This window comes from Sebastes umbrosus, chromosome 14 (genome assembly GCF_015220745.1).
Source record: "Sebastes umbrosus isolate fSebUmb1 chromosome 14, fSebUmb1.pri, whole genome shotgun sequence".
NCBI lineage: Eukaryota > Metazoa > Chordata > Actinopteri > Perciformes > Sebastidae > Sebastes > Sebastes umbrosus.
Genome location: NC_051282.1, coordinates 22,074,699 through 22,197,131, shown reverse-complemented (window position 1 = coordinate 22,197,131; position 122,433 = coordinate 22,074,699). Strand labels below are relative to the sequence as shown.

At 40.3% G+C, this 122,433-nt stretch overlaps 2 protein-coding genes across 4 annotated transcripts; one reads left to right on the top strand and one right to left on the bottom strand.

The window, feature by feature from the left end:
* Positions 1-1,579: 1,579 nt before the first annotated feature.
* znf281a (zinc finger protein 281a) lies at positions 1,580-86,087 on the bottom strand. Of its 2 annotated transcripts, XM_037791970.1 has the most exons (10): positions 86,044-86,087; positions 26,707-26,860; positions 22,282-22,434; positions 16,524-16,688; positions 12,818-13,271; positions 9,594-9,695; positions 8,523-8,649; positions 7,274-7,357; positions 7,062-7,180; positions 1,580-6,885 (listed from the first exon to the last, which is right to left on the bottom strand). In XM_037791970.1, the coding sequence occupies exons 5-10, from the start codon at positions 13,220-13,222 to the stop codon at positions 5,311-5,313; spliced, it is 2,412 nt and encodes an 803-aa protein (XP_037647898.1). In that variant the 5' UTR covers positions 13,223-13,271; positions 16,524-16,688; positions 22,282-22,434; positions 26,707-26,860; positions 86,044-86,087; the 3' UTR covers positions 1,580-5,310. The 2 variants fall into 2 exon arrangements, with proteins under 2 accessions (XP_037647898.1, XP_037647899.1); XM_037791971.1 differs by lacking the exon at positions 86,044-86,087 and having other exon boundaries at positions 26,707-26,914.
* Positions 24,492-43,911, top strand: kcnj19a (potassium inwardly rectifying channel subfamily J member 19a). Of its 2 annotated transcripts, XM_037791972.1 has the most exons (3): positions 24,492-25,520; positions 38,499-38,715; positions 42,897-43,911. In XM_037791972.1, exons 1-3 carry the CDS (start codon positions 24,849-24,851, stop codon positions 43,541-43,543), a joined length of 1,536 nt encoding a protein of 511 aa, XP_037647900.1. In that variant the 5' UTR covers positions 24,492-24,848; the 3' UTR covers positions 43,544-43,911. The 2 variants fall into 2 exon arrangements, with proteins under 2 accessions (XP_037647900.1, XP_037647901.1); XM_037791973.1 differs by lacking the exon at positions 38,499-38,715 and having other exon boundaries at positions 42,897-42,984.
* Positions 86,088-122,433: the final 36,346 nt, after the last annotated feature.

Genomic DNA, 122,433 nt, shown 5'->3' with positions numbered 1-122,433 from the left:
CTTAATGGTTACACACTGTTCCTTTAAATAAAGTCCAACTGTGTGCAATCTTAGTATATATATATACCTGTTCTGAAAGGCCCCAGAGTCTGCAACACCTCTAAACAAGACCATGAAGACCAAGGAGCTCTCCACACAGATCAGGGATAAAGTTCTGGACCACAGTTGGGTTATAAAAATATATCCAAAACTTTTGCAAGGTACTGTATCTGTAAATCAGGCCTGCACTAGAAACTTATGAATTCAAGCCGACATGAAGTTAAAGCCCACGTTCTCCTGATCAATAAAATGTAGAGACGAAGCCAAACAACCAGTAAAAGGGAGTCATACTTATAGATAAGCACAAAAGCATATTTGAACTGCATTAGGTGTTAGAAGCAAACTTTTAGAAGAACACCATCGCCACCCAGTGGTGGAAATATATACAGCTACATTAAGCTTCAGTAAGCCCCCTGTGTGCTACCAAACACTAATATGCAGAGTAAATGAGCATAGACTGCCCACTATGGCGATGAATGGAAATCACATGCAGTCAACAGAAAGTGACGCATTTAAATTCAGTGTAAACCAGGGCCATTACAGTAAACTAAAACTGAAACTAAAATGAAAATAAGCAGTGAAAAATATTATTAGTAAACTGAAACTTAACTTAAAACTACATCCTTTGAGAAAAACTAAACTGAAATACTATTGCCTGGTTAAAAAAAAACTGGGAAAAAAATAAAATAAAAATAAATAAAAACGTAAATTAATTTCATATATATTTTTTTTATATATCACAACCAAAAAAAAAGACAGCATGAATTTCTGTCAACTCTCATGACACTGAACCACAGAAATTGAACAGACTTGACTTTCCAGGAGATGACGCTATGAGGTATTTGCTTCAGAGCGGACACAATTTTCGTCCCAGGAACAATTAGGACCTCAGACTCAATGTTTTCAAATCTAATCTAATCCTTTTAGCTTTCCCTTAGGGTTTTTATAATTACTATAATTTTACAAGATAAGATATTCCTTTATTAGGTATAGTAATTTTAGTTACTTTTAACTTGTGTCAGGAAATATTTTTTATATAATTTATTCATCGTATTTTGATGCTTTTATTTGCATGTTTCCTGTGTAAATGGTCTTAACATTGTACTGTGATTCTTTCACCCTTTGTGTGAAGAACCTTGAGATTTCACTGTGTTTTAAAGTGTGCTGTATAAATTAAATTCATCATCATCACTAAAGTAGCGCGAAGATTAAACTTAAACATTACAGCGATTCTTATACAGTTCTCCAACCATGTATTTTGTACATGGAGTTACATACTTCTAAGACATTATAGCTGGCGTTAACAAAAACAAACTGAAACTACTGTAAAACTAAATATATAAAAAACAAAACCTTTCTGAAAAACTAAACTAAAACTAGCAAACACACTCTGAAAACAAACTAAAATCAAAAAATCAAACTAAAATAAAATAAACTAATTGAAAATTCCACACTAACCTTGGTGTAAACATCCTGCATTTGACTAATGCATCAACATGTTTAACGCCTCCTCCCTCATAAAGGAAGACAGTAACAGCTCTTGATAACAGTATTTTTTTTTATTGTTTTCTCCCTAATCAGTTTTAAATTCATTGGACAAGTACAGTCTTGTGAAACACGTCACAAGAAGCTGGAAGAACATAAAAATGGAAGATATCATCAGCTACAAAAATTTGGCGGTGATAAAAAAAGGGAAAGAAATATAGTAAAATAAAATTTATACAGGGGTCAGAATTCAGTAAGTTATGTAGTGTTTTGTACATTTTTTTTGTAAACAACAAGCATATTGAAACAATATGGCAAATCAGACGTGGAGGAGGTCGAACTGAAGAGACTGAACACTGGTTGGCTTGAGACATTTACAGAAACCCTGAAGCAACGACGTCTTAGTGGGTCACGTAAATGTCATGTACACAAAACTAGTCACACAGAAACATGACATCTTTTTTTATACATACAACAGCATCTCTGCTACATACATCAATCCTTCACTCCGTTGTCCCTGGTTTACTGTGATATGAGGTATATGCGAGGCAGATTCTTGTCACCGCCTCAACCGTTCAGCATGGCAACGTATTATTTAAGATATTACAGCATTGCATTCACTCTGCCATGATTAATGATTGCTTAAAACAACAGGCCATTGGGGCGTAAAGGGGTTCATTCAGCAGAGTGATATCATCTCCAGCACACAAGGCCAGTTGGAGCTAATGGAAGACAGCGTAACTTATTGTTGTCTTTACAAAAAAATCGTACAGCATAAATACATTTAAAAAATCAGCAAGAAATTACATTTAACATTTACTAGACAATATCTTGCACCTGCACGTCTCAGGAATAGGCACCCAATTACTAAGGGGACGAATATGCTTGGTACTGCCAGCACACGTGAAATATCTAAATGCATACAAATTTTTTGGTCAGCCACTTTTTTTTGCTCATAATGCATATGGCTGCCTCTCAGTAATGCTGTGTTCAGACCAAGAGCGAAGACAATTTTCACCTCGCTTTACTTGTGTGAGTTGGACCATTTGTGTTCATTGCCGTTACTCGCTCTAGACGCACCGGAGAGGACAAGGGGGCTTGTCTTCATAGATTACAAAAACACTTTTCTTTCCACCATCAACCATGGAAGAAATAACCACTGTTGCTGCTTTGTTCATGTTGTGAAAGTCCCAGATATGTCAGAAAACCAAACGCTGTTGTGTGTGGGTTCAAAACATCAAGCTATATTTACATACAGTGTCATAGCACTGACTGTATCTAACACGTCGCTACTGTGGTATGAAACCCAAAATAAACACAAGTTATGCTGAAATAACTGCCAAATGCGAATTTGTAAAAAGTCTGAAATCATGCTTTGTCACGTCAGTCCGCAAGACGACAAGCAAATAACTTTTAAATTGCTTCTTTTCTGAGTGGAGTTTGGATCGATCAGTGCCAGGCTATGCGAACATTGTAGATGCTCAATCAACACTGAACATAATGCCATCTAGGCATAAATACGGTCGCAACGTTGTTATAAACGGATCAAAAGGATGCCGAAATAACTACATCATGATGCCGATTTGTAAAAAAGTCTGAATTCATGCTTTGTCAAGTCAGTTCGCAATACGACAATCAAACAACTTTTATAATGCTTGTTTTCTGAATGGAGTTTAGATCGATCAGCGCCAGGCCATGCAGCTGTTCCATCAACACTCAACATAATGTCACCCAGCCACATTGTTGTTTCTACCATAGACAGCCTGTGGTTTATACACATACATTTATAGACAGTTTCGTCTAGTCTCTGAACAGATATGATGTACTATCGTAGCTCCGGGTGCCCACAGACAGCTACAATATTTTTTCCCTCCATTTCTGATTCAACAATGTCAGGACGTCAGTGACGACAGCAGGAGAATCTCAATGCTGATAGGCTTTCGCGACACAATTCTGCGCGTTCGTGTCGCGACATTCGTGTCGCCCGGCACGAATTTGCATCTTTTCGCCCCTTTGCATTGACTTTGTATGTTATTGCGCCGCGCGAAACGTTTGCTTCGCTCTTGGTGGGAACACACCAAAACAGCTGAAGAAATACTTGATCACTAACACATTTGTCATCAAATTCAATAAGAAAGCAAAGCTTCTACGTTGGGTAACAAGTCAAAACTAAAACTAGAGGTTTGAATTACATTTACATTATCCCGATTAAATGTTACTGTATTTTAAAAGCCCCTCCCTCCCTCCCTCCCAATCTAAGCCCTCCCTAAAAGTATGGAGAAAGAGAAAATGTTAATGAAAAATCCCACTTTCACATATCAACCCTCCCTCCCGACGCCGCCCACCATCCCCATAGAAACCATGCTACCCTAACAAAGGGTATCCACATCATACACCCAGAATATGTTCAACCCAGAAACCCCGTCAGCATACGCCCAAAACAACGACACGTCTCTGTCAAAAAGCCAGTCCATTCCTGATGTTTGAGCTTCCTTGATCCGACGGGGTACAATGTAAGAAAAACGGCTCAAAGTGCTAATTGGATTCTTTTAAAGAAATAAGAGAACTGAGGAAGAAGAGGAGGGCAGGGAAAGGGGAAGGCCATTCTATCGCTGCCCAACAGCAACCTCTATCGGCCAAAGAAAAGCCCTAACGTCACTTTTGTTCTCCAAAAATATACCAAGGACAACATTTACCCCCCGAACCAGCCCTCATTCTTCCTCTACTTCAACTGGCAGTTCCCCAGAATGATTAAATCTGTTATTTTACATTAATATATATATTCTTATAAATATATATAGATATATATATATGGCCCTTATTGAAGAAAACATGAGTTTCACATTGACACGAAAGTACCATAATCTCTATATAGCCAAGTAGAAAGTGTTTTCAGTGCTCAAGTGAGCTGGCAGCAGTCTGTTTATGTCACACTCATTCAACAAGTAATAAAACATAAGAAAAATCCTCTTTGAAGTCACAAATTCACACCAGGCAACAGCGAAGTGTGGCTCGCCGCAATAATTACAGTTTTTTGCGGCCCCGGAAGCATATTAATGTTTTTCAAACGGAAAGAAATTCTTTGTAACGAAGGTCCTGTTCAGACCTTTTATTAACATGCGTACTGAGGGATCGGATCACGAGTGGACAGCTCTACGTACAGGTGTGAACGCACTCAAGACATTTCATAGACATTGCATGAAATTGCGACTTCGCTGCTGCTCTGGTGTGAATTCGGCGTAAAACTTCTGAAAAGAGCGCTCACCGCACCTCGTAGGCTTCTCCTTTTCCACTTTTTCCTGAGTAATACTTTAAACCTTGTAACAGACAATAACTTTTTTTTTTTTTTTTGCTATTTCACCTCTGGGCTATTCCCTGCCATCATGGTTATTTTCATTATTATTTTTTTTACAATTGTAAAGTTGATTGCTCAAACACCTCAGCTCATTGTAAAAAGAAATACGTCCGGTGCTACTCTACGCTTATTTAAAAAGTACTTTCAGTTCATGATTATTAAATGACCTGACCCTAATGCCACTATTATGACAAGAATAAACAGTAAATACATATTTAACTTAAAAATAACAGATACTTTAAAAAAATTGCATTTGCAGGAAGCCTTGCGGGGCTTATTGTGGGGAGAGGAGTGGGCACAAAAACGGAGCATAATTAAAAGAAAGATAAAAAAAATAATAATAATAATAACAATAACAATAATAATAATAAAATAGGAGCACTAAAAAATTAAACATGAACTTTAACGAGTGTTCTCTCCCTCTCAGGCTCTCATCTGTAGCTTTGGCTTGTTGTAGTTTTGGAACCTGTACTTACTGGCTCATTGACATCAGATAACAAACTACTATACCCTGAGAATTCAGACACAGAAGTCCGTATCCTGTGATCCACCTCCCCGCCGGAGTCAGTGCCATAAGACATGCCACGGCCGTGGGAGCCAAAGGCCTGGGCAAAGTTTTCTATCTGGTAGGAAGGCTTGGTGGAGTCCAGAGAGGACAGATCCTGCGAGGGGGCCAGAGGGTAGACCACTGTGCCGTTTTTCACCGGCGGATGGTCCTTCTGGCTACTCAGGTCAGACGGGCTGATCTGGTAGGAGGAAGGAGGGGTGGAGGAGTGCTGCTTCTCCATCTGGTCGGTGAGCTCCTGAGAAGGGGTGAGCTGCTGGTGTGTGGAGGCCTCCAGGCCGCTCAGGTGGAAGCTGTGCTGCGGCGAGGATCCCGTCAGCATCGCAAAGTGAGACTTTGGCACAGAGGAGGGCAACGAAGGCGAGGCCACCGACTGGCCAAACCCACACTCCAGTGGGGACGTAGTGTAGATGTTCTTGTCGGCGTAGAGGGGATTCCCCGGGTGGGAAGTGGTGAATGGTCCTGAGGCGGGAGGCCCGGGGCCCAGAGGGAAGCTGGCACTGTGGCTGGTGCGCTCCAAAGCCTGCAGCAGGAAGCGAGAGTACTCGTGCATCATGACGGTCTTGTCTCCACATGGGCTGGGGGTGTCGTTGTTGTGGCCGATGTCGGAGCCGGGGTGCAGCTCCACGTGATGGTCGCTGATGTCAAAATGAATGTCGTGGTGCGAGCCGTCGGGCTTCTGGGTGTAGTGGTCGAGGAGGCTCTGCAGCACCTCATCTGGGATCCCTGACTTATCGAGACTCAGAGGCGAGTCGCTGTCCATCACACTGGAAACGACACCCTGGATGACAGACTGCTGGGAAGACAAGTGACCAACGCCGACATCGTACTCACTGCTGGTTCCTCCAGCCACCACCGGCCCTGATGAGTTTGCATTGTTAGCTGCGTTAAGGTAGCGTCTTTTCTTGATGAACTGCATGGCGTCGTCGTAGTTGCTGCTGGTGGCCCCGACTTTAGCCCCGTTACCGTGCATGAGGCCAAGACCGTCCATGCCCGCACTCTGCTCCAACGAGCCTACTTTGGGCGGTCCCAGATCCGTTTTATCCAGGCTCTTACGGTTGGCCTTTTTAAATGCCATCTTTGGAGCTCGGCCGTGGTGGCCCTGCTGCATGCTGGGTCCTGGCTCAGTAGAGGAAGATACCGTTTGATTCTCCAGAGAGTAATCATGGATGCCGTACCCTCCAGGTACAGCCCCGTGAATATGCTGTACCCTCACCCCTCCTCCGTCCCCCTTCTTCTTCTTGCGCTCCCCTCCTTCTCCAGGATTTTTGGACCTTCCCCTCTTTCTCCCAGTGTTCCCAACATTTCCCTGAGTGATTCCATAGCTGCCATGTCCCAGGTCTACACAACCCAGGCCCATCATCCCGGGATCCAGCCCCTTCTTTATGGCTTCTCCACATGTACGCTTGTGCTTAAGCAATCGGTCTGTCCTAGAAAAATACTGAAGGGAATAACACAAAATGTTGTTTATTAAAGGAACTGTATGTAACTTTTTACGCGTTTAAATTGTTTTTTATTACCAATGTGTGAGCAGGTTGTATCCTAACCTAAAAAATTTGACTTTCTGGGTTTCCTCTATCAGCCTGTAGACTGCTTTTAATGTGAAGAACCACTGACCTGTTGGCATGTCTCACATCTGTACGGCTTTTCTCCGCTGTGAGTCCTCTTGTGCCTCTCCATGTGGTACTTCTGAATGAAACGCATGTTACACTGGTCACAGCTGAATGGCTTCTCTCCTGCATTACAGAAACAGCAAAGCTCAAGGTTAGTTGTCATTACAAGCACACAATGACTCGCAGGTTAAATCCGATACAATACGGATCACTCACCACTGTGGATTTTCTCGTGTCGCTGGAGAAGGTATTTCTGAATGAAACTCATGTTGCACTGATTGCATCTGAAGGGTCTTTCACCTGAAACGAAACCACAGAGATTTATACGCTTACAATGTTGCATACCGCAAATGGTCATTACCCTTCTTCTGTGATGTGGTTCACTTGTTCGGAAAATAACACAAGCACCTGTACAACGTAATGCGATCCAGTCACTTGGCCCACTCTTCACCAAAAGTAGTTGTTGTGTGGATATTGCAATGGATTGCATTCAGTGTTGTAAATTAGCACCAAAAATATGCAAGTGGCTGCTAGATTTGCTTCACTCACCAGCCTAAAAAACAATGGTAATCTATTGAGTGCCAGCAACAGTGGCAGGTAGACAAAAACAGTTAATTTCCAACCCTGATTGCATTGAATTTCACAGGCATTCAAGTGATTGTTTTCATCCCTTTAACTACATCAACACTGACTATACGGATACAGCTCATTATTTTGTCGAATGAAAAACTTTGAATGATTAAATCTATTCTAATCCAACATAGAAGTGTGAATTTAGAAAACCTTTTTCTCACAACATCACTGGCTGTAAAAGTGTTCTCATACAGTATTTAATACATTAACATTTGTCAAGAAGTTGTGAAAAGAGCACAAATTAAAATGGACCATACAGCAGATGCTTCATCATTCTGGAAGCCAAAAAATCTAAATAAATAAAGTGATCAATCACGCATGACCTCTAGCTGATATTCAACTTTTTAAATCGATTTTCTAAAATCACTGAACTGTGTACTCAAGCAGTTATCATGTAACAGCTAATCATTCTGAGACATTACACAAATGGGAAAGGCAAGACTTGCTTTGTAAAAGTTTACAGCTTGCTACGCTATTATCCTGAGATGCTCTGTGTACAACGACGCAGCAAAAAAAGTCTTCTCAAATGATGATCTGAATCAATGTTCAGGGGGCAGCCCTACTTCTGTGATGCTCAAGGCCAGGGATAATTTCAAGCAACCTAAATATTATGCACAAAACTGTGTTTACCTCAGAGCTCAGAAGTACCTGAAGATAATGTTGGATAAACTGTACAAGCAGTAATGATAATATTGGTTCGTCAGCTGGCATAATAAAGACAATGTTTTCTTTTTGTACCATTATCAAAAAAAAAGGTGATAAAACACGACATCAAGAAGCACATGAAGGAGAAAATATCAGCATCATGTTGGAAATTTGCACGCTACGATACCTGTGTGGATGAGGACGTGTCTGCGTAGGTGATAGGAGCTTCTGAAGGATGCAGCGCAGTGCTCACAGATGTGAGGCTTGTTTCCCGGCGACAGGCTGCTTCCATCTCCATCCAGCATCATTGATTGCTGTGGAACAATAACAGAGAAACACAGAGGTCAAATTCAGTCAGCTGCCTTCTGTAGGATTAGTTAATATTATTATTGATATGTATGATTAGCACTATTCAAGTTTTTAAAAATCATGCTAACATTTACAACAGAGTTAAGTAGACAAAATTACACATCAAGTATTTTTAGTGATTTTAGTGAAATTTGTATCATAAGAAACTAGAAAACCTGAAGAACCCGTTGGTACCAGCCATGTCATACTAGCTTGTCGCAAAGGAGGTTAAATAACACTTATTTTACGCTAAATTTTGGCCAGGAAAGACTGTCATGGCCCTTTTCAAAAGGGGTCCCTTGATCTCTGACTTCCAGATATGTGAATGAAAATGGGTTCTATGGGTACCCACGAGTCTCCCCTTTACAGACATGCCCACTTTATGATAATCACATGCAGTTTGGGGCAAGTCATAGTCAAGTCAGCACACTGACAGCTGTTGTTGTTTGTCGGGCTTGAGTTTGCCATGTTATGATTTGAGCATATTTTTTCTATGCTAAATGCAGTACCTGTGAGGGTTTCTGGACAATATTTGTAATTGTTTTGTGTTGTTAATTGATGTCCAATAATAAAAATAAACACACATTTGTAAAGCAAGCATATTATTCCACCCCCATGTCGATAAGAGTATTAAATATTTGACAAATCTCCCCTTAAAAGGTACATTTTGAACAGATAAAACGTGCAATTAATCACAATCAACTATGGACAACATTGCGATTAATTGCAATTAAATATTTTAAATCGCTGACAGCCCTGACTTATTTTGAATATTTAAAAAATACATTAACATACTTTTCTTTGTCTTCATAAGTAATTGCTTATTATGTGCAATAATGAATGCTTCTTTGTTAAGGACATAAAATGGAAAAACATGACTACACTCATATATATAAAATATATGACAAACCTTTGCCTCGCTTCTCTTCTTTCTTGGTTTACCCTCCTGTCCATCACCATTTGACCTTCGACCTTTTCTCCCAGTGGGCTCTTTTCCTAACTGACTCGGCAGCTGTGAGGATGACAAAGGGAGAGGGAGCGGGCCGTGAGAGTGGGACCACGAACGGGGAAATTACTTGATTGAAGGTTAAGGACCTTCAGTCTAAAAACTATCATGCAAATAAGTCCTACGTTTGTTGCTCATGCAAACAAACAAAACACTTGGAAAATGTCTGGTGATTGTCTGTTGGAAACTCACTGTGCAAGATGCGGTTCTAGTGGGCGAAATAACAATGCCTTAAATTTATTGCCTCTCTTTGCAAACGCAGCCTGTAATTTAATGTGAGCGTCTTTCAGCCTCTATTCTAACCAAAGAAATAGACAAACCGCTGACCTCACATACTATTCAGAAGTAAAGCTCTTCACTAAACTTTATCACAAACAATCTGTGTGGTGTTTTTATTCAAGAAGGAAGAAAATAGGTCCCCCGATTCCCCCCTTTTCATCTTTCTGTTTACTTTCCCTCTCTTTCCCAGTGAACATACTGCACTTCAGTGCCATATGGAGGCTGACAGGGTAAATGTGGGGTGCACCTGCTGTTCTCAAAATCAGCACAATGTTTGGGGTAAAAACAGGAGGAAGTCAGCCAAAATTAAATAACCAGTCCAACTTTGATTTTAGCGGTTTGGCTTTGCGTGTGAAAAACTGCCACTTTATCACAAAAAGTGGCATCAGCGTGAGAATAAGTGCAACAATTTGGGAGCACGACAAAAAAATACAGATTGTAGGGCTCATTTCAGCAACAATACTCTCCTAAGCATAAAATAAATAATCATGAGAATGTGTGGGCACCATATTGTGCGTAAAATAATATCCCATAGAGCTGCAACGATTAATCGATTAGTTAATTAATCGCCTACTATTTTGATAATTGATAAGAAAAAACAGTCTAAATTCTCTGATTCAAGCTTCTTAAATGTGAATATTTTGTGGTTTCTTTTTCCTCTATGACAGTAAACTGAATATCTTTGACTTGTGGATAAAACAAATCAGTTAAGGACGTCATCTTGTGCTTTGGGAAACACTGATCTACATTTTCTGACATTTTATTGACCAAGCAACTAATCTATTAATTGAGAAATTAATCAACAGATTAATTGACAATGAAAATAATCCCTAGTTGTAGCCTAGTTTTCGATGACTGGAAAACTGGTCAACTGTTTTCCAGGATGTGTGAGACCCCTGAAGAATGAGTTAATGATTAATGTTAGGTTACTGTTGAAAATTACCATCATTTTCACAATTAATTAATTTGTCGATTATTTTCTGGATGTTCAATTAGTCATTTGGTCAAAACAATGTTAGAAAATAGTAAAAATAAAATAAAAAAATAAAAATTGTTTTGTTTTTGTTCATTTTTCACCATTTTCTGACATGTTATAAACCAAACAACTAATCAATTAATCCAGAAAATAATCAACAGATTAATCAACAATGAAAATAATTGTTAGTTGCAGGCTTAATCCTAAACATAAATTGTCCTTGAGTAGACGATTTAAAATAAAATCTGGCCCAGTGAAGACAATAATTCATTGTTTTTCAACAAACTTGCATCTAGAGGCCTTGATGACCTCTGATGCCTGGCTATTGTTAGACGTGTGTGGTTGTGTGTATTTCTATTTGAATGAGCACAAAAGACGTCTGAAATGAAGTGCAAGCTCAAACAAGACAGCTGTGTCCTTGCCAGGACGTTTTCATTCATGCTGAGGCTGGATGACATCATCCTTCTACCCAGAAAGAGAAATAGAGGGAGGGGTGAGACGGGGGGCTCATTTATATTTTGCATCTGAAGCTGTCGGTAGATTTATGTCACCATAAACAGTTTCACACAAGCTCCTCCCCTGCAGCCGTCCTCTCTCAGGCTCCTCCCTCTCAGGCTTTTAAAATATCAGCTGCTTCACAACACAGCTCGGACAAACGTAGCGTAAAACCATTCAGAATTAAGTTGTTTTTTTTACTAATCTGGATGTATATTGCTCATATCTGACTCTATATTGGTCATGTTAACACATAACAAGTGCAGCTAATCAGACAATGCACAAAAGTAAAAGCCTATAACAGGGTTCATACAAATTCAAACACTTGATGAGCACATCTCTGGTAAACACAAGATTTAAAGTGGTGCTTTTGTGTGATTCTTTGTGGAGAAACTCGATTTTGCAGATCTGTCGATTAAATCAACTGTGAGTGTTAGTCAACTAAGAATTTCTTCAGTCGAGGACAACCCTAGTATGCTTTCACTTTGTTTATTTTACCAGCTGTTCATATTAGGTTTGCTTGTATGTTTGGATCACAATATGATATAGGACGACGGATCGTTTCATTTCAAATATTAAAACTAGACTTTTGGGTTTACATGAGTGATTGTGTAGATGAAACACAAGGTTATGTTGAAAATCAAGCATTTTTCAAGGAGTATATTCAAATCCATGCATATTCCTAATTGGACGAATATATCGGCTATCAGCGATATGTTTGTCATTTTATTTTGCGAAATCAATGGCCTGCCTACAAAGAACAAGAGCTGCTCAGTGGCTGCTCAGCAGGCAGAGAGAGAGACAGTGGGAGAAATCAACGTGCAGAGACGGCACATTTTCACACCTAACTCGGCGAAATAACGGTTTATTTCGACCAAACCAGAGTTGGTGATTGTTGGAAAGAATATATCGGTAATCGCTGATGTTGGGCTGACGATGATGGCTGGTTGAAAATGTTTTAACATATCACCCATCCCATAACTTAACATAACAACTTTCAAGACTCTGTATGAACATTTTCCAGGACTTTTCCAGGACTTTTTCAGTGATGATCTAGCTGGTATGACAGACACTAATCTGTCATCACAGTGTTTCCGAAACATAATCGAGAGCAGCCTATTGAAAATACTCTTGTCCATAAACCATTTGAACGTTAATATGATCCTGAATATAACTTAACTCAAAAATAGCTATAGAAATCTTGTTTTCTGCAACCAACAGCCAAAACCCAAAGATACTAATCAGATAGTTTTTGAGTGAAAATTAAATTTAACGATTAATGAATTATAAAGATATTTGGCGATTCATTTTCTGTCAATCGACTCATTGTTTTAGCTCTATATTCGAGCACAGACGTTTTTTTATCAGTTGTACTTACGTTGCCCATGTTGAGGTCATGCACCAGCAGGCTCTGGTTGTTACTGACTGTCACCTCCAGCAGCTCCGTGCTCTTCCCCAGCCCTCCAGGATAAACCGGCAGGCGATAATCGTGCTCTGACATCTTCTCCTGCTTGATGCCCATGGCGTGAACATAGTCTCCAACCCCGACACACCCCATGCGGCCACCCTGGGTGCCCATGCTGCAGTCAGGCGAGTCACGCTCCTTCTTCAAGATCATTTCTTGTGGTGGAAGGTCCTGCATGACGGAGTGGGCGGCCAGCCGGGTGAAGCTGGTCACCGGGGGGAGGTGGCTGAACATTATCATGCCAGGGCCGAAATTGGAGTCCATGCTCCCGTTGGAGCGCAGGTATTCATTGCCTAGTTTGTCTTGAATGATGTTCATGGTGGATGCCGGTGGGCAGGAAAACTATGGGGTGTCAATCAGTGTCATCCTGTGAGGAAAATACAGCAGTTAAAACAGTAATAGGTCACTTTTAGGGAGGCACTATCAATCTGTGACGATACACACAAATAATAGACAACAATTACGGAGCCAGTTAAGCTCAGTCTTCGGGAATCAGTGTCATGGCCTGTGATCTCACAACTGGGCGCTTAGTCGGATTAAAACTGCCGGTTTTGTGGGTCAAGAAAAGGGCTGCAGTCTGGCACAAACACAAGTGGAAACAAGCAAAACTGGAGCTACAGTGTACAAAAATTATCTCTGGTTGATTACAGTGTGTTTGTACACTATTTTTGTTTACAGGGCAAAAAGGTCACTGCGGCTGCAACGCTAGACACAACATGAGATGAGGAATGAGCGGATTGAAGTTGTGTGTTAATCTGTTTGATGGGCCTGTCTGACCCAGTCATCCTATTTGCATGAGCTTATCTGCCAATGAGAGTGCACACAGACAGACACGCATTAGAAAAAGACTGTGTAATTACGTGGCTGTTGCATAAACAAATGCATGTTTTGTAATGGCTCTCTGAGCCTGATGTTTAATGCAGATGCTATTAGCTATGATGAAGGTAGCCAAATGTTGAGATGGTGTCTCTTTAAAGCATAATTTCACATTTTCCTGCATTTTTCACTGTATCCTCCTGGGAACCGAGTAAAAACAGAGTCTTCTAATTACTTTTTTGTGTGATTTCCTTCCTATTTAGGGTTAAAAGAAAATCTTAAAATTTAGGCTTTTTAAACTTTATTTTTTATTTTACAGCATGTCCACTGTAGTGGACCACAGGACCATTTCAGTGTGAAAAGACAAAAAAAATGAACAGATTATGGCCGTAGAGTGATATTAAACGAAGAATACATTCAACTTGATTAAAAAAAAAACACATGTAATATCACTGGAAAGCCCATAATGTCCTTTTTAACAATACACCAGGGGGTTGATAGAGTGAGTCAAAAGAGTAAAAGGATATGCATGTGGACAAAATGTCCACTACAGAGGACACATGTCAATGGGCTGGGGTCTCAGGAGGTTAAGTTACATTAAAATGTATATTAAATAGTTACATGGGTTAACACGCATACACATATACATATGCTTGGAGGTGACCTGACGTTAAGGAGGATGCATGTGTGCCCATGTAAATTATATTTTTATTTATTTTTATTTTCTATTAACTTATTTGATTTAATTTATTATTACTCTCGTATTTTTGTATTATTATTGTTTTTTTTTGTTTGCTTTGTTGTTGTTGTTTTTTTAACTCTACTCTTTCTTTTTGTCATTATTATTATTGTTATTTCTTTTCTTGGTTTGGTTTCGGTTTTGAATGTTGAGGTTGTTTTTCTTTAGTGTACTTGATGGGTTTGTCTGTAAGCTTATCTACTTAATAGTTGGTTTATAGACTGTTGTAATTACAAACAGTGGATTGCATATATTATTGTTGTTGTTTTTTTGCTTTGTTGTTGTTGTTTTTTAACTCTACTCTTTCTTTTTGTCATTATTATTATTGTTATTTCTTTTCTTGGTTTGGTTTCGGTTTTGAATGTTGAGGTTGTTTTCTCTAGTGTACTTGATGGGTTTGTCTGTAAGCTTATCTACTTAATAGTTGGTTTATAGACTGTTGTAATTACAAACAGTGGATTGCATATATTATTGTTGTTTTTTTGCTTTGTTGTTTTGTTTTTTATACTCTACTCTTTCTTTTTGTCATTATTATTTTTTTTTCTTCTTGGTTTTGAATGTTGAGGTTGTTTTCTCTAGTGTATTTGATGGGTTTGTCTGTAAGCTTATCTACTTAATAGTTGGTTTATAGACTGTTGTAATTACAAACAGTGGATTGCATATATTATTGTTGTTGTTTTTTTGCTTTGTTGTTTTGTTTTTTTTACTCTACTCTTTCTTTTTGTCATTATTGTTATTTCTTTTCTTGGTTTTGAATGTTGAGGTTGTTTTCTCTAGTGTACTTGATGGGTTTGTCTGTAAGCTCATCTACTTAAAAGTTGGTTTATAGACTGTTGTAATTACTTAAAACAGTGGATTGCATATATTATTGTTGTTGTTTTTTTGTTTTTTATACTCTACTCTTTCTTTTTGTCATTATTATTATTTCTTTTCTTGGTTTTGTTTTGGTTTTGAATGTTGAGGTTGTTTTCTCTAGTGTACTTGATGGGTTTGTCTGTAAGCTCATCTACTTAAAAGTTGGTTTATAGACTGTTGTAATTACTTAAAACAGTGGTTTGCATATATGAAAACAATGAAAAAAGGTAAAAAATAAAGTATAAAAATAAAAAAAAATGAAATGTATATTAAATAATAACTACATGCTCTTACAGTCATCTTCAGCTACCGCATGAGAAACACATCTAAGCTAATGAGTGAGCTATGTGACTCTGATGCAGAGCTAGCACCAATAACCTCCTCAGCTAACACAAAGCCATCTTTATAATAAATTAAACAACACTTGAACCACTCAGACTGACTTCAGCCTTCTCAAACGTGTTTAAATAAACAAACACGTGTATTGAGAGGATGATTTAGGTGGTATTTGTGGGAAAAACTACCAAGCTATGCAATTAGCTCATAGCTAACCATGTTGGCTCAGCACTCACTCTTTGCAGGGCCCTTCTGCTTCTTCTTCTTTGTGATGCAGGATCAGCCAATAATTAATATGGCCATGCAATAACAGCAGCAGACGTGACGCTTGATTAACAACAATAAAGGAGCAAATATGTATAGAAAAAAACACCTAAATGATAAAAGGAAGTCTGTGCCTTTTTTAAGACATGTAAACAAAGTTAATTTTGTACTTTTTTAATGCTTAAATTAAAGAATAAGTGGAAAGATATCAGTCGCGTTACACAAGACTGGAGCTGATCATCAAGGACGAATGCTGCTGCTGGTTAGCGACTAAACAATACAACTAATTACTTATTCTTTGGCTTGTTTTCTGCTCTCGAGTTGTTCTGCTTTCGTTTGCTGGACTGGCTGTGAAGTGATGGAGCGACACAACACCGAGCATGACCCATAACAGACGGCCCATACACAACTCCTCCAGCGGAACAATGATGCTCGCTGCTAGCCGAGGCGGCTAACCTAGCAGCTAACCTAGCAGCTAACCTAGCAGCTAACGTTAGTACCCGCCGCGCTTTGTTGTCTGTGTGAGTCCGGGACGAGGTGGTTCAACCGCGACGGAGACCGCCGGGTCTGGACCGCCGGGGTTGGGTTTAGTGAATGGGTTTGTCTTACCGGTGCTGGACCATGACCTGCTGGTTCTGGCTCGCGTGGTTCGCCTCAGCGGTCCGTGTTTAATATCTAACGCTAGAGCCACAACATTGTTCTCCCGCAGCTGCTGGCTTCTTCCATCTTGCCTCGGCCGCAGAGCATTCTGGGTGCTGCAGGCAGGAGAGCGTCCTGAAGAGAGACACCAAGAAATAATAATAATAAAATTAATTAATTAATTAAATAAATAAGAAAATCTCATTATATATATATATATATATATTTCAGCAATCCTTAAAACATATATTGATTTATTTATAAAAATAAACTACATGTGTATAAACTCCGATATATATATACATATATATATATATATATGTATACATATATATATATATATATATATACATATATATATATAAAATATGTATATATATATATATAAATATGTATATGTATATATCAATTTATATATATACATAATATATATATTTTATATATATATTATGTATATATATATATATACATGTATATATATACATGTATATATATGTGCATATATGTATATATATATAAATATATATATGTGTATATTTATATGTATATATATAAAAATATATATGTGTATATATATATGATATATATATACATGTATATATGTATATATGTATAAATATATATATATTATATATATATATTTATAAATATATGTATACATATACATATATCAGAGTTTATTTATATACATGTAGTTTATTTTTATAAATAAATCAATATGTTTTAAGGATTGCTGAAATATATATATATATACATGTATATGTATATATATATACATATACATATATATATATATACATATTTCAGCAATCCTTAAAACATATTGATTTATTTATAAAAATGTGAATTTTTATTACACTATTTCATAGTTATTCAATGTGCTGTAATCCCTGCATTTATTGTAAGTCTTGCATTTTATCTGCTAAGTTTGGCATGTGAAGTGTGCAGTAGGGAGACAGAAAGCAACTTTACTTTCTTCAGATTCTAATATTTAATAGTATACAAAATAATTAAACAGGTCCTACAAATGTATTATTATTATTCATGCATTAACATGTAAGCAGTATTTTAATGTTGTAGCTGAATGAGACAAAGATAATTTTACACTTTACAGTGTCTTTAGAGTGTGGTCTAAAGACAGGGGGTGTCATATGCAGATTGACATAATATATGTGATAATATATTATAAAAAAACAACAACATTTAAATCTTAACATAGGTGTTAAAACTGTAGAGGAGTAAAAAGTAAAATACTTACATACTCTGAAATGTAGGGAAGTAGAAGTATAAAATAACAGAAAAGTACAAAATTATCAGTACGTTTTCAATTAAAGTAAAGTACTTCAGTAAATATACTTAATTACACCAGCAAGCACAAGTTACAGCAGATCAAATCCAGTCTAATGTATTTTGGCATATCTTTAGTGTTTAGTTTAGTCATGTTTATGTGGGAAAAATAACTTCTATCTTTTTGTTGTTTGTTCACTTTCAGCGAGTAACGTAGTGTAATTTCACTCATTAATGAAAGGAAGAAAAACCCACCTTGAATGGCCGTAGTGAATAAAGATCCATGAAATTCAAATGGCTGAAATGTTCATTCAGATCATCTTGACAGATGTATTCAGAAGTGAAGCTCTTAGATCTGCCGGATGAATGACTGTGTATACATCTAACAGCACATCAGAGTCAGGCCTCACGCCCTCACTCCTAATTGCCTTTGCTAATGAACCAATTAATTCAAAAAGCAGAGCATAATTGAAATGCAGACAGTAGAGTAATGCACAAAAAAGGGCAGCGAGTGCATTTTTGATGTCCCTGCTCCTTTCATATCCTCCGTGATGACAACCCACAAAGCAGCTGACAAGTAATATCTTTGAAATCACTCTCATCTTGGAGTGTTTAAATATGTATGACGGCTGCCTGATGAACTGGGTCGAGATGAAAATCAGTGATTAAAATTTGAGAATATGAATGTAGTTCGAGGTTAATCATGTTCTCTTTGAACGCAAACCAAGAACAGATTTTTTGTCAAATAATCATTATGGAGGGTTTGGGAATTTAGAGACTTTAGCATCATGGGAGATTTATATTCTACAATTAAAAAACTTGAATGGGATATGAAAGTTTGACCACCCGCTGGTGGTCATTTTGATGGATGTGAGTTTGTAATGGCTAAATATCCATACATCTATCACCACATCTGCCAAATTGGGTGCTTTTATCACCAAATGAGGAACTGTTATGATATGTTGAGCTACGCTGCCCCACTGTTGCCTATTTACTAGGGCTGTCAGAGATAACGCGATAACAACGCCACTAATTTCTTTATCGCATTAACGCAATTGATATTTCGGAGGTTGTAGCTGGCTCAGTTTGAAAGCTAGAGTGAAGATACTGGCATCATATGAAACTAGAAAACCTAAGGAATCTATTGGTATGTCCATATGTACCATATACCATACTGTATGTCATACTAGCTTGTCGCAAAGGAGGTTAAATAACGCTCCAAATGTGCGCTAAATTTTGGCGAGGAAAAACTGTCATGGCCATTTTTAAAGGGTCCCTTGACCTCTGACCTCAAGATATGTGAATTAAAATGGGTTCTATGGGTACCCACGAGTCTCCCCTTTACAGACATGCCCATTTTATGATAATCACATGCAGTTAGTTAGTTATTAGTCAGTTCAGACTTGAAGTAAAATTCTGTCAAGATTGAGCACAAACACACAAAAGCACATAAACTAACAGACACAAAGACGGGACATCCTGTAAGTGTTATTTCAGCGTCCTGTTCTGAGTCTATATGTCAATCTAAGGTTAGGAAATGTCACCGTGTGGCTCAACTTTCCATCAGTCCCTACTATCAGCTAAGCGTTTGGGACATTAAGGTCAGAGACATTACGACTCCTGCTCTTTGAGTCACGTCATACAATACCACTGACTCCACTTTGCATAAAGTAATCTGCCTTCATAGCGAAGGGGACAGAGGAGCGAGCATGTCTGCACCTGCACACAGACCACAGCTATGAAGGATGACGAGCATGAAAAACAGTCTGATATTTTCACGTCTGGAATCTTTGGTAATGTGTGTATCATATAACACAGATGGTTATCAATTCTAACTCCTCATTAATAATTCAGCCTGTGCAGCATGTCTTTGTTCACACTCCATCCTCCCCTGAATCCATCCAAGCCTCACACAACACAAATAATTTGGATGTGAACGCTGAATTTCCTTCCTCATCTAATGTTGGAGGCCAAGAAAACTGTGAACAGTTGAGAGCCAAGCTTCACTGGTTGCCTGTGTGTGTGTGTGTGTGTGCTGATTTGGATTCCTCTCACTGGGAAAGCCTGATGCCTACACATAACAGATGGCGACCCTGGCCGTCTACGCTCTAATCCTCAATTGTCAGGAGGATCACAGCCGTGTATGAGTTCCCTCTGCTGAGATAGAAGTCCCTTGTCATTTATTAGAAACCTGTGCGATGGTGAGATGTGTGCTGTGGGGATAAAATAACATTTGGATGATTCTATTTTGTTCACCGATATCTGATGTTTGGTGGCACATGCTTCGAATCAGACACTCGGTCAATACTACTCCCATTTATTAGGCGCTATAGAGACTGGTAAACTTATTTTGTGGTCACGGTTCTACCTCAACAGATCGAACAGCCTGCTCATTCATCTTCTAGCTCATTATGTCTGACTGGGCTTACAACTTTTGTAACCAAATTCAAAGTTTTGGTTCCACTTTTCTGTTACAAGACATTTAATTGACGCAGAAAAGAGATTAAACAAGACTCGGTCAAAACCGAGTATATGGCTGGACCGTGTATGGTCAGTCTGTGGTCAGGTCTATAATGTTAAATGCAGCAGTACATGTCCACCAGGTCCGGTGAGCACACACGGGCAAAAAAGATGTATATTGCCAAGAAGTGAAGGTCAATTGTTCGTCCACCAGAGGACAGCGTGTCAGTGTCACATTTTGCCACGCAGAGACTTGAATAGTACACACCTGTATTAACCTGCAGTACCAGCATGGGGTAACAAAACCTCTGACTTAGGTTCAGCCAAGAAAACCACTTAGTTCGGTTAAGCAAAAATGTCATAGTTGGCCTTAAAATAAGTAGACTAAGTCAAACATGTATGGAAACAACGTAGCGCCATTGCGTTAAACACGTGACAAATGTCATTAACATAACTTAATATTAGTCTTGAACACCGATCTCCCGGTTGAAAGTCCGGTGTTTGTTGGACCCATCCACCTCACCCACCGCACACCATAAGTGGTCCTTCTCACTTTGTATACTATGTCACTACCTCGGAGCTTACAGAGTATGGAAAACACGTTACAAACGTTACATGACAACCGTCATTTTTAAACTTGTAGTCTTCAGCTCCAACTGACGCTGACTCAAGTGACATCACTTGAGGCAATTTATCAGATTTTCTTCAGCTTTATCTGGAGCCACAAAATACTTTATGAAACTTTTTTCACATATGCAGTAGTACTTCCTAACACCATTTCACCAGTTCATAGCGAAAAATCCTAAGAAAAGCATCCAAGAAAAGTTTCTGGAGTGGATGCTCCAGATAAAAAAGAAACTCAGCATTCAGAGGAAGGATTAAACAGAAAAAAATTGCACAGGAAGACTTAAAGAAAGCGTCCCTGGGGGAGAGCTCACTTGCAGCCATAAGTCATAAGCACGTGTGGACAGTGTTTGTGTAATTACTCTCATTGCCAAAGGAGGGAGACAAAAGTTCCACACTGCTGGTTTATCACGGAAAAAGTATTAAATCTACAGGCAGGTGATATAAGAAAAATATTGCAGACTAATCACGTTAACATTCTGGAAAAATGTACTTATATGAGAAGAGTACTCTGTCAAATTAATTATGTGGTAGTATGAAGCCTGACTGTACAACCTGTATCTTTTCTTACTTTAAATAATCAAAGCTCAAATAAACAAGGTAGGCCTTAAAGCCGCTATACACCAAGGTACACCTACAACACAGGTATTACTTCCTCTCTATATGAAGTTTAGTTTATTTTAAATTGCAAATAATAGAGGAAAATACACTTTAAAGCCAGGCATGCACTCTAGTAAATCATTGCTTTATACTGACAGGTGTTTTTATTATTTTGTCCACCCCATTTATATTAGGGACAGTAGGCTAATTAACGGAGTTATTTAAGTTTAATCAACACCTCTCTAAAACAATTTAAACACAAACTTAACATTATAACCATCATGAAGGCAGGGTTTACTGCAGGGCTGTTGGATTAGACTGCATTAGTTTTGGCTTTTGTTTTTTTATTTGTTAGTTTTCAAATTGTGTACAAACTTACACTTTATACCTGTTGCTTTACTAAACTTTTGCTGGCATGTTGCCTCCCCAAAACAGCAACTAAAAACGGTACACAGCTGACACTCTTGATCCAAATCAGTTCAGCACATCATTTATTGATTAAGTGCTCGAAATATCTTGAAAGATATTAAAAGCACTTCATCAATAAATGACGTAACTTGTAAAGATTTTGGATCGTGTTTTTTTCTGAGAGCGCAGGCGTCTTTCATGACAGAAACACTCCTGCAGGGTCTCAACAAATTAAGGGTCTGAGGCAAAAGCACTTGAGAAAAGGGTCACCTGATTAGATCAGTAGAGGGCTTCTTCATCCCACCTGTGTGATTGAACCTTTAATTATGCATTAGTTAATAATACTTACATGAGATGCAGACGTTTTGTGTTCTGCCTGATTGAAACGAGGCCAAGGAGAACCAAGGACGTAGCATCCTTTTTAGGACTGTCCTTTGGGAGAATCCTTGTCCAGGAAATCCTCCCCTCTAGTAGCCATCCAGTGTCTAAATCAATAAGAAGGCTGCACAGGGAAGAGGAGAAGCACAGATTAAATGTCAGACTTAAAATGAGCAAAGCTTTTAGACAGATTTTGGAAAAATACTGTTTACTTTATGCTATTACTTCAATTTAATAAGCTTTAGTAATATATCACAGGTTAACAGAAGCACAAAGAATTACTGTATCTGCAATTCAATTAGTCAATATCTCTGATATAGCTCATGTGCCTGTATATTAGATCAAATATGCACATAGATCATCCTTCCAGTAGATGGCACAGTTTAACTTGAAAGCACAAAGATCCTCCAATTTCATCACTCAGGATTTGTGTGACCCCTCCATGCTGTTAATCACACAGAGGATCAGCTACAGCATAAAGACAATGTATGAGGAATGAATGAATAAATTAATCAGCTAATGAATTAATATATAAATTAAGTCCTACACTGATTTAATTGACCAAATGAACCACACAGAAGAGTCAAATTGTCCACACTGTAAACAATTGCTGTTAATTAACAGCAGGATTTCAACAGTATTAACGTGTTATTGTTAAAAACAGTGCTTTACTGTTAATACAAAAGAAAACCTGTTAAATTAGGCTCATAGGCCGTTTTTTAACTGAACTATAATGCATTCTTAAAAAACATCACTTTACTGCTGATCAACTGTCTAAAGTATCATCAGTAACAGTTTCATGCAGTATTTCTTTAATTCTGGGACCTGATCTGCACATGTGAGGCTTGTACATTGTACATGATTGTAAAATCAGTGAATTAGCTTTATTGTTCTTCTCTCACATGTTGTTCTGGTTTGCATTCTGTGCTTGTAGCCAGCTATAGACAGACATTTTGGGAAAAGTGTCAACAAGTCTATTATATCCTTTTTCCTAACAAGTGCCTTTAATTGTATTTAGTGTGACTATTCCTATGTCTGTAACCTGCTAAGTCTATTCATCTAGGCAAAAAATAATGTTTATTAAAATGTATATACAACCTAAATAGTGCATTAAAACAAATCAGTAAGATAATGTAAAAGAAAGGTGAAAAACAGCTATATAATGTATCTTTAAACAGTAAATTAACTGTAAAATACTATGAAATTAATAAAAAACAACCAGTTCAAACTGTATTTTTCATTAACAATACAAAGCTGTAAATTTCAGCGACAGTATAATAATGTTAATTTTACAGTAACATAAAGGCAACCCTGCTGCCAGTTCTTTACTGTTATTTTACTGGGAGATTCTTAACAGTGCACCTCTCTCTCTCTCTCTTTACACACAAATGCAGTCTTGTGTAACTCCCCCCTCATCTTCCCTCCCTCTCCTTGCATCTCTTCCTCACTCACACTCCCCTCTTCATCCTCCACAGCCCACCAGAAGCTGTGAATGGTAGACAGCTCCTCGTATCTGATGAGCGCCACGCCAGTCAGAGTGAGTGGAGACTGAGCAGAGCGCACATCAGCTACAGTCAGCCATCCTCTGATGTCATGTGAAATAAGCGACATAGTAATTGTGACAGAGCAGAAGTGGAATCTTTTCCCTTAAACTTAACGAAGTGGTTTTGTTGCGTAAACCTAAAAAAAAGCCTTTTTGTTTGTGTTCAAATATAACGTTACATTCAGTTATACAACATGTTAGAACGTGTTGCTTTTAAGTTTCACTTTTACAACCTAGTAGGCCTAGTAGGCCTTTATTGACCCACATCTATGAGGCTTATAGCGACCGATAACGCACATTTAATGGCCTGATAACAGAAATAGAAATCCCATCATTCAGACAGCGCCTAGCCTTAGACACAGCCTGCTGTGTCCTGGAGTATCAGCATAAAGACAATGTATGAGGAATGAATGAATAAATTAATCAGCTAATGAATTAATATATAAATTAAGTCCTACATTGATTTAATTGACTAAATGAACCACACAGAAGAGTCAAACTGCCCACCTCTCCATCCCTCTCTCTCTTTCTCTCTCTCTCTTTACACACAAATGCAGTCTTGTGTAACTCCCCCCTCATCTCTTCCCTCCCTCTCCTCGCATCTCTTCCTCACTCACACTCCCCTCTTCATCCTCCACAGCCCACCAGAAGCTGTGAATGGTAGACAGCTCCTAGGATCTGTGTGGTGAGACAGTGAGTGGAGACTGGAGCAGAGCGCACAGCTACAGACACAGATCCTCTGATGTCAAATGATGTAAAATAACTGGAAGAGAATTGAGGATATTTTTTTTTTTTTTGAAATAACAAACGGATAACACCAGTGCTTAATAAGCGCACTCACATACGCGTGATATATTTTTTTATTCTAAGGAATTTACGCGCGCTAAAGAAGTGGCCATGGCGCATTTTACGCACTGCAGAAACAGACTTTCGGAGACTTTTTTGGATTAAACAGAAAGTAATTTTGCTTTTTTTACATCAGAAGAAGAGCTCAAATGGCGGCACTTCGTAGGAAATTTGGCGAAGACTACCAGGTGGTTAACACCAATAGGGCTACTGCTTTTACTGCTGCTCCGGTGAAGAAGAAACGCCAGCGCTTCGTGGATAAGAACGGTCGCTGCAACGTGCAGCACGGAAACCTCGGAGGAGAAACCAGCAGGTATCTCTCTGACCTCTTCACCACTTTGGTTGACCTCAAGTGGAGATGGAACATGCTCATCTTCATCCTCACGTACACGATCGCTTGGCTGGTCATGGCATCGATGTGGTGGATCATCGCGTATATCCGAGGAGACCTGACTCACGGTGGACACGACGCGTCCTACACTCCCTGCGTGGCCAATGTTTACAACTTCCCCTCGGCTTTTCTGTTCTTCATCGAGACCGAAGCCACGATCGGTTACGGTTATCGGTACATTACGGAGAAGTGTCCCGAGGGCATCATCCTCTTCTTGTTCCAGTCGCTGATGGGCTCCATAGTGGACGCTTTTCTCATCGGCTGCATGTTCATTAAGATGTCCCAGCCTAAGAAACGCGCAGAGACGCTCATGTTCAGTCAGGACGCGGTGATCTCTCAGAGAGACGGGAAACTGTGCCTCATGTTCCGGGTGGGAAACCTGAGGAACAGCCACATGGTGTCCGCTCAGATCAGGTGCAAACTCATAAAGGTAAGAAAAACAACACCACAAACTCTCTGATGATAACAACTAAGTGAAAACTAACTGAGGCGTTGGAGCTGAGTTGGAGTTAAGATGCACATGCTGTGCATAGATCACACCTTCTTTAAGCAATAAAACAACAAGATAAAGGAATTTTATCAGGTAACATGTAGTAAATAAACATGGAGTATATTTTTTAATTTTATTTTTATTTTAAAAAAAAAATAATAATTTTAAAGGGACTATTTGTAACTTTCAGAAATGCTTGTTAACAGTGACACATCAGGCTGTTAAGTCAACGAAAGTCAGTGCTTGCTCGCTCTACATAGACATGAACAAGCATCGCTCAAAACAGTGAGGCGACACACGTCAGCTAAAACCACAATATCACTCTATATTTCACCTGCTTGGCAGTAATGTTAGCTGACCAGACGAAGGTCTCTCCATGAATCAATGCTGATCCTAGTGTTGGCACCGCGCTTTTCCTGCTTCAGCCCTGGAGGCTGAAGCAGGAAAAGCGGGTCGGTGCCGGCGCTGAAGCAGGAAGAGAAACGTTATTGCCTCCCGACTGCGCCTGGTCGGAGACGATAACATTACTCGCTGCGGAGCCCCGTCACTTCACAAGACACAGGAAACCTCTGTTGGTCTGGAGGAGCTGCAGCATTTATTTCTGCACAAACGTCACTAGATATTGTCAGAGCTAAACTAACTCTCCTGCAGTGTCTAGTGAGCGCACATGCACGTCTAGAGGTGGAGCGAGACAGCGAGAATGCGCACGGTGTGTTAGTGAAGGTAGGCAAGCAGCCGACCCAGTAGATTTATACGCTTAAAAAGTTACAAACAGTCCCTTTAAGGTTAAAGGAATACATACGCATACTTGTAAATGAACATACAGACAGCAACAACAACATATATAAAACAAACAAAAAAGAAACATAAGAAAAAAAAGAAAAGTACTACCTGTTGTAATAGTGCATTGTCAAGAGATAACATGGAGTATATTAACTTATCATAACTTGTAAAACTCCCTGCTGTTGCATTGGATGACTGACAGCTGGTGTCTCTGAAGAATCTTTATTCCCTTTCCTCTCATCTGAGCCCATATGGAAAAGAAATAGTTGCATATTCAATGGTGAGCAGCAGGTCCCGCACAATATACACCTTGTTAAACAAAACAGGCTTAAGGTAGTATTACCATAATCCTGTAGGATGGTGAGGCTGAGTGGTGCTGAGATGAGACAGTAAAGGCTGTTGGTCTTTGTGGAAGGCGCCGCTGCGGTGTAGATGGTCGACATGGCGTCCAGCATCAGTGGTGCCACCTGGACAGATCAGTAAGCGGATGTGGCCCCCTGAGGAAGGAAGTTATGCTCAGTGAATCAGCAGTGAGAGGGAGCTTCACACACTACCACAGATCAGTGGAGTCAGTAAAACAGCACTCCTGGGAGAGAGCATGCAGACATAAAGAGAATTTATGGCAGACATAAAGAAATGCATTACCGCCTTTCTTTTCTTTAGGGTTTTTTTATTTTATTTCTCCTCCCTGGGATGTAAAGTGATCAAAAATCACCAAAAAGGTCAATAAACTCTGTTTTTTGTCACAATGTTGGTTATCCACTAATGAAGAGTTAAGCAGATTTTAGGGGAATAATAAACCTCACACTCTGAAAAACAAGCAACAACGCAGAAAATGACCACGAATGGAAGCAACTGGTCGCCTGGCTCCTCTTTTAATTATCGTAATAGTGATCCTTTCAGCCACATCCATGTTCAATGTGCAAAATGGGCCATAAAGAAGACAAACAGCATTAGTGAGGTGCTTGGAGCTTGTTTATGTCTGCGTTCTCCGCTGCACAGCCACATCGAGCACAGCGTCGGTCAGCTTAATGATGCATGCAGGCAGGCAGGCAGGCAGGCAGGCAGGCAGGCAGGGAGGACCGAGCTACTCCACAGTTACAAGCACGGAGGAAGTGAACAGCCCCATAGGCACAGAGTACAATCACACATGTCTGCGTCGACTTCCCTCGTCTCTCCTGTGAGACTTAAGCTCTCAGCATATCAATCACACTGTCTCCATCTGTGCAACACACCTATGAGATTGTGAATTGGAGTTTATCAGCACACAGGAGCTTATAGTTATAGGATCGTGCAGGATTTTTTTTAAGCAATGGCACCCAGAAGTAGAAGAAAAATAAAAAAGGCTTGCATCGCATCCAAATAGTAACTGAGGCTCAGGTTTTTTATACTGTAGAGCTACTCTCCTTTTACCTTTCCTTCTGGACTGCAAGGAATACTATCAGTATAAATTCTACGACCTCTCAGCCAACCTCACGTCTTTTTTACACTCCCTCTCTGTGAAATACAATAAATACAGCATCCACTGTGTGCTGCTTAGTGTTTTTTTTTTCAGTTTTGCTCCAGGGCATTAACCTTATTCTTTCGCTTCAAAGACTCTCCTACCGAGACAGTATTTTTTCAGCAGCTCTGCCAGAGCACATAACACGAAAACCTAAATGAGTCATTGTGCGTGAACAAAGGCGTTGTTTAGATATTCCACATCTCATGCAATGTTTAAAAACCCACAAATAAAAAACGTAAGTATTTTAGACTGAATGCTTTCAGTGCAGTCCCCGTATAGAGATGTTGGTGGTGCTGTTGAACTGCAACCTGCTTTGAGAAGTCATACCTCATCAAATACTCAGGCATTACTGGGAGAGGATGCTTCTTTAACTTGTATATTAACTCTGTGTTTGTGAGAGTTTATGAAAAGGTTTTTATGATGACCTGTACATCAAGCTGCATCAAAAACAGAGTGAATGAACAGCTCTCTGACATCAAATCTAACCAGATGCACCCAAACTCTTCTACAATCAGACTTATTTCTTTGCCACCACCTCATGATATGAAAGCTCAAATGAATCGCAGTACCCGAGCATACGCACCAGCGTTCGTTTTAACCAAACCAACATGTTAGGTGTGAAAGCACCGTTACTCTCGACCCCATCCGTGTAGTTGGGGGATGTTGACACAAAATGGTTTTCAGTGCAGTGCAGCGTAAGATAAAGGTACCAATCTTTCACTCCCCAAGTGCTCCTCCTGGTGCAATGCATAGACCTACTGACCTCTGGTTAGAAGTGAGCCACAACTCAACCCTGTCTCCTACAAAATTACGTTCCCATACAACTAAACTGCATTCTCAATTACGTTTTGAGGGAAACTTATTTTCTCCTGGTCACGGTCTCAGTTTTAAACAGTTTTAAACATGTTTGGCTTAAAATGACTACGTTTGTTACATTATTAAGCTACAGACATTTTTTTTTTTAATTAAAATAAATTAACTTTGGCTTTGAGTTTCACACGGGACACTAACAGCGGTCTCCTGGGTGAAAGTCCTGTGTTTGTGTTTGTTTGACCCATCCACCACCCTGACCTCCTCCCTATGTGGGCCATCCTTACAAACGTATTTGAGATACGTCAAAAATGTACGTAATCCGCAACAAATTAAGTTTCCCTCGAGACGTAATACACATTGCAGTTTTGTTGTATGGGAACGTAACAACCAGGTACAGAGTTTGGATCTTTCCTTTCTCTCTGGTTTTTGCTAGCTAGGGCCTCACTGGTCACTAAGCTCTGTTCTGGGGTCAGCCAAAGCTGTTCTGAGGTCAGTCGAAGCTCTGTTCTGGGGTCAGTTGGCCTGCAATGGAGGGACAGGAGACTGCTTCTAGTTGTCCAAGTCAGTAGTGACAGAAATAAAAGACAAGTCCTTCATATCTGCACCAAGAAGAATGTCATCAATATCAACCAATTAGACTGTTCTCAGGTCATTAAATGTGGTTATCAGTGGTTATAAGCCCCATAGATGTGGGTCAACAGAGGCCTACTACACCCAATAGTAGGTTTTATCATCTATTCACATGGTCGATCACTGAAAGAAGAGGACAGAGACCTCTAGCGACCGTAGTAATTGTGACAGGAGCAGAAGTGGAATCTTTTCCCCTAAACTTAACGAAGTGGTTTTGTTGCATAAACCTAAAAAAAGGCTTTTTGTTTGTGTTCAAATGTAACGTTACATACAGTTTTACAACATGTTAGAACGTGTTGCTTTTAAGTTTCACTTTCACTTTTACAACGTAGTAGGCCCAGTAGGCCTCTATTGACCCACATCTATGAGGCTTATAGCTACCGATAACGCACATTTAATGGCCTGATAACAGAAATAGAAATCCCATCATTCAGACAGTGCCTTGCAGTACACCCAGCCTGTTGTGTCCTGGATACATGTGTGAATAGGCACACATGGCCGCCGTCAATCAGACAAGGTGACAAAGTAACAGCTGTAGATATAGAATTGAGTGCTGAGATGAAGCTCTCATTTTGTCCAGTCTGAGTTGCAACATACCATAAACTGAAATCTCCAGAGCCCTGTCAGATGACAAAGCCTGTTGAAATTGGAGCCACTTGTTGGCGCTGCATGTGTTTGGACACCAGAGCTCCGCCGAACTGTCGTGGGTGATTACTGGGTGACAGCAGACAGCACAGAGCAGAGAGAAGGGAGAGACAGACCAATGGAAGCTGTCATACAGACTCCCACCATAAGCAGTTGAAATGCAGCTTTGCAGCGCGTCCACGACAGCCTCAGAGGGCATCCTGGTGGAACATCCTTGCTGAAAATATGACTCTGGTATTACCGGGAGGGAGGAGAGAGCGAAGGAATTGATTGAAAGTGATGGAAAGTGGTGAAAGAGCTGGAGAGAGGCTCGCAATAAGAAAAGGGAGGCATAAAAAGAATTGCCACAGATTTTTCTCTTAATATTTTCATTGCGTGAATCTATTTCAGAGACATACGAGGGAGAGAAATCCTCTCGGCTGTATATTCTCCTCAGAGGATTGCAGGATGGGCTATATACACTAGTCACTAGAACTGGAATTGATTTCCATTTCTTATCTAATAAGAATGGAGATGCAATTATACTATCAGGTTGTGGAGGGCTGGAGAAAGAAGGGGCCTTGCAGTCATTGATTAGTGAGCCTCAGAGCCAGAACACCTTAAGACTCTGGACTGCTCCTGCTCTGCTCTCCTTTTTATGCTCTACTTGAATAATTCAGAGTCACACAGTTGTAGAGGATGTTTTTCTGTGCAGAAATCATAGATTGTATATAAGAAGTGGACGTTGTCACCGTGACGTCACCCATTGGTTTGTGGACTGCCGTTTTGAAGCCTTGAGTTTTTGGCCGTCACCATCTTGTTTTTTTGCAACCAGAAGTGACACGAGAGGGTGGAGCTAAGTACAACCGAACACTGAATAAGACATTTTTAGGCAACCAAAATGGTTATAATTAACTTTCATGAATTGAAAACACAATGTGAAAGGGTTAAAGTTAAAGTTGTCAATCACAAGGTAGACACGTCCTATAGCATACCCTGCTTTATGGTCTATTTGACTCTAAATGGGATCATAATTGACTAAATGAACATCATGCTGTATTGAAGAAGACTTGAAACTAGAGATTGAGACCATAAACTCATGTTTACAATGTTTACTGAGGTAATGAATCAAGACAGAAGTAGGGTCATTTTCTCATAGACTTCTATACAATCAGACTTCTTTTTGCAACCAGAGGAGTCGCCCCCTGCTGGCTATGAGAAAGTCTGCAAGTTTAAGGCACTTCTGCATTGGCTTCACTTTTTAGACTGGGAGATTGTCAACTGGCAAAAAATCACGCACACATATAGAGACAAAATCTTCTCAAAAGAAGGCATGTGGGCGGTGGAGTGTGTATAATTTGTAATGTCTGAGCCAGTAGACTGAAGTCAGAAATAATGCATTATTATTTTTGAATAAACATCTTCAGGCTCCTGACTATAATAATGTATGAGCCTTGTTACAGTATTTTCTGCACCCAAGTAGAAATCAGAGGCAGCACAGTCACAACAAAACACATTTTGGAACAAGAACATTGTGACACCGTCTCTGCCACAACAACCGCTAAAGTCACGAAGTGTCACATTGAGGGTTAACACTTTCCAAGGAAGGAAACGAAACCAGAGTATGAGACATAAAGAGTACATTTCAGGCATAGTATCTCCATACAACATCTAATACCAGTTTTGTCTTGGTTTGACTGGCCTGATAAGCAGCCAGTAAGTCTCTACAGCCATAAAAATCAGTATGACTTTACATGCATCCTCAACACATTCACAATCAAATCTAGCAGCTTTTCACCATCCTGCGAATCAGTATTTTCAGAGCAGCCCAGTACCCATAAAAAGACCTTCATATTACAATTCTGCTGCAGACAATTTATGTAATATCTCGCCCTTGATATAAAGCAAGGTGGGAAGTTAGAGTGTGGAGGTTGAAGAGGTGGATGGGCTTGAAGTTTGCATCTAATTACTGACAACAATTAGTGTTGCACAGTGTACCCTTCAGTTGACAAACCTTAACCTTAAAATAATTTCCATGTGCACATATTGCAGGAATAAATAAGTGAAATAATATTAGTACTAAAAATGTTGTTATCCAAAATCAATGTGAATTTGGGCGAAAAGGTGTTTTTTCCTAAACTTTAGATGGACCATCTTTGTCAGCTTAGTGAGTTCTGTTTTTAGTGAATTGGAAATGTGAACAGTAATTGGTCATTCAAAATTTGGAAGGTCCATGATGCAGACGTTTGCCCAGCAGCAGAGAAGAAGAGATGCAGCAGAAGACTCAATAATGTGTGTGAACAGCTCATTATTACACACATAAACCTGAGAAAAACAGCTAGCAGACATTTTTTCATGGGTTTGCCCTCAGCTTTCTGTCTGTGTTATTGTGTGAAAGGATAATGAACAACAGAAATATCCAGTTCTAAGTAAAAGTAACTTAAACCACGTCCACATTGACTCGGTGAAATCTTTTATTTTCATTTCGGCCCTCTAAGCTGACGTTTTCATCCCACTTTACACCCTTGGTCCAATTTGGCGTCGCGGTTGGTGTGATCCCATCGCAAGATGGTCTCTAGTTAGGCTGTAGTTTGGTTTATTACGTCAAATAATAGTGAATTGTAGCAGCAGAGGAATTGTTGTTCACCTGGTTAACAGGTGGCTTTTATGTGCTGCAATCAAATCTTTACCTTATGGCTGTTCAGTTGTCTGACAATAGAAACGGAAAAATGTAAAATTATAACTAATATGTGAGATTGTTTGTATTAAAATACAGTGTGTAAGTGACCGTGGATCAAAAGAGAGGACACAGTAGAGGTTTAACCAGCTGTGACAGAGCAGGCTGTCTTTGATGTTGACTGTGATGCACAATGTTGTTTTGTTTTTAACCAAAAGAAGCAGGAAGAAGAGATTTAAATCATTTCCGATGTGGACACATAATTTTCCAGTTTCCAGATTTAACCAATTTAGTGTGAAAATACACTCTGTTTTCCATTACTTTTTCCAAACTACTTTTAAGCTAACTGAACCTCTCTGCTCGCTTGCTAATTAGTTTTTATGCACTCTCAACACGAGGTGTTACAGCTGACTCAACATGTGGATATACTGTACAGATGTGTACCTCATAAACTGGCAGTTTAATACAACAGTCCTGCAACAACATCCTACCTTCATGAAAGTTATAATGTTTTTTGTTGAAACTGTTTTAGAGACCCTTTATGATCATGTAGCACTCTATAGCACTGGGAATTAACGGCCTGTTTTTAGATGGAACTGAACAGGGTGAAATAAAAACATATGATTGGTTGACGCTTCACCGCGTCATTGGAGCGCTGAAAAAAAGTTGAGACCAGCTCAACTTTATTTGTAGCATGTCACGCAGCGACAAGTCAGTTTGTGGCTTCATGTCATCGGCTTCCATTGAAAATGACTTGTAGCCTGTTGCTGTGTCGCTCGTAGCTTTAGTGTCTTTGACACATGTACATGTTTACATATTCCCAGTTTATGAGGCCAGATGAATACTGAGCAGTCCGTCCCACGTTGGACTGTCCAATTCATTTGAGTCTTGATTTGATTTGAACAATTCATCCCAATCAGTCTTGACTGAATTGGGTGAAATGTTAGATGGCCCAACCTTTCTAAACATATCGAGTAGGCAGACGGTATCTGGCAGAGGAGAAGCCTGTGTGATTCGGCTGGCTTGTCAGTCGACCTGATTGCCTACAAGTTCCCCCAACCCCCTCTCAGGCTGCTGATTGATGAGGGCCCGGCAGAGCATGGAGTGGAGTTGGGTAGGAAGGAAGATCAGGCCACTTTAGGTCTAATCAATTTCATTTATCACCTGTCTTCATCCATGAGCATCATTCACGCCACTGACACCTCCTTTTGTGAGCATAAAACAAAACCACACTGCCTTTCTAATGATAATGAGCAGCTGAGAGGTTGACAGGGTAGATGTGTTTGTGTGCACGTCTAGTGTTTTTTTGCAGCACAATTTCCCCAAAAGCATCGTTGAAAATGAATTTAAAGAAGTCCCTGTTGTGATACGTCAGACCTCGGGGAGAGAGATGTGTTCATTTGTAGGAGTGTGGGATTTACATGAAGAAAAAAACGGTAGACAAGCTCAGCTATCTCAGGATCTTTGTGCAGGGAGAAGCGTAAGAGAGTGCCAACGGGGTCTGTGTAAGGAGCTTTGCCTGTTTGCGTACAGTCGTCCATCATTTTAATCTTCAGTGGCAATGACAGAAAGTGAAATTTCCCTTAGCCAGCATGGGATAACCCACATCCACCCAAACAGTATTCAGTGGCCCGTAAGCACCTGAACAATGCCCCCCCCTGACATCAAAGTGGTTCTCCAACATAAATCCAGAAGAGCAGCTCATTGATATTCAGAGCAGATAGAAACAGAGAGCAATGTTTTCTGGCAATGCAAAGTGTGTTTACTCACACTTCATTCACAGTTAGCTTCTCGGAGGGATAAACTATAAGGCAATGTCAACGCGAGGTCAGGATGAAGTTGGGCTCTGACTGGTGGCTGCTATAGTGCAGGAGTAGTTTGAAGAGATGTAGTAAAACCCAATTTATTTATGAATGGAAATGCCCATACTTTTAAAAACTGTTAACTCTGTAAATATGATGCCATGAAGCACATTTTATGAAATTGGAGCATATATATTCTGATATTAGTTTACAACAGTTGTTTTAATGTTATTATAGTCAACTTCTGCTCATGTATGTGTTTTTTCTTCAACTTTCTGTACGTTGCCATCCATTGTCCAAAAACCACCAAGAGCAAAGTATAAGTAATGGATTAAACAGTGTGTCTACTCTAACATACAGTAGGCTATACTGCATTTGTTAGCATGTCTGGCTAACTAGCTTTCCACCTACAGAAATAACATAATCCAAGGCCAATGAGCACATAATTAACTATAGTTTATAGGTTACGATTTTAAAAAAAAAGTCTTGTTCACAACTAGCTCATACACTGTGAAGTAACGTTATCTCTCCTCTGTGTATAAGCCCGTCCTGTTTGCTATCAGAGTTTAGAATAAAGTTATGGCATGGTAGTCATGTCCTAAAACATACCCTGCTTTTTTGACTCTAAATGGGACCATTATTTACTAAATGAACATCATGCTGTATTGAAGAAGACTTGGAACTAGCGATTGAGACCATAAACTCATGTTTACAATGTTTACTGAGGTAATAAATCAAGAGAGAAGTAGGCTCATTTTCTCATAGACTTCTATACAATCTGACTTCTCTTTGCAACCAGAGGAGTCGCCCCCTGCTGGCTATTAGAGAGAATGCAAGTTTAAGGCACTTCTGCATTGGCTTCACTTTTCAGACCGGACGTTGCCCACTGGTTTTCAACCATCTCATTGAGCTAGTGTTAACTTAATTAACTAGCTAACTACATCTGATAAAATGTGGCGTGCCAACTTTAACTATGGGGAGCTTGGATAGGTACAGTAATACCAATCTGATGTAACTAATGTAAGTAACAGTGTGCTGAAGTCAAAGATTTTTCACTTTTCTATTTTATTATCATCACATTTTGGAATAACAGATCTAGATGACACTGACTCAGTGATAAAGGCTGAAAGAGGAAACTGCCTTTGTGGAAATAATGTGTCGATTATTGTAGGATTAACATGAACAAAAGATCCAGAAATGGCAGAAATAGTTGTAGAGAAGGGGGTGGGACTGTGTGTAACTGTGTGGGAGATCACTATGAAGCTGTGTGTGGTGGAGGAATAGTGTGTGTGTGTGTGTGTATGTGTGTGTGTGTGTGTGTGTATGTGTGGGTGGGTGATGGGGAGCTGGTGCCAAATTATTGGTTGGAGGTGAAACAATGTAGAAAAAGAGAAAAGAGTATGAAAATGGCTTTTGTTATGAAATTCTTTATGAGAAAATCTACTTGACACTGATTTTTTTGTTGTTGTTATTTTAATGTTAACTTTAATAGAACGTTTCCCAAGCATGCAGAACTGTTGTGATACTATTTTAACCCTCTGAGACCCACAATAGACCAGTTTTTGTCTTTTTTAGGAGGGTACAGGGGGTCTTTAGGGGGAGATAGCAGGTCAACAGTAGATGTCACATAGAAGTGGTGTACATCATCTGAAAGCTGGGAACCTGAAGATTAATTTGAGATGCAGCTCAGCACTGTGTGTCAAGTTGATCTAGTCATAAATCAGAAATAAACATGAATGAATGAATTATTCAAAATAAATTGTAAAAGTGTATAAGGTTTTAGCAGCCCTTTGTAGCAATTTTTGGGTTGATACCATTTGTTACACCGATTTTCTGCTAAATTTAACTATTTTTACAACTAGAGAATTGATAAAAAATTATCACTAATCTCCAAAATACAACATTAAGACATCAAGACCTTGAGAAACACCTTAGAAAAAGTCATGCTGTGATTGAGTATCAAGAACTTTTGATATTTGGAGATTTCTGCAAGAATTTCATTTTTCGGGGATTGGATGGCGAACACTTCTGTTATGGAAACTGCTCAGAAACCACCTTATGTCAATCTAGCTAGGAAAGCCATCCATCCTCTGAATGGTCTAGGTCTCTAGTTTGTGGCTGTAAAGTTTCATGAGGCTGTGATTATCCTAGAGGTCACCACAGGTCAGTTTATACAGTGAAGTCAAATTTAAAAACAAATGGTCTCACTACAGTGAAATGGCTCCTATGGGGACTAACATCATCACACATGAATACAACTGGGCTCATTGGATCCACAAGAGTCTCAGCTTTACAGTGATACCCAATTTATGTAATTCCAAGACTGTTTAGGGACCCCAGTATGCAGAAATATTCAAATACATCATTTTATAATAGGCGAAAATAACATATTTATACTGCATGCAAAAAAAAAACCTGCATGGTTTTTGCCCAAAAGTGCATGTGATTATCATAAAGTGGGCATGTCTGTAAAGGGGAGACTCAAGGGTATCCATAGAAACCCCATTAAACTGAACCGGCTACAGCCTCTGAAAGACAGTAAAGTCGGTCGGGATCGCCCGCGGGTTAAGTAGAAAAGAAAGAATGAAGCGTCTTATCTCACCACAATGGAAATCTACCCTACTCCTCATTATCTCATATGTGGTGATTTGCAAAGATAATGTTAACCTTTGAAGGTCAGATGTTTTCTCTTAAATGACATGGAAATACTTTTTCAGCCGGGTTGGCTTCAAGTTTTTATATTGAAATATAGCTGCTTTTGAGTTGCAAGCCTCTTTTCTGACAGCAGGATGTAAGAAAATGGACAAAAAGGTAACACAGACAGATGCTAAGTGAGGGAAGCAAATGAGAAGAGAAAAGGTGAACAGATTGATTAGACAGATTAAGACAGGAAAGGAGAAAATACATCCAGGAACTTGGTGCTGAGCTCGTCATCTGGGCAATTAAATGCTTCCGCACCAGTTAACACTCTGTGGGCAAGTCCTGTCCAAACACGGCTGTCTCATACGTCCGCCTGCAACTTCTTCTAGAAATCAATGTGGAGCGCCAAGTCTGTGGCCACTGCAAGCAGGGCACCGATGGAGATAGACGGGGAGAGAAAACATCTTACATCACCTTTCCAGGAGCGTGATATATACAGTATGTCTAATTTTAGAGAATCACCGCATCACCTTTAGACTGAATGTTGAGGTACTACTTGTACTACTGTAGTCCTATCTTCTGCTTCCTTATACTTTAAAAAAACATTGCATAAAAAATCCAATGCACTGTTACAGTATATCCAGTGGCTTACAAAGAAAGCATGTGTCTAGTTGGGGATCCTTGTCACCTTTCAGATGTCTATGAGTTGCACTACCACCGAGATGCACTACAGAGCGCCACAGGAAGTCATTCCTGCCTCTGGCCATCAAACTTCACAACTCCTCCCTCTGAGTGTCACACACTCTGAGTCAATAGACTGGACCTGGACTTATTTCACCCATCAGCTGCTTTATACAATACTGACTTAACGGTACAATAATTTATGCAATAATTCAACTGTGCAATACTGTCATTAATATTGCATTTATACCGTACATTCAAGAAATATTATTATTCAGTTCTTATTTATACCATTTTGGCATTTATATATTTAACTCAATTAATAGATCCCACTTCTCAGCATTGTATTGTATTTGTATTGTACTTGTATATACTTTTTTGCACTGTGGTTATATTCTATATATTGCACGCCTTAATGCAAGTATTTGTACATATTTCATATTTTCTCATTCTAAGGTAACGATTCTAAGTTTCAGGTGATTATACACTAATGAAAACATATTTCTAAGTATTATATTCCATTTCTGCTAATAGATCCCCTGAAATGCTACACACTGTTCCTTTAAATAAAAGATCTTGTTACTAAACTGGATTTGTGTCCTCTTTCGTTAAATAAAAGGAAGACAAACAGCGCCAGAACAAGAATCGTCTAATTTGCAACAACATGCATCTAATCTTCTCTTTCCTGTCTCTTTTCTATCTTTCTTGGCTTTCCCTTCTGTGTTTGTCCACTTGTGTCTCTCTATCTCTTGACCGTCTTTCAGTCTCGTCAGACACCCGAGGGCGAGTTCCTGCCTCTGGACCAGTGTGAGCTGGATGTTGGTTTTGGGACGGGTGCAGACCAGCTCTTCTTGGTGTCCCCTCTCACCATTTGCCACGAAATCAATCCCAAGAGCCCCTTTTTCGACTTATCTCAGCGCTCTCTCTCGAACGAACAGTTTGAGATTGTCGTCATCCTCGAGGGCATCGTGGAGACCACTGGTGAGGGATTCCTCCTGAATTAAACTCCTTTTCCCATCACTTCTTTCGTTTTTGTATCCACTTCCATCCCAATCTCATCTCTTCCTTTCTTCACTCTTCTCACTCTCAATCTAAATGTAAATTCCTGTATTAATATGAACCCACATAACATTCCTGTCTAATAGATACTCGTAATCTAAACTCTGTGAAATCTCATTTCGGCGCCTTTACAGTTTTGCATATGAAGAAAGCATGAGAATGAGAACAACACATGAGACTGACACCCTGATTGAATTATGAGGGATATTTTCTTTCTGCAGAATCGGTTTATGCCCAACCTTTGCATAATAAAAGCCTGTGGTCATAGATGCGTGCGTCTCTTTGATGAATGACCCGGGCTTTAGTCGAAGTTCCACTCCATTTTTCAGATGACAGCTGAGAGCAGAGGTAATTCAGAGCCTGTGAGACGTTGTTCTAGAGCCACCGCTGTAAACTAAAGGCAGCCATGCTGGAGTACTCTCCAGTCACAACACTGCTCTCTCTTTTGCATATGCAACAGAACGATTCTTCCCTCAAGTCCAACACAAATAAATCCATCTCCCTCTTTTCTTTTTAGCTCTGCTTCTAACCATCCCCCATAACCCTCACTTTGCCGCCGCTGTAGAAGAGAGCTGAATAGGCTTAGAGCAGGAGGGACGGATCAGCAGGGAAGCGTAGAGGCATCCAGGCAACATGGTCTGTGCTCCGCTGATAATACCATTAAATCAGGTTGCAGCCACAAGTTTAGCGTCGCAGTGCTGTGGCACTCAGAGCTGAGAAGTCAAAAGAGGGAAGCCCCGGCAGTGTCACCTTCAATGGCCACGATATCTCGTCATCATCACACTGACAGGCATCCCATTAACCCGAACACATTAAGAGGTATCCCCCTCACATGCAGTCGCTGCTGACACAGCTGTTCAGCTGGTTGATTGTCTCCCTAACTCATTCCTATTATGTTTCAACCACACAGATTATAATGCAGTCTTAGAGGCAGCATTGATTCTGTTTTTAAATGTCAGAAAATGAATGTGAATGAATGAATGAGAATGTGTTCTCCTCAAAACTGAAGGATTTTCTGTCAGGTGTGAAACAGTGTGTGACCCTGAACCGGTGTAAGCAGCTAAAGAGAATGAAATGAACAATTTTCTAAAGGCCAAGGTGATGTCTTTAAATGTCCTGTTTTGTCCAAATCCCAAAGATATTCATTTTAATATGATGAAGACAGAGAGAAGCAGGAAATCTCAATTTTTGAGAGGCTGAAAACAAATGTTTTCTGCCATTTTTGCATGAAAAATTAATCGAATTAACGATTATCAAAATATTGGGCAATAATTTTTCTGTCGATTCGTCGACTAATCATCGCCGCTCTAGTACCATGGTACAAACCTATGCAAACCTTTAAGTATTGGGTAGTCAACATGTTTGATGTAAGTCCCTTCACTCTTTTTTGCTCTGGCATTTCAACTCCATCTGTAGGTTTCACTAATATGCAGATGACACACACCTCTCTGCAAGAGGTGTTCATTTAAATTCTTGCAGTGGCCAGGTTCAAATAGAGTCTCACAAAAAAGGCAGAGCATCACAATGAGCTCTGTAAACAGTCCCAGTGAAGGCTACTGCCAGGAATTTTACATAAAATGTTCTTCAGGGACGCCCTTCTCGCTGTCTGCCAAGTGTTTGCATAGTTGTGCTGAGGGCTTTTATCTTTATGCAAGATGCAGTACACATTAACCAGCTGGTTGAATACCCATATGACGCCTGGATGATGAAACAAAACTGGCATGCCCGTCAGGCTCTAAACCCACAAGCTTCCACTGCACCGGTATTACTGCTGTCTTATGTATCTACCGTCAGTATTAATACAGTCATTCTCCTGGTGAGAGAGGAGAATACAGCTGGTAAATTATCCTGGACTCACCCTTGTGATTAAAGCCAAGCCCCTGGGCTAATTAAGAATAAAAATGACCTTTGTGTAAATGTAGAACTGACTTCTCTGTGGATAAAGATGAGTAGTGAGCCTGGAATAGCATCATCGGGCTATGACATAACACTGCACATATCATCCCTCAGGTCGGGCTCAGACTCCTACTCTACTGCTAACTGTAGTGTTTAACAGAGAAGCTCAGGTGGAAGCAGAGCCACTGGATCAGAAAGAATATGGACCTAGTGCTTATTGATCAAGAACAACCTCCAACAAGCATCCAAATGTCAAGAAAATTATTTTTACAAGAGGTCAAAATGGAATAAATGTGTTTAAGATGTTTGCAAGCTGTTATAATCCTGTACACCAGTGATTCTCAAAGTGGGGTCCAGGGACCTGCAGGGGTCCGTGGCACTCTGTCAGGAGGTCCATGAAATAACTTGCTATAAATTATAAAATTGTGCTGTATCATTAAAAAGTACATATCTACAGACGGGAACTATTTGTGCCAATATAACAAGCATATTGTGTCCGTTACTAACACCAACGTTAGCTTTGGGCCGATAGAAACTATGACTGTGACACATCAATCTGCCATGAATCAGTCACTTCACTCAAGGCGCAACGAACCGTTCCTGCTGCTGCTTAGCTGGCTTCTTACACGGCTTTGTTGAATGCTCAATTCTGATTGGTCTATCACGGCGTTCTCAGGTCTGTTATTTCTTTATAGCAGACCGTTTCTATGTATAACAGACCGTTAGTATGGACGCAGTTCTGATGTCGGACTCTGGCAGACCATTTTTGTGTCAAATTATTGATTTCTTAGTAAGTAGCCGTGTGATAAGCAGGATAATGTACAGCTACCGGGTCATTGTTGTGAAATAAACCCCTTCAGGGCGATGCAAGATGGGGTTTATTTCACAATAATGACCGGCTCGCTGTACATTATCCCTTAGTTATTAGCCAGCTAACTAGCTGGTGAGCATGGAGAAATATTTGAGTCAGTCCACATCGTCAAGTGACGCTAAGAAAATATGACGACAGTTATATCAGGCAACAGCGACAGGAGACCAAAATAAGTCATGTGTCTTCAGGTGCTCGCGAATGAAGCCATGAAGCCGGCCAAGCTAAAGCGACATCTGATTACAAAGCACGATCAGGTCAAAATAAAGTGGTGATAACATGATTCAAATTGAAATGTGTTTCTGTTTATCATTATCAATCAGGTCTGAAGTATTTAGGTTGAAAAGTTTAAGAATACAAATAGTCCCAATGACATCCAAGAGTATAAATGGTAGTAAGCATTATGCTTAATCTGTGTTACGATTATGAGGGGGTCCTTGGAAACCCCTTTAAGGGGTCCCTGAGCCCAAAACGTTTGAGAACCCCTGCTGTATACAGCAGACACACAGGCACTAACATTGCTATAAAAACCTTGAATTATGGACAAATAATTAACAACTGCCAAAAGAGCGTGACTTCAGTTTGTCAATAGATGATTGTCTTTGAGATAAACAGAGATTCAGGCCAGCACAATCCACAATCAGCACCACAGGTTACAATAAATGCATGTTCAGACAGGACCCATGGCTCTTGACATTGATGTATTGATGTGCGAATTGCGTTGGGGGACTGCTTATTATGTTGACCGGATTTAAACTGGCAATTATCACGACCAACACAAGCCACACTAATAACAGGCATCTCTCACATCTCTCCCATATTACCAGCACACAACAACGGGAATCGCTCAGCATTGCATGGAGACAAACAAGTACTGCTTTGACCTCCACAAAGGAATATTTAAAGACAGATAAATGCCACTTTCTAAAATGGTACATAAAGATGTCCTTTATCTCATATCATAGTTATTCATATATTTCAGTACATTATAGAGGACATGCTTAGAATATGAAAAGACGTGAAAAGTAGTGATAATAGTCAATAGTAATAACTGTTTAGCAGCTTTTTATGAACCATTTAGGAAATGGCAAGAATCCTTACTGTACCACGCAGTAAATTACTGTATTCAATCTCCAGTATGTGACTAAATTGGACTATAGATCGTATAGGAAGAAGCATGAAGCGGTGATTCCATAAGCAATAAAGAAGAGCAGAGCGGAAAAAGAGATAATGGGAGGGAACGGTGCCCTTTCACGTTCCTCCTTATCAGCCATAATTGTTTTGCTGGAACTGAACTCCATGTATTATCTAATATTACTGCCCTGTCACTCTCTTATAGGTATGACATGCCAGGCACGGACGTCATATACCGAGGATGAGGTTTTATGGGGTCATCGCTTCCTGCCGGTGATGTCCCTGGAGGAGGGCTTTTTCAGGGTAGACTACTCTCAGTTTCACAGCACGTTCGAGGTGCCGACACCACCGCACAGCGTCAAGGAGCATGAAGAGAAGAATTCGCTGCCCTCGCCTCTATCCACTCCCACCCCCGCACTGACTGAGAGCTTCGGCGCCCGGCGTGCCCGGGTGTTTTCCGTGGATTGCATCAACGCATCAGACGATAGGAGGGGTCGACTGCCGAGCAAGCTGCAGAGGATGAGTTCATCCGGGAAGGAAGACCTGCAGAGGAAGGTGCTTTTGCTCAGCTCCCAGCATTCGGAGAAGGCCTGCAGCACAGGAGACCTGCCCCTAAAGCTGCAGCGCCTCGGCTCCTCGCAAGGGCCCGAAGCGGAGAATCGACTGCAACTCAAGTCCCTCAAGGTGGGCTTTGAACCCATGACCCAGTCTACTGGAGACCTGTACCAGCACAGCCTAACGCCCACACTGTCCCCTGCTCCGGTCCCCATGCATAGCCCCCTGCTCTCAGCTGGAGGGAGGCCGGAGGACAACCTGCCAGCGAAGCTACGGAGAATGAACGCCGACCGCTGAAACCCGGACAGACCGGAGGACACACGCATGGAAACAGACTCAGACTTTACCTTACCTTTGGAGGCTGTGATAGCAAAAAAAAACAGTTTACTGTCAGTTTAATGATTTGTTATTGTTTTTTTTCTTGAGACACAACCTTTACTGGAATTACTGTGATTTTTTGTGTTTCATAGCGCAGGCATTCATGCAGGCTTTGTTACACACAAGACAAGAAGAAAACACAAACTTCATGCTTAATGCGAACTTGATCATTCTGCAAGAGTTGTGCATGTATACACTAAATCCATGTATGCACCACTTAATAGTCAATCTTAGTTTTATCTATATATAAATTATATAAAGATGATAATAAATGCTGTTTGATCTTTCTCTTCCTTGTGTTTTCATTGTTGTCACACCCAAAAAAAAAGTTAGTGCAACAGTTTTGCTAGATGTCAATAAGTAATCCAGCAGTGCCATGCAATGCAGTTTTAATAGGCTGTTGTTAATGCTCTAATTTTGTCCCCTTGGCAAGCGACACTTTTCTCAGTAGATTAAGTGCATATGAGAGAGAGAGGATAATGAGCTACGCTACTGCTGAGAGAGAAATATGAAGTGTGTTTATGGGAGAATGGAGGCTGATTATAGTCAACCCATCGGTCCAGAGAGGGAGGTAATGTGGCGTCATGTCTGACAAACAATGGATTATGTGGTCTTATCTCCAATGTATTTCCGAGCACACAACCACAATCTTTGCTTAATATCCATTTATCCAGGTATGTACATAGAAATTTTATTTTAAGTCATATTTGTTCAGCTCTTGTATTAACAGCCAGTGTCCCATGTCCCCTGACCAGTATGGAGGACAGAACCTGACAAAATAAAAAATAAATGAATAAATAAATAATTAAATGACTTGATAAATAAATATGTCATTAGATGTAGCTAAAGTAATATTAAAAATAAATGTAGCCATAATTAATTGATAAAATGTGACATAAATGGATGTTTCTGTTTTAATTTGCTTCTTCATTTATTTATCTTTGTATTAATTTCCTTATTTATTTACTCTTCTGTTTAATTTCCCCTTTATGTATTTGTGTATTTATTTTTATTAATTTATAAATGTATTTATTTGTTTTTGCATTTTTATTTATTCATTTTATTTTTGAATTTATTTTTTATTTAAATGTATGTATTTATTTATATATTTATGCATTTATTTATTTATGCACGATTTTACCTTTGCATTTCACCCCTTATTTATTTCCCCAAACCTATTTGTTATATTACAATATTTTTTTCATTACACATTTTTTTATGCATGTCTACCTCATTAAGCAAATGAGGGGGTTGTCACTCAACACGTGTATTTATTCATTTATTTTGTCAGGTTTCGTCCTCCATACACCAGAACCGTAATGTCTTCTAACTGTTTAAAAGAACAAACCGAGCTTAGAGCAACAGACACAGGTCTAAACTAAATCCAGGTATAAACACACCACGCTGTACAAATGTAACCCCAACAAAAAGCTTATTCAGCACCACGGGGTCAGCGGATCTGGTGCACTTAAAACATCTAAGCCTTAATTTCACCACTACGGCAGCACAAAGACGGAAAATCAATGCTTCAACTGCACACTGGCAGAGACCCTCCCCCTCTCATTATGCACCTGCAGCGTCGACCACCCTCTCAGCTTACACAGAACTGCTCCGTGCACTCGATTCCTCTAATTTAACCTCCTGCGTGTGTTTGCACACAACACACGTGGGTTGTCTCTGTTCTCATGCTGCGTATGATTGGCCAAATTACACAACGCTGAATAGAAATAGGCTCATTACAAGACATGGAACACAGTTAATAATGAAACTGAGTATGATGATGAGACTGACCGACGCATCTACCGAAAGTTAATTATTGCTTTCATTACGTGACCTACAGATTCAATTAATCAATAAAGGTGAAGCAGCAAAGTCTTACTCTATTCATATACTTATTTTTTAACTGTCACACATTGTGCCGTTATTATTAAAGGGATAGTTCAGGTGTTTTGAAGTGAGGTTGTATGAGGTACTTATGCGTAGTAGGTGTATTACTTACAGTAGATGATGGTACGCCCCTAGTTTGGAGAAGCAGACAGGACACCGGAGCAAAGCAATACAGTGGACGAGGCCGGCAGAAAAACTTGTTTTAACCACCTAAAAGAAAGACCCACCTAAAAATATCAATATCTGTTTAAGTGTACGCTATGTTTAGAATATTTTCACAACTTTATCTTGCCGTCAGACAGCCTTTTCCTTCTCCTTTCTGACAGGTAACTGAACTGAAAGTGGAACTTATCTATGCTTTCTCCAAAGCCAGCAGGTTCAGCTGAAAAAAACAGTATGGAAATATTTCACTTTCAGTTCAGTTCGCCATCGGAAAATATTCTAAATACAGCGTACACTTAAACGGATATACGTTTTTGTATGTGAGCCTTTCTTTTAGGTGGTTAAAATACGTTTTTCTACTGGCCCCGTCCACAGCACTGTATTGCTTTGCTCCTGTCTGTTTCTCCAAGCTGGGCATGCCGACCGTCATCTGAGCTACCCCTTTAAAATCAGGAGGTAGCAGTTCAAAACACTTTTATATCTGTCACATTTAATGTAAAATAATCGAAAACATGCCAATCCAGTGTACCTCAATTCCACCACACATTCACATAGAGCCGTAAAAGTCATCATGCTTAAGAAAAGCTGATGTATAGACAAACAGATAAACAGCACTTACCAGTAATGACACTCTGACACATAGCTTTTCATGTGATTGATGTATGTTCACTTACTAACTACTTCACAATGATCATGCTGATCATTCTGACGAGGGGTCGGTGGGGGTATTTTGTTTTGCCCCAACCAGACAAAAGGAGGGAAATATCTCTCCCACAGACGTCACTTTCAGTTGAGATGGAAGCTGCGTTAGCGGTTGCTTAGAGCAGATAATGTACATTTATTTAAGATGTATTTTGATTTAAGGGTACTTCAATATGTGGGCTTACAACAGCCTGTAAAACTGTGTCGATCTCACACGCTTGTTGCCATTTTAGGCAATTATTTGCTCCGGCACACACTCTCTGATCGGCCCAGTTGTTTTTAAGCAGGTCAAACAACCATGAAACCAGATCTATTTTATAATAGCTGAAAATACACATAGATGTGGGCAGCAAACTGGCCAGAACAGCTCACGTTTTTCTCGCGCGACTTGGCAGAGATTGAAAGCAGTGACTGTGTCTTAAGTCCCCCATCCCCCAAAACCCCACCCGAGTCTCCACCTTCACTGGCCAAAACAGGAGCTCAGAGCCATTTGAACTGCTATCTCAATGTTAACTTAAGCTTGGGACAAACCTGAGGACAAGATGAAACCTAAAAAGAAGATTGTTTCCACCAATTTGCACAGATTATTTAGTCTTTGACAGTCATTGATTGCTGTATTTTGTGGTGTGGGGGGTGGAGATGTTGAAGCCCCAGGCGCCAACACATTCTCATCCCAACTCATCACATCGTCACTATTCGCTCGCAGTAAACACATGCTTTATGTGAATTAAACAAAACCACTTGCTTAGGTTTAGGGGAAAAAAAACATGGTTTAAAATGACTCTGTTTGTACAGTGGAAATGTGACTTGCATGTGAACACGGGACACGGATGAACAGCTGATTGTAAAGTGAAAGTGAAACGTAACGCACAGGACACGAGCAGCGGTCTCCTGGATGAAAGTATTGTGTTTGATGGACCCAACCACCACCCCTCCTGCCCGCCCTGTGTGTCTTTCGCTCTATAAACTACGTCACCACAGCACTTTCCCTGAGCATTTACTGTTGCCACGGATGGGTTTACATTGTAGTTAATGGAAAGCCCGGTGCATCTCCTATTGCCGCGAAAGGCTGCCTTGTGCGGTGGTAACGGGCTGGAGGTGACTTTGCTTCGTAGCGGACAGAGCGACTGGATTTTCTCTGGAAAAAGGAAAATAAAGTCTGTCGCCACAAACACTATCAAATTGGGACTAGGATCAACAGATGGTGTAATAAGGTGACTGTACAAGTAATGTTAAGTTACTCTTTAAACATGACATCACCTTTCTCTAACTGTAACCAAGTCATTTTGTGAAGACACTAATAAATGGTGTTATCCTGCAGATAGACTCATCAACTCAGCTCATGCTCATATCAGTGTTTGTAGTGAGGTAGCTATCCCTTTAATATCTGATTGTATTAGATATTGATAGCAAAGTTACACATCTATAATCAGGACTGCATTACATTATCGGATTTAGAGGATTCTACAGCGATGTGATGACACAGCTTGATTTATCAGGCATTTAATTTGCTTGATTTGCTCAAAACAGCATTACTTGGTCATATATACAGTATATATTTATATATTTATATATATATATAAACATTAGGGCTGTCAATAAATTGCATGATTATCCATAGTTAATCTTGATTAATCGCAAATTAATCTGACCTTTTTTATCTGTTAGTATTACTCTTATCAACATGGGAGTGGGAAAAATGCTTTCTTTATGCAAATGTATGTATATATTTAATATTGGAAACTGCATGTGATTATTATAAAGTGGGCATGTCTGTAAAGGGGAGACTCTTGGGTACCCGCAGGATCCATCTTCATTCACATATCTTGAGGTCAGAGGTTAAGGGACCCCTTTGAAATGGCCATGCCAGTTTTTCTTTGCCAAAATTTAGTGTAAGTTTGGAGCGTTATTTAGCCTCCTTCAAGACAAGCTAGTATGACATGTTTGGTACCAATGGATTCTTTAGGTTTTGTAGTTTCATATGATGCCATATCTTCACTGTAGCTTTAAATCTGAGCCTTAAAAACTTTAAAATGTACTATATCACAGTATATGTCAATATCCCTACATAAAATGAAATAGTGTAATCAATAGTGGCCCATAACTCATTTCTGCCCAGGGCCCTTAAGCACTTTAATCCAGCCATGCTCACAATTACCTTCCTGCTCGTGTGAATAAATCCTTCTATTATTTTAATTGAAGTGATTAACCACACCTATGTGTCAAGTCTTACCAGAGGACAAAAAGCAATCAGACGATCCACATGACCGATGTACTTTCTTAATAATTTCACGACCTCATCCTACTTACATCCCAAGAAATTGGCCTCATATATACGCTGACGACACCCATCACCACAGAATTAATGTCATTACTCTCCACGCGGCGATGCAGTTATGCAGCAATGACCATTAGTGTGTGACAACAGGAATTATCATTTCCAGCAATGGAGCCGACACGGACGTGTTCGCTGCAGGGGAGGGCTGAGCCGGGCAGCGCTGGGAGGAGACCGAACAAATGCAATTTAGGTCCTAAGAAATTCTCCCCTGAAAAGCCAATCATGTCTCTGTAGGGAAGACAGGGTGATAAGGGTCATTTTGTTCTTTCTAATGGAACGGCAGAACGACTGCGTGTAATGACGGGGTCTCTTCTTATTCTCCTGGCCTTCACTCACTGCCCACATCGCTGTCACACTTCTCTCCTCATCCCTTCAGTGCAATACAGTACACTGCTGGAAGAGAGCTTGATTAAAAAGTGAAATACTTTTCAGTGTCTAAAGATGGATTTCAAATAAAGTCTCAGAAAAAGTTGCATTTGCTGAGGGCCGTGAAGTGAGGAATTGGAAAGTTGGAAACACGAGGAGTGGGGGGGTGGGGGAGGGGTGGGATCGCTCTCTTTTGCAGTTGAGCCTCTGATGTCGAAATGTGTGTGCGTTTGAATTTGTGCGATCATATTTCGCCAAAATGCACGCCGGCGTGTGACAAGTACAATTTCACAGAAGAGGTAGCGTCAGACAAACGATATGTCCGGGGAGGAAAAGTGCTTATCGGGCACAATGTAGCCAGGAGAACGCAGCCGTGAAACAGCAGTAAAAGAACCAGAAAGAAATGAATGGAAAAGGAGGAGAAAATAGATAAATGGAGCACAGAGGAAAGCCATTATTCATGTTTACAGGTTTGAGACTCCAGGTTTTCATTTAGAGAAGAGGAAACGCTCGGTGTAATGTAATGATGGTGGAGCAGTGAATGGATTTACTCCTGACAGGAAGTGTGTGTGTCCATTTGATGCTTTGACACACACACACACACAGTTTGTTGTCAAGCATCTCATTATTACTCATTTAGTCCCGTGGGATTGTGTCCTAAAAACACTGCAAAGATCTGTGATTGTGTGTGTGTATGTGTGTGTGTGTTTGTGAGAGAGGTTAACGGTGCCATTTATTGCGTGCTTCCTAATTGTGCTTTAATGATGCTGTTGGTTTGAACTTTTATTAGTAAACACACCTCCAACAGTTGCTTTAGAATCTCATACACGCTGAAGACTCAGACTCAGGATATTCATTATACAGAAATACAGTATAAGCCTTCAATTCAATTTTCACGCTGTATCCAGTTCTCTTAATTCATCGATGGTCAGAACGTTTAGCCTCGACGAGGCGCGCATATTACACGCGTGTGTGAAGGTGCAGTACCAGTAGGGGGCAACAAAACCCCTTAGTTAGGTTTAGGAAAAACATCATGGTTGGGCTAAAAATAAGTATGTAAACTAAGTAAAATACATAGGGAAGCGTCACTACAACATACATGATAAACATCACTAACATAACTTAAAACAAAACACCGGTCTCCTGGTTAAAAGTCCTGTGTTTGTTGGACCCAACCACTTCACCTCCTGCCCACAATAAGTGGTCTTTCTCACCTTTCATTTTATGTCATGACATTACTGTCAATACAGACTACATGGCATGAAAATGACACGCCTAAAGCAAGAACGGTGTTCTTATTGCACGCTTTTGCCACGCGCATTGCGTATCATTCACACGCCTTCTCCTGTGACTGGGCTGTTTTTTGTAATGGATGCACTGGATTGGTCTTTCCCATGCAAAATGATTAAGAGATGTGTTTAACATTTTCAGTTTGTGTGGAGTAAATGAAAGATGCGTAGATAGTGCAGTGATGAGCGGTGAGATATGAGAAGAGTGCAACCTGTGATGATTGCATAAATTGCTATATCTCTACATGAATATTGGAAAAAATATTCTTATTGATAGCATGACATTGATTTCAGCTCTGTGTGCACAGTCCTTCGGCCCATTATGATTACATGCACAGCCTCTGAATCTGACAGGTGTATAACTGGAAACAAAGCAGACTGAATATTATACTTTGCAGCCATTAGACCTTGCTGCTAGCTGAGCAGAGAGATGTTGAATTCCTTCTCTTTGATAACCACACACAGGAGGAGCAAATCAGATCACAGCTACAAGCCAATCTGTGATGACATAACCGACAACAGAGCACAATTTTATTTATTCAAATAAAATGCACATCCCCGCTGTTTGTCTGAGAATGAATGTCTACGAGGCAAATAGTACATTTGTGTGTGTCTGTGTGATGAATAGAGCTCACAGCTATTGATTTCTCATGAGGGGACATCAGGTCATTGTGCTAGGCTTTGCACCAAACCTATAGATGGACCTCCATCTTCCAATCCCTCCTGACACCAGCTGTCCCCACAGAGACGAGTGATTATCTCAGCCTCTAGGCATCGCGTTGCGTCGCAGGTCACGGGTAGGTTTGCAGCAGCGAGAGAGGTAATGATCGGTCCTTCGATCTTTAGCCTGGTTACGTTATGGCGGAGCAATGACAGCGACGTCCCCAGAGGATGCTCGGACTGCGCTTCATTCCAGCACTTCAGTCCAGTTACAGATGCTAGCTTTAAAGAACCAATATTTACGTACTCCCCACACACGGCCCACGGGCGAGTATTATGGTAATATATGCATGGAAAAATCAATGCAGTCTGCCATTCGTTATTTTCAAAGCGTGTAAAGAGTGGTTGTCTCCGCTGTAAAGCAGAAACACGTGGAAATTAAAAGGCTTCACAGAAAGATGAGTGCTGATGTTATTTTATATCTTTCTTTTCCCCCCTGCTTCCCACAGGCTTGCTCTGCATGGATAAGAAGGAATAAATCATCGATGACACGCTTGATATCTGCAGTTTAGATCAGCGGTCCAACTCGTCTGCACACAGCTCTACCGAGACACAAACACACACACACTTATATTTCAAATTTGAATTGGCTAAATGAGATTGGGCAAAAGAGAGAGCACATATTCACCTAAGCTGTATGCTTAGACCCGACTGCAAAGAGACTCGCATGTTGCCGTGGTGACAGTGGTGCGGAGAAGTGGCTTACGCTTGATTGACGGCTGCTGCCTGTTTGTTATGTGTGTGTGTGTGTGTGTCGGTAAGGTGGTTCAGTCAGGCACAGTTCCCTTTTAGACACCACAAGTGGCCTAATTAGCCATTCATTCACAGTTGGTGCAACACACAGAAATGTCTCACTGTGGCTTATAAATGAATCAGCTATACATCAAACATCCCCAAATCTTTCTATCAGATGGGAGAGAATGGGAAACTAATGCTTTTTCTCTCTTTTTTGTAGACAGAGATCTTTGTCATTTAGAACTTTTTAAACTCCCTCATTTTGGAGCTGATATTAACATGTCAAAGGCGGATGTGAGTTGGAGGACAGCGAGGGGAAGTCAGCGAGACGGGCTCCTAATGAGCCTCTCCGAGCCTTGTCTTGTTATTAAGTATTCATGTTCCAGGTATTTTTAACCTGCGGAGACATCAGTGCCAGGGTCTCATAGCGGAGGCTGAAACCCTCCGAAAACACCTCAGACAGGAGCTGACTCCCTCTAAAACTGAGGAAAGTGGTGTCACGAAGGTCCGCATGGTCGTTAGTTTAAGTAAGCAGAGGAAGCGACAGCGTTGTCACCGTGGGAGTGTTTCTAGCATTGGTCGCAAATATAAAGGTATTGAGTGGCGTCAGGTAAACAACATTCTCTCAGTGAGTAATCATTATCTGGTCTGCAGAAGTTTGGTGGTTAAAACTCCCTCAATGTTTGCCAAACTTGGTAGAGTAAGAGTAAAAAATGTGCACACATATGTATTTTTTTCACAAATAAATAGCGATATAGTTCCCATTTACCAGAGAACCTCACTAACATTCAATCCCATTTGGTTGTTAGGAGATTTTCCAACTTAAAATGAAACTGGGTCATTTTGTTGACACCCAGATGTGAAAGGATTTTGAAATCAATTTGTATTTTTTGCAATTTTTTTTTTAGAAGATTTAATTGGAAATGACTGTCATTCTCATAATAACATGTATAAAACAATTTTTTTGATGTATTTGAATTCATGGCTTTATTCCTTGATATATATTTCAATGTATTTGTTGCTGATTTTACCTCTGATTTTGTTTACAATGTTTACAGGTTTAAGTTTAAACCATGCTTCTCTTGAATTTTACTCACCTAACTTACTTTAATCTAATCATGTCTGAAGGAAGGGTTCATATACTGACTTTAATTACTGTATGTCGGCTGAACACATTTTCTTTGTTTTTTCCTGTAGACTCTACTTAAAGGCAGGGTCGCAAGAGCACACTTGATTTTTAAAAGTGATCAAACCAAAAAATCCATCCCAGTTTTTCCAACTCTTTTCATATGAAAGCAGCACTAGCTCCAAAAGTCTCTAAATCTAGAGAGAAGGTCGCCAAGTTGGCAACAATGTCAGTCCATCCGACAAACATGGCTATTGTTAGTACTGACAGCTGTCAAGCTAGCAGCTTGTGGAAGACTCCAGTGATGCGAAATGAGTGCACGGACAGAGTGCACGCAGGTAAGTACAGGCAGGTAGGCATCCAATCATTACATTTGGGGCAAATAAAATAATTGGACGGGTTTATTATAGTCCTGCGACAGCCACAGATTTTTTTTTTTTTTTGTCAGAGCATTTGATTTATTGATTGTTGTCGGGATATAATGACAACTTCATTAAATATAACAAAAAAAAATTCTAAAATCTTTACCAACCCTACCTTTAATATACAGTAATGTCTTAAAATATATTTTAGAGTTTTCCTCAAAATACCAAGAGGTGCAATAAACTTATAAAAACAAGCTTGGGAAATGTTGCCTCAATGTTTTTGAGTTTGATCTAAGTCACAGTTTAATGTCTAATTTGAGTCACCGCTCATGCAAAGATCATCTCTATTCATTAGTAATGAGGACGTGTGGTTCCACCAAAATAACAACCTAATCTAAATAAGTCAACCGGTGATAAAGAGGCTGACTTATTCACAGCTCTCCTCACACTCTCTCTTGAATATTGAATCATTATTTTCACGAAGCCTCTCTTCTCTGGCCTTTTATGTCACGACTTAATTACTTTAAACTTTATTGGAAAATTGTCTTTGCCTTCATTACCGACCCTAACTTAAATCCTAACCTTAACCCTTACGGGGGACTGTGCAAATCGAGGTTGAATACAAACTAGTCATACAACTTTCCACATTGTGGAAAATAAAGTTTAAAGTAAGTAAGTCATTAGATATGAGTCTAGATGGCCACACCTGATGTTCACTCTCTTCCCTCTGTCTCCCAGGCTTTGATATGTAAAATCTGTCCCCTGTCTGCCCGCCTGACCGAGACACTACACACCGGTTGCACAGCTTGCGTTGCTCCTAATCTCCATCACATCGTGTCTGCTTAAAAAGCAGCCAAACACAGCAGCCTCCTCTTCACAAAAGAAGAATGCACTCTCTGTTTGAACATCTGCCCGTCTGTCAGCGTGCCAACTCGTCTGTTAAAGGAGCCACGGACATTTTCAGGCATTTCACACCGACAGAGTGATTAAATCTCACCGGCCTTTTCATAGTGGGCTCTGCAGCATCAGGACCACAGGCTCCCCACTTAATGCTTTGGTAAACATGCACAGATTCAGCGGGATGTAACTGCAGAGAGTAAAGTGTAGTGAAATGGTGTGCCTGTTATTGTCTGGTAGCCCCTCTCTGAAGGTGTGAACCATTATCCCCATTTGTACAATTCTTTGCGTCGAGATTACAAAGACAAAACCAGGGCTGCAGCTGGAACAGGATCTGGGACCTTCATAGTACTGAAACAGAGCAGAGATGGATAGACAGACAGAAAACAGCAGCTCCTGGGGAGCTGAGTGGACAGCGGCTGGCTAACCTGCCTTCACCAAACTGACTGACTGACAGCAGAAATTTACAGAACCAAAATAGATTTCATGTCGGCTCCTTGGGAAGAAATCCACAGTGTTTATGTGTATTGATTCACTGATTTTATTTTCCCGCCCACCGTAGCGATCTGCCTGTCAATGAGGGCCTACTACACCCATTAGTTGGTTTGACATTATAGCCGTACTCCTGAAAATATACTCACACAGGTCAATGTTTTTAGCTATTGCAACTCATGCTCTTCTTTGATTTTATTCTCTCAAATCAAATGGTATTTTGAGCATGCTCTAGATTTGTTAAAATCATAGTTAACTCAGCATGCCCTCATTTCGACTGCTAGTACTATGATAAGTTACATACGGTACATATGAACATAATTTATGAATGTATAGTCTAGACTGTAGTTGTTTCAGTCACTGCAGTCAGATCACTGAGGCATAAATGCATGGCAGATATACAACTTGATATTTAATATGGTGTCTAAAGGCGGTTGGGTGTTCATCACTGAATAGGATATAATTTATTGATAGTAAAATGTCCAGAAATACCCTCAAGTCCCCGTAGAGAAGTCCAGAGTTAGACTTCCATTTTGAGATTTTTAGGAACATCTCTGTGCAGCTCTGGCTTCTCCTAAAACCTGCGACATCATGACTCAGCCTTCAGTCCAGTCCAGTGATCTGTCAACCATTTAGATCAGAGCCGCAGGGCTTTAAACCACAGACATGACACACAAGACAGAAAACAGAAAGGGGACCATTGACAGGAGAGTAGAACCTTTCTGTCTCTCTATATCAGTCTGTGTTGTAATCTCTCCTCTCATTGACACATTACTACACAGCAAACATACTGTGTTGACACCACTGATAAAATATGTCAGCAGCATGTCAGTAAAACATGTCAGCCTGGTTGGTGACACACTGCGTGATGTCTGATACTCTCTAATTATCCTCCTCTCATACCTTGTGACTTCCTGTCACCAGCACCGATAAGTAAAATGTTTACAAAGGAAATACAGCGTATCATTCTTTGTATTGTTCTCTCTACATGTGCACCTTTTATATCTTTGCCTCTGCTGTCATCTCAGCAGCATGTTTGACACAGGTTTGGGGGAGGGAAACAATATTCTGTGGAAGCACAGTACAGATCCCTGCAGGGGGATTCGCCTGCTTACACTTTCTTATTATTATGTATGAGATATGATTATATAAAATGAAACAGTACAAAAAGTGGCCTGATGGCAATTAGATTTCACTTTAGATGCTTTATCAGATATCACAGGCCAACCGGTGTTTATATCATACTCATTTCACAGGATTTAAGCATTTCATTTTCTCCAAAAATCTTTCTATTTTCTCTTGGCAGTCATTTTTAGCATAAAACCGTTAAAGAGATAGTTTTTAGGAAACAACATTATTCACTTTGTTGCCAAGAGTTAGATGAGAACATTAATATCATTCACATATTTTTGCGGTAAATATAAAGTAGCCGGTTATCTTAGCTTAGCACAAAGACTGGAAACAGAGGGCAATGGCCTACTTTCACCACTGTGACATCATCCCCTGCTTTATGGTCTATTTGACTCTAAATGGGACCATAATTTACTAAATGAACATCATGCTGTAGTGAAGAAGACTTGAAACTAGCGATTGAGACCATAAACTCATGTTTACAATGTTTACTGAGGTAATAAATCAAGTGAGAAGTAGGCTCATTTTCTTATAGACTTCCATACAATCAGACTTCTTTTTTGCAACCAGAGGAGTCGCCCCCTGCTGGCTGTTAGAAAGAATGCAAGTTTAAGGCGCTCCAGCATTGGTTTCACTGCTCAGACCCGGAGGTGGGCCACTGCTTAGGACGGAATCAGGCTAGCAGTTTCTCACTGTTTCCAGTCTTTGTGCTGAGCTAAACTAACCGGCTGCTGGCTGCAGCTTTCTATTAGCCATACAGATGTGAGAGTGGCATCGATCTTCTCACATATTAATCAGAGTAGACTTTAAGTATCTGATAGTTTTTAAAAGATGCTGCAGGACAAACCAGGTTTAAAGACAAAGATGCAAAGTTTCACTTTGACATTCAGGGTTTATAAAGTCTCTGAGCTGAATGAGAAATAAATGCCGTTAGTGGACAAAACACCTCCTGATTAAATCCTCATGCTACCCGAAGCAAAACAAGCAGAGGCAGAAAGGGTGAGAGTGAATGTCGAGTCACAACTTTAATCTTTCTAGAGCTATTTTCCTTCCGGTTAGTTCCACATCTACAAAAGAAGAAATGCTTTTCTTCCTGTTTGAAGGGAAAATAAAGTAAAAACCGTGGAATGTGATGATGGGGTTCGACCTCGCTCAGCCCGGAAACATAGTCTTTTGATTATTTTGGTGTTTTACACAGACAAGAAAACATTTTCTGTCTGACAGACAGACAGATGGCTCTCCAGACGATTCATTTTCTGTGCCAGACATTTACCAGCAGGGACACAAACACAAACTCATGCAGCACACGCTCACATGCACACACACCTGTCCTAATATCTAATGAGCCCCTAGAAGAATAGGTGTTCATACTGCAATGAATACCAAACAAACTTTCTTTTAGTTTCATAAAGCAGTCGATTAGAGATAATACTGAACCTCTGAGCTACACTGCTGAGAAAGCTGATTTTCCCTGTTATCTCTCTCACATCAAAACTGAATGTTCCCGTCAAAATAATGGAAGCAGCAACGAAAGTGATGTGACAAAAAAATGTGGTGAAAGTGTGATTGAGCTCTGCTGTAGCTTTGTAATGGCCTGCCTGAGGATGTGACATTAACCTGATCACTACATTCTTCTAAAACTCCTTTTCAAACGTGCCTTTATAGACTTTCTTTGCTTTGAATGAAATAATTAAAGCTGCTCATGAATATGTGGGAAGTGAATCAGTGGTGGCTCAAAGACAGTTCAAACATGAGCCGTGTTTGACTATTACGCTCATCAAACAATTTAGTGACCACTTTGATTGTGTAAATGGAAACATTGTGGAGAAGGCGAGTCCCATCAGGATTAATACGCTGAAGCTTGAGAGCAGGCAGGATGGATTTCTGTATATTGGCGTTAATCTTTGCCTCTGATGAGTTGACAGACTCTAATTAATGATAAGTAATTAATCATGAATGAATATGACTGCTGTCAGCTTACATTTGCGGAGGTTAATTGCTGCTGGTGGCCTTTGTTAGCAATTGCTTTAGGGATGCTTCTGTGAAAGGCTGAGCAGAAATGCAAACACAGACAGATTAATTAGACATTTTGGCTTCTTGTCTATAAATTGGCAGGTTGTTGGGGGCTCACACATTTGTAAAACATGCTGGCATTGATAATTAAGAGCAAAGATGAATATTGACCTGAATTTACTGATTTAATTATAGGACAGAGTTTCATCGTGGAGGTGGGCCACCTCGCCTGAAACAAAGACCACTTCCGCTCACACAGCCCGTTCTCATTCCCAGGGCAACATTTTGTCATCGTCGGCGTGTGATGATGATTCACAAGGCACCCTTTAGCCACCGTATAAGACGCACCAGGCTTTCAATTTACTACAATGTAAACCCAACCGCATCAATATTAAACAGAGGGGGTGGTGGATGGGTCCAACAAACACAGGGATCGTCATCCAAGAGACCGCTGTTCGTGTCCTGTGTGTTAAAGTTTCACTTTCACGCTACAATCGGCTGTTCGTTTGTGTCTTGTGTTCTCAACGTTAAGTTTCATTTGCACTGTCCATTTATTTAATTCACAATGTTAAGCACATGTTTACTGTGTACTATAAAGTGACGCCGAGTGGTCTGACAAAGCATGAGCAAGTTGGGATGAGAACGTGTTGACTCACATGATAAAAAAAACGATACGAGAGCTTGTCACTAAAATGAGAATAACTGGTCCACGTTAACATCTTAAAAATACATAAAACCTGACGCCTAGGCCCGGCGGTGAGTCAGCTCTAGGACAAGCAGTCTGCCTGGCTTGCAATATTTCAGTTTAGTTAAATATTTCAAATGTGCAAAAAGTGGTGTGCAAATACACAATTTTTTTGGCAGCTTTTGCATTTCATTGAATTTTCTTTGGGCCACTTGGAGGCAATTAAGTAAATAAAACATTGACACATTACTGTCTTATAAAGTTATTATGGTGATCAAGTTAGAGAACAGTTGCATCCATATACATGATCATCCTAGAGTAACGTTTGTCACACCTGATGAATTTATGTCCAATATTCTCTCTTTTAACTCTGTTTTGGTCTCCACCATCTACTGAAGGAAATGTCAGGCTCCTTGGCTGCTAAATGCTTCATTATGTTCAAGGTGACCTTATTTGTTTAGGTTGCATTGCACTGATATGCCAGATGAATGGATTTTTGCATAATTTGAATTAGATCTTGGAATAGATATGCTGCACATCTCTTCACTTAACCGATATACACCTGACATTTTGAACCAAACAAATCCTCAAGTTTTGGAGCAACTTTCCATAAGTATAAAAACAGTAATAACGTTTTCAGAACCACAAGCAGGTCTGTTTCCTGCACACCTCCACGGGGTTCAGTGAGGGCACGCTGGAGAATACTCTGAGCTGACTGGAGAGCACGTTTCCGAGGTCTGAGGGTCTTCACATTCGGCATCAAACTATGCTTTTTCTATTCTGTCTCAGGAAGGCACCACTGTGAATATCTCAGACTCATTAGTGAATAGAGTGCCTTTTTCCATTCCTTCTACACTGATAGATGTGTGTCTAAAGGGAGTAAAATATGCACGGGTCCAATTTGTTTCCATCAGGTAGATCTGTCGCATCGGAACAAGGACAACTTTAATCAGATCTGTTTAGCAAAGTGAGCCTCGGATAACAAGCTCTGCCTCGGTTTGCCTGATTAAAGCAAACAAACTATTCATTTATAGTATGCGTCTTTTTCGAGGAATGTAATTTGGCAGAAGGCTTCCTTTGGGAGCACAATCCAAATGCAGCGTTTGAGACTCTGACAAGGCGTCTCGCTGCAAACCAGAGGCAGCTTCCAAATGATGCTGACAAGTCCGTGTGAGAAGAGGCAAAACCACAGGTCTCCTGCTTTTAGTGCTGTCAAACACAGTAAATACACTGTGTGCAGACGCCTTCCCCTGCTGCTGACTGTGTCAGGCATCAGGGGAAGATGCCTGGAAAAAACAGTGTAAATACCAATTAAGTTTATATTCTACCAACTCTAGATGTAGTCATGATATCAGTTCCAAATGTTCTTTAGTAAAATGCATACTAGTGTGTATTGTTATGCAGATCAGGGGTCCAGAGACCCCTTACACAGGAGAATATTTCCCAAGGAAAACCCCCAAAAGGCACCACTAGACCACACTGTCAACCATCATACCAAATTTGAAGTTCCTAAGTTATATAGTTTCCGAGTTCTACTCCGGAAATGAAAGTGTGTTTACGCGAACGCACGGATGGACGAAAGGACGAACACCCGGAGCGCCATATACCCCGACTATGTTGTCGCGGGGGTATAATTACTGGATTAAAGTGGCGGGACACAGTTCAGTATGACTCCTGCAATATTCATGGCCTAAGCATTCATTAAAGTTTGACGGATACAAATGAGACATTGAGGCACCTCTCACAATTTGGACCGTATTAAGAGAGAGCGATTAGGAGGAAGAAACTCAAAGTATAGGCATGAATTTGTGAGGCTGCACAGCAGAGCAGGGGGAGAGATAAAAGCTGCTTTTTACTAAACGTAGTCCCACGCAGCTTATTATCTCTAGCTTACCACACATATGACTACAGTGTACCGTATTTGTCTCTAGCTTTCTTTTGTAATTGGCTTATTTGGCCTCAAGAACAAATAATGTCCCTTCTTCCTCAAAGCAATTATATCTTTTACAGTTCAAAGGGAGCCGGGTCAACAAAATGTTCCTGTTGCGAAGGACTCCATGTTGCTGCATTCATACAAAAACAACAATAACAATACTCAATGTATCAGACATAACCAATGTTTACCAGACACAGCAACCAGATAACAACAGGACTGAGGACTCTCACCTTTAATCACCGACTCCACCACTTCAGGAGGAAGTGGAGGAGGATGAAGAGGAGGGACATCTTACCATCGGGTTCAGGCCACATATGTAACTTTGGTAGTGGAGAAAGCTATCATTGATGTTGGGGACATTGCTAAAAAACAAAATACACACCTCTAAGCCGTGGTACGCCAGCTGCTTTTATAACATCAAAGAGCCCCAAACTGATCAAACTTTATTACATGTCATTTTGGACACACCTCAAAGTGCAGGATGATCGGTGCTGCATTTTTAGATGGAAAAAGGAAAACAATGGCACAATATCAAGCTAGAGAAGAGCAGGACACACCAACCAGAATTCATACAATTTTCCATGAATTACATTGGGTGATGATAACACAAACATGATACTATTTAATTTAAAAAGGTACCAAACGTTAAAAACAGCTTTTGTTTGGATTAAAGTTTTTTTTAAGACAGGAACTACATGTCAAATCCGACGATCTAAAAAACACAAAATAAGATCTAAAGATATCTGAGCCCTGTTCTTTAAATGTGGCTGAACTAATTCAGTCCAACGTGCTAAAATAATGAATTTCAGCTAATTTGCTTCGTTGAAAGCATTTTGGGGATTGATTTGAGAATCCTGGATGAAGTTATCTTGAATAACAGTGAACTCTTATTTTGAAATAAAAGCTAAATGAGTAGAGAGTTGAAACCATAAACTGTATATAAACATGGCTGATGCGTCTCCACTTCCTCCCACTGTACAGAATTGAAGCCAAAATATCCCGGATACAGGAGCTGCCATCTTGAGATTTTGACGTCATTTGGAGCCAGAGTCTGCGCAGTAGTGATCAGACGGTGGAGCCGTGGTATCAAGGTCACCAACCCGAACCAATCACAAGCCGAGCACGGCCGCTGCTTGTTAGCGAGAGAGACTCACAGCTGCCAATCATGACGTCTTGTCCCCTTTTTATAGCATCAAATAACTAATTAAAACCAAACTTAACGAACAGTTTTCAGCAAAGTGAATTCTGCAGTTAATCATTTAAAAAATAAAGTTTTAGTGTTCAAATGCCAAACTCAACTTAACTAGATCCTGATTGTAAAAGGTCATTGGAGCCAAATGGGATTTATGTCCTTTTGCTCAAAGTAAATTTAATTTGATTATTTTTTAGCTTATAAACTCTTATTTAGTTTTACATTTGATCATACTATTACACAACGATTTTACAGTAACCTTCATGTTCACATCTAAAATCATAATTAGATCAACAGTTTCATTATAAATCAAAGGAGTCATTTCTATCTGAAATGCTAAATGTCAATAAGCCTGCACTTTGGCAGGTTTTGGTTTAAGGACGAGTTGCTCTGACAACCGTTCCAGATGAATTTTAAACCATCTTTGAAAAACCAAAAAATCAGAAATAGGTATAGTACTACTGGCCTTATCTAACATGTATTCATAGAAACAGAGATACTCAAGTTTGCAGTATAAGTGAGGAAAGCAGGAAGGGCTAGGGGAAACGTTATTTCTGTCAGAATATTGTAGCTCGGTTGTGGATACAGGCTTCAGAGAGAGACTGAGACACTAAAGGAAAGACAGAGATAGAGAGCACCTCCGGCAGAGAGGTGGGAAATAGCTGAATGTTATCAAAAGCTTGTCATATTTGCACAGATTCTTTCTCTTGGCGTGAAGTTTTCAGCGTGTCACGGTGGTTGGCGATACAGAGAGAACAGAAGAAACACATCCAGACTGTGAAATGTGGTTTTATATCAAGCAACGGTACCGCCTGTGGTTGGAGCATTGTTTGCAACGTCCCTGCTGGAAACTCATGTCAATCTCATCTAAACATGCTTGTCAACAGGATGATATCGACTGATGACGAATGCATCAACAAATTAAATATTTAGTGTTTCCACTAGGGCTGCCAAAGTTGACACGATAATAACGCAAATTCATTTTAAGGCCTTTAACGCATTAACACAATCTTTCGGAAGTTGTAACGGGCTCAGTTTTAAAGCTAGATTGAAGCTACTGGTATCATATGAAACTACAAAAACTAAAGAATCCATTAGTACCAACAATGTAATACTAATTTGTAGAGAAAAAGGCTAAATAACGCTCCAAAATTATGCTAAATTTTGGCGAGGAAAAACTGGAATGGCCATTTTCAAAGGGATCCCTTGACCTCTGACCGCAAGATATGTGAATGAAAATGGGTTCTCTGGGTACCCACGAGTCTCCCCTTTACAGACATGCCCACTTTATGATAATCACATGCAGTTTGGGGCAAGCCATAGTCAAATCAGCACACTGACACACTGACAGCTGTTGTTGCCTGTTGGGCTGCAGTTTGCCATGTTATGATTTGAGCATATTGTTCATGCTAAATGCAGTACCTGTGAGGGTTTCTGGACAATATTTGTCATTTTTTTTGTGTTGTTAATTGATTTCCAATAATAAATATATACACACATTTGTAAAGCAAGCACATAACACTCCCATGTTGATAAGATTATTGACAAATCTCCCTTTAAGGTACAATTTGAGCAGATAAAAAATGTGCGATTAATTTGAGATTAATCACGTAAAGTATTTTAATCGATTGCCAGCCGTAGTTTCTGTTCTTCTATTTTACCAATATGTTTACGACAATATTTCAGCTACATTTTATTAATGGAAATACTGTAGAGACAAATATTGGGTAGAAATCAAGGGAATTAAAATATAAGTTTTGTTGAAGGAGGGCTGGCACCAAGACCCTAAAATGTGTCCGTGCTAATCAAACCTACAGAACGCTCAGAGGTTAGAGTTTGGTGATGAAGTGTATAAAAAGTTTAACTCTTCGTAAAAGAAAAGAATCACAAAATCACCAGATTTGAAGGCAAAAACTCACATCCATCCACCTCCCTGAACACAATGCTTTATCTGTGTCAGAATATATCCTCCTTCCTTGGTGGGACAACTTATTTCTCTCTCTATGTGCACATGGTTCATATCTTTACATTTTAAGACACCGCGCTCATTTCCCCAAACTTCAGTCGAGCAGGAGTGACTGATGTAAGCCTGTATTTGGGTCAGTGGGAGGAAGTGCTGGATCTGATCTGATCTGTGTCTGTTTATCTGCTCCGCTGTGTAGCGTATGTGTGTGCGTGTGTGTTGTGTGCACCCAGGAGAAGCTCCAGTCCTTTCACATCTCCAGTTCCTGAACTGGAGCAGAGCAACTGGGAAGCATCATACAGTGCGTTGTGGGCCGCCCATCACTCAGAGAAAACCCCGGGGCTCTGTCCCAAATACTGAAAAGACATTTCACCCCTTAAACTTACAGTAGCGATCAGGTGAGTATTGACATCCGTTTCTTGGTTGGATAATATGTCATCTAATATATTATCAATCTGGTTTAGTTGGTTAATGCATTGGCTCTATTCCTAATGGGTTTTTAATTAAAACATCTCTCCTGGTTGGTTGCTTGTTTCCTTCAGTTTCTAATCATAGTTTTCTCTAAGGTCCATTACATGAATGAACAATCTTTACCTCCAAATCCTTAAAGGTTCTAAATTCGATATCCAGAGCATTAATATAGCAGCAAACAACTATGAACTAAATTTTCATGGCTTCCTCTCTGATGCATGTTAATGATCTGGCACCTGGTCGCTACGTTTTTATAGAGGTTGACGCCCAGAAATGTGACAAATACAGCAAAATAAGACAATACAGACAGAGGGCTGCAGGGTCTCTGCAGATACAGACACCATCTCACACTTCTAGTGGGTCATAAGTGATGATTGAGAGGGATTACTTTTGTATCAGTGCATACATAGATTTTTAGGAAAATCCTATTCATTCTGCCTTTAAGCTGAACTGAGCGTATTGAATCTTATCTTTTTGCATAAAACTCACTCAAGCTTTTGTCAGCGGTGATATACTGAACGTTACATCCTTGTTAAAAGCTTACTGAGAGATTGTGAAAGCCACAGAAAAACCAAGGCAAAAGTGAGCTTGGCTCAGATACCCCCGCTCACTGCTTGACCCCCTCCTAAAGTAGGGCCAAAGGTTTTGCCCTTTTGGAACAAATAGAACAAGTTCTACTCCGGAAACTAAATTGAAGTCGAAAAAAGATCACAGTTTTTGGCCAAAATTTCAAAACTTTTGGGCACCCTCGACTTCTAACCCCCAAAAGCCACAACTAGACCACACTGTCAACCATCAGAAGTTCCTAACTTAAATAGTTTCCAAGTTCAGCTCCGGAAACGAAAGTGTGACAAGTGAACGGACGGAAAGATGGACAGACAGAAGGACGGACATCATGATGCGACAATTCTCTGTTACAGATTATAACAATTATACTTTTCTATTCACCTCTTAATTACAATCCAAGACCTGATTTAAGACAGTCAGTTGAACTGAACTGAACAAAATGATTTGAATCAGTAAAGTGTTTCATAATTTCCACTTTCATCCCCCTGGGTCTAGATGTAAAAGATAAAAAAAGTGACTTCCAAATACAGTTTATTGTTTTATTAAAGTTTAGTTCTTAGTTGTGAATCTACACAGAGCTTTATGCGTCTGGCCCATGAGGAAAGAAGTGATTAATTGTTTGTTTTTGTTTGTATTACATATTCTCCTGCCTGTCTTACTGTATAATAGGTATAATGGGATGTCATAAAGTCATTGTACAGTTAAAGCCTAAACAAAGAGCTTGGTGTAATTAACTGGCCTGACAGCGCTTTGTTTGTTTTCTCCTGCTAATAACAAAGTGGTTTTGACTACTGTGTGGTATGTTAGAAGTTGTTTCATTCTTTTATTTTTGCTGATCTGTTGGGTCTCTCCTCTTTGTCCCTTCTGTCTGTATGTTCTCTTTGTGAATGCAATCATGGCTTTGCACTTTGTAGATAAGTTATGCAGGAAAACTGTAAAAACAGAGCTCTGAACCAATGAGCGTCTGGGCTGTTGTTCTGATTTGGTGCTTTAAACATCCTCGGCTCCTTATCCCCGTCTGTCATAGATCCCCTGGACATAATTTCAAATGATGTCTGACAAGCAACCAGCAAGCAAAGCAGCTAAATAAGATGGGATATAAATAAATCCCACACATCTGCCTCAATCAGTCACTTCCTGTCTGCGAGAGACAGGCACTAATGGACAGAGTTAATGCAGCCAGTTATCCTTGATGCGTCTGTGTAGGAGTCAGTGATGCCCCGTCCTCTGCTTACTGTCTGCTCGGCTCTTCCTGTCAGACTCTCGAGCCTCCAGACAACCTGGAACACACTGTCCTGGGCCGCCATTGGCTGCCACGGACCGACACAGTCTGACCTTACTGCTAATAATAACAGAAAGGTCATCACCCTTCTAAACTCTGCTGACTGTTGGTGAAGGAGAAGTGATGTTGAGTGATATGATGATGAGACAGAAGCATACAAAAAGGTAAAAATAACAGCGCAGACTGACACAGTAATTGTGAGTGTTTCTGCTGTGTATAGGTGATTATAAACACAAGTTGTGTGTTTGTTGTGCTCCATTTCCATCCAATTTCTGCATGAATGCCAAAAGATAAGGTTGAACGATATGTTCAAATTTCCCAACCGGCCATCGTCAGCCAAACAACCGACGATTTCTGATTTATTCGTGCAGGTATGTCACCTGTTGAGATTGGCTGTTCTAGCGGCGGAGGAGCTTCGTAAAACACACTTCATTCAACCTCGACAGAAACTAAATACAACTCAACAAAACCATCTGGGTTAGTCTCTCCAACAATCACCAACTCTGGTTTGTTTGAAATTAACCCTCATTTCACAGAGTTCGATATGAAAATATGCCAACTCTGCATGTTGTTTCCCCCCGCTGTATCTCTCTCTGCCCACTGAGCAGCGGCTGAGGGGCTTTTTTTCTTCAGACGCAGACCATTAACTTAGCAAAATAAAAAATGACAAACATCACCCAAGCAATTGCCCCCCAATAAAACGGCAATGTACTCAGCCAATCACCAATAGTCGATATATTCATCCAATCGCCCAACCCTACCAAGAGATGTAACAATCAAACAAAAAGAGAAGTGTGATGCAAGCACTTGAAGATGGGAGATTTGATTGATTCAATTCAGTAATGAACGAAACAATAATCGTCCTTTCGTGTAGACAAGAGAGGAGATGTGTGTGCCTCAGTTCAAGGAACAGTTTGAATAAACTCTTATTATGATGTTTAAAACCTCAAACCACTTTTGCTTTTTAGTGAACGCATACAAGAATTCTGTATTAGTGATTTCGTTCAATAATAACATTCAGTACCCATGTCAGATATGCTGAAGAAAAACATGGCTTTATGAATGTATTCTGGTAATGGAAAATGGGCACGGACAAGTGCCACCTCTTTTACACACAGGATCAAGGTTCATTTTTGGAGACAAACGGGGTGTAAAAGGTTCATATCCAAAAAACGTTTACAAGAGCTGATTCAAAAACTTAAACTGAAGGCAGATTCCAGACAAAAGATCCTGTACTCAAAGCTCAAACTAAGTTCAAATCCCGATGATACCATACCAGATGCATACTATAACACCACATAATATCTGTCAAAATAAACCAGACATGCATTATTTAAGCCGAGCGGGCACTTAGACTGCTGAATGGCCCTCTAGTGTGACATTAGGTCAGAAATAAAGCATAGAAGTGTCTCATCAGGCATATTCTGGTTAAATAAAGCTTTCACAAAGGGCACTCTGGTGCACCACTGTGTGAACATAATTCATGGGAATTAAGGTTGATATAGATGCATTTGAAAGTACAATTTATTGTGTTCTCTGTAAGGGCTTTCCACACTGTGATTAACCCCAGGCTGAGGGAGCTTTTAGCTCGGGGCTAAGAAAGCTTTCACACTGGCACAATCGTGGAACATAAAGTGGGCTAACTCAACTTTAGCCCAGGGCTTGCTGGCCCCTATGGAGCAGGGTTAGCACTGATTTTACGGGGTTATACCCTGAAAATCAAGTAAACACAGGACTAAAAGTTGAAAGCCTGAAACAGGGCTTTGGTTAATAATATGTGTGTGAAAAGGGGCTAAGTTTCCCCAGGCCTATTCTTCCATTAAATAATACGTTACTCGTTATGAAGACACAAAACTACCCATTGAGAATCACCCAGTGTCAACTCCCCGGCTTGTTAACCCAACACTTGCTCTTGAACTGAGAGGTGCAGTCGGACAACATATCTATTAGGGTTGTGTATTGGCAAGAATCTGGCGATACGATACGCATCATGATACAGGGGTTACAATTCAATATATTGCGATATATTGCAATTTCTTTTAATCCAATTTTTAGGAAAACTGTCAAAGAACACACCACCACATGTATAAAATTTGAGTAAAACAAGTTAGTTAATCTTTGCATTTAAACTATTAATTAAAAACCGATAGTGATTTTGAGAATTACTAGAGTATAACAAAACATAACATCAAGATACTTAACATTTTGTATATTTTCTTTCACCCCTAATATCAATAACTCTAACGTGTTGTTATAGCGGTCCAAGACAAATGTGTACATCAAAGTTTGGTTGCTGCGTCCCCTTAATGGAGGAAGACGCTGAAAAGAATTCACTAGTTGTTCATGTTTTGATGTTTCAGAAGTCAGAAAAGATTGACTTGGGTAAAACCTTAATAAAAGTTACTTTAAGTCAATGAATTCTCCTTTATTTATCAGTTATGATGCTGTTTTAAGTCCATAGCTGCTGGCAGATTCATCAAAAACCTCACAGATATCGCTGATTAGTTGGATTACTGTTTTATAATCAACTCTCATTTGGCACCTTCAGAATTCTCATAAAATACAACAGAAAGTTTAATCCATCATAAATCTTGAATGTAATTATTAACATCAAATAAGCCTGGTTATCCTAAGAAAATGTATAATACATCCACATTTGAAGCTAATAAGCGCATTAAACTAGAATGAAATATTTCCAAAAACAGCCAAATTGAATTTCTGAAGTCACGTTCAAGGTAGTAGAGATAAAGTAACATCCCACACCTCAATAGGCATTAACACATGATGTACAAATTGTGATTATAATGATTGAGTCTGTGAACAAATGTGTGATTTGGAGACAAAATTGCATTTACACGTGTTCATTAAATTAGCCAGATGTGTCTCTGACCACCCCTGGACATGATGGATAATCACATCATCAGACGTGATTTTATGCCTGAATTTAAGACGGTAAGAGGTTCGTGTGATTATAATCTAATCACCCAGGATGGATATTAACAGCAGGTGAAGTCACGGCTCATTGCCCGTCTCAGGCGCTGCCGGAGGAATCCGTGTAATAATATGGTGGGAAAGTCTGTCCACCCTTAACCTCCCTGACAACTGCTATCTTAGCACCCTCTGCTTCTCTGAGCGTCACACTCCCACCGAGCGATCAGCTGTCAACACTCCCGCCAGTGACGGCTTTGTAATAAGTGTGAGGACTCTTAAAAGTAATCTCGCTTCCCCGACGCCTTCAAGAGCCAACAAATAGCACGACCACCGTCGGAAGCATGAGATAGTTTCCCTATCAGACGGCACTGACCGGAGCCCCTCTGCTCTCTCCTGCAACCAAGACGATAAGGCTGCTTTACTAATCACACAAACACACGGAGCTGCGAGGAGGAATCATTTAACCCCATGTCATTTCAACATTGTGTCTGTAAAGTACAGATGCTTGGATTGCAATTCTACTAAAAAAAAATACTACACTTGTAAATTGTTAAATTTCATCTCAACAGCAGTCATCTCAGACTGTGAATTCTTTTTGTCATTTTTGACATATACAGCATAATGTCATTTTAGTTTTCTTATTTTTCTACAGTTTTTAATCTCCACAGCAGCAGGTGGTAATGGATTTGTATTGTTCAATAAATAAGCAAAGATAATGACAGTTTGCTTCCCATAAAAAGCAGCTTGTTGTCAAAAGATAAGACATGTGAAAGACAATAATTGCTATTCGCGACTGTATTTGCAAAATATCTTTGATAGGAGAAGAAAGGAGTGCTGTAAATGATTTCACTTTAGAGTGAATTGGAGCTACCCATAGACTGTTGGTGTCTTCAAATGAAACTCGTGAGCTTGTGTTTACAACATCGGAAGTCGTGTAAATGATATGCTTGGCGTTCAAGTGGTTAAGTCGTGAGAACGCCGCTGCTAAGCAACGGCAATATTAACGTTACTGACGCCATCTAGAAGCCACAGAGGCTTTGGCAAGCTAGCAAGTGGGTAACATATTGCAGGAAATGCAAAGGCATAATGACAGAGGAAAAAGATGAGGCCGTTGGGAATATCAACATTTTCCTCAGACATATGATAAAATTACAAAGAAAAACAATGTACGACAAAAATTACAATATATTCACTTATACCGAAAAATTTACTTCCATGGCCTCCAAGGTTAAAGTTCTAGGACGAAAACACGGTCAACTCCCAGACCGGACAACGCCGTGGTAGTGACCTGTCAATCACAAGGTAGCCACGCCCTAAAGCATCCCCTGCTTTATGGTTTATTTGACTCTAAATGGGACCATAATTTACTGGATGAACATCATGCTGTATTGAAGAAGACTTGAAACTAGAGATTGAGACCATAAACTCATGTTTACATGTTTACTGAGGTAATAAATCAAGTGAGAAGTAGGCTCATTTTCTCATAGACTTCTATACAATCAGACTTCTTTTTGTAACCAGAGGAGTCGCCCCCTGCTGGCTGTTAGAAAGAATGAGAGTTTAAGGCAATTCCACATTGGCTTCACTTTTCAGACCCGGAGGTTCACTGGAGCTACCAGAAGCATTTTCTGTGCTTTTCCCCACATTAACTAATGCTGACTTAATCATGAGACCCTTTAACCAGTAATAGAAAAAGCCAATTCACATAAGCTCTCAAAGGACCTCGCAGGTGTTTCTCCATTATAAGGAAATAATGAAGAGGCCACTTTTGATCCTGCTGCATTAGTTTGAATTAAAGCTTATTTGAAGTGTTTTACTGCTTTACTGGTTTCTATGCTCTGTTTCATGTTTTTCTAAATGTTTCTTTGCTCTCTCTTTCTGTATTTCTTTCTTTCCTTTTTTTGGTGATGACATCCAAATGGACTGGAAAGTGCTGTCATTGAGTGCAGCTTTTCCCCAAACTCACAGATCATTCCCAAAGAAAAGTATTTTAAAAGGATGCCGGGGCCTCTAGTGAGACATTTTCCAATTCACAGCTCCCACTGACGAGAAGAAAAATAAATGGAAAGACAAGCAGAGCGTCTTCTCAGTGACCCTAGGGTGCCAACATGTGTATATGAATGTGTGTGTGTTTGCAACCTGTGTGTACAGTTTTGCACTCATCTCAGGACATGTTGGAGTGGTGTCGTTGGTGCACTTAACGTTCCTCCCGGACAGTAGCCCGTGCCGCACTCAGCGGGGTGTCAGGACTTCACACATTTGTAAAGCAGGAGGTACAGAAGGTGACGGTGAGGCAGAAGAGCTAATGCTGATGTGCTGCTACAGGAAGAAGAGCTTCAGGACATCAGCCGCTCTCAACAGACACTATACAGGCTGGTTTGCCACATCTGGCCACATGAAATACACTTTAATTAGAAGCAAAAGGTCAGGTTAGCACATTTTAGCCCATCAGCAACGCCCCAGGTGACCGCTGGCCATGATATTACGAGAGTGCCAAGTTGCCCAGAGGTGTCCACCCGGACCAGTGTTCCCTCAGGCTCTCAGCGGTATGGCATAGTTGAAATTCAAGGCCAGTCCTCTGGCCAGCTGAACATGGGTAAACTTGCATCTGATGGAGCTTTGTTGTTAAGCACATGAAGAGTGACAGAGATCTTTAAATGCCACTCTCTGGCAACGTGTGCACTATTAGGGGTGTAACACAAAGCTACTGCTATCTCTAATGTGTTCATTTCACAAAAATATCTGTATTTGGATTTATACCAGAAAGGGCTTACAGTAGAAGTTGTTAGAAACAGTCATAATTGCGCACTTTTCTGTACAACACAATACACAAAATAACATATTTTATACCATGTACCTGAAGTAAAGTTCACCTCCACTCAAAAATGTGCTTTGCTTATTGTTACTTCACTTGGATGTTTGACCTTTACTGTGCAGACAACAACTGCTACAGCCAGTATGTTCTCCTTTGAAATTTCCATTCTGGTGAGTTTTTGGTTTGGCCGGTGTGATCCCATCCTCTGCCCATTTCAACACCCCGTTGCCACGATATGAAACAAACTGGCACGTAAACACAGCCTTCTGCAGCCATGAAAGCAAGCAGAAGAACTGGATCAACAGAGATATCGTTAAGTCACAAGCAACCAAGCATATAAAGTAATTAAAAATAGCTCCACCTTTACCAGCTTTACACATTAATGCATTTTTACTTTTGGTACTTTAAGTATACTTTGATGCTAATACTTTTGTACATTCATTTGAATAATACACTGGTACTGCTACTTTTACATAAGTAAAAGATCTGAGTACTTCTTTCACCACTAATAGGTCTGGACATGATTTGGTGACATCACAACTATTTTTTTCAAAGTTTTTCAATTTAGTTTTTTTGTATTTGAACTCTACCTCCAAAATGGTCCGGTGGAAATTAATAATGTAAATAGATCAGAAGGTTTTTGGGTCATATTGCATGATTTTTTTTAAAGGGGACATTTAAAAAAATGCTCATTTCCAGGTTCATACTTGTATTTTGGGTATCTACTAGAACATGTTTACATGCTTTAATGTTAAAAAAAGCACGTTATTTTTCTCATACTGTCTAAATATACCTGTATTCACCCTCTGTCTGAAATGCTCCGTTTTAGCGTCTGTCTCTTTAAGCCCTCCTCCAGAAAAAGCCCAGTCTGCTCTGATTGTCTTGCGAGAAAAATATGGTGCACCTTTGCAAAGGTAGTTCTCAAGATGTGGGCGATATATTTTAATGAGCCTGCATGTGACACAGGAAGGTGAGCCAAATCTGAATGGCTTGTTGAATCACCTGTTTTCTGATAATAAAAAAAAACGGACTGGGTTGTGTTATTACACAGTTTGTGGGTTGGTAGGCACTCCAGATACCAAAATGTATGAGCACAAGCACTGAAAAAGTGATTTTTTTTATGGTATGTCCCCTTTAAAAACAGGAGGTTGTGTTTATAATGGGAAGAAATCTGGATGAAAATAAATTTGGTTTGAAGTGTCTATTAAAAAAAAGAGAAAACTACTGACTCTTTTGGTCATTCATAAGCACTTTTTGGACTAACTTCTGTTTGTATATAGTATGTTCAGAGCACATTATCTGTTCATATCCAAATGATGCATTTGTATTTGTTTCCCTAGTGTGTACCGACCTCTGGCAGACACTAGATTAGTCTACACACTACACCCACAGCCCACAGAAATCCATTAAAACTGATCGGTCTTTCTCTACCCACTATTCTCACTAGCTCTGCCATTCGTGCCTCCGCACAGTAAGACGGTCAGGCCACCTCCCACACTGACAGATGAAGAAATGCATGAAGCTATATTGCATCCCAGCCTGCCCCGACATGGCACTGAGCCGTGCCATCCGAAAGCAAGCCAGGAGCTGCAGGAAAGGATGTGGGGCACAAAATCAATTTCCTTTGTCGCCTCACCAGGACCGGCTGCTCCCCTGGACCAAATCAAATGCAATCCTGCCATGACTCCTCAATTAAAATAAACTCTTAAAAAAGTATATTACCCTCTGTGACTTCTCTCTATCATTTTCAAAAGGAGATTAGCCTCGGAAATGACTTCTTGACAATAATAGAAATGTTATTAAAAACGAGAAGAGAGACGATTCAGGACATTTTGGTCTTTCCTCTGCTGCCAGTGGGCGAGCTTCTTGTCAGTGACAGGCAGACTGTGAAAGTTGAAAAGATGTTTCAAATGAATTTTGTGTGCGTGGTTACAGACTTGATCTCATTAAGTAATAATAGCAGGTTGTCTGGTGACATCCAGGTGGATTTTAAAACATGTCTGCAGCTAAACAGCCGTAGCATAATTAAATAGCTACAGGCAAAGTATAAATAATAAAACACTTTAATAAACAAAATGTATGAGTGGAAAATGAGATCAAATTATTCTTTGTTAACCGTCTCCTTCTGAGATGCAAAACACATATTTTCAAGGGGGAAGCAAGTACGTGCTGTTCCTCCGGGAATGACAGCAGAGATGGGAAATGGAGTTGAGTGAGGAGAGGGGAGAAGGTGTAAATGAAAACTTGTCAGTCACGTAATCTCCTGAAGCTATAGATGACGCCCGACCTCTGACCTCTCTTCAGAGACTCAAACATGCGGCTGAGCTCCTCGGGATGATGAGAGAGGGAAGAAGATGACAGCTCTCAGATGCGTTTCGCTGTCACAAAACTCCTCGACTTACTGAGAGCAACGAGGAAAGTGGACGGAAATGAGAGGGGACGGGAGAGGTTGATGACCTGTGAAGAATAAAGGAAGAAAACAAAGCGAAAGCGAGGAACATTTTGAGGAGGTGAGAGAAGGACAGAGAAGGCAATCAAGAAAAGTGTCATTATATAACAAGAAGGATGTGCTGGTTTCTTATTCATAGATTCATGGTGCTGCTTCATGTGAGGGGCTCATGACTGAGAAATGATCATCAATCCAATAATGGAGGACAGGGACTGTTGCAACATTTAAAAAGCATATACGCTTTGTATAAATATTTCAGTGATAAGTATGGCACAGACGGTGACGATGTCAAACATGCAATAACGTTGACGAAAAAAAAACAAGAATAAAATGTAGTTTAAAAAACAAAAAGCGGCGGCAGCGCTCTGTCTGTTGTCTTTGCCACGTCTCAGACCTCAGCACTGACAGTTGTGTCACTATAATGCACAAAGTTGGCAGTTTGTTGGTCGGGTTTGAGTGGTTGGTTCATGCATATTTTTGCACGTTGGCAATGCAGATTGGCTCTCATAACCGACCGGAGGGTGCGACTGAACCGCGCATCACTAATGAGCTCAGTCAGGAGGACTCTGAGTAACTGCAAAGCTGCATTCTTAATCATTCAACCTGTGCTTTTCATCAGATTATGATAAGATTAATAAAATAATAATAATAATAATAATAATAATAATAATAATAATAATAATAATAAATAAATAAAATTAATAGAATAAATAAAATAAATGTAATAAAATCTTATGTGAAATAAGATGGACTAAAATTATTGGTTTGGATAGACTAGATTGACTAAAATGTTCAATATAATCTGATGACTAAAAAAGGACATTTGACAATGGATTTAGGCAAAGACAGAAAAAAATAGCAGACAAAATTAAGTGAGAAAACATTTTGACTAAAATCAAATTACTTTTCAGTGACTGAAACAGTTTGAGTTGTTGTCGACTAAAGCTAGACTAAAACTATGAAGGTTAAAAATGACTAAAATGTGACTAAAACTAATTAGCATTTTCGTTTTGAGACTTAAGGTCACACCAAGTCCGTATTTTTCACGTTTTTTTTAATCCGTCATCCGATAAAAAACTTTACGCACAGAAACCTTGCACACTGAGTCCGATGCGTTTTATTATTCTATTTGTTGCAAAAATTCGCAACACAAGATAGAACTCAATTAATTACATGGGTGCAATGGAAAGAGCTCGTCCCAAATGGGGCTAATGAATGAATGACATTAGCAAGAAGCCATCGTTTAGCTGCCTAGAGCACAATCACTACTGTCTCATCTTTTGTACATTCTTTGTTTTGTGATTATCCCCGATTACAAGCTGTTCTGCCAAAAAATATCGTTAAATTCAACACCTCTGTATTCTTTTACTTATTTATAGTAAAGTGATTTGTGCTGGGAGACGAAGTGATTGCGGTGAATGTGCTCAGGATTTATAATCAATCTCAGAAAATTGATTTTAATTAGGTATTTACTGTATGCTTGGTATTAGAAGTTTCCTCGTCAGCAGTCCTTACAGCATTTCACGCTCTTCGTGCTGCTGTCGGGAATGATTTTGTGCATTTGTGCTGTTATAAAGATGTGTGGGCCTCCGAGGCACAGTGTGAATGAGTAATCCTCTTCTTGACCTTACACTCTCCCCACTGTTTGAACAGCCCCACCTCACAGCCTCTGGTAAATGTTGGCATTAGCATTTTGGCATTTCCACTGTTTGTACTTTTTTTTTGCATGTGTGTTTCGTGTTGAGCTTCAGCTGGAGTGTGCAGCCGGCGCTCTGTATTACTGTGGTGTTGCCAGTGAGACATTTTTCACAGTTTTATTCGAGGAAAAAAACCTCTGCCTGTCATGAATTCGGACGGACTGTGTCTTGAACAGGAGGGCAGAAATCTTAGAAGATATTCTCAACATGCTGTCTGCCCTTTTCACAGGGTCAAAAGCTCACTTTTCACTGATCTCATTACAGACAGTGGCATTTCATTAGCCAGGATCTATCATAAAGCACCATTATCTCTCCATCTGATGGAGTCTGCTCTTCACAGCCTCCCAGGCCTGCTATAAATGATAGCTAATCTAATCCTGGAGCTCAGTGAGTCCCGAGTGAGGAGAGGAGAGAAAAAAAAGCGGGGATAGAGGAAAAGTGAAGCCAAACTATAGGGCTAAAACATTACGAAGCATGAGAAAGTAGAGTTGGACTTATTCCTTATATCCTCCTGTTTGGCTGTTACCATGGGAGCCTGCAGGAATCAAACATTGGATAAATTTGCAAGCTTCAAACATTCAATATTTCTTAGCTTCTATTTCGATGTTTTGTAGCTTTAAAGGGAAAATTTGCCACCTTTTATGTGGATGTCCAATCAGTGTTGATGGTAAATGTAGTCGATCGAAGCAATTAATTCCTCAGTGCGTGTTATATTGATGGAGAAAGCTGAGTTCACAGCTGTTGTTCTTTCTGCATCCAGCACCGTCATTTGGCGTAATAGTTCAGGCTGTTCTCATACACCATTCATATCTATACCTATGAAAAGAGATGCATTGTAATTCATATGTATCCCACAAAATCGATTTGTTTATAATCCACCAATTTTTATATTTTACAGTGTTTGGGCTGACTCTGATATTCAGCCATATTTATTCGAGCCAGAGTATAAAGCCAAAGAAATGCAGCAGAAAGAGGTCGAGGCTGTAGTAGCCATGCAAGAGGATATGGCAGGTGGGGCAGGGATGGAAATTAACTTTTTGTAAACCTGCCACTGCCTGACACTCAATAGATTACTATTGTTTAATATTTTTGGCTGGTGAGTGAAGCAAATCCAGCAGCCACTTTACCAGCATTTGTTTGTTGGCTGGTGCTAATTTCCAACCCTGACCCTGGGCGTCAGAAACTTGCATGCAATGCATCCTGGTTCATGTAGGCAGTGCCAGCATGGCTCCGCAAGCAGGAGAAGAACTCCGTAACCGTAGCACGCACAGAAGAATTCATTGCGTCAATCAACTACATTTACACTGATTGGACATCCATCAAAAAAAGTTGGTGAATTTTCCCTTTAAGGTCAATTCTACATAGTCAATCCAATGTTTTCCTTAATTGTGCTGGTTCATTCCCACGCTCACAGACCTGAACTAAAAAGGTTTTCAATTCATTCAGCCACAGTTACGTCTTCTGCCGCCTTAGCAGCCCTCTCCAGGGAGCTCTCCATGACGGCAATGTAGGCGGCTTGACCTTTCGACCCCTCTATGTGTGGGAGGCATGTTAACAGTCGAGCTACCAGCGGTAATTAACTCAATTACAGTGAACTGTGCCATGGCATTATGTTATAGGCTTTAATTAACAGCGGAAAAGTGACCCGGCCCTCCTAATTTATGAGTCCTTGAAATAATAGGAGGCTCGATGTATTGATATCACAGCTGTATGTTTTCAGCCCGCCGGCGCCATTGCAAGCTTTCTGCTTGTGACTCACAGTTCGAAAAGATGAGAAAAGAAAAACAGACACGCTTGAATTCATCTGCTTTTCGGCGAAGACTTATTTTTGGGGCGATTTGTGTGTGAAATCCTGTCAAAGACGGCGTTGCTCGGTTGTCGTATACGCTGTCACAGACGGGCTGAAGTGGCTCTCAGCTACCGGCTGTCAGCCGAGTGACAGCCGATCTATGAAAGCCTTTGAAGTGTAAAGCACCAGAGCTCTGTTATGTTCAATTACGTTTAAATGTTTCTGTTGATATGGACACTGCCGAGTGTCACCAATTCAATATTGACTAAATTGGAGGAGATAAAAGCCTTGAAGATTCACAGAGCGATAACTGATTAATCACGAGGGCCTTATGGAAAACTATATGAACAGAAAACTATCAGAGAATCATAAAGCCAAAGAGATTAAAAAGCAGAGTTAGCGTGATCTGTCCTTTGACTTAAAGCTGGATATCAGTGTTGCCTTCTGCTGCATCATAAAAAGTAAAGATTACAGTAGTACAGTTCATTTGTGTGAGAATGGTGTAAGCAGAATGATCAATAGATTTAATATCATATGTAGTCTTGGTTAAGAAAATATGTGAAAAAATAAGCTAAAGATATGTATGAAGTACAGTCTTTATTTCTTCACATGAAGTATTTCTTATATATATGGTCAACATATCCTCGACAACAAAATCATCTGAAATAATGTCAACAAAATTACAAATTTACATTTACATTACTATTTTATATTTACTTATGTTTATATTTATTTTAACTGCACTATTTTATGCCATATATTATCATTTTGCTTTTACATTTACTTGTGTGATTTCCCCCTTTGTTTATACATATTTTATGAGCTTTGTTGAAGGAACCTAAGACCAAAGATTTTCATTGCCAATGACTGCTTTGCTGGAATTGACAAATGACAAATAAAGAAACTTGAGCTTGCCTTGAAAACGTATTTTGTAATTTTTCACGCTTTTTCCTACGAATGTTCAGCAACACGTGACGCATTTGTCAATTTCCAAATTTTTCTTTTCATAATAAACTTCCGTCTTCACAGGAAACAACTTGGTTAGGTTAAGGTAACAAAACTACTTGGTTAGGTTCAGGAAAAGATCATGGTTTGGATTAAAATAACTCAGGAAGTATGGGAGTTACGTGAGAAATAAATCAACGTTGACTTCTGGTTTCACACGTAGTACAAACACCGGTCTCCTGGGCGAAAGTCTGGTGTTTTTGGACCCATTAATCCACCCCAACCCCTTTTGACCTGAGTATGGCGCTAGATGAAAAGTCAGGTAATCTCATCTGAGAAGCATGAATGTCTATACATGATGTCATGGCAATCAAGTAGTTGATGAGAGAAGTACTACTGTGAGGTTAATAACCAACACATATATATAACATATTACTTTAAAAGCAACCATCAAACATTATTAAAACACAAGTGTGAGTGAGTGTTTGTGTGTGTGTAAATGAGAGGAAAAGGTGGAGAGGAAAAAGCTCTTTGTGCATCTCTCTGCTTAATAGAATAGATAATGAGCACTTAATAGGATTTTCCGTCAGTACGTGGATACCCATAATTCCCGTAATCCCAGTGCCCAATAACACTAAGTACAGTTAACCATCAACATGGCAGTTGTTTCACGATCTCCTTCCACCCACTCGCCACCACCAGCACCATTTTCTTGTTTAATAGGAGAGCTGGATATTAATCCCTCGCTGATATTAGCTTCATCTAGAGTATCAGTGAGGGAGCACAATGTGATTAACAGAGTGGAGTCAGCTGCCATGAATAAGCCCTGTTGAATCCCTTTTCATTGCTTTTTGTAATCTCCTTTGTGCCTATAAAGACATCTTTTCATGCCTTTTACAGGTGACAGAGTACATGATACTTCACTGTTTTTCATTACGTGGGCAGCACAGAGATGAGTGAGGCCTTCAGTAAAATGGTTTCTGTTTCAGTCTGTGACTGGTTTATAGTTAGTGGTTAATGTTTTGCAGAGTCCAGCTTTCTCTTCACAGAGTGCTCATTAATTTTTGTTTGGGAGACCGCCTAGAGTTCGAACTCAGCTCTGTCAGTTAGTGGGGATAGGTTGTTGTTTTATTATTGTCTCTCCTCTATCTCCACTTGGTTATTCATGCTGATGGAGGATGTAAAGTTTAACAGAAAAACTTTGCCTAGTTTCAGTTTTACCAGTCAAGTATGTTACTTTCCTTCAAGAATAAGTCTGGCGAAATTCTATATTTTGATTATTGTCAACAAAATAAACGAAATATTGATCCTACTAACAAATATTGTCTGTGCAGCCAAGGCCTGATGTATCTTACTCTTCTGTGCCATCGAGCTCTGCTGTTGTATAAAACCTATTATAAACACATCAGTGAGCCCATCTGTGTTCCTTTATTATGATGAACAAACACACTGTAGTTTATTTTGATCCAACATAGGAGTTACTAGAGCTCCATATCTGTATTATCATGTTTGCGAAAAACTACAGTGCCCTGCTGTTTTAGGAAATTAAAGTCTTACATGACATTTTGTTGTTTTTACAGATTTTATAGAGACAGTGATCTTGGGGTCACAAACAGAGTAGAGAAGTTGGAAACCCAATGAGACCCACGTGGTTGCGGGCGATCTCGACCAACTTTATTGTTTTTCAGAGGCTGTAGCAGGTTCAGTTTTGGAGCTAGAGCGAAGGTACAAATATCATATGAAACTAAAATATACTAATATAATAAATATACTAATATATATACTAATATACTAAAACCTAAAGAATCCATTGGTAACAACCATGTTATGCTAGTTTGTCGAGAAGGAGGGTCAGTGACGCTCCAAATTTAGGCTAAATTTTGGCGAGGAAAAACTGGCATGGCCATTTTCAAAGGGGTCCCTTGACCGCTGACCTCAAGATATGTGAATGAAAATGGGTTCTATGGGTACCCACGAGTCTCCCCTTTACAAACATGCCAACTTTATGATAATCACATGCAGTTTGGGGCCAAAACCATGCATGTGTTATTTTCGCCTATACTAAAAATAATGTGTTTCAATATTTCTGCATACCAGAGTCCCTAAACAGTGTTGGGAGTACTTGGAAATACATAAATTGGGTATGACTGTAAAACTGAGACTCTTGTGGATCCAATGAGCCAAATTGTATTCTTGTATGATGATGTTAATCCCCATTGTAGTCATTTCATTGTAGTGAGACCATTTGTCTTTCCTAGGTAGATTGACAATAAGGGGGTTTCTGAGCAGTTTCCAGAACAGAAGTGTTCGCCATCCAATCGCCAAAAAATGATTTCTTGCAGAAATCTACAAATGTCAAAGGTTTTTATACCAAATCACAGCATCTATGGTGTTCCTCAAGGTCTTGATGTCTTAATGGGGGATTTTGGAGGGATTCTTTATCTTTTTTTTTTCGTTTCTTGAAAGGTAAAAAATGGCACCAAATCTGTGTAACAAAAGCTATCAACCCAATTGCTGCAACAACTTATGAGACATATTAGAGCATGAGATCATACTGTTCTAAACCCTTATAGACTTTTACAATTTATTTTAATAAATTATTTCATTCATTCATGTTTATTTCTGATTCATGCGTCCCCCTAAATACCCCCTGTACCCCCCTAAAAAACACAAAAACTAGTTTATTGTGGGTCTCAGAGGGTTAACAGACGGATTCGTTGTTACGGCCTCATCCTTTAAAGGCAAATTTGGCCTATTTTCCACAAGTCTTGTTTTTGTAGATTTTGCATCCTCTTAATTACATATTTTGCCCGCCAACTTAAAGGCTGAGATCTGGGGATGCGGCCAACACTGCAGCCTTCTCTTCCAAATAATTTGGTTTACAAAATACGGATGGGAAGTGTGAATTTGTTAACAGCCTGTCTGATCATCTTGACTATCGTGGTGCTTGGCCCACTGGACGTGGTTGTAGTGTTATGTTTATTATTATTATTATTAGACACAACACAATACTCATCTAATCAAAATGCTTTGCAGGAAATACAGCCGCACAGAAAATAAGTGAGTGACACCTGACTGGTGTGTAGAGATGAAACAATTAATAGATAGCTGTCAATTATTACTAATATAACTACTATAATTATAACTAATTATTACTATTAAATTAATCGCCAACTATTTTGATAATCGATTAATCAGTTTGAGTCATTTTTCAAGAAAGAAATGTCAAAACTCTCTGATTCCAGCTTCTTAAATGTGAATATTTTCTGGTTTCTTTACTCCTCTATGACAGTAAACTGAATATCTTTGAGTTGTGGACAAAAAAAGACATTAACAATGAAAGACTTGTTAACACAAGTGGCCAACAACAACTCTGAACTTCCAGCCAACAGTCAGGATAGTGCTGCTGTAGTAATGTTAATGTCTCCAGATCAGTGTTAAAATAACCAAACAAATAACAGAACTATGATATAAGACCCAGACTTTTAAAAAAACATGCCTACTTTTCGTTAAGTTTTGTTCTCAGGAGTTGTCGCTGTAATTCCCTGTAATGATGAAACACCCACACATGCACAGAGAAAGCACTACAATCTGTTTTGTAGGGATTGCATCACACTTAAGAGAGTTCAGAGTCTGCAGTACAAAAAAGACATCAAAAGCAGTCTGGTGGTTAGAAGGGGGGAAGACCTAACTGCCCTGCCAGGGTCTCAGTCGGCAGTGTGCTTCAAAGGTACAAAGCGCATCCTCACACAGCAAAACACAAAGAACAGAAACACCTCTCTGAGACTTCACTCTCCTCTGCGAAGCCTGAATTCCTGCGTTTGTCTGAGCCAGGTTCCAGTCTGCTTTGTGCCGTCTCTCGCACTCTAGTTACCCCTGATTGGCAATTAGGGACTCCTGACGCTTCCTCGCCTCCAGCAAGAGCAGAAAGAAGATGACAGATGTGATTTGGTGATTAGGTCTCATCCTTCAACCTGCTGTTACAGATACAGGCGGGGTTGTTGTGTTGCTAACCTCATCACTGCCATATTAGCATCTGTAGCGGAGGAGAGCCCAGCCACAGGTGAAGCTAATGATGATCCCACCGGGATCGTGATTAGTTGAGGGCCTGGGCAGCGTTGTTACTTATCGGGGACTTGATGAATAAAACATAAACTGTCAAGCGATGATAATGACATCCGCTTATACAAAAACACACGGTAGGAAGGAACTGGGAGGGCGAGCACAAACTCAAATACATTGTGACAACAGATGCAGTTTTGCTCAGTAAATATGCCATCGACTCAGAGTTTAATACCTCCAGTTGTAATATTAGGGGCCAGTGGTTCCCTACTTGGGAGTCTCGGTCCCCCTGAATGCCCAAATTGGAGGTCATGAGACAAATAACATGTTAGGAAAGCAGGAAGAAATATCCCAAGTTCCTCTCATCTTTGCCTTTTCTTTCCTGTGAATAACACAGGAACAACTTTGCACAACTTTAGCTGCTCAGGGCTCTGGACATTATTCAAATAAAACAGGTTGATTGATGATCACGAGTAGATCATTTTAAGGGGCCATAAGCCAAAAAGTTTGGTGGAGAATTGAATTTGGCCAAATTACTGAGCTGCTTTATGGTAATATTGGATTTAGAGGATTTTTAATGAAGTTTTTAATGAACTGGATAATCCAATAACAGACAATTCATTCTCCGTGATTGAATTTCCCCCAAAATACAGTACTATGTCACGATAGGAGTGGGCATTAACAATACAACATAATACATTAGGTGTTTACTTTTGGCCTGTGACCCACCATTGAGTTCCAAGGGAAAAAGGCACCCCTGCTTTAAAGGGACACATTTATATCTCACCATATATTTCTTTATATCATCTACATGTACATTATGATATATTCTGCTATTGTAGCACAAAATGGCATAAACCATGATAAAAGATCCATGTCTTTCACCTCTAGCAGTAACAAAAACTCCCTGCAAAGGTGGCAAGGCTGCACACTCCCCCGTGCCTGTTCAGTGCCATGTTAGAGTACAGTAGCAGTGATTCATGCAGAATGATCCACTGTGGGCAGCTTAATTCATCACCCGATGTGTCGGTGGGAAGAGCAGAAGAGCTGATAAATGGAGGTGAAGGGGAAACGGAACAATGAAGATTAGAGATCTGAAGAGAGAAAGACGCTACACGGCGTCCTTGACCCTGAGGAAATACACCGATCCGTGTTGAACCTCAGAGCCAACTCACCTTCTCTGTATTCATGGGAAATATGAGCTATGGGCTGCCGTATACTACTTCATGAAATGCACGGTTGTGCTCTCTCATGCTTTACCAGTCCAATCGTTTGACCTCATTTAGGTTGCGTGTCGGTGCACAAACAATAAATGAATTCTGTTCTGCACCATATGGAGCTTGGTAATACACCGTAGAGGAAAGAGCGGCACAACTCTCCGGGCAATGAGCCTACAGTACAGTGTAATGTTTTCCAACCACTCCACTTCACTGAGTCTGTCACCAGTGTTATCAAGCAAAGCTCCCATGGACTCTCCTTTTATCTATCTGCTGAGCTCAATGCAATTACTACAGCAGTTCATTCCCCGACTATCACAGTATCCATTCACCAGCCTTTACAGTACATACCTACATGCATCAGTGCACACACAACGCACCAGCACACAAACAATATAAACACACAGAGTCAGTTCAGAATACATTAATGCAGGAAGATAGGGGGGATGCTTCACACCAGTCACCACCACCATCACTTCCCTTTCCCATCCATCCGCAGTACATGATGAGGCATTACACAAACAATCACATATACAAAGCCTGAATACAAGCTCCTCTAGGTTGAGGCAAGAAATAACAAGGAACCTGGAGTAATGCAGGCCGTTCTGGCCTCACGCAAAGAAAAGAAGAGTGACAGTTGATCTCTGATATTTGTTCCCAAAATCTGCACTACGACTAGAAAGTATGCACTATACACAAGTTTTGGTTGTTAGTACAATATATGAGGAATGTATTTACTTTACTGTTGTGTACTGGCAAACAATGCTGCAAGACATGAGCAGAGGGATGTCAATCAAACTGACACTTGGGGAAAAAATGCTGCTGATGTCAAATTTGAAAAGTTAACAAAGAGAAAAACAAATGTCTGTGCAAAGATTTAATAATGTATTTTTTTGTTTTCCTAGAGATGTCTCGCCAATGCCCACAATAACTTTAAGAAATCCAACTGTGAGTACCTCCCTCATTACTTATTTAGCCTATATTGTGCAACAGTTGTGTCCATCAACAGCACCCTAATTTTATTAATCTTTAGAGGGGTTTGGTTGCTCATGCACATTAAAAAAAAGAGGTTCAAGTCAGACAGCTGACAAGTTAGAAAATAAAAACTATAATTACAATTGATCTATTATTAAAAAGAAAATCATAGGTGATGCACCCAAGATCAAAACCAATAAAAAAGACGATATTAAACCTGCAATAACTGAGTTTTTTGGCCACATAGGAGCAGCGGAAACAAGTTGTGAACACATCACTGACAAATAATCTCCTTTTATATTGATAAGATGAACTTGTTAGCAAACAACAACATTAACAGCAACATTATAACTCATTTGAAGTCATGTTTGTGTCCACCTGATGAATGTAAGTCCAATATTTAATCTCTTTTAGTTCTGTTTTTGGTCTTTACCGACTGCTGAGGGAAATATAACACTATAAAACTCCATAAAGCCAAGGGGAGCTGTAGATTCTGGTGAAAATTATCTATAATCACTGTGTTATAAAAATATATATATAATTTCAGTTTTAAACTAAACTTTTAAATGGTCAAAAATACACCCAGTATCACAGAAAACAAGCAAATAGGGGTTACGACGCCAACAATGAACTGAAAGTGAGTACAAAGGGGCAGAAACATGAGCAGTAAATTGATTAGACAGATTGTAAACAGACCCTTTTGTAAATGTGTCCTGTGCAATGAGTTTTATCTCCAAAATAATTGGTTTAGAAATCTGCCTCAACTGTTGACCAGTGGCGCAGACACACAAGACCAATCGGGCTACGTAATATGTTCTCATATGTTAACCAAAATAGGCCGTTACAACTATACTTGCCTGAATGCACCACAGTTTAATCCTACAAGCCTTAAGCCTATTTTAGGCCTACGCATCATCAGAGGTTGCGTTATGTTAAAGGAACCAACAAGACGAACACTAACAGCATCTCATAGTCTGGCATGGCTGCCACATATTCACACACACACAGCTGACAAACACAACAGCATGCCCAGTAACGTTAAGAAATTACACTTTAACACAGCCTGGCACGGCGGCCACATAAACCACATGCACACACACACAGACGGCAGACGCAGCAACATCAGCATTAAATCCAATTGTACACCCAACAAAAACTACACCCAATAAACATAATATTGAAATAGGCCACTACACCAACAAAAATGTAAATGAGCTTACTTTTGATGATCACAGCAGAAGACGACGGGGCTCGGTGTTGAACACTGAAACGGAGGGCAATGACAAAGAGTTCAGTCTGATATGATGACCTGATGCCGGTTTTTATCAGACAGTTGAAAACAGTCTTTCAGCAGTAGAGCTTGTTAAGGGTAAGATGAAGAGAGGCCACAACGTGTCGTTATTACTGGGCACTTGTTAAGAAGAAACTGGCACAAGAGATCGATGGCTGAACTTGAGCTGAATTCTCTTCCTTCTGCTCCTCACGACCTCTTTGTTTGCTTTGTTTCACCATGATTTTGATCTTAACCTACATTAAAAGCAGCTGGTGGAAAGCAAGCTTCTGTTCCTCTGTGCAATGCGCCGGTGTTTCGGTTTAATGAGTGACTGTGTTATCTGATGACTTTCATTAATTTATTCCTTTCTATATATTTACTCCCGTATTTATTTATTAGTTGTGTACAGTATAGAGTCGATACAACTCAGCAACATGCAATATCTTACTGTTTTTATAGGTCAAGCAAATATATGTGTCTGCACAGTCAGGATTGCTATTTTATTTCGTTGTGCAATGACCATAAAGGACTTCTTTTTTATTCTACCTGTCTGATCGTGTTCCTCAGCAATAACTTTAACGAGTACAATGTTATCAAAACTGACAGACACGACGGCCGGAACTATAAAAATAAGATCCATTTCATAATGAACTGTAATTATCCTCCGAGGAGCTTGATTACAAGCCTATAGATTCATACTGTGCCGATCACAACAGCAATGAATGATCATTCTGTCAAAAACAGAAGATGAAGAGAGAGAGAGGGGTTAGTAATAAGAGGCTGCAGCGATACATTCACATGCAGAGATATAGAAAGAAGTCATTGAGATTAAAATGGAAATAGGTAGGAGTGTGAGAGCCACCGGAGGAGGACGGAGAGTGTGAAAAGTGGGCGTGAATGAGGGCCGCGGATACAAGATAGAAGGTGAGAATGAATCGGGGCCAGACAGAGGGCATAAGGGGGCGATCAGCTCCCCGGACTGGATGTGTGAACAGGCGCTGGACAGATGATTAGCAGATGTCACCTCTCGATCTCGGCCCTGCGTGACATGTTATCTGAATGAGACAATTAAAAGGCCTGTCACATTGGCTGCAGCAGGCAGAGGGAGAGGAATCACTCTGCTCCATTTAAGGCCCTGCTGCCAGTGGAACGACGTGTTCTGAGATTGTAAACGATCAGCAGTGCCATGTATAATTTAAATCCAGTTATATACCCTGAGTTATCACTGGGAAACAAAAGATCCAGAGCGATTCACCTCACCGTCACTGCTTGTGATAATATCAATCAATCCAGTTTGCATTGACATCTTTACAGTGTCAGCCTGATAATGTGTTGTTGTTTCTGGGAGCTGGCAGGTTGCCTGGCCGGAGTGTTGCTTATAAAACAGGAGGTGTGGATGTATTAAAACCACAAAAGTCACTTCTTAAACCACCTCTGTCCTGTCTTAAACAAGCTGTCTTGCACCATCTATGTTGTTTGTATCGACTGATTATGGTCAAAGCAAAGGAATCCTTAGTAAACAAATACATAGCTTTGTGCAACTGTTTAAATATTGAGGGTTGACATGCTATGGTATCATACTATAAACACTAGATTGTTGCAATATAAATGGATCATGTGCATATCTAATCCGTCCAGACACTCAGAGGAGGGGACAGAATGTATCTGAAATAGTTTCTTTTGCATCTTGGGTGTCTTTCCTAATGATATAAAAGTATCTATCAGGCAAAATATTTTATTGCTCTTCAATGGAAAGAACCACCAACTGTTAATCAGTGGCTGAAAAGCCTCTCAAGCTGCCTGGCTGTGGAAAAGCTGACATATGCTACAAAAGGCCACCTACTGCATGGAGATGCTTTATGCACGACTGGGAGACCAAGTTACCAAACGACTCTGTACTTTCTGACGAAGAAATGTAGCTTATGCATGTCAAAAATGAACTAATGAACTATTTACATAGTGTTTTTGTTGTTGTTGTTGCTTGTTTGTTTCCGTAACATTGTGTGTATTTATATGTTTATATTACACGGCTGTGTTGGATACTCAATTCCTATTGGTCAATCACGGCGTTCTGGGGTCTGTTATTTCTTTATAGCAGACCGTTGCTATGGGCGCAGTTCTGATGTCAGACTCTGGCGGACCATTTTTGTGTTGAATTATTGATTTCTTCAGTAAGTAGCCGTGTAATAAGCGGGATAGTGAACAGCTAGCGAGTCATGAAAGAAACCCCTTCAGGGCGATGAGAGACCCCTCCGCTCTGCATGGGGTTCGGCAACGCCTTGTCGAGGTTTCTTTCACAACATGACCCGCTACCGCTAGCTGTACATTATCCCTTACTTATAGATTGTTTCACCTTTTGTGTCTCTATTTAGTGTGGTAAAATATGAAAACCAATAAATATATAATCGACCATGAGGAGGTGTAGCTCATTACGTTTAACATTCAGTCTACAAGCAGACATTTTAGGGAAATTAGAGCGATCGTTTATCTGAGTTGTCCTCTGGAATTACACTTCCAACCCATAAAAATGACATTACAGGCTAAACTCGCGCTGGAATCAAACGATGAAGCAATTAGGAGTTTAATCTCAGCAAAAAAAATGTTAAAACGCAGCACCGTTCCACTTTGACTATATAATTAAGTGAGTTTTTTCCTGGCTAAAACCGAACCCTACAGTAGCTTCCCTAACACACAATAATGATGGATGTGGTGATAATGGCGGTCCAGATCCCAAAGGGAGTTATAAGGGGAAAAGCCAATAGGGGTCGTGAGGGGGGCAACACGTAAACACACAGGCTGCTAGAGTAAAGTGCCAGTGTGCATTTAAAGCAGGAGCGAGTGAGCAGAATGCATAATGTTGGCATAAACTCAAACAGGCTATTTGCTTATTCCACACCAGCCCTGCCATGATTTAATAAACTCCTTTTCAGATTAAAGCTGCTTCCTCATGTATGGGACACACATTACTGTAAGCAGTTGTTATATCAGCATCAAGGTGTTAAGAGGGGAAATATATCGGATAGAGGATGGAACATTACCCATCAGTTATTTACATTTTGACTGCTATTAAAATGCTTCTGCAGACACAGACACGCACACATAGATGAAAACATGGAAATTTACATACTGGATGATGCCTGGGAATGTAATTTTTCATGTAAGTGGCGTAAGGAGAGGGGAAGAGAGAAAAAAATAGCAATTAGTCTTTTTGAAAGCATGATTTATTGTTCATATTTAATCACATGGTGCTCGGCAGGGAATGGGTTGGGCTGCTTTCATGTACAGTTCACTGGTTATCATGGGAATAGGGCTTGACTAATTGAATTGCCGTGTTGTGTGCGCTGTAACAGATCTTAATCAAGCGAGAGTGTCAGCACACAGACAGACAGCAGGCCCATACATCTCCAGGCCTGACATCTGATCGCTGGAGGAACAATTATAAACCGATGCACTGGAGCGCTTTAGTTGATAAAAAAAATATATAGCTGGTAAAAAAACATTGTTTGAGCTTTTAAGATTTCTTCTGTTTCCTGCTCATTTGCAATCTAAATATTCCAATCAGGGTTTGAGGGGTTATTCAGACCCTCCATAATCAAGAAGCCTTTCAAGAAAAACAAGAGTTAGGTGTTGATATGGTACTCAGGACCACTTCAGGGGAATGTACTCCGCATATAAATGCTATTTAACACAGAGCACTCTAACAGTCAAATCACAAGAGGGGTCACGCTAAGAGCTAATGCTTGAGCATAAATATGATTGGATGTGTGTGTTTGTTCACGTATATATACTCAGGCTGTCAAAGTTAACGCGATAATTAACAACACTAATTTCTTTAACACATTAATGCAATTGATCTTTTGGAGGTTGTAGCGGGCTCGGTTTTAAAGCTAGAAACTAGAAAACAAAACAACAAAAGTAATCCACTGGCAGCTGTTGTTGCCTGTTGGGCTCGAGTGTGCCATGTTATGATTTGAGCATATTTTTTTATGCTAAATGCAGTACCTGTGAGGGTTTTTGGACAATATTTGTCATTGTTTTGTGTTGTTAATTGATTTCCAATAATACATATATACATACATTTGCATAAAGCAGCATATTTGTCCACTCCCATGTTGATAAGAGTATTAAATACTTGACAAACCAATTAAGGTACATTTTGAACAGACAACAAAAGTGTGATTAATTTGCGATTAATCACAATTAACTATGGACAACCATGTGATTAATCGCAATTAAATATTTGAATCAATTGACAGCCCTTGGTTTGATAAATGAATGTCTGGATGCAATTCAGTATCTGTGGAGTTACTGCATCAGTGGTGGAGTAAATATTCAGATCTTGCACTTAAAGGTACAGTGTGTAGGACTTGGTGACATCTAGCGGTGAGGTTGCAGATGAACGGCGCCCCTTTGCCGGGGCTCCTCGTTCTTTCGCCCGGTAGCGGCATGAAGGGAGACGGGTGCCGGTCTGCATGAGCTGCCGCAGAGCCGGTTGAGGATCGGCAAAGTTTAAATTTGCTGGCATTACGTGACCAGGCATTATTAATCCACTTGACGAAGGCGGCTTCAACCACAGATGCTTTCCCCGTGCACATTCGTTTTTTATTTACTTTCTTTTTCCCATTATGATATCGATGTGCACGCAGCATCAGAGTAAAGTAAAAAAACAAAACAAAAATTCAATTAACGTAAGCCTAACATTTAAAATGTTTTTCCGTATGTTGTCATGTATGAAAAGACCCAAAATGAACCCTGTAAGCGGACTACTTGATTGCTATAAGCAAATTATTTAAACAGCGTTTGTATAGGAATGATTCCATCCCAAACTTTTTGATCCATATCAGTGGTTGATCACTGTAAGCGGTTTCCATTGTATTTATATTATATTCCATTTCTGCCAATAGATCCCCCTAAATGTTACACACTGTTCCTTTCAGTAACCACAGCCATACCACAGAGTACAAATACTCCTGCAGATAGAGCCTTTTATTTTCTAATTTTCTCTGTTTTAAAAGTAAATTTCATTATGTATGAATTCACTGTTTTCTGATCCGCTCCCATCTTAATTGGCTGGTGATGATGCTGTTTGCTGGTAATACCGAATCAACACGTCTTTCATGTTCACCTGCTGTCTTAATTAATTCAGAATAACGCAGATATTCACCGCTCTGCTGCTCTCATTAAAAATAAAAGCATTCATTAAGCAGAATGGCTCCTTTAGAGTTAAGTTGTAACATTTTATTCTATTTTATTGTTAATTTATTATCATGATTTTTATTTCACGCTGTTTTACTACTAATATTGTTATTAAAGCTTTTAATTCTATTTCATTACTTTGCATTTCTGCTTTATTTGATAGTCAGAGACAGACAGTAAAGGCAGAGGAGAGAGAGAGGGGATGACATGCAGCAAAGGGCCCTTGGTCGGACGCGAGACCGGGCCGCTGTGCTAAAGACTCAGCCTTAAAGGGATTGTTTGGGGTAACCACGAGTCTCCCCTTTACAGACATGCCCACTTTATGATAATCACATGCAGTTTGGGGCAAGTCATAGTCAAGTCAGCACACTGACACACTGACAGCTGTTGTTGCCTGTTGGGCTGCAGATTGACATGTTATGATTTGAGCATATTTTTTATGCTAAATGCAGTACCTGTGAGGGTTTCTGGACAATATCTGTTATTGTTTTGTGTTGTTAATTGATTTACAATAATAAATATATACATACATTTGCACAAAGCAAGCATATTTGTCCACTCCCATGTTGATAAGAGTATTAAATACTTGACAGATCTCCTTTTTAAGGTACATTTAATTAACTTGCACATTTGATTAATTTGCCATTAATCACGATTAAATATTTTAATCAAATGACAGCCCTATAAAATACATAACATTTCCTTCTGAAATGTAGTGGGGTAAAAATATAAAGAAGCAAAAATGGAAATACTGAAGAGCAAGAACCATAAAAATACTCAGCACTAGAGTGAATGAATTTATTTATCCAGCCTGCAGCTTTCCCACAATCTTTCTCAGGGAAAGTGTGGGAATATCCTCCTCAACTAGATGGATTTCGTTCAACCCTGGACTCCCTGCTACTGATCCAGCTGAAACACCATTACTCTGCCTTTATCACCACTCTCTCCACTCACACCGGCCTACCCGCTCTGAAAACGCTACCTATCTGTCCATCTCTGGCTGGATTTAAAATTGCTTTAGCTATCTATCTTCTACGGAGGTGTAAAAAGTATTCACCGTGCAGCTCCAGTGAGAGTAAAACACCCGCCCGTTGCCAAAATCCCTGACAATAACAAAACACCCGTTGCGTTAGCTGCACTGATGAGAGGAGCAAAGCTTTCCGGTGCCGTGCATCACGGCTCTGTGAAACCTGTATTCAAAACACAGCCTTTGTCCTGCTGAATCTCCCTGTGAAATGTGAGGTGTATTTGTTGAGGAGGTGGGTGTCCCTGGCAATGGAGGGCTCCATATGTTCCACATTTGTTTACCCAGTCATTACAGGCCTCTCCACCCTGTGTGACTGCACTGTTGTCTTAGCATGAGCCTGGCTGTCAACCTCCCCCCACCCCTCCTTCCTTTCTTCTTCTTCATCTCCATCGTCACGGGAACAGCAGCCACAGGGGAGAGCCGGGTCCACAGGAAATTAGGAGTGTGACAAGATAAGACCCAGCGTTCATCTGATACTGTTCCCTGGCAACCAGCAAGAGCAGCGGAGAATAACAAAAAAACAGCACAATGTGTAGGAAAAGGTACGTGTCATTAAATTCACATACGGACTGCGAATGCATCACGACAAACCAAGCCACCAACACTCTTACTTTCCTATAACTCATACATAAGTAACTCTATCTATCTAGTTGCCTGCGGTGACTGTCTGGTTGGTGAGATATTTTACTATCCCAGAATGATGTGTGACTGTATCTCACATTGTGCTTTATTGCTTTCCACATCAGTATGTGCTGATAAAGCCTTATTGAAGTAGCTTTCCCAACCAAGAGAGTCACAATAAAACTCAGAAAAAAACTTCCTCAGTTACACGAAATCTGCTGGTTCTAATCGAATGGAAGATAATGAAAAAGTGTCAGATGTAAAATGGAGCGAGTACAAATGAATCAACTTCTGACACCGAGCACGCTGTGAGCAGGACTGAGCATTTCACAGGTCTGTGTTGTGGCTCCACAGATGTCAGCAGTTTGGACGTCGGGCGGCAAATTGACCGCCAATTTCTGTGTCTGCCATCTTATCACATTCAATCTAAATTGCCCCGATGTGATGAATCCTGCTCTTTCAACCGTCTCTGCAGATTAAAATGAACACATTTTCACAAAGCACTGCTCGCCCGATGGCAGAGAGCAGGAAAATGTTTTCATTCATGTCATGATTCGGCTGCTTACATAAACTCCTGTCTTTGTTGTTCCTTGTATTTCAGGTTCACTGTGAGTCACAGTCCAGCTCCAGTCCAGCAGTTAGACCATCCAAACCCACGCAGTGTGCATGCATCCCCTCACTGTTCAACCACTGAGCGTTCACCGCCTCAGTACTCCCTCACATACACACACATACACACACAGCAAGAAAAAGGTGATGTGTGTGCAAGGATAGCAACAGTTAAAGGGACTCTATGTAAGAATTAGGGATGTGCATTACGAGCAAAAATACTACTGGAAAATCATTTGGAGTTATTTGATTATTATGGTGTGATTGCACATAGTTGCACATGAGTTTTCAGTTACATTTACTGTTTGGAACGAATAAACACACACTTCAAAAACACTCCAGTTGTAAATTTGTGCAAATAACACAAGGCTAAAAGAGCCTCCAGAGCCCTGTGACGGTCCTCAGTATTTTAACATCCTGGCTACAGCACTGATGTACTGGTAGTAAACAAGCCATTTGTAAGTCCCAATGCTTTTGTTTTAACCAGTTTACATAAAAAAAAATAGCGTGATTTTTCAAAAGGAGAGGATTGGATGCTCTAAACTGATTCTCACCCAGATCTTATGACCCCACACAACCGCAAATTGTTGCTTCCTGCTACAAGATGAATGTGGGCATCTTGAAACGCCACGGTTTAAGGCACCAGTTGAGGTTGAGTGGTTGACATCTACCATCTTATCTCGGAAAAACTGCAGTGTCAACCAGATCTTTGTAGGCTGGATCAAACATGAGCGTGTCATGTTTCTGAGCCAGAGCCAGAAGAAAAGAAAGATTGCCACAAAAATGTCAACAAGCATGCAAAAGTAGGTATTAAATTAGCATATTTCTTCAATTTGTGTCTACTAAAACAACAGTGTAGATGGGTACATAAGTCACTACTGATTGGCCAGTGTGAAATACCAGCTCTGAGTCACTCTCAGTAAGTAAGAAGGATTTTGAAATACATTTTCATATGAACACCTGTACATTTCTGGATTTTCCGTTATAAAAAAAAGGAAAATAATGAGCTGTATTCATCTGGGACCGTCTACTTCCTCATGTTATCAGTCAGGTTTAGCAGCAACACATCCCACACAGACACAACAACACATGTAACTCATCCCTCATCTGGTCTCACAGTTTGTCCATTACACTCTGATAATGGTCATCAAGCCCCCGCAGGCACTCTGCAACCCCTCCATCCTCAGGCTCAGCCATCAATCTGCTCTCCATCACAGCTTCAGATTCACTTTTATCCACCTGCTGACCTACACCATTACTGCTGAGGTCACATCTCCACAGCTTCACTGACTTCATTAAACATTATGCGCTCTCACATACGATTCATTGATTTACTGCCTCTCCTTCAGAGAATTAAGAGAAAAGTCTTCTTCAATTTCAGTCAGTCAACTCCAGCAGTGGAAGAAGTATTCAGATCCTTTACTTCAGTAAAAGTACTAACACCACAATATGAAAACACTCTACTACAAGTAAAAGTCCTGCATTCAAAACCTTACTTATGTATCATCAGCAACATTTACTCTAAGTATCACACGTAAATGATTACGGTTGTGCTAATTTTAACGACTTTATATACTGTTTGGTAGTTTAATCTACGGCAATGCTTCATATGTTTGTAGCCTCGCTGTCCTGTGAGAACCACATACGTAACACTAAAAAGTCAACTTTTCATGAGCTCAGAAAAACAGCCCTGTTTTCAGCTTTGTGACGATGCATTTAGAAGAATATCTTTATTGTCATTGTACAAGTACAACGAGATTAAGTTAGCAACTTCCATACGATGCTAGAGGGAAGGGACCTAAAAAAACCTAGGGAATCGATTGGTACCAACCATGTCATGTTAATAATGTGAAATAACGCTCAAAAGTTACGCTAAATTTTGGTGAGGAAAATCTGGCATGGCCATTTTCAAAGGGGTCCCTTGACCTCTGACCTCATGATATGTGAGTGAAAACTGAGATGAACAGAGTGAAAACTATCTTTTTAGATTAAACAGATGTTGACAATCTACATAATTTGCAGTTGAAAAATAATATCGCAATATATCTTATCGCAATAGTATCGTGATAATATTGTGTCGTGGGGCCTCTAGTGAGTCCCACCCTTATTAAGTACTTGAGTAAATGTACTTAGTTACTTCTACCAGATGTCAACTCGAGTTTGAACATGTGTGAGAGACCGAATTTGTTCTCGTTGTTGTTGCTGCTGTGATTTGCCAAAATAAGAGTCCACTAAAAGCAACCTTGAGGGCCGATGCAAATTGGTGTCTCAGCCGGGCCGAGGGCTGTGCGTTTATGTGCCTCCGTATTCAGCACAGGTGGTTGACGAGCAACCAAAACCAGATAACCAGCATGTGTAAAGAAATCTGTGCCAGGTGTCATTTTTAATTACGACACAACGACGAGCTGAAGAATCCATCGCTCAAAGGCAGCGAGATAAATCACTCTGACGGGTGATTTTTTTTCTAGTTAGTGGACATGCTGGAGAAAGTGAGCATCTGTTCACATACATGGGCTGCCATAAACGACTATTTCTGGATGTGTTTTTATACGTGCAGGATGGAGAAAGTAGGACATCACCATGATTATCAAAGGCTCGAATGAGCTTGTATACACTACAATTTATGTTGTTAATAATACAGGTAAAGTCATGCAGCCACTTCTTGTTCTCATCATTCAACATTTTAATCTCTGACCTTCTAACGGAAAATGTTTTTGACTATTAAATTGATCGGCGGTGAAATCACACAGCGGGAGAGCCTCTTAGTGGAGAAGGAGAGACAGACATTGCAGGTGCACTTAGGTAAAAAAAGGGACAGGAGTTACTGAAAATAGATCACAAACACACTCAAACTAAACAGAAACACTGACCTTCAGTGTGCCTCTCAGACAACAGAGCCTCCCAGTTGGGAACCAATAAGGAACATGTGACAAAAACGATCAGACAGCGAGACATTTAGATTTTACATTTAACATTTCCTCTCGCCATCACGGTGACAGCAGGAGCATTTAGGAGAGCGGCTGCCAATGTTTGCCATTCAAAGTTCAATAGCTTTTATATGCAATTTTAGATTGCGAGTGTGACCAACACCAGCTATCATCTCTTCTGTCGTCAGCAAAACAAAACAAATCTGAGCATGAAAAAGGGATGTGAGGAACTCTTTCTACACAGTGTGCTGTCACTACATATCAAGAATATTCAAGAGGAAATGAAAAACACAACCGCTTCATCACAGCTTCATAAAAGTGTTTATTGTTTAAAAAGTGTATATTTGTTATTGTTTGATAGTGTGGGAAAAACAGGTATTTAATAAATGAAGATTATGCTAAAAGAGATAAATATATAACCAGCTCTCAGGCTGCTTTCCATTATGAATCACTTGGTACAAGTGGAGAGATAAAGGAAGTTATAGTCACAGAGATATCCTGTATTTGATGGCCTTACTACAAATTGAAAAACAAGATAACATTAAACAGGGCAGCTGGGAGAGAGATAAGTGCTGAGTGTTCTGGCGACGAGCCCTCATCGTCTTCCTCTGCCAGCCCAGTTTCAGTTTCTTAAACCAGACGTCTTGTGTTCACAGCAGGGAGTCAGGCTCACCGATGGGTGCTGCCACTACAGCTCCGTCACTTAAAAGCTACCCGTCAGTCCACATTACGTATTAGATCTTCTTCTCCACATGAAGCCTCGTCACACATATCTTGTTTCTCTTTCTACTCCCTCCATTCCTTCAGTGTTTAAACACACAGGTTCAGGCTCTTGTTTTAGTCAGTTATATATCCTACTGCCCTTGAGCAAGGCACTGTGCAAGCATTTAAAGTCATTACATACAGTATAGGTAAGGTTATGGAAAGATCACAGCTATGGCAAATAAACTATGGGTAAGGTATAGTTAAGGTTTGGCACCTAGTGGTGGAAGAAGTACTCAGATCTCAGCATAGATCTCAGAATACACTGTATATAAGAAGTGGACGTAGTCACAATGACGTCACCCATTTGTTTGTGGACTACAGTTTTGAAGCCTTGACCATCTTGTTTTTTTTGCAACCTGTGACACGAGAGGGTGGAGCTAAGTACAAAGCGGTATGACCAGCGGAGCAGCGAAGCGGGCTGAAGGAGTTTCTGGTGAACCTGCATGATTTTGGACCCGGTGGCACCGATGACAAGCATTAAGAATAGCTATATAGAAATAAACAATATCCTCGCTGATGGTCTGATTTACTTATGTAGGTCATATAGAGGCATCAGTATTAAAGTGAGACTGATTCATAACCACTTAAAAACTCTTTGTAGTAACTTACAGTGAAAGTAGCAATACCACTGTCTGTGTAGAAATACTCTGCTCCAAGAAAAAGTCTTGCATTAAAATGTTTACCCAAGCAAAAGACTAAAAGTACTGGCATCAAAATATACCTAATTTACCAAAAGGAAAAGTTGTCATTATGTAGAAAAATGGGCATTTTTCTACATAATAACAACTTTTACCTTCATAATTTTATATTATAATATCAGAATATTATCACTGATCCATTATTGTGTGAGCAGCATTTTAATTGTGCATAATAAAGTACAAATATAAAGTATAAAGCAGCATAAAATACAACACACTACTCACGTAAATTACAAATACCTCAAAATTGTACTAAGTAAATGTACTTCTGCGTACCTGAACACATTTCCTAGTGATTATGCATACGTTGTAGACAAGGAGAATAAATGCATGCACACTTGCACATACTCCTCCCCTGCTCACCCCAGCAGTCACGTGTTCATTGCTTTCATACAACCCCTGACCTCAACATTAGTATGTGAAAGTCAGTACACTTAGCGTGTCCACAGGCAGGCAGGCAGGCAGACAGGCTGTCAACTCCCATCAGCCATGCTGCTCAGCTGTGATTCAGCAGCTGGATGTGCATCCAGGGGGGTAAAGAAGAGAGGGAGGTGGGGGAAGACGAGCCTGATGTTGGGTACATGCAAGGGCTGGCCCTCTGTCAACCTCAGTCATCCAGAGCCCTTCCTCGGCTTCCCACCGGGCCTTTAGGACGTCAGGATGACGGGATGACAAGGAGACATGAAGTCACAGGCAAACAGGTTAATGGAGGCCCAGATTTAACAGGAACGCTCGGTCACCTCCCCGTCGGACCCTGCTGACTTTTACTAATCACATAAAGTCGCTCATGCAATGCCCGATTCTGCACCGCCATCATCATAACACCTTTTGAGGCTACAACGTGCGTGTGTAGTTTACTGTACATGGTTATAACTCCAGGCTGTGTGATTAAAACATTACTCTGTCTCTCCTTTCCGTTTGACAAGGTTTCACTCTGACGTCTGAGGTCCTGTGAGTCACACTAGAGCCCGCTGGATTGATGGCAAAATGACATGAATGCAAGATTTGACTCAACAAATATACTGCATAGAAAGTAGAAGGGTTTCTCTTTGTGGAGGAATTCATAGGAGTTATTGATGGTGACTTCATGCCAAACTGAAATAGATGCTTTCAATTTCGATAAAGTTAATATCTGGTTGTCAGCTTGTTACTTATCGCAGGTATAACCCTTCACACGGATGAGAAAGAGGATCGACAAATACCTGTGGCAGTTTCACAAACCCAACAAAATGAAAGCTCTTAAATTGTATTTATAGTGACAGCAACATGGCTGCCAGGTATAGCTGCCTTTCTACATCCTTCTCTCTGCTTCTTGTTTTGTCAGTAAGTCTCCCTTTGTAGTTTCCTGCTTGTCTGCCATCTATGGAAACCTAGATTTAACTTCAACATAATATACAACATCCTCTGTTCTGGAGAAACAACTAGAAATATATTAGGTGGATAATAACTATAATAAACATGCACAATATAAAGAATATCTTGCATGGTAAAAAGATCTATCCTGGGTCAACAACTCTAAATTGCTGCCCACTATCTCCGATTCATTTAGGGATTCAAATAAGTATGGTGCTCATTTAAACACTCTTTGAAATTTAGTTTATGTTTTTTTTAACTACTTAATGGTTCTACCAATTCTTTTTTTTTTTTTTCAAAAAGTCTTTCATTCTCTATTTTACAACATTACATTTGAACACATCATGACAACGTTATAATTTACCTTCTCCCAATGGTCATTCTTCCCCATGGTCGAGTTTGAACACCTCATAATAATAACTCAATGGCACCTCCGTTAATGTTATAGCTCCGCTATTTATCCAAGCAGGACTGTGCTGCCCACCAGCTTCCAACAAGTAACGTTACTAACTCTGCTCCTGCTGATTTCAACACAGATTTGTTGTTCACAGTGTTGAATTATCAGGGAAAAATAGGGTGCATCTCCTCAGGTTTAGTAGCGCCATGCTTTTGAGTGCTTTTTTCTCTCCGCTGTGTCTCCGGTCCAAAACAAACTGAACCATGACACAGCGTGCATATGGAAACATCAATAAGAGGAATCGATAGTCACGGAGGCATGACATGCCAAGGTATCGGACAGCTAAGGTTCTCTATTCCCATCCCTAGCTTTTTCCCTGTCTGCCAAAGAGTTGGATGGCCTGACGATTTTACCCGCCACAGCACACAATTTACCCGCATTTGGCGGGTGGCGGGTGCTAATTTCATACGCTGCATCAAATATTCTAGATCTCTTGAGTATCATTTAGCCACATTTCCCCAACAAAACTGAAGTGTTAACTGGAAATTACACTACAATAACACTACAGTGCAATATAGGCACTACAACAACTACATGCCCTTTGCACAGTATAAAGCCAGTACTGCGTAAAGTGTCTCTATAAACCTCCATAAATGTAGTCAATAAGCTCTTTACTGCTGTGGTCAGCCCGTCTGAGAGGAGAGGGGATGCTTCTGCTGCCATGTAGGAAACACTAACACTCATCCACGGTGGATGTGGTCTCACTGATCGTCTCTCACTCTCTCCCCTGCTGGTTTAATTACTGCAACCCCAAGGATTATTTGTGTGGTGGTGGAAAAATTTCCACTCAGTGGGGAGTTTAAACAAGATTAAACCCTTGACAGAGCTCCCCAAAATCAGTCGGATGTAGAAGTGTTTGTTTGTAATGAACTTTTCTGATCATTTCGCAGTGTGACTCACCACCGAGTATAAGTATAAAGGGAATGATACGTTTCCTCTGTAAATACATGACACTTCAAACGTCATAGCACAGATATTTTCTCAGCTGTCATCATATGGAGCATTAACCAGGGCTGGTGCACGTGAAATGCTCAGCTGAGAGGAGAAAACTCCACGTGTGACGCCCATTAAAACACATTCATCTAATGCTACCCGGCCACATGAAAGAGATTCTGATATTGACTTTAAGATTCAGACACTCAGCTCCTCTTGTATTAGCATCAGCAAAGTCGTTTCATCTGCAGATTTCAATGAGGTATTCAGCCCATCCAAGATAACGTGAGACCGATATCTTTGATGATGTTTAGAAATTCAAGGACTGTAAAGTGAGGTAGACAGGCTATAGGCAAAAACATCATGGTGCGCCTGCATGAAGCCGGGCTGTCTGCTTCCAACTGGGTTATCAAATGTGATTCACAGATAAATGTGATCTGTCTCTCAAAGACAGCAGCCTACATGAAACTAGCACGACATGAGATATGAATTCCCCCTCCCCTCTCACAGTCCAACAACTAACTACCTAAGTAGCCCTACCACATCTACTGGCATCAAAACAAGAAGGAAGTGGTAAAGTAGTAAAGCCCACCTCTTCCAAGAGATAGTAACTACTGGAAATGATTGGAGGAAGTTTTGTATTTGTAAAACCAGCAAACCATAAATATTATATGAGATATATGATCAAAGGAGGAAAAGAAAATCCTGCGTGTCAACGGTTCGGGTAAACAGAACTCAGCCACTATTTGAGAATGTATGTGCACGTTATAAAATCTTTCCGCAGCCTTCACTGCCTCAACATACTGTCATGCAGATGAGCAGAATGTGTGCAAAAATATAAACACCATTGCCATCAGAATCTCAGCAAGTTTGACAATAAACAATACGTCAAGTAAACAGTGTAGAGAGAAGTGAGAAGAGTGTCTGTATGTGTGTGTCACCAGGCATCACCTCACGAGGTGAAAGGTGCACTGAGGCTACATGGTGATTGTGCATATATTAATCATGCCTTTTAGTGCCTGTCTACTTCCACCTGGAGAATTCAGCTTCAGCACCATGCACACACAAGCACACACACTTTCTCCGCATTTTCCAGCTACTTGAAAGCAACATTTAATTTATGCAACAATCTGAATGGAACAATGAAGCGGCGGTTAAGCTTTTAAGTCTTCATTTGTCAACACTGTCGATGTGCTGAGAACATCAAATCATTTATTCCTACACATATGCATGTCTCTCTCTCTCTCTCTTTCTTTCTCTCTCTCTGTCTGTCTTTTGTTGTTTCATCTATTTGTCTTTTTCCCCCATCCCCACCCTGCTCTCTGTTTAGATCAGGCTACTCTTTGCTTTCACGTTGTCACTTTCATAACAAAACTACAGTGTTATTATTCACTGTAGCAGTCAATATTTTATTTCTGTCTTTTGAAAATACATAAAATACATTTCCTGGGAAGCATCAGATCAGTGGCTGAGAAGAAAACCCTCTAATCTAAGAATCTGATTCGAATCCTGATGAAATGAGTCACCAGGAAACCAAGCTCTTTGACATCGAAGGCGGCCAACACGATGCACGATTTCAGATTGAATGAACCTAATCTGACAGTTAATCTAATTCAACACATCTAAAGCAAAACAATAATCTGCCATGTTCAATGACTGTTAACAGAATACTATTGAAGAAATAAACCCTGCATAATTGAACTGTGTTTATTTTAATTACTTGCCAACACTTTGAGGGAGTCCTTTGTATCAGCAGACAAACATTAGACACCAATAATTGAGTGAATTCTGTTGGTCGGTTAGATAATTGTACTTTAGAGGACCGGAGATGTTTCAGAGAAATTGATTTCTTTTTGTGGCACTCTTAGATGAAAATTTAATGATTCCCTTGAGGAAACTGGGCTGTTACTGCAGAAAAGAAAACGTATGGTGTGAATGAGAATTGACTGAATGGGGTGAAGAGGACGGAAATTAAATGCAATTTAAATCACAGCGTGTGACAAAACAACAGCAGTAAGACACGATAAGGCACAAAACAAGATGAAAATATGCATATCAAAAGTCTGCATTAAGTGTGAAAAATATTCATACCATTTCTAAATAAAGTAGAGAAAAGTTGTTTGATACTGGAGTAAATAAACACCAAGATAACGAGGCCTATTTCAAAATATTATGAATTGAGAAGAATGTGAATTCCATATCAAAAGAAAATGATGTGCATAAAGTCACACAAACCAAATGGGAAGCAAACAAACAAAATGATGTACAATCTATCAGCTTTTAAGCCTGACTGAAATAACTGATTTTGTGCAAATCATGTATAATACACGATTTTAACGATTATTTTGTTTGCCATTTTTTGCCTTTATTTGACAGAAGACAGTGTTGAAATGGGGGAGAAAGAGAGAGAGAGGGGTGTGACATGTAATAAAGGTCCCAAGGCCAGAATTGAACCCGGGATGGTGCGGTTATATGGCATGCGCTGTAACCACTCAGCTCCCATGGTGCTCCAACATGCATTTTTTTAGCCACACTATTTTTATTTGAATGATAATAAGACATAGGCCTATTTAAAGGTAGAGTCTGTGATTCTAGTTCTACACTTTTTGTCAAATTCAGTGATCTCCTCACGGTCCGCTAGCTGTCCGTTCTGCATGTGCGCCCAAAAAAATCTGGTATTCATGAACATCCCTGGCTCTGTAAAAAGTAAACAAACCAAGTGGATCGGACCGAGTCACTAGGGTTGTACCGAATGTCCTTTTTTTTACAGTCAAAGTTTCTATTGGGGTTTTCAAATGAAACGAATGTTGAATGTCTGTTAATATAGGTGCGAGCCTTCCTTTGTGTGTGTGCAGCAGCAAGTGGGAGAGCAAACTGTTTTTAACAGCAGTAAAAATGTTATTTTTGAAAGGCTAAACGGCAACTACGGAATGAAGCAGAATATTTCATTAGATAAAAACTTGAATTTTGGAAATGAACATATCTATCTTTTTTCAACAAATTTTGAGTTTTGGACTGAGGACTGAGAGAAGCACACACGGCAGCGGTGCCCGCTGTGTGCACATTTGTGTTTTTAAAATGATTAATATACAGAACAAGCTTATAGATTATGCATTGTTTAAGGGCATGGAGAAAACAGATGAACAGAGACACCGACCGTGTTGTCACTTTTCATATCAACACACACAAAGCACTTTGTCTCAGACAGATGAATTTCAAGGCCGTTTTCATTTTGTTGTGAAGGCTGAACCTGCACTCTGCTGCCACACTGGAGACTACAATTGCCAGCTCTCTGAAGGTGGGATTTTTCGATCCTGCGAGCACTCGCTTCACCGGGAGGAAATTCAGCAGCATGCGCTCCTTCTGCACCAGCGGGCGGCACTGCCATTCATTTTATAGCCACATGGCTGAAATGTGCCCTTTTCATTTTTTTCCCTCAGACTGCCTGAGTCCGCCACTTAACACGGCTCTTATTCTTGTTCTGATACTGTATCTGCCAGATTTAAAAGTGCTGGAACCATAAAGGTCAAGGTTTCAAGATATTTGACACAAACAAATATCATCAGACACATTAACTGTGTCTCATTTAGTAAAACCACGGAGAATTTGCCATTTCCTTTGAAAGAAAAGGTCAGTTACCTGACTTCTGCACCTTTACACAAACACACACAGGAGAGAGAAGGCCATTCTCTTCATAACTACATCGAAGTCACATAATTAGGTTGTGGATTCGGCTTCATGTGGTCATCCAACTGAACAAACCAGTGAATATGAATGTATTATACCACAGAACTGGTAAACCGTATTGAGTTGAGTGGAGCTGAGAACAGAAATCAGCAGCACTGCTTCACTTCACACGGAAGGAAGCAGGTCATCCGGGGAGATCTGACCCAACCACATCAGAGAGGGTTTTACAGTAGCTGTCTTGTCTGACCAACGCATGCTGACAACAGCCTGCATGGAGATAATCCATGCACAGCAGGATGGGGCTGGAAAAGGTCAGCAACTATGATTAGTTTCTCACAATGCTTTGCCAGAGCACCTGCCACTGACTGGCCTGGACACAGAGGCAAACAGTCATGCTGATTCTCATCTGCTGTTCAATCTCAACCACACAAAATCGATGCCATAAATACAAAAATTGTGTGAAGCAAATGAATGGTAAGGGGCGAACAGGGATTTGGATGTAGTTTAGGAAGTCTGTGTCTCTTCAAATATGCATGTTCAGTAAGAAATAGAAGAAATATTCTTGGCTCAAAACAGCGCAATTAGCTCTTCAATTTTTATGCAAGCTACCCTTTGAAACCACCACCCTCTCTGGAGCTCCTCTCCATCTCTGTCTCGTAGAGCTCTTCTTTGGTGAGTCAGCCAGACATCAATACTTGATCAGGGTCCAAGGCGGCCTGCAGCTACCCAGCTCCACCAGCTGGTCGGGGCAGCGTGGAGTGGGATGGAAAACACGGGAACAGGCCCAGCTCACAGGCTCCTGAAGGCTGGCTGTGTCCAGAGAGCCGGCATGAAGCACTCGGCGGTGCACAGCCAGCCTCAGGTGGCACCGGGAGGGCATGACAGGGATCCATCTTAAAATATCCCAAACACAACAACGTATAAATAAAACCGCTGCCTACCGAGCAGCTGAGGGATTGTGTGTTTCTAGAGAAGGTGTTGTTTGTTTGTCGAGTCCCGCGGGATCCTAAATGTGTTAAGTCCCATGTGAGATAATATGAGACAGCCCAGCATCTGGCACAGAAACTTCCCTCGTCCATTTCTGTCGGTCTCACCACGGAGCGAAGCCACAGTTCATCTCTGAGGAGACAGTCAGACCCGTCACGCTGTGACATCCTCTGAGAGAGCTTTGTCTTCAGGCAGCAGCCAGATGAAGCACTGAGGACGGCCTCCATTCTCATGCTAATAATTATAAAGACAATATGAATACCATTTAAATATTGCATCATGAATAGATTTCATCGTCAGCCGTCAATGACAAGATAAAGAATTACTGTTCAGATATTGGAGAGAGTGAGAGCATGTTTATTGCACAATTGTGGCAAGTATTAATTTTAATTTGGAAAGTTTAGAGTGTGCCAGCAAAACAATAAATCGCTTCAAATTGAAATTGCTTCTTGGAATCAATGAAGGAAGAAGATTGAGATTCTTCAGTGAAGCAAGGCGAAATCCAACAATGTGAAAATAGTATTACTGTTGCATTAATTTGTAATTATTTTAGGCTACATCCACACTAATACGTTTTTGTTTTAAAATGGATAACTTTTGCTACATTTATGCCCAGCGTCCACACTACGTCAGCGTTTCCAAGCCCCTAAAACGGAGACGTTTGAAAACACTGCTGACCCTGTTTTTAGTTTTAAAACTCCGGGGTTTTAGTCTGGACGGACAGAAACAGAGACCTTTGAAAACGATGACGCAGACACCCACGTTTGCCTCTTGATTGGGTCTTATCAGTCACGACGTGTCCAAACTTTCACGCTCACATATTAGCCAGTTTATATACTGTTTGTTAGTTTAATATATAGGAAAGCATTATACTTTATAAACTGATCTCTGGAAGTCTTAATCTGCAATGTAAATAGTAAAAATCAAAGTATAAATATAGTTAAATAAAGTGGAATAGAAGTATAAAGTAACAAAATACAAATACTCAAGTATAAGTTTCTCAAAATTCTACTGAATAAAATGCTAATAAAAGTATAGTGAGGTTTGTTGGTTGGTACTTTCAGTGCCATACCATGATGAATACTGTTTGTCAGACGGGGTTTAGAAGGAAGAAAAGTATCTGAGTCTTGATGAGAAGAAGCAAAGCCGCGTTATGTAACTGTGATATATTTCCCAGACGCCTAGAAGAAACTGTTTTATTGAGACTGAGAAATATAGAAGTATATCTAAAGCTTGTAAATCTCCGCATACTAACTGACAACACAGAGAGAAATGTATAGAAACCTAAACAACACACTACTTGTGTGTGCATACAGCAAATGTGAAGCATAATCCTGAGCTGTTTCTGTGTACAGTGTGTGTTTATACAGACGTGCATGTGTACATGTAGATTCAGTGTTGTATAAACGTGGCTCAGACTCCTGGAAGAAAATCAGATAATTGCTGTGCAAATTGAAACAGCAAGCTGATGCTCGTTTGTGCTGCCAGTTCAGTTAGTGTTCTCTGATTGTGACGGGTACTTTCTATGAAACAATAACGAATCACGTCTTGACTGACTACAGTAGCAGTGTCCCACAGAGAGTCATTTGTGCCACAGTTGGACGGGGTGAATCCTTGAACCCTTCTGGCCTGAGGAGTCATGACAACGCAACACCAGTATGTCTGGAAGGATTCAACTCATTGTAGTATTTATAGTTCACCAGTCATCAAAGCCGTCCAACAGTACGTACATGTCCAAGTCCAATTAGTCCCGCAGTGTGGTGAATTTCTCTCCCTTATAAACAGCATCCCAATTTAAAACAGAGGGACAGGCTTTGGCAGAGCTGAGCGGTGTTTGTGCAGCGGACGTCCAAATGCGCGATCATCAAAGGATTTAAACAGATCTGAGAATTTGACTTGGAGCAAAGCTTTAAGCTACGATGGGCAGACTGGTTGGACTGCAGAGACAAGTGTCAGTGTGTCTGGGTAACTATGAGGCGATCGAGCCAACAATGCAGCAATAACCTTTAATCACCCGCACAGCCAGGGGACGCACAGCTGAGGAAATGCATTTATATTCATTCTCAAAAGCCCACAATACTTCAGTCTTTCTCTTTGGCTACAAAACACTTACCAGGCAACATCACGCCTTCCCAGAAATAATGTCCTGGCTAAATACTAAAATAACTGAAGTGCATCTAATCATCTTTTGTTTGCTGAGAAGGCAGAAACGCTTAGTTTTTAGTGGCAGCCTAATTAATGTTCACAACTTGTGCCTACAACCTGAAAATGAGATTCAGCAGAATACGTAATTTTTCAATGTTGTGACAAAAAAAAAAAAAAAGTTTCATTCATCTCACCTCATATTGGAGGGAAGGCAGCAATTAGACATCTCAAAACTTGGGGAAATAAAACCAAAACTACCTGGATGTCACAAGAAGTAAGAGGGAAAATGTGTTTTTTGGCAAGACTGCAGCAAGGCAAGGCCAGCCTGAAAACATGAATGTCTGTCACTGACTGACTGAGTCGCTAAGAGGTCACTAATCGGGGTGTAATAAAATATCAATACACATGAGTATTATTTTTTGCGATACTGTATCGATTCTCTGAAACACTGTATCAATCTTTAATTAACCTCTTAAAAATCCAAAAGCTGGAGTGAAGGTACTGGTATCATATGAATTGACACTAGAAAACCTAAGGAATCCATTGGTACCAACCATGTCATACTTACGAAGGAGGCTAAATAACGATCCAAACTTGCGCTAAATTTTGGCGAGGAAAAACTGTGTGTGTGTGAGCGTGGCTCTCCGCCGCTGTCTGTCTGCGGTGAAACACATTGCACCATAGATGACAGCAAAACGCAAGAGACTCTCACACTGAGCTGAAATGAAACAAGTGCACATAAATTAGGTAAATAGCATAAATAAACAGCCTCATTCTGCCTCATACTGTCATTTATGGTGTGTGGTGTTTCGCTGCGGGTCGAGGATCAGCCCCTGTACACACACACACATATACACACACACAACACACACACACACACACGGAGCTCAGTGGAGTGGAGGAGAGACGGACAGTGGAGAGCTGAAGGCGGCTGCATTCCTTGCGTTGCTGTGCATGAAAGCTTCACGAGTAAAAAGACCTGTGTGGCAGTATAACAAAGGATCGGATCAGGCTCAATATAGCAGATACAGATCCCTTAAGAAATGCCCTGATAGGATCGAGACATCCCTGTAGTCTTTTTTTGGGGGGTGAACAAACTCTTTTGCAGATAGACTGGTAACCCTCCTTCTTTACTCATCCCTGACCTTCCTATAGGATCTGTCCTCTACTACTTCATGTGATGAACCCTTGGGAGACTTCAAAATCTATCTCCATATCCCATGAGTCTCTGGGCTCAGCTTGCAAGAGCAATGCACTGTCAGAGTGGGAATCCCCTGAGAAACAACCTCCTCACTGGGACAGTTCGCTCACGAGAGAAACTACGCAGTGACAAACCGAACGTGTATGAGCTTTGACACAGCACTACAACTAGAAACATCAAAGAAGAAATGCTATTTACCGCTTTTAAAGCATCACAGGTTTGCAGTAAAGAATACAGTTTTGGAAGAACTATAAACATGTAAGCCACACAGCCAGTCAAACACAAAGACAGAAGCAGGAAATTCCTGTCAAAGTGACATGCAGGCAGAGCTGCTCTCTGCTTCACTGCACGCTGTGCACCTGAGTCTCTGCCTCTCGCCTGGATGCTCTGCTGGAGAGATGGATCTTCCAGGAAAAGGCTGCAGCGAAATCAAACCGCTCATCCCTCCGAGGGGGCATGTACGTCTGATCTACCTTTTATTACCTCCCTAACACTGCCCACCTATGGACAACAACACACAAGACACAGTGACCCTGTCATGTAGGCTCTCATCCAAAACCCAAACCCACTGCTCTCCTGCAGGGTTCCTCTCCACTGAGCATTACAGTCAGATCAACAAGCTGTTGTTGATGCACATCGAGAGACGTCGCTGATGATCCGAGGAGATCAAAAGAGCGGGAGAAGGGCGGAGATGATGCAGTACTGTATGTGCTTAAATCATTTCCGCCGACATCTAATCTGACTGCTGGTCCGTGTCTTCAGGTGTGTGTCACAACTACTTTGCTCCAACAAACAACAGCATAAAGTTGGAGGGCTGAAATACCCGAGCTGAGCAGCAGAGGATGAGAGGATGAGCCCGAGGACAGCTGAAAGGCCTTGCATGCTTTTCTCTTCCTGTTTATGTGGCGTCTCTCTCATTACTTTGGCGAGCATGAGTCACCATGAATAGCTCAAATCACTGTGGGAATAAGTGCTGCATTATGTATTTGTCTATTAAGTATGTGTGGATGTATTTTGTGGAGATAAATTGCAATAATATGAGAAGAGGAAGGCTGCTGGTGTTTATTGATTTTTTTTTTTTAGAGTTGAATTATAGCGGCGGAATAACCTAGCAAAGTCATTATGAAAAAAATCATTTGGTAAACATCAATATGTGTGTTTGCTTCTCCATGCTAACCACCCCTGAGACCTGGAGAGAATACATAACACAGAAACTAATTGCTATGGGTGAACTGGTTTTGCAGTGTTTAACTCTACCAGCCATGAGAATGACAGCATTAGTTCAAATGAGGCCAACATCTAAACCAGTCGGTGTATCTTGCGGACTACAGAGCAATATTTTTAAGGGTGCACCCACCAAACCTCTATGAGGAAAACCATAACAAAAAGTCCTGCCATTGATTTCACACTGTTTCACTGACATTTCATCGACAGTTGCAGCAACAAAGGCAAGGAAGAAGAAAGCAGCTGGCAAGCAACAAACAATGTAGGTTCTATATTCCTCAAATCAGCTCTGCAAGAGTGTTTTGGAGGAAGGAATTCAACATGTTTGTTTGGCCTGAAGGATACACACAGTGGGTTTTGGTGAGAAACAGAAAATATCAACATATTTTACATAAAATCTCTTTCGGCGTCGGATGTCAAGTATCCTTTGGGATGTCACAGTACCAGAAATTTAGTAGTCGATACCAATACCAGTGAAATTCCATGATTCTCGATACCTATTTGATACCACGGCAAAAAACAAAACTAAAACAATAAATCCTATGTACTTCAACATCCACTCCTTTATTACCGTTTGCTTACTGGTTTCTGTTACGAAGGTCATAATTCCCTCTCTATTATCTATCTTCTATTGCTGTGAAAACATCTCCTTCAAATACATTAAAGTTTCTTGCCATAAACTTTTTACAGGATTACACTTGAACGCATCATGATAACGTTAGAATTTACCTTTGCCCTATACACATTTTTACTGAATAGAGCCTATTGCATCATGATGTAAGCTGCCGTGTTGAAATCAGCATGACGAGAGCTGGATAACGTCAACTGTTAGCAGCCAGTAAGCAGCACAGTCCTGCACGGAGCTAACAGCTAACGTTAACTAGCTCTCATCCTGATGATTTCAACACAGATTTGTTGTTCGCAAAGTAGCATTATCAGGGAAAAAATAGGGCACCTGGATGCGTCGATAATGAGTTTACTGCATTCCTAACACATTTTCCCTCGTCCCTGGGATGACGTTAGTCTCAAGCCATGACAGGAAAAAGGAGCGTCACGTTTTCAGAACTTTCGTATTGACTTGGTAAGTATCGGTTCTCGTGACATCCCTACCTATTGTCTCATGATGACAACTCAGCTAGCAAGCTCCTTCCACTGAGGAAGACAGTGAGAAATGGCTGAAAGCCCCGGAAAAAGCTAGTGAGGGGATCTTGAGTTAAAGGGGAACTGTTTCTGTTTCTTACTGCATATGTGGGAAGCAGTTGTATAAAACCTTTTGTAACTCCAGAGGGAGCTGCACGAAATCTGATAAATTGCCTCAAATGATTTATCAGCAACCAGAAATCCTAAATCAAACCTAAATCTTACTTGTATTGTAAATAATCCATTGTAAATGATGAATGCAACTATTTACATCAAATGTTTTCTGGTTATTCAGAAAAAGAAAATGTGCACTATCTCTATAATTGAAGCCAACGGGAGACTTTGAGAGGCAGATAAATGGAGGTAGTATAACACTACTCTGGAATGCATTTTTAATGTAATGACAAGGCATGCGTTTGTACTGTTTCCATGAACACGTCTTGCATCTCCACTCAGAGCAGCAGATGTAAACTACAGTCGACAAGTGCACAGCGCTGTCAGAGGTCTGATAATTGACATGAGAAAGTGTGTACATACAAATGACATCAGATGGGGTTAAACTGCATGGAGGTAAGCGTCCGGATTAGCGCCCTGCCTCGGAGGAAATGCCGAGCCTCGCCTGCCTCTCTGTCACTAACGGTTACCCTCGCTGTCAGTCTTAAATTCACTCAGACACATCCTCATATTTGTTTATTTCTGCTGAGATTAACATGAATTTTCCAAGGTTTTATATTTCCCCAAGGACACCATCGGTTTACACCTAAACAAGCAGCAACCACATTTCCGTATCAGGAAATAGATTCACTGAATATACACTACCTAATTAATTCAGTGTATTGTATGGAGGGAGCTCACAGTAATAAGCATGACTCCTATACGGGTAAATTATATTCAGCCTCCTCTCTGTGAACGCACAAGGTCAGATTTCGTCGTCATATCAGCTGTCAGCCGGAAAATAGACATGGACATCGGTAAAGCTGAATATACAAGGAAAACAAAATCCTAGGTCACATCGTGTAACTCTTTGTTCTTTTTCGAAATGTTGAAAAAACAGTGTGTTTATTCTTAAAATATTGTTTCTTTAACCTGTTAAAAATAGAGATATTTTCAGTGATGTAGAGGAGGTATACAAGGTGAAGGAGGAGTGGAGGAAGAAAGGAGAATAACATGATTTTTTGTTGTTCTAATACAGTCAATCTCCTTGACTTTAACATAAGAATAAAAAAGTTAAATCTAATCAATGTCTAGTTGACATTATTAATGAACTGCATTCTGAATATGAGGAGGTTTTTAGATTAACAGTTGCTGTCTGTGTCCCAAAAATTATACGACCAAAGAGCACAAATGTGAAGCTTGAGACTGTATTTATGCAACTGCAACAGATGGATAATATGAGCTGCATCTCAGTGAGAACAACCTTTCAATCCTGGAGGTTTTTTTCAGTAAGATGTGATTCACTCTGATTATCATTATTTCCCAAGATGGGTTCATAACAAGCCTGTTATCTGTAACTTTATCCAAACTAAAACGAAGGAGAGTTTCTTGAAATTTAAATTACAGCTGCATAGTATGGTAATAAGCCAGAAATTAAACTTTAATATGAACAGTTTAATAGAAGCCTGGTGAGTTGTTCCTTCCAGTCATACTTTGAAGTCACGAGTCTCCAATTCATGATTATAAATTCTGAAGTTAATAATTAGAACGTGTGTGGTGAAATTACCAAACAGTCAGTGGACCAGAGGAGCGCCCTGCAGCAAACGTGAGTGAATAATAATTAAATGTTTTAATTAAAGTTACTATGAGGAACTTTCATTTTGTGCTGATTTTGGCGGTCCCTGTGGACAAAAGCGGTAGTGTTTGCGAGCACCAGCGTCCCTTTAGCAAACCTCTCATTTTACTGCAGCAGAGTCTGATGGTACGTGTCCACAGGGGCGTTTTTAGACGTGAGGGATCGCCTCACTTCCCAGCATTGAACACTTTATGGGCTGCCCCAAGACACGAGGCACCTGATCGGAACGTTTGGAAACTTTTTTTGTCTTACATTACAAAAATAGTTCACCGAAATGTGTTTCTGAAAACATTTTATGCAAGAAATAAGCAACAACAGTTAGTTTAAAAGTCTTTTGTGAGTTTCCAGAGGTGGTGAGCTGCGCTGGACGCCCCTGATTTGCCTAAAGAAGCCAAGACCTCAATTATTATGCAAATGGGGAGCGGTCAACATGACGCCCCGTCTCTCGAATCGCGCTACCACAATGCATTGCATGGCTACTTACACAGACAATGAATGGGAAGCATGGAAAGTACGGCAGCTGTGGTTCTCCTTTGAATCCCTTCCCTCCAGCGGGCCCAGCAATACGGCCTGGGCCTCCAGCAGCGTAGTGTAGGTGTCAGCTCCCAGTGGGGGCCGGCGAAGCAGCGAGGCAAAACTGACCGGAGGAGGAGCCGGCGGCAGGTCAAAGGCGGCAGCGAAGCCGGATCTGGGTCTGTCTGCAGAGGGCTGGTCTGTGCCGGAGTTCCCGCTGGAGTCTGAGCTGAAGGAGTTTCTGGTGAATCTGTATGATTTTGTTGGAATCGGACCCGGTGTCACCGCTGACAAGCATTAAGAATAACTTTAAAGAAATAGACAATCTTCTCGCTGATGCTCTCGTTTTGCTTATGTGGGTCATATTGACACCGTTTCATAACCAGTTAAAAGTTCCTCACAGTAACTTTAAAGTGGATTTCACTGATTTGCAGCATAATTTCACAGTGTTCATCTCCTCCATGTGTGACTGCGGATGTTAGGTAACGCAGAGAAGTTGTTCTTTCAGTTATGTAGGAAACAATGAGCACTCTGGGGGACGATGGGGAGGGAGTCTTTTAATTATCACGGCCGAGCGCGCAGCACAAACAACAGCACTAGACAGTCACCATGACGGATACAACACAGTCCATCTTACGCTGAACATCTTGCTGCCTCTATGGCTATGTATCCTGCTTTTTGGCTGCACAGCGTTTACAGACACAAGACCTGGAAGAGAAATTATTTTGTATAAAATCTTAATACTTGATTAGAAAGCAGCAAGGCTTGTCATCATGCCTGCATGCCTTGTCTGTTCTCTATTGCTTGGCTTCCTGTTTGTGTTTGTAAGATTATGTTTTTCTCACATTTGCTTGCATAGATTTTACTATGCATATACTGGGAGAGCTGAAACAATTAGACAATTAATCGATGAGTCGATTAACATAAATTTAATCAACTATTTTGATAATTTAGTCACTTTTTAGGCAGAAAAGCCTAACATGTTCAGGTTTCAGCTTCTCCAGTCTGAGGATTTGCTGCTCTTCTGTGTTTAATATCATTATAAACTGAATATATTTGGGATTTAAACTGTTTGTCGAACAAAATAATACATTTGAAGACATCACCTTGGGTTCTGGGAATCTATTTTATGACGTTTAATAAGCCAAATGATTAATCCTTTTGCCTCTCTATATCTGCTTTGTTATTCTGACTGGATAGTCTAACATCTGTTTCATCACTGGCCCTCATTTACAGCAGTGTTGATCAACTTGAAACTTAATAAATGAAATAAAATAAAGCAGTAAGCACAGAGGCTAACCTTCCTCTTTATTGGCAGCCTGATTAGATATTCGATGCACGGCGGCACCATTAGAGAGTTCAGGCACATTTAACTCTCAGGTCTGCAAAAGCCTCGGGCACAGTGCCCCCCCTTCCATCCATTCACTCCCTTCCCACTCTCTTTATCTTTCAAAAACATTTTTTAAATGATCTTTTATACTGACAAGTGTTTGCTTCACAATTAATGTGACACCACAGGCGGGTAATTCTGGTAATTTAGGCGTTCTGGCCCAGGGAGCCCCTGCAGTATTGTAATTAAACCCTGGCTTTTAACACCAGCCGCTGCCACATCCAGAGCAACAACAAAGGGAACTGAGTAGCACCACATCCCAAGAAACTTTACCTGAACCCCTGGTGGCACCGACAGATATGATATTAAATGGTATCCCTGTGGAGCCTTGAGCTGGCATCATTAAACAGGTGTTAGATTGAACAGGAAAGTGTTGCTGCTGTGAAAGTCTTGGTGAGGTGTATAATGCATATATTTTGAGTCATACAATTCACAGCATGTCTATATTTCAGTGTCTGACTACATGTTGAAAATTATGGGAAAAAAGGAACACCACACAGTGGGGCTGCTCCGTTATGGCAAAAATCAAAGTCCCAATTATTTTGCTCAATATTGAGATCCCGATTATCTAACACAATTACTCACTGACTTTGGAAACATCATGCATTTAGAAAGAAACTTTTGTAGCCTACATTTTAAAGTTAAATGCATCAATCTTTGAGAGCAAAAATTAAGAGGCTAGATCTGGACTTTGTGCTCTTGTAGAAAATGTAATCATAAACACATTGTTTGTATAGATATTAGGGTTATCAAAGTGAATGCGATAATAATGCGTTAACGCAAATTCATTTTAACGCCACTAATTTCTATAATGCATTAACGCAACTTTCTATTTTTAGGTTGTAGCAGGCTCAGTTTTAAAGTTAGAGTGAAGATACTGGCATCATAAAACCTAAGGAATCCATTGATACCAACCATGTCAGCTTGTGGCGAAGAATGCTAAATAACGCTCCAAACGTACGCTAAATTTTGGTGAGGAAAAACTGGCATGGCCATTTTCAAAGGGGTCCCTTGACCTCTGACTTCAAGATATGTGAATGAAAATGGGTTCTATGGGTACCCACGAGTCTTCCCTTTACAGACATGCCCACTTTATGATAATCACATGCAGTTTGGGGCAAGTCATAGTCAAGTCAGCACACTGACACACTGACAGCTGTTGTTGCCTGTTGGGCTGGAGTTTGCCAGTTGACAGTCGCACCGGGAGTGGGGAGAGAGGGCACAGCGAGCACTAAGCGGCGAGGTCTGGGCGAGGGGTGCTATGAAGCACCACCATCACATGACATACAGTAGTTCCACAGTACCAATGGATTCCTTCGGTTTTCTAGTTTCATATGATACCGGTATCTTCACTCTAGCTTTACACTGAGCCCACTACAACCTGAAAATCGCAAGTTGAGTAATGCGTTAAAGAAATTAGTGGCGTTAAAATGAATTTGCCTTAAAGCGTTATTATGGTGTTAACTTTGTCAGCCCTACTTTTACGTTTTGCTTTTGTACACTCGTTACATTTGGATTGATGGTCAATATTAGAACAACAGTTATGTAACGGTCTCTAATGTTCCATCTGTTCAACTCAGTTAAGCAAACACCTTAAAGGTAGTTAGAGTAGCTTCCTGTCTGTAAAGAGACACAGAGAGAGAAGAGGGAAAAGAGGAAAGAAGAAGGAGGCTAACTTTCAATTTTCCACCTCTCTTCTCTCCTCTTCTGATTAGCTCTTCTTTCCGCACCTCTTGTTCACGCTTCAGTTCAGGCATCAGGCTCACGTCTCCGGAACAGATGTGATTTATCAGGGCACGTCTCTCCAGCAGCCCGCCCACCCTCTGTCCTCCCACAGCAACCACCTCTGTCTGAGCCACAACGAACCTCTAACCAGGGGTTTAAGTGGGATTTGGTAGGTGGGAGAACCCTAACGGCCAATCCACATAGAAAGCGTTTTTAAAAGCATTTTTCACGTCTGTCACTTGTCCCGCGTAACAGATACGCTTCCATTGTGTTTAATGTATCCCCCCCTTTGCCTCCTTACAACCGCCATTATTCTCACAGAGACACTCTCGCATTTTTTTACGCTTCAAGTCAATTTTTTATCGCTTTTAGTGAAGCGTAATCTGCTTAGACAGCAGTTTAAATCACACAAATATCCTGCTGCATATGTGTTTTGAATCTATCTATTGATCAAGGCTTCCAGTCTGTCTGTGAGCTCGTCTGCTGCCGTCACTCGCTACGGTGGGCAGGGAAATAAAAATCATTGAATCAATGCATGTTACTCTTGATTTCTTCGTCTACGGAAGATGAAGTCAGTGTGGGCTGCTCACTTCTCGCTTCCAACGGGGATTCCAGTAGGATCCGCCGGTGTAGTGGTGTAGCGGGGATAAATGACCGTGGGGTGAAATTACTTTCTGATTTGTTGAGTGAGTATCTTGATGGCATCAGCTGGAAGGAACGCCAGGCTGCAGCACACGAAAATTAACTCGCTTGACATTATCATGCATGAAACTGCCAATCAGATTTATTTACTTATAAATCGAAGGTGCCGGAACGACGTTCTGGATCGTTCCGGCTCACTTTAACCCCTGCCTCTACCCACATTCATGCAAACATACAAAAGCATCTAGACTACACACTCAATGAAGTGCATGGAAACATGTACACATATATTAAACTTTGTATGCAAATACAAAATTAGAGATAACATTAGAGATAAAGTGGAGATCACAATATGTAAAGAGAAAATTGTGAAATGAAACAAGGTGAAATGCACAAACAGATTTAGTTTTATCTTCTTTCATTGTGTTTCTGTTAAGATGCCATTGAGGTAAAAAAAAAAAAAGCCACTGTTATATTGGTTATAGCTTTAAATTGTAAACAATTTACAGTACATTATTCACCTAATAGTGAAATAAAAGTGACTGTGCAGCATAATATCACCGTATAACACGTGAATATCTGGTTGGGCACATTCAATTGTTCCATAATCTCTATAAACAGATTCTGCATTCACAATCTGTAGGCAACAGCACAAGATTTTTGTATATTTCTGGTTTCCGTTTGTAGTCCGAGTAGTATTGATCACATTCAAGCAGGCTTTGGTTGAATGCAGGTAAAACAGCTGGCAGAACGCATTGTCCGAAATGCAATCTGGGAACCCGCCGGCTATTGTCTGATGATGATTTAGCTTTTTATTGGTTTAAAATTAGCTTGTAAACTGGCTACTTGTGAAACAATCTGGTCCTACACGTCGTCTCCCAACTCCAGCACCAGTTTCTCATCTCAAGTTGCTAATCGAACTGCAAAAAATGAGCAGCGCACGGAAAAGGAAGCCACCATAATCCAATAATATATCCAATAATATAAGATAAATATAACATTCTGAATGGTGCTATTTTTCATTGAGTATATTTACTGTAGCTGCTAATATATGCACTTTTACTTAAAGGACTAGTGTGTAGGATTGAGTGACATCTAGTGGTGAGGTTGCAGATTGAAACTAACCCCTCTGCTCAGGCTTCCCTTCCCAAGCATGTAGAGAATCTATGGTGGCCTTCAGGTAACGTAAAAATGCAAAAGGCTCTCTCTAGAGCCAGTGTCTGGTTTGTCTGTTCTGGTCTACTCAAAAATTCACCCCTCCTTTGGAAAACACCATGGGAAGCTATCACTGCAACAAGCCAAATAAAACACCAAGAATACTCAGTATATATCCAGTTTCCTAATCATAATGTCAGTTCAATGTTAAGTAAAGGATCTGAGTACTACTGTGTAGAAAAGAAGTGTGTTCAAAAGAGTGCCAGAGGGCTTGAAGGTGTTTCTTTTTGCTTTTGTCTTGTAATCTGTCAGCGAGACATCAGTGACAGGAGACAGCTATGACTATAAACATTTTTTTCAAACCTGCAAATGTCCAGAGGTACATCTAATTAGCATGACAGGAAAATGAATCGGCACTCACACAGTAGCATAAAGTTAGATTATAGTCCAGACTGGAGTCGTTCTCAGATCTCATTGTTCCAACTCAGACCTGCATGAGACGACACCCCCACACATCCTGGCCCTTCCACAAACATCTAACATGTACACCGTACAGACTCATTCCCCCTGAGGATGCCTGCATTACCTTTCAGAGTATGATATGCACGTTCATATCCGCAGAGGAGAGAAGTCATTACTGTCCTACTGTATGTTCTCACACAATCTGAAGCCAGGAGTGTTATTTTATTCAACTGAGTCATGAGGATGAAAACTGCATTGTGATGATGTTAGCCAAGAGCGATTTCTCACACGTAACGTAAGCACCTGCATGCACATTCATCACTTGAACAAGCACACATGCCACAATATAGTATGTCAGAAACATGGACATTCATACTGTGGTCTTGCTACTATTACTGAAGTAAAAGATCTCAATAGCTTCTCCACCTCCGTATAATTATAAACAACAGTTCAGTTTATTACCAAATGATTTATACTTTCTTTAGATATTGCTTAACGCCTGCTATCGCTCAGTATAATGAATGCTGAAGAGCAAGCATTGATCACTTGAGGATCTAGAGGGGAAACATCATTAATGTTTTTGTTCCCAACCTTTAAAGAATAAGCACCAACAGTGCAATCTCTCAAGAATTCAGTGCATGTTTCATTTAGGAAAGGTTGAGTACTGTTAAAACCTCTATTAAAGAGAAAGTGCTTGAAACGCAGACATGATGAATATAAAAGCTACAGAGTCATTTTATTCTGCTCTTTAGAACGAAGAGAGGAAGCTCCAGTGATGCTGTGAGCTAATCACCTCTGTGCTCCAGCCTTCATTAGTTTCTCCGGAAATCAATGAGCAAAAGCTCCAGACAAATGAAACATCTGTCCTCGTCTACATGTGGCCAAGTATCTGTCTTTTTTTACATGTGCCACCAAACTTCTTCAACTACTGCAGTGAGTGTGTCGTATACAAAACACAAAGCCACAAGGTGAGAGAACAGAGATCAAAGATGGAAATGCTTTTGCGTCATTGGTTACATACAACTGGAGAAACAGTGAAGGTTCAATCTAAGAGAGGTTTTAATAATCCTCAGATGAATGTTTGCTTTGTGTACAATTCAGCAGCAGATTTAACGCATTAATGCAATCGATATTTCAGAGGTTGTACCGAGCTCAGTTTTAAAGCTAGAGAGAACATACTGGCATCATATGAAACTTGAAAAACCTAAAGAATCCACTGGTGTCACCATGTCATACTAGCTTCTCAAGAAGGAGGTTAGATATCGCTCCAAACTTGGGTTAAATTTTGGCGAGGAAAAACTGGCATGGCCATTGTCAAAGGGGTCCATTGACCTCTGACCTCAAGATATGTGAATGTAAATGGGTTCTATGGGTACCCACGAGTCTCCCCTTTACAGACATGCCCACTTTATGATAATCACATGAAGTTTGGGGCAAGTCATAGTCAAGTCAGCACACTGACACACTGACAGCTGTTGTTGCCTGTTGGGCTGCAGTTTGCCATGTTATGATTTGGGCATATTTTTTATGCTAAATGCAGTACCTGTGAGGGTTTCTAGACAATATTGGTCATTGATTTGTGTTGTTAATTGATTTCTAATAATAAATATATATATCCATTTACATAAAGCAAGCATATTTGCCCACTCCCATGTTGATAAGAATATTAAATACTTGACAAATCTCCCTTTAGCCTGCCAATGTCCAGTGGTACATCTAATTAGCATGACAGGAAAATGAATCGGCACTCACACAGTAGCATAAAGTTAGATTATAGTCCAGACTGGAGTCGTTCTCTGATCTCATTATTCCACTTAGACCTGCATGAGACGACACCGCCTTCCACAAACATCTAACACGTACACCGTACAGACTCATTCCCCCTGAGGACGCCTGCGTTACCTTTCAGAGTATGATATGCACGTTCATATCTGCAGAGGAGAGACGTCATTACTGTCCTACTGTATGTTCTCACACAAGCTGAAGCCAGGAGTGTTATTTTATTCAACTGAGTCATGAGGACGGAAACAATATTGTGATTATGTTAGCTAAAGGCGGCTTCTCACATGTTACCTATGCACATTCATCACTTAAACAAGCACAGGTGCTACAATATAATATGTCAGCGGAGCAACATACGAATAAAAAACTGCACATCCACGGTGACATAACATTAAAAATGACTATCACTCATACATCCACACACAAATGGAGAACAAAAGCGTGGGCTCTGGACGGCACTGACTAAAGCCCGAGTGGAACGGTGTGTCTGAACTTTTCCCCACTCCATCGTGGGAGTGGGCGAGGAGCAGGGGTGATGCAAGCTCAGGCAGAGGCAAATTCTCATTTCCCTGCTTCAAAAAGCCAGCAGCTCTGTAGTGTTTCATGTCCTGGCAGCCGAGGCTTTCCCTCTGCTCTGCTGGTGAATTCAACCTGACCCAGAATCAACTGCGGGGGAGCAGCGAGCACAGACTGTGGGGATCGCCTTCTGTTCCGTCTCTGCTTTCATGTGGAAGTGAGAGCGTTGTGGGCATTTGTCTGTGGCGGTAGCTGAGTGGGTGTAGGGTTTCAATGTGACGCTCTCTACAAGTACAATTACAGCAGCAGGATGATTAGGCTAACAAACGCCTTTTCCTTCCCATTTAGCTTGTCTCTGCCACTTTCACCCCTTTTTATTCTCGTTTGGTGTTAATTTCTTTCTTCCTCGCAGCTATTTAGGCTCATTCACCCTCCTCGCTTGTCGTCACTGTGTGAGCTCTCTCCTGCTGACCCATTGTTCATCATTAAGCACTGACTGGACCGGCCTCCAATCGGCACTAATTGAAGAACACAGCTATAATTAACAACAAGCCTTAATTGGCACGTCTTAATGGCCCTGCTTATCAAGTCAGGGTATTTTCCACCGTACGTGATGTTCTTCAGGTGATTAACTCTTCATTTGCCGTTTCACCACTTCTGCCACCCTGACACACACACACACACACAGGGATACATCGATTTGGGTAGTTGCTCTATATTTATGGTCGACTGCACAGTCATAAAGGACAGCGAGTATCGATACCCCACATGCTCATGATGATCACATTAGAGACATAAAGACTAATGTTTACAACGTACAGTATATCTGCAGGGATTAGCACAATACTGGCTTTTCTAAGACGAGAGAGAATTTTACTTTTGCAGTGATGGAAGTGCAAACAAATCTTAAAGGTGCTAAATGTGAGATTGGGAGCAACATGGCGACAGCTGAGCCGGCGGCTCGTAGTTAACAGTACTAACAGTGCTAACAGTGAAAACAAAGGCAACGCTGCTGGAGAAAGCAGGGCATAAAAATGCTCTGGCAGCACACACCTCTGTTTCCTAATGAATAAACATGTTCTGTAGCCTGTGAGAGTGTTTGTCACATCCCACCGCTAATTAGAAAAGTTTTGCTACAACAAAGCTCTGATAAAAGATGAAGTTTTGTCTTTCACTGTGTTTAATTTTCACACTTTTGAAAAGATCCTGGGATTATTTGAAAGTATTAAAAATGTTAAATATAAACAGTGAAATTCTGGCAACAATACATTATTAATAGCATCACATAAAATCCCCCCACAGCTGATTTATGACCCAGAACAGGGAGATAATTGAACAACCACAGCCTCTAAATGTTGTGTATGTACTTTATATCTGTTGAGATGAAGAATTT

Coding starts and splice junctions, on each gene's coding strand:
- kcnj19a (XM_037791972.1), top strand. CDS start 24,849: ATGGCGGCACTTCGTAGGAAATTTGGCGAAGACTACCAGGTGGTTAAC. Junction 25,521..38,498: donor TCAGGTGCAAACTCATAAAG/GTAAGAAAAACA, acceptor ACCGTCTTTCAG/TCTCGTCAGACACCCGAGGG. Junction 38,716..42,896: donor GGGCATCGTGGAGACCACTG/GTGAGGGATTCC, acceptor ACTCTCTTATAG/GTATGACATGCCAGGCACGG.
- znf281a (XM_037791970.1), bottom strand. CDS start 13,222: ATGAACATCATTCAAGACAAACTAGGCAATGAATACCTGCGCTCCAAC. Junction 8,650..9,593: donor AGAAGAGAAGCGAGGCAAAG/GTTTGTCATATA, acceptor ATTGTTCCACAG/CAATCAATGATGCTGGATGG. Junction 6,886..7,061: donor GATGTGAGACATGCCAACAG/GTCAGTGGTTCT, acceptor TATTCCCTTCAG/TATTTTTCTAGGACAGACCG.